The following is a 140,170-nucleotide window of genomic DNA, read 5'->3' on the forward strand; positions in this document are numbered from 1 at the left end:
TGACCAGGGAGATTCGAATAATGATGTTCTCTTCCCAGGCCAATCTAAGAGTAAAAGATGTAAAGAAAAGAATAAAAGATTTTGTGTTTAGTTAAAAGTAGGAAGTCCTGATCCTTTGAATTGGGAGGAAGCAGTCTACCTTGATGTCAGGTTATTGTCTTCCTCGTCGATTTGATTTGGAGGTCACTGGCATTTGCACAGGAGGGAGGGGATATCAGGCAGAACCTTCTTCCGGTGTGAGATATGTAGTCAAGGCTCAAGTCCCTGAAGTTCGGCTGCCATTTCAGTAATGAACAAGACCTGCTATAGTGCCCTCCAAGACCTAGGAGCAGTCTTTGTTCTTACTGATTCCAAGTCAGAAGAGTGGGACAAACCTGGAAACATTAGTTTGGAGAGTTGTAGCCAGATATATGAGGAAACTGGAAGAGTTCAGGATCCAGTCCAGTTTACTGGTATATAACAAAACCTCAAAGACAAGTAACAGGACCAGAATCAAATAGAGACAAAGGTGCAAACACAATTTTTCTCTCTGTAAGTATGCCCATATTTTGCCAAAGATAATCACAGTAAAACTTACGTGTTTGCATTAAATTTGCCCAGGTTATTCACATAGCTGTGCTGAAAATAATGACTGACCATGTAAGTTCTTTTTAAGACTGTTTTTGCTGGAACTTTTCATAAGGAGTCTCGGACTGAACTATCAGGCACTGAGGCCAGGAAGTCACACCAAGACTGGCCATTAGATTTACCTGTAACTGCATTCCAGTCAAGGCCTTGGCAATATAGCGAGTGTCTCTGATTGTGTCCTGTTATAAGGAGAACATATTTTTATTGAACTTACGCAAGTAACAATAATGTCATGAAAAAAATACTCAAGAGTTTCCAAATTCCAGAAGGACCAGGGAGGGAGAAAAAATAAATGTATTCATCTTTCTTTACAAAGGTATACTTTAACGAATTGCTGTAAATCATAGATAACTTAAGAAAAAGTGCTCCTTAATCTGAAAAAACCAAAGCATCAAGGAAGGAGCAGTATTTCAAAGAGTCATAGTAATTATAATCACCCTCCTTAGTTCATTTAGTCCCCTATAATTTATACTTGTTCTGCCTGAATCTAGTTTGTCTACTACTTCTGGAAATTCTTATCAAGTCCAGTTTTATCATCTTAAAGTTATCAGAAACCTGTATTTGTCACAAAAAAAAAAAAAGTCCTCTCCATGAATCTCCTTAAAGATCAGGTACTTTTTCAGGAAAACATGTAAAAGCTTCAGCGAAAAGCAGTAACTATCTGTAAAAAGACTTAAAGATGCTTATTTTTAAACATCTGATGAGAGTTCATTATAATGGAATTGACAAGTAAATTTGCTTATTTCTGTAACATGCAACATTTGAAAATAACAATTGGAATTTATGACTGATAACATTATACTGGAACATAAGAGATTTCCAACATTTCACACAATTTCAGGAATGCTTATAATGTATACCTACACAAATAAAACATAAAGAAGGCTTAGTATTACTTCTCATTCAACAGCACTTCCTACATAATTTAACATAACAAATTAACGTAATTAGTTTAACATCTTCCTTTTTATAAGAAGAGACAACAAATCTTTTGAGAAGCTCCATGGACTCTCTGGAAAATCCAAATGTCAGTTTGACTAGAAAAGACACTTGGAATTTTATTTGAAGGAAGTTATTAAAAAATATCAAAAAGGTTTAAAACATTTGATCAAATAGCATTATAGGTCACTGTGAAACAATACTTAGTTACACATTTAACCACAGGGACAACTAAAGACTTCATGAACAAATATAGAAGATTACATAGCTATGAGCAGAACTTAGCTCTTTTAATATAGTGAGTTCTACCAGATTTAAGACAATTAAAGACCTGATTCAGACAACAAATACAGAAAACTATTTTGATATAAAGATCACTCAAAAGGTAAGGAAACCCCTGTTTACAATTTCTTATTAAAAGTTGACCAACAGGGGCGCTTGGGTGGCTCAGTGGGTTAAGCCACTGCCTTCGGCTCAGGTCATGATCTCAGGGTCCTGGGATCGAGTCCTGCATCGGGCTCTCTGCTCAGCAGGGAGCCTGCTTCCTTCTCTCTCTCTCTGCCTGCCTCTCAGTGTACTTGTGATTTCTCTCTGTCAAATAAATAAATAAAATCTTTAAAAAAAAAAAAAAGTTGACCAACAGGATCACCTGGGAGGTTCAATCAGTTAACCCTCTGCCTTCGGCTCAGGTCATGATCCCAGGGTCCTGGGATGGAGCCCCGCACTGGGCTCCCTGCTCATCAGGAAGCTTGCTCCTCCCTCTCCCTCTCCCCCTGCCCCAACTTGTTCCCTCTCTCTCTCTCTCTCAAATAAATAACTTTTTTTTTAAAAGTGACCAGCAATTCAAGAAAACTTGTCCTTTCAGTAGATGAAAGAAAATTAAGGTTTGGTTTTATATAAGTACAATTATCGATATAAAAGGTTTTTTCTTTTTTTAAACCTTGAAGTTCATTTATCTTGACCATGCATGAAATTTCTTTCCCAAGATTCCTTTCCACAAACCTTCTACAAGTTTTTCCATCTTTTGTTTTGTTTTGTTTTTTAACATTCAGATTTTGTTCTATGTTTTTCTGCTCTAAATAATCTCACATTAGGACAAAAATACTTCCCTTTCCTTCAACAATAATGCATCTCTATTCTTCATACCTTCTCTTACTGAAAACACACATCCTGCTTTCCTTGCATAAGATGTTTCCCCTATTATTCCCAGTAGACTTAATTACATTTATTAGAATTTGTACCTCACAGTTGCATTTATTCACACCAGAAAGAAAACAACATGTCTACAAGCACACAGCAATGCTCTGTGTTGCCATCTAACAGAGCTTACTGAGATTTATAACCAGGCTGATGGTCCATCTGTGGATGACTACAAGCAGGTGCAGGACTCAAAGCTTTCAAAGCGTTACTTATTTTATCAGCACTTCTGATGTTATAAATGACACCCATCAACTCCATTCCTACACAAAGCTGGTAAATTTGAGTATAGTAGGGCTTCATGGGAATCCAAACTTTTTTAACAAGGCTTTGGAGCATCTTAACCCAGAACCCCCAGGTCAGGCTGCCCCAACCTGCATTGCCAATGACTTGAAAAGGTCACCAAGTGCCTATCATTTATTAGAATTCTTAACCCTCTGAAAGCTTAACTTCTAGTGAAAACTAAGAAGTAAGCAATGTTACATCAGCCTTCTTTAGACTGGCAAATTTATTAACACATTTTATAATTTCTTAAAGTATATGTTTTTTAAATTTTGTAACACAGCACTAACACATCTAAATATCTTTTAGTTTCTTAGTCATAAGAAACCAAAAGTAGATAAAACTCCATTCATAATTAATGTATCAGTATTTTATTTTGTTTGGAAATGATCTAGATATTTAGTGACTATCTATCATCTAATTTAACTTAGCAAAATTCTAAGGTTTTAAGTTACCAAAAAGACTTGGATAATCCATTTAAGTAGACATGAGTATTGCTGAAAAGTTCATTTGTAAACTTCTTCTTGCATCATTTTAATAATAAATATTCTTAATATTACATTAAGATTTGTCATGAAAATCTCATGAGATATTAAACAGCTAACCATCATCTTAGATTATCTTTTTCGCTGACAAATTTTAATACCTAACATGAATACATTTAATCTTTAGTAAGCCTCAGATAATTAAAAGTATTTTATTTACTACTGAAAAGTATAAAAAGTGCCTATTTTAATTAAAGCAACAAACTTAAAGTAACTTAAATACTGAATTTTTTCCTAAATCACATGAACCTGAAATTCATTTGGATTAAGTTTCTATTATATTTCTAAGAACCTAATTTATTTAAGTGCTTAGTTTTCCTTGTTAATTAAATAGATCTCTTTTAAATATTAATTTTAGCAATATCATCTGGAGGTAAAAAATACCATACAACTACACATCTACATATGTAGACACACATGAACATACAAGAGAGATGCAAACAGAGACCTTAAAGTTCCCATGTTAAAATTACTATCATGAATTAATTAAAATAATACAAAGCTCACTAGTTATAAAAGAAATCAAGTCTATTCAAATAACCTTTCCTCCTTTCCTTAGCCTTCTGATAAAAATTGCTTCCTTGAAGTTTGCATATCAAAGACATTGTCCAGATAAGAGCTCTGGAGAAGACCCTGAGTAGAATCTTGACACCTCAAAAGCATATGGGGAAAAAATACAAGAATTTTATTTCCTTGGGACAATATGTACAAGCTTTTTGGGATGAATGATAGAGGTTTGGGATTGATAAATGGGATTGGTGGGCTTCAAGTTGTTTTTGGAGCCACACCTCTGGTCATGCAAAGACTAAATTTGTACAAGCACAGCCTTTTTAATTCATGGAAGAATTCAGTTGCCATCTAAGTGATACAAAAGGATTGGCACATCCATCCACCATTCACCTGTTAGCATGCTTTTCTTTCCCTCTGAGTACATTTACCTTAGAGAAGAAAATCTAAAAACAAAATTCTATCAGGCTCTGAATACCAGCTTCCAATCTGACCAAATTTCTGATCACAAAGTTATTAAATCCTTCCAAATGTCTTGCCAGGTTGTACCTGGGACAAACAGTGCATATTTCTGACAACATTAAACAACTCTATGGACCCAGGAAACATCCTCAAGGAGAATATAAAGATATTATCATCACAAGATTGATAGTCACTCCCAAAGATTACCAAAAGGACTGACAACCTGCACATCCCAGTCAGGCAGAAAGCCAAGCCAAGTTTGTAAACTGAGGCAAGCAAGGAGGCCATAGTCATCCCTGCCTGGGAGAAAGAGTATCAATAATGAATTTTTCTGGATTTGGAAAGGAAGGAAGAATGTGAGATTTTATTTTCCTCTCAAGACGAGGTGCAATAGGTAATCAATTTACAAAATCTTTCAAGAATCCTCCCTGGTTTAAGAAATTCTTTAATTATGACTCCTAGTTTGGCATTTGACCAAGGATTGCAAAATACCTGAAGAGAATCACCCGTAGCGTTGGGTGGTCTTATTTCAAAAGGTAACCGTTTAATTATCTCTTCAGAATAGAAAGGCAATCCTAGACAATACTTAGTACTAGACTGAGTACTCAGGTAAAGAAAGTAAAGGGGAATTACATCAGTCTTATAGGTCAGTCTTATAATCTTTTGTGGGAGATACCTTTTATCTCTTTACTTTTTCATGGGCCTTTTGCCATGAATTTTTCAATGAAATTATTCTGATATTCTGAAATCTTTTGGAGGCTTCTGTATGCCAATTAAAATAGGTATCTCATTCTCTTTGTCTTTCAATTTTGGAGATGCAGCTTTCCAATTTACTTTTGAGGAAAACAAGTTTGGCAAAATAGAAATTTCCCAGGGTGCTTGGGTGGCTTAGTTGATCATGACTCAGGTCATGATCCCAGGGTCTGGGAATTGCATCCTATGTCAGCAGGGAGCCTTCTTCTCCCTCTGCTCCTCCCCCGTGCTCTCGCTTCGCTTTCTCTCACATGCTCTCTCTCAAATACATGAAATCTTTTTAAAAGAAAGAAAGAAAGTCCCCCATAATGACCATTGAAAATTTAAATTATTTCTAGTTAAATTGGACCATTTGGTTAAAAATGCACCTGAGAAAGGACCACAGTTTTTAAACATAAAACCAACAGGAACCCTTGAAGTGGATGTGGGGGACTCTCCACAAAGTATTTAGAGGATTGAGATCCCATTACTCAAAACCAGAGGTTCACAAAAACAAACAAGTACTCCCCAGAAAGGACAAAGCCCTCATGAAAACAAAGAGGACAAAGCTTTTGAATAGATCCCTAAATACAGTCTGCAGAGCTCAAAACACAAAGATACTACAGCTTGAATGCAGGAGAAAACATACCCTCAAATTCCAGGGTCAGGGACAAAGCAGGGAGTTCAATGACCTCAGTGGGTACTGGCAAGTGTTTGATCACCAGCCTTGGAGCTGTTGAGGTCTTTTGTGGATCTTATTTCTCTGACACCAAGTAATGTCAACCTTAACAGTAGAACAGCCCATGATTTTACCAGCCAAATGGGTTTCTTTGGGAATAACAAAGGAATTGCAATCCAGGACATGCAAGCTATGGCAAACCAGAGACAAGTCTGAAGATCAAAAAAGAGGTGAAAAAGGAAGAGAGTTGGGAAGGGTTGCATGCCACATAAAACTGAGTAGTGTTATTTAAGAGTGGATTCAGATTAATCAAAACTATGTATTGTGAACTCTAGAGCAACCATTAAAATTTTTTAAGAAGTATAATTGGCACACTAAGAGGTGATAAAATAGAATTATATAAAATGCTCAATTAAATCAAAAATGGCAGAAAAGGATGGAAGGAAACAAAAACAAATGACAAATCAACAAATAGAAAATGCTTTATTCATCTACATAAATAATCACTTCAGATGTGAATAGATAAATGCACCAATTAAAAGACAGTGATTTTCAAGGTGGATTAAAAAAACACAGCACAGGATTCAACTATATATTACTATAAATATACTTCAACTATAAAGACTCAGAATAAAATAAAGGGTTAGAGAAAGATATATTATACTAACACTAATCAAAAGAAAGCTGGAGCAGATATATTAATTTCTGACAAAGCAAACCTCAGAACAAGGAGGTTTATCAGGGATAAAAAGAAGCACTACTTAACGATAAAGGGGTCAATTCTCTTTGAAGATGTAACAGTCTTAAATATGTATGCATCTAACAACAGAGAACCAAAATACAGAACGCAAAAACTGATAGAACTGAATGGAAAAATAGACAAATCCACTATTATAGTTAGGACTTCAACAGCCTTTCATCAGTAAGTGTATAGATAAAGTAAATGGTAAATCAGTACAGATACAGATCACCTGGAGAGCACTATCAATTGATCTAATTGGCATTATAAAATACACCATCCAACAACAGGAAAATATATTTTCTTCTTAAGTTCATCTCTATCTTGGAACATCCACCAAGATAGACCACATCCTAGACTCTCACACACATCATAATAAATTTACAAGAATTAAAAACATTAAAGTAGGTACCCTGACCAAATGGAATTAAGCTAGAACTCAATAACAAAAAAATATCTGCAATGTTTCCAAATGTTTGAAAATTAAACAATATACTTCTAAATAAGCCATGAGTCAAAGAAGTCTGAAAAGAAACTTGAAAATATTTTTAACTAAATGAAAATGAAAATACAACTTACCAAAATGGATGGAATGCAGCAAAAGTCGTGCTTACGGGGAAATTTACATCATTACATGTATCCATTAAGAAAAAAGAAAATATTTTCAAGTCAATAATCTGAGCTTCCACCTTAGGAATCCAAAAAAAAGAGAAGAAAATCTTAAACCTAAAAGTTAAAGAAGATAAAATGGAATCATAAAATTCTTGCAATGAGAAAAGAAAGTAAAAGAAATCAGCAAAATTAAGAAGTTTGTAGTTGTCCTCATATCTGATAGAAAAGTCCCAGATGCATTTTTTTTTTAAAGGTTGGCAGATTCTCATGGAACTTAGACCTTAATTCCCCCATTAAAGTTTTAGAGGCAGTATATAAAAGTTCACTTAAAAATCTAACTGGATTTTATTTTTATATTGAGCAAATAACCCCTTTATTGAGTGGTGTGAAGGCTAGGAGTTTTAAGTGGTGCAGAGTAAGAAAGGGCTCTCCAGCAGAGTGGTAGAAAGATGGGTTTCTTAATTAATGGCATTGGAACAACAGGAAAACAAATAAGATACCTTATACTATAGTAGAACAAACTGCAAATAAATAAAAGATTTAAATGTACTAGAAGAAAAATATGAGAAAATTCAATTTATTAAGAAAAAGATGAGAAAATTTAACTAAAAATACATAAAGGTACTAGAAGAAAAACATGAGAAAATCCAAAGAGAGTCTTAGAGCAGGGCAAGCCATTTTAAAAAGATTAAAATCTGATTAAGACTAAAAGGCTAGTGAGTCCAAGTAGATAAATATATAAAACTTCTTTATAGTGAAAAAAGTTTTATATTCATTTTAAAAGGAATGTATATAAAGCTTCTTGAATAAGTAAATAGTTCATATACTTCAATATTTACCATTCAGTGAATGTGAAATCTTTTGGCATATAAAATTTATCGAGTGAATAAAGTTTCCTTACATTCCTAATTTATCAGAAGTTTCTTTTACTAAGATCATAAATAAGTGTGTTTTTTCAGTTTTCTAAAATAACTTGCATTAAACCAGAATTAGCTCTTCCTTGAAAATTCTATAAACTGTACGTATAAAACTGAATGGGCTGGTGGGTTTTGAGAGGGAGGATATTGGCGTCATTTCCATATATTTAGTTCTTACCGGTTGATCCAAGTTCCCTATTTCCTCTTTTTTTTTTTAAGATCTTATTTATTTGAGAGAGAGACACAGCAAGTGAAGGAACACAAGCAGGGGGAGTGGGAGAGGGAGAAGTAGTTTCCCCACTGGAACAGCAAGAGAGGGAACACAAGCAGGGGGAGTGGGAGAGGGAGAAGCAGGCTCCCCACTGAGCAGGGAGCCTGATGTGGGGCTCATCCCAGGACCCCAATCATGACCTGAGCGAAAGGCAGACACTTAAAGATTGAGCCACCCAGGAGCCCCTCCCTATTTCCGCTTGGATCAATTTTGTCTTTGTATTTCTTTCTAGGAATGCAGTCATTTCATTCAAGTTTTCCATGCTCATAAAACATGTATCATTGGTAATACTTATATTAATTCTAAATCTCTTCATGTCTACAATTGTTGTTCTTCTTCTGTATTATAAGTGATACTGAATCCAGCTCTTTCTTCTACACTCATCTTTATGAGGAGTTGATGCTTTTCTATTTACCATCTACACAATTTTTTTTTAGAAAAATATCAGTAGAGTTTGGGATTGGCCAAAGAGGCTACCTTTAATAGAAGTGTTCCTTGTGGAGGTTTCCAAGGCAAGTTCCACAGCCAAGCCACGAGGCTTGTTTGAAGGTGAGCTGAGGGTAGAAACTAGAGTGAGAACAATTTGAAATTCAGAAAGGAGGAGTGAGATTAAAAGATCAGGCAGCTAGAGGTTGTTACTGTACAATTTTATTACTTCATGTGTCAGATATGTAGTATGTCATCTGAGGCCATCCTCCGAGTATGAGAACCTCATTCTGTCTCTGCCCTTACTCAAGCAACACAAAAGTTAGTATGAACATTACAAAGGAAAGTCATCACTCATTGCTGATTTTTTCCTAAATTTTGTCTGAAAAAAATGGGCCCTCTTTAGAACCCAAATTTTACACACACACCCCAATTCTGGATTTTAGCTAAGTTAATCAGAAGGTGTTGTGTAATGTGTTTTGGCAATATTCTCCCTTGTGCATGTACACTTTATCTTGGCCCAATGCTTATGTATTTGTGTTATCTGCCATCCGAGGTAAACATTTGAATTATTGGATCCTAGTATAATAAGTCTGTGAATATGGTCCCTTTACAATCATTACATACTTGTCACCTGAGAATAGAAGGTTTTCTGGGCACAGACCCACCAGGTCCTGCCCTTTATGCACCTACCAGTGCAGTATCCATCTTCTCTGCTCACACCTGACCAACAATAGTTATCAACCTATAACAAGCCATAGCCAAACCCTGAAATTTGAAAATATCCTATGAAATCAGAGCTTGCTACTTGCTCTTACATTTAACTTTTCATTGTGATGAGAAATGTCTAAAAGTATTGCATTAAAAATTATGTTTCTAAAACTCTTGTAAGTGAAAAGTGCTCCTAACAACTGATCCAAGGCTATAAAAAATAGGATAACAAATTGTGTATAATCCAAACGATATAAAATTTAAAATCATTTGGAGAAGACCTTAGAGGTGGACATGTACCAAAAATATCTTAGGCATTGCCTCCATGGGTAATATGACTGAGGGTGATTTTTTTGGTGGCTGTTGCTTGTTACTTCTTTTTCCTGTATCTTTCAAATTATAATAAGAATGTCACACTTGCTGTGGGTGACGGCTCAGATCTCCCTTACCCCCTGTACACCATCCCAACTGCCGCAAGTCATTACTAACAGGTTGAACCTGTGACCTTCTCTCCAGACACCATTTGTTGAAGAGATGGTCTTTTTTCCATTGGACATTCTTTCCTGCTTTGTCAAAGATTAGTTGACCATAGAGTTGAGGGTCTATTTCTGGGCTCTCTATTCTATTCCACTGATCTATATGTCTGCTTTTGTGCCAGTACCATACTGTCTTGATGATGACAGCTTTGTAATAGAGCTTGAAGTCTGGAATTGTGATACCACCAACTTTGGCTTTCTTTTTCCAACATTCCTCTGGCTATTTGAGGTCTTTTCTGGTTCTGTATAAATTTTAGGATTATTTGTTCCATTTCTTTGGAAAAAGTGGATGGTATTTTGATAGGGACTGCATTAAATGTGTAGATTGCTTTAGGTAGCGTAGATATTTTCAAAATATTTGTTCTGCTAATCCATGAGCATGGAACATTTTGCCATTTCTTTGTGTCTTCCTCAATTTCTTTCATGAGTACTTTATAGTTTTCTGAGTAAAGATTCTTTGCCTCATTAGTTTGGTTTATTCCTAGGTATCTATGGTTTTGGGTGCAATTGTAAATGGGATTGACTCCTTAATTTCTCTTTCTTCTGTCTTGTTGATATATATAAAGGCACTGATTTGTGTGCATTGATTTTATATCCTGACACTTTACTGAATTCCTGTATGAGTTCTAGCATATTTGGAGTGAAGTCTTTTGGGTTTTCCACATAATGTATCATATCTGCAAAGAGTGATAATTTTACTTCTTTGCCAATATGGATGCCTTTAATATCTTTATGTTGTCTGATTCCTGAGGCTAGGACTTCTAGTACTATGTTGAATAGCAGTGGTGATAATGGACATCCCTACCATGTTCCTGACTTTAGCAGAAAAGCTCTCAGTTTTTCTCCATTGATAATGATATTCGTGGTGGGATTTTCATAGATGACTTTGATGACATTGAGGTATGTACCCTCTATCCCTACACTGTAAAGAGTTTTGATCAAGAAAGGTTGCTGTACTTTGTCAAATGCTATTTCAGCATTTATTGAGAGTATCACATGGTTCTTGTTCTTTCTTTTATTAATGTGTTGTAACACATTGATTGATTTGTGGATATTGAACCACCTTTCAGCCCTGAAATAAATCCCGCTTTGTTGTGGTGAATAATCCTTTTAATGTACTGTTGGATCCTATTGGTTGGATCCTAGTAATTTGGTGAGAATTTTCACCTCTATGTTCATCAAGGATATTGGTCTGTAATTCTCTTAGTTGATGGGGTCTTTGTATGGTTTTGGGATTGAAGTAATGCTGGCCTCAAAAAATGAGTTTGGAAATTTTCCTTCCATTTCTATTTTTTGGAACAGTTTCAGGAGAATAGGAATTAATTCTGCTTTAAATGTTTGGTAGAATTCCCCTGGGAAGCCATCTGGCCCTGGACTCTTCTTTGTTGGGAGATTTTTGATGACTGCTTCAATCTCCTTACTGGTTATGAGTCTGTTCAGTTTTCTATTTCATCCTGGTTCAGTTTTGGTAGTTTATATGTCTCTAGGAATGCATCCATTTCTTCCAGATTGTCAAATTTGCTGGCATATAGTTGCTCATAATATGTTCTTATAATTGTTTGTATTTCTTTGGTATTTGTTGTGATCTCTCCTCTTTCATTCATGATTTTATTTATTTGGGTCCTTTCTTTTTTCTTTTTGATAAGTCTGGCCAGGGAATTATCAATCTTATTAATTCTTTCAAAGAACCAGCTCCTAGGTTAATTGATTTGCTCTATTGGTTTTTTTGTTTGTTTGTTTCTATTTCATTGATTTCTTCTCTGATCTTTATTATTTCTCTTCTCCTGCTGGGTTTAGGCTTTCTTTGATGTTCTTTCTCCAGCTCCTTTAGGTGCAGGGTTAGGTTATGTATTTGAGACCTTTCTTGTTTCTTTTTTTTTTTTTTTAAAGATTTTATTTATTTATTTGACAGAGAGAGATCACAAGTAGGCAGAGAGGCAGGCAGAGAGAGAGAGGAGGAAGCAGGCTCCCTGCTGAGCAGAGAGCCCGACGCGGGACTCGATCCCAGGACCCTGAGATCATGACCTGAGCCAAAGGCAGCGGCTTAACCCACTGAGCCACCCAGGCGCCCCACCTTTCTTGTTTCTTAAGAAAGGCTTGTATCACTATATATTTTCCTCTCAGGACTACCTTTGCTGTGTCCACAGATTTTGAACAGTTGTGTTTTCATTATCATTTGTTTCCATGAATTTTTTCAATTCTTCTTTAATTTCCTGGTTGACCTCTTCATTCTTTAGAAGGATGCTCTTTAGCCTCCAGGTATTTGGGTTCTTTCCAAATTTTGTCTTGTGATTGAGTTCGAGCTTCAGAGCATTGTGGTCTGAAAATACGCAGGGAATGATCCCAATCTTTTGGTACCAGTTGAGACCTGATTTGTGACCCAAGATGTGATCTATTCTGGAGAATGATCCATGTGCACTAGAGAAGAATGTGTATTCTGTTGTTTTGAGATGGAATGTTCGGAATATATATGTGATGTCCATCTGGTCCATTGTGTTTGTTGATCTTTTGCTTAGATGATCTGTCCATTTCAGTGTGGGGGTGGGGGGTATTAAAGGCCCCTACTATTATTGTATTATAGTCAACGTGTTTCTTTGATTTTGTTATTAATTGGTTTATGTAGTTGGCTGCTTCCATGTTAGGGGCATAGATATTTAAAATTGTCCAATCTTCTTGTTGGACAGACCCTTTAAGTATGATATAGTGTCCTTCCTCATCTCTTATTATAGTCTTTGGCTTAACATCTGATGTATCTGATATAAGGATTGCCACCCCAGCTTTCTTTTGATGTCCATTAGCATGGTAAATTGTTTTCCATCCCCACACTTTAAATCTGGAGGTGTCTTTGGGTCTAAAATGAGTTTCTTGTAGACAGCATATTGATGGGCTTTGGTTTTTTATCCATTCTGATACCGTGTGTCTTTTGATGGGGGCATTTAGCCCATTTACATTCAGGGTAACTATTGAGAGATATGAAGTTAGTGCCATTGTATTGCCTGTAAGGTGACTGTTACTGTATATTGTCTCTGTTCCTTTCCTGTCTACTACTTTTAGGCCCTCTCTTTGCTTACTTAGAGGATCCCTTTCAACATTTCCAGTAGAGCTGGTTTGGTGTTTACAAACTCTTTTAGATTTTATTTGTCCTGGAAGTTTTTTTTACCTCTCCTATTTTCAGTGATAACTTAGCTAGATATAGTATTCATGACTGCATGTTTTTCCTCATTTAGTGCTCTGAATATATCATGCCAATTCTTTCTGACCTGCCAGGTCTCTGTGGATAAGACCGCTACCAATCTAATATTTTTACCATTGTAAGTTACAGTTCCGGGCTGCTTTCAGGATTTTCTCTTTGTCACTAAGACTTGTAAGTTTTACTATTAGATGATGGGGTGTGAACCTATTCTTATTCATTTTGAGGAAGCTTCTTTGCACCTCCTGGATTTTGATGTTTGTTCCCTTTGCCATATTAGGGAAATTCTCTACAATAATTTGCTCTAATATACATTCTGCCCCCTCTCTCTTTCTTCTTCTGGAATCCCAATTATTCTAATATTGTTTTGTCTTATGGTATCACTTATTTCTCCAATTCTCCCCCTCGTGGTCCAGTAGTCGTTTGTCTCTCTTTTGCTCAGTTTCTTTATTCTCTGTCATTTGGTCTTCTATATCACTAATTCTCTCTTCTGTCTCATTTATCCTAGCAGTAAGAGTCTCCATTTTTTATTGCACCTCATTGATAGCCTTTTAAATTTCAACTTGGTTAGATTTTAGTTCTTTTATTTCTCCAGAAAGGGCTTTTATTTCCCCATACAGGGTTTCTCTAATATCTCCCCTGCCTTTTTCAAACCCAGCTAGTACCTTGAGAATCGTCATTCTGAACTCTAGGTCTGACATATTACCAAAATCCATATTGATTAGGTCCCTAACCTTTGGTACTGCCTCTTGTTTTTTGTTTGTTTCTTTGGTTGGCTGGGTTTTTTTGTGGTGACTTTTTCTACCTGGTCAGTTTATCCAGATAAGAATATATGAATGAGAGAATAAAATACTAAAAGGATGCAAAGACCCCAGTATAATGTGCATTAACTAAATCAAAAGAGAACCCAAATCATGGGGAGAAGATAGAGGGTAAAAAGAAGTTCCAAATAAATAAATAAATAAATAAGAAAAAGAAAAAATATATTATCTGGTGAATAGAACAGAGCCATCCACTTGATTTTGGGAGTATTTCAGTCTCTTAGAAGAAGCTATGTCCCAAAATTGTAAGTAAAAAAAGAAAAAAAAAAATATATATATACACACACACACACAAACAAAAATAAGGGTAAACACGATGAAGGGATGGAATATGACTGTAAATATAATTTTTTTTTCTAAAAAAGGAGTTGATAATATAGGTTGGTTGGAAAAAGAAAGAAAAAGAAAGTGGAGAGAATTTTCTCAGGGCGGAGACTAGAACAAACCCTGAGCTCGATTTAGGGTATAGCTTGATCTATTAAAAGAAGTTGTGTCCCAAAATTTTTTAGAAGAAAAAACCCTATATGTATACAAAAGATAAAGTTAGATACAATGAAGGACAAAATATGACTATAATAATAAAGGCTCAAAAAGATTTTTAAAGAAAGTTATTGTTAACATAAACTAGTTATAAAACATTAATAGAGGAAAAAATAAAAGTTTTAAAAAATTAGAATAAGAAAAAAAATAAAATTAAAACAATTTAATTAACTTTGCAAGACTAAAGAATCATGGGGAGAAAGCCATGAATCCAAGGCTTTGCTCTCCCCTACTCTGGAATTCCACTGTTCTCCTTGATCAGTGAACTTGGTCTTGGCTGGATGTTCTTGTTGATCTTCTGGGGAGGGGCCTGTTGTAGTGATTCTCAAGTGTCTTTGTGTGAGGAGGAATTGTACCACCCTTGCCAGGGTCCCAGCTAGGTAATCTGCTGTGGTTTGCTCTCAGAAGCTTTGGTTCCCTGAACGCTTTCTGTAGAGATTTGGAGGATGGGAATGAAAATGGTGGCCTCCCAATCTCCGGCCCAGAGGAGCCAAGAGTTAGGGCCCCCCCCTCCTCAGTGTGCCCTTAGAGAAAAGCACTCAATCACTCCCGTCTCCCTGGCCTCTGGCCGTGCTCTGAGCTCACCTGGCCTATGACTGAGCATCTCTGTCTCACCCAGAGTCTCACCTGGAGTCTCCAAAGCAACCAGATCCCTGCCACTCTTCGAGGAGGGGTATCCCCAGATCTACCACTTGTGAGGTCCCTGCTCAAAGAGCAGTGGTCTGACTGTGCCACGGATCACAGTTTAAGGTAACCCCAAGCTGAGAGCTCATGCCTGTGCTCCATCTCTATAGCCAGCTTCCCCACTCTAATAGCTGCAAGCTATGCTACACTCAGACACCCCAATACTTCTGTGACCCTGTGGGACCTGAAACCACGCTGTTCCTGCAAGGGCTCCACCCCTGCTTAGCATCTGGAGTGATGTCCCTCAGTGGTGCCGACTTTTAAAAGTTCTGATTTTGTGCTCCATTTCTCCTCTGCTTGCTGGGAGCTGGCTCCTCCCCCCGCAGTCTATTTTCCTGTTGCTTTGGATTCACTTCTCTGCACGTCCTACCTTTCAGAAAGTGGTTGATTTTCTATTTCTAGAATTGCTGCTCTTTTTCTCTTTGACCTCCTGTTGGGTTTGTAGGTGTTCAGAGTGGTTTGATAACTATCTAGCTGAACACCTGCTACCTGATGTCATCTCAACCTGCTACTCCTCTGCCATGTTAGGAAATTGAGCCCTTTTTTAAAAACTTTTTTAAAGATTTTATTTACTTATTTGACACAGAGAGAGAGGGAGAGAGGACAAGCAGGGAGGGGTTACAGGCAGAGGGAGAGGGAGAAGCAGGCTCCCCACTAAGCAAGGATCCCAATGCTGGACTCAATCCCAGGACCCCAGGATCATGACCTGAGCTGAAGGCAGATGCTTAACTGACTGAGCCACCCAGATGCACTGAAACTAGTATTTTTAAAGCCCCAAGTTTATCTAATATGCAGCCAGGATGATGACTTACTGACAGTATTTAAGGTTGAGCTGCTCTGAGAAGTAACTATACAAGTATGATGCACCTTACCTCCATTCCATAATATTCTCTATCTAGAATGTAGATCTACATTCTAGATACACAGCTCTGCTGTGATATTTGCTGAGCTAATACCTCTTAAGACTTGGCTTAGCTAATGTTGATAACCCAGGGACTCTCCCACACTCCCTTCTGCAGACTAGGTTTGGTCCACTTTCTCTGGGATCCTGTAACACCAAATACATTTTTCTAACATTGTAATAAGTATCATTGTGTACACAATATAATTGTTTCTCTTTATCTCTTCCAAGTAAGGTTGAGCTCTTTAAAGGTAAAGACCGTAATTCGTGTATCTCTGCCTCCTTTGAGGTTAGTGGTGTCTGGAGTGTGTTGGTACTGAATAAATAATTGTTGACTGAATAAATGAGTGAATGAAAAAAAGAATGGCTTACTTTCCTTGACTTGTAGTTGAAGTAGCATGAAGTTAGAATATTGGAAAGAAGACAATATTTAAGAGTGTAGCTGTGAATTACCAGGAGATGAGTGGAAGAATTTAATTTTGTGAATATATTAAAGCGTGGGAATCAATTTCTTTATTGTATTTAAAATATTGGCTTAATCATGCAATGCTCTCTATGTGTAAGGTACTTCAGGTGCCATACAGCTGTATGAATATAATTAGGAAAGACCCAAAGAGGATTTAGTTGTTGTAATGGGTTGTCAGCCCTTTACACCTTAGTGTAAATGAAAGCTTTAAAGGGAGAAGGGTGCCATCTACTGAGAAAATGGAGCATAACAGAGAAGCAAAAGCTTCAGAGATTTCTCATTTATAAATTGTTCCGAGAAATTGTCTTATGTAAATCCTTGCTCTGTCCATCACATATTTTATCAAGAATTTTTCTAGGTCATTTTAAACAGATTCATATTTAGGAAAACTTCATATGTCCTCAATAAATATTCCATACCCGTTTTTTTTTTTTTTTTAAAGATTTGTTATTTCTTTATTTGAGAGAAAGAGAAAGCAGGAGTGGAGGAGAGGGGCAGAGGGAAAAGCACACTCCCCACTGAGCAGGGTGTGCAGAGGTGGGGCTCAAACCCAGGACCCTGGGATCATGACCTGACCCAAAGGCAGATGCTTAATGAACTCAGCCACCCAGGCACCCAAAGTGCGATGTATTTAAAAATGGGTATGGAGGGGACCCTCGGTGGCTCAGTAGGTTAAGTATCTGCTCAGGTCATGATCCTGGGGTCCTGGGCTAAAGTCCCTTATTGGGGGGCCCCTGCTCAGCAAGGAGTCTGCTTCTCTCTCTCTGCTCCTGCTTTCTCTCTCTCAAATAAAGAAATAAAATCTTTTTAAAAAATACACCACACTTTGTTCATGTTTTCCTTAAAACATAGTGGTTTTTTTTTCCTAAATACCTTTAATTAAGCTTTTGAAGAATAAAAATTAGCAGCTAGCACACCTCCAATGTCCAGGGGGTTATTCATTAACAAATAAAAAACACTGCCACCTGTTCTGTGAATAAATTCAGGGGAGGGGAAGCATTTTTGACACAAAGCAAGGACCAGGTATATTCCCATTTATTTAATACAAAAGGCAAATGATGCTCAACTAAATGCATCATTGGAGTCTTTGCAAGAGGGTATCTGGGACATTGTACAGTGCAAGGATACTAGCAGAGGGAATCACCTGGATCACACTGGAAGGAAGGGCCATGTGAAACTAGGTTTTTTGGTTCCGAGGGGCAGAAGGAACCAAAACTTTTTTTAGTTGCAAAAACTAAACTAAGTTTAGCTGCAACTTTTTTTAGTTGCAAAAGGTGTTCTCAGAATCATTCTTTGTTCACAGGAGACTTGGTTATTATTCAGACAGGAGACTGAACCGAACAGAGTCAATTCTGCGGCCTCCCTGGTCTCATCCAGTAAGTAACCCAGTAGCCGAAATTCCAAGGCCAGTCTCTTTGACCCTCAGACCTAACTTTTCCCCACATGCTGAGCCTGCATTGCAAGGGGAGAGGAGACAGTCTCCCCAAGAAAAAATAGCTGTTGGGCAGCATCAAAGAGAAACTAATTCTTAGCCTGGGGATACAGAGTTGAGCGAACCCCCATTAATTTGAATTGTTTGTCATATCTGTGGGGAAGTGTTTCTCAAAAGGCTTGATGGGAAAATTCATCATTCTCAGAGTCTCCAGGGAAAAAGGACGCTGTGAGTTCAATTGAATTTGGGAACTGCTGCAACCTATATCCTCCCTTAAAGAGTCAAAATGTTCATTTTATAGTAAGAGATCCAAGAGGTAAAGAACTCTGTTTAAATTGATGTATCTAGGGTGCCTGGGTGGCTCAGTGGGTTAAAGCCTCTGCCTTTAGCTTAGGCCATGATCCCAGCATCCTAAGATCGAGACTCACATTGGGCTCGGGCTCTCGGATCATCGGGGAGCCTGCTTCCCTTCCTCTCTCTGCCTGCCTCTCTGCCTGCTTGTGATTTCTGTCTGTCAAATAAATAAATAAAATATTTAAATTGATGTGTCTAAGGCTTTGTGCAGATTTTTTTCTTGTAGCACATCTAACACGCAGTGAAAGGAGATATCATTGTGAGGTATCATTATTGGGTTTTAAGCAGGACATTGACGTGGTCTTATTTGCATCCTGACACAAGGACTCTGGCGGGTGGGTTTGGGACTGGGAGGGACTGATTATGAAGAGCAGTCACAACCTGAAATAAAATATCTGGGGGAATAGGGATAGACAGAGAGAGAAAAAAAATGGAAAAATATTTAGGAAGTAAAATCAATAGGACTTGGAGAAAGATTTGATATAGGAAAGTAATAAATAGTGAAATTATCTGCATATTTCTAGCTTGGGGGGCTGAGTGGATGCTGTAGAAAAATTGGTCTAAGTTTTAAATTCAGTGCTTTCCAAATGTGTTTAAATCTAGCCTTTTTGTTTGTTATCATCATCATCATCACCATTTTTTGGGTATCCAATGGAACTGATGTCCTAACAAACACACTTTCAGAAGCACCGTTAGGGGGCACCTGGGCTGCTCAGTGGGTTAAACCCTCTGCCTTCAGCTCAGGTCATGATCCTGGGGTCCTGGGATCAGCCCCACATCGGGCTCTCTGCTCAGCAGGGAGCCTACTTCCCTTCCTCTCTCTCTGCCTGCTTGTGATCTCTCTCTGTTAAATGAATAAAAACAAAAACAAAAAAGAAGCACTGCTAGGCTAGGTTTATGCCTCAGAAAGGCAACTGGGCCAGAAAATCTCCTTGACATCATCCAAATTTTGCAAAGGAAATCCTGAGAAAAATCTTGTTGAAACAAACAAATTTTGCAGTATAAGTTAATGGTGCAAAAATAATTTAAAGTGACATATAAATCTAACTGAACAGAAAAATGATCATCTTTTCTGCCACTCTGAGATCTAGAGCAAAGGGTCCGCAAACTAGAGCTCTCGGTCAAATCCAGACCAACGCCTATTTTGTAAATAAAGTTTTATTGGAACATAGCTGTACTCCTCTATTTATATATTGTCAGTGGCCACTTTCATGCACCAATGGGAGCACTGAGTAGGTGTCACAGTGACTGAATGAGCTGCAGCATTTAAAACACTTACTATGTGCCCCTTCACAGAAAAGTTTATGAAACCTTAAGACAGGCAACTGTGAAGCACATTAGAGATATTAAAAAACAAACAAACAAACAAACAAAAACCCAGCAAACCGACATATTGAAATCCAAGAGTAGGAACACCAATACATTTGCAGCCCATTTCCTCAGGTTACATCAGCTGATGAGAACGAAGAAATCCAAAGTGAAGCTCTCTGGTCCAACTTCCCACCCTGCTTGCAGAAACTCAGGAGCACACACCTACCAAGGCTTATCCACACTTGGTATTTGCCAGCTTCCCCACCACCATTCCTGCCATTGCTCCCCACATCCCTGGTTCCCACTCCCCCTAGCAGGCTGGCCCAGGTAGCTACTAACAAACATCACCTTGGTGCTTCCTGGAGCCTCCATCGTTAGGAATGCATTCAGCAGCAAATAGGAGATTCCTTCTATACAAAGGTGTCAAAAAAATAAAAATCAATCTAGCCATAAGCATCCAGGGCTGGTTCTAACCAGGAAAAAGAAAGGAGGAAGAATGGCAAAAGACTGAGGGAGCATTCTAGCCCAAATTGTCTTTTGCAAGGACTTTTCTGGTAGCCCAGCCTAATGGCTTCCACTAACACCCCATGCTCAGAAGTAGCTCACATGGGAACCTCTTCCTGCAAGGGAATCTGTAAAGATGAGTGTGTAAACTTTCCAATCCATATAGTAGAGGAAGGGAAAGGACACTGAGAATGGCTTTGGGAGTTCCCAATCTACAACATCTGGCTCAGTGCCTTTGCTTTGCTCCAGTTTTCAACACTTCTCACTATTGTTGGTCCAAGAGAAGACAGTGTCTCCCACTTCTGTTGGTGCCCCCACATCGATGTGGGCCCCACAGAGTTCTGTGGGTCATACTCAGCAGCTTACAGAGATGTAGGGGCTGTGGGCTTGTGTTTGCCATTGGCCTTGACTTTGCCATTATCTCCCTTCCTTTCTCATTCTAAAGCTTGAAGGATCTCATATGTGTACTAGGTCTCTTCAAGAAAACTCTTTCTGACATCCTCCCTACTATCTCGTGTTAGTTTATCTCTGGAAGGTCTTCCAAATATCTCCAAAACAAGGCTGAATCTACTGGTCATTTACAGCTTGGGATCTCCCCCTGTGATCCTCATAAATCAAAACTGGATGTATTAATAGTACTGATGAATTAATCAGTACTCAGGACTTAGGTGAGGCTATGGAAGCAAGTATTTATTAAATGCCTACCATTTGCACAATTTTAAGACCTACATTTTAATGATAAAATGTTGAATATTTAATATAAAGTAAAATATCAGAAGTCTGTATTTTAATTATAGATATTTCGTCTTTTTAAAAACCAGACCAAACAGAAATTCTTGGAAACATGGTGACTAATACAATGTCATGTTCTTAAATTTAATAAGAATCTGTACTTTGAGGGTGCATGAATGGTTGGTTGGTTGGTTGACCAATATGTTTGGTTAAAGTCTATACTAAAAAAAAATACAAAATATGTACTATTTATTGCATATTCTACAAAAATAATCTGTTTCAAATCAATAAGATAGAGTTTTTATTCTTTAAATTAAAGAAGTTGTACTCAACTCAAAAGCATCACAAAATAAACATTTACACCTTTACTAAATACATTGTTTGGGTCACATGTGACACTAACTAGGAATCTAATATTATAACATAATAATAAATTTAGGTATAGAATATTCAAATTTAATTCACACGCCATATCTCATTTGACTTTCACAATTATTAAGTCACTCCATTTTCTCCAGACTACATCATGGCTGGTCTCAGAAACATGGCTCCAAATTTAAGGGGCACTAGTTAACGGCTCCTTACCTCCCCCCAATACTGCAACCTACTCACTAATACTTGACATATTTTCATAAGACATAAATCTTTCATTACACAATTAGAAAGAAGACCAGCAAAATGCCCACAGAATGGGTAATATTCTATTCAATTTCACACAAGCTGTGAAGACTAAGCGCAGATGAAGGGTTCAGGCTCTAGACAGGCCAATGATCCAACATGAACAACCATTTTTATGTTTTCTCATCTATAAAATTGGATGATAATTCTCTGTATCTCATGAGTTCTTTTTCCACGATTAAATGAAATAATATTTATAAATCACTTAGTGAGCTAGGAAGGACTCCATAAATGCTTAGTGTTCTTGTTCTTATTCTTGAATTGATGGGGAATGGAGAGACAGTACAAAGGCCACCAAGGTATCTAAGGGGAGAAGACATTTATTCCACAATGGAGAATAGAACACCAGAAGAACAGAGAAGTTCCTGTGGCACATAACAGAAAACAGGCCAAACTTGCCAATTTTTACACTTCAGTCAGTAGGCTGGCCAAGGGCTCATGGGCAGTGGAGTGGGACTCACTAGAGAAGGCAGTGCAGCAATCTACCACCAGATGGCAGCATAGAACCACTACCGTTTTCACCCTCCGGTAGCGTTGCAATTTCATCCTGCTGAGGTGTATATGACGTTCCAAAAAATTGGGTTCATAGCAGTGCAAATCAGAATTATCCCAGCCAGACTCCCTAATGCACCACCTAAGCCCTGAGTGCTAGTGTTCCTGAAATCCTATTTCCAGCCACTTTCCCTTCCTCCACCTTTTCTTTTTGCTATTCTTGGGAAGACAGAATGGCTAGTAAATCTGATTTATTCAAACAAGAATCAATCTACACCCAAAGTAAAGAATTGTAGGGTCCACTCTGCAGTAAGCATTTTAGCTATTCTTTCTAAACTCATATACTTCAGCTATGGCTAAAACTTTTATTAAAACAAATCACCCTTGGGGTACCTAGGTGGCTCAGTCATTAAGTGTCTGCCCTATGGCTCAGGTCATGATCCTAGGGTCCTGGGATCAAGCCCTGTGTTGGGGTCCATGCTCAGCGGAAGGCCTGCTTCTGCCTCTCCTACTCCCCTTGCTTGTGTTCCCTCTTTCGCTGTCTCTCTCTGTCAAATAAATAAATAAATAAATAAACAAAACTCCCTTTGCCATGCATAATGCACCCCCAGTGACAGGCAGCCCACATTCCAACAAGAGCAGTTCAAAAACAAAGATGCCGCAGAAACCCAATTGCTTTTTTGTAGAAAACTCAAGCATTATTCCACCAACATCTTTTAAGACCAAATTTCTTATACCAAGTAGCTTCTAAATGGATCCCTACAGATAAAGTATATTTCATCCCCAAAACCAAAATCTTTATGAATTTTTGTTGTTGATCCAGAAAAACAGGTCCTTTTCCTTTCTAGCCACAATTAGGAATAACATTGTGATCTATCCACCTGTAGAGAGTCTATCAAAATATTGTAGGGCTGGGGTGCCTGGGTGGCTCAGTGTGTTAAAGCCTCTACCTTTGGCTCAGGTCATGATTCCTAGGTCCTGGACTCGAGCCCCGCATCTGGCTCTCTGCTCAGCGGGGAACCTGCTTCCCGACCCCTCTCTTTGCCTGCCTACTTGTGATCTCTGTCTGTCAAATAAATAAATAAAATCTTTAAAAATATATATTGTAGGGCCATCATACTAAATCTGTTTATTTTTAATTGGGACCAAGGAGGTCATTCAAGGAGAAGTTCACAGATATACATAATATACCCTGAATGCTATAATTTACATTTGGTGCTTAGATTTAGTCAACAGATGTGAAAAATATATGTATCCAAATCATTCCCTAGAAACTGTCACATACAGAAGCTGAAAACATTATTCCTGCTTAGGTTAACACTCCCTTAGACTTGAAACATTCCCCTCATCTGAATTTCCACCATGATAGTACTATCCTAGTAATGTGTTATATTCCCATTTCTGTAGGTATACCCAACCTGAATATGGATTAGATGTGAGTTTGTGTCAATTTAAAAAGATATCCACTATTTGAAATACGTCTTCTTACCCTAAAGTTAATATATAAAGTTAATACCACCAGTATTTCAAATAGTGGATATCTTTTTTTAGCAATAATAACAAGCCACAAAATGTTTCCCCTAATACGATGCCTGAAGTAGGCTGCACTTGATCTCAGGTGGGACTTCTTGCAAAAAAAATGACCTGAATCCGGTCATGAGAAAATCATGGGTAAACCCCAGCTGAGAAATGTTCTACAAATAATCAGGCAGTACCCTTTAAAAATATAACTCATGGAAGGCAAAAGAAGGAGGAAAAACTGATCCAGCTCAAGGAAAACCAAAGAGATATGAAAACGAAATGCAACATATGATTCTGGATTGGATCTCAAACTAGAAGAAGAAAATTGCAGGCTAGGACACTCCTGGGACCATAATGTGAAATTCGCACAAGGTCTATGAATTGGATGTTAATCATGTATCGATATAAAGTTTCCTGATTTGGAGAACTGGACATGGTTGTATAGTGGACCTCCTGTTCTTGGGAAATAGACACTTAGATCATTTAGGAGTAAAAGGCTATGAACTCTCCAATAACTCAGAAAGAATATATAATTTTATGGGTATAAAACACATAAGAGAAAGAAAGTATTAACATTAACATTAACATTGCAAATATTAACAATTGGTGGATCTAAGTGAAGAGTATATCAAAGTCCTTTGTACTATTTCTGCAATTTTTTCAATTTTTCTGAAATTGTCTCAAATAAAAGGTAATCCATTTTTTAAAGTAGCCACAATGTCATTCCAGACTCAGACCTAATAAAGCAATTTTGACATTATTCTTTTCTTAATAAAACAACATGTACCAAGGCAGGAAAAAAGGAAAACTTTAAAAGAAAATAAGATCACCCACAACCCACGTCCCTATCCTGCAGGTGCTCCCCTGTCTCCAGGGTTCTCCCTCCTTTTTTGCTGCCATGCACCTTTTGTACCCTCTGTGTGGTTGCTCCAAGCCTCCACCCAAGCCTCCATCATCTCTTGACTCTTAAGATTGGGCTCCCTGCCTCCACCTGTCCCCTCCCATCTATTCTCACCAGAACAGCCCACTTGTGTCCTTTTGTGTTCAGCACTTTCAGCGAAGTTGGACACATTTGCCAAAAACAAACAGAATTCACCGAAGTAGAGATTTTGGCAAAATATGTAATCAAGTGTCTGGATAAGCATCTTGGCATTTGAAGACATCCAACTTCCATTTATGATCAGTAAGCTCCCTTCTACTCTCGCTCATTTCTGAAGTTCACCTTCTGCCAAATGCCCTTGACTCTAATTTCATCCTCCTGTCTCCACCCTGTCTTCAGTGGGCTGACCAAATTCTACCTTACGTTGTGACTTGCTCTGCTTGGGCATTTCTGAAGCCAGGCAGCTGTGTCTTCATCTCTCCAATCAGGTCAGACTGGGCTCTGCCGTCTGGCGGAGCCAGAGCCTCCTGGGTCTCCCTGAAATTTGCAGGTCATGGGTTAGGCACCCAATGTTGAGTGTAACTCTGTCACTAACCAGCTAAAGGCCTTTGGCAAACTGTATGATCTTTCCTGTTCTCAAATTTCAATTAAGTAAAACAGAGAATTAAATAATTCCTAAAATCACTTTTAGTTCTGAAAGACTATAATTCTACGATCCTACAGCCAGGAAAAACAGAAATCATCAGAAAATCAGAAGCAGAAAAATTTTGAAATGCAGCAGAATGAAAGATGATCACAAGCTGATGGGTTTATTTTAGGGCTTTGAGGCAGAGGATAGAAGAGTAAGACTCCCATCTCACAAGCTGGTAGAACAGAATTAGGTGATTAGAGACTAGTCATTACAGAATGAGATAATAAATGACTTAGTAAAAATGGCTGACCATCACTCTGACCAGCGATGGATGAATGATACATCTCCAAATGTTGTAATTAAATCTCTCTGAAACCAAATTCTAGCAGTTAGTAAGCTTTTCTTCCTTTATACTTTGAACAGCTTGAGAAGTACAGTCAGTTTTTGGATTAGGTTCTCAAAGCATAGTCAGTGAGTCTAGACTAGAGATCAGAGCATTTACGTGAGGAGGGAAGGGTTGATGAACAGCAAGTCTAACCTTTTATTAAGTAAATGAGGAACGTAAAGACAAGACTCGTTGAATGACTTGTCAAAGGTCACACAGAGTGATGGCTCACTCCCAGAATGTCTGACTGGTTGTCTCACTGTCATATGTCCTCATCTGTGAAATACTTCTAATCGGTCACTATTAGGCTGGTCTCGATGATTTTACCGAAGCCAAGGCCATGCTTGACTTCAGGCATTGATTCACACATTTCAGCACTGTCCAAGCCTCTGGGACTGCATGTCAGCCTGGTTACATTGTGTACAAGACCATCTTTTGTGGTGTTGGAGTTATGTCACCCCTCTGGGATGGGGTTGAACATGCACCCCCCTGCTTCCCTGCTGTGGGTCCCTATCTAAAGTGGACCCAGTGAATACAATCACAGGCAACTCTTCATCTGCAACCACCCAGGTGTTTTCTTTTTTTAATGGCAGTAAGACACTAGGGTTATTTATTGCCCCAGGAGCTTATCTCTCCAACAGAGTGCCTCTAGAAATTTGGAATGTTGGAAAGCCATTGCACTATAGCACCCTGTGCATATGCTGAGTTCACACACACCTGTCAAAGTAGAAAAGCCAATTCCCTAGGAGGAATCCTCAACAACATCTCTTCCCTGGGTTTGTCTGGAAAGAGAAGATCAAGTTAAGGAGAACTCCATGAGAGAAGATAATTCCCTTCATTTCAGCTATTGGCGATAATAAAGATAGCCTTCGTCACCTGATGGAGTGCTGGTCACTTCCATTTTACCATGTGAGAGATCAAAACAGATAGCTATCATGCCTGTGTTGGCTCTGCAGTGAGCCTTCTCCAGCATCTCTTGAGTTAATCCCTAGACCCTGCCAAGGCTTGATGAGAGCTATGCCTTTGTATCTTCTCCTGCTCTGTGCAGGGACCACTTCATCCAAAACCCTAGGACCCAGCAGATCCTGCTATCACATATCCTCTTGTAATATTTTCTCATGAAAACAAATAAAACATTTTTTTAATCAGGTAGGAAGCATCTTCAAAACAAACAAGAATGTAATTCCTTAAACCTCAAGGTCTCAGGTCTTGACACTTAATAAAAACCTCCCCAATCATCTAGAAGTTTTGGGGTTATGTTTTGTTTTTGTTATTTTTTAATTGTGACTCTATACCTGGCAGGTCTATAAAGCTCTTTTGTAATCCATTGCATTCCAGAAGAATGAAAGCGATTCTTTGTCAGTTCAAAACTTTGAGAATTCCTAACCTAGGAATTTGGATTTAGGACAGAAGGTCTGAGGTCCTTGTTCTAGAGAATCTAGATGCACAATTTAATTTGTGAGATTGTTCATGGAAGGGGGAGTGGTACAATCAGGAGACTGAATTTCTCTTTGTTGGAAAACAGATTTGAATCCAAAAACATATTCCTTAACTTATTAGCAATGGGAACGTGGGCAAATCACTTCACCTCTTCAAATCTAATTTAGATCTTTGGTAAAAACAAGTCTGATGACAAGCTGGATAATGACACACTTCAGTTATTATTATTATGGTTTTTAGCAGCTGTGGAGAAAGCAATGTCGCATAGCATTTAGGCTTGTGACCTCTGAAATCACATTTCCTATGTTAAAATCCTGCCTCTATTCCATAGTAATTAGATGACTATGTGCAAGTCATTTTAACTCCAAGTCGTAGGTGTTTCTTCTATAATGTAAAGTTGAAGGTTGTCATGAAGAATAAGTGAGAAAGAAAAGCCATGTATCCACAGAAATTGCATGGTGCAGTGCTTCATGCATAGTAAGCATTTAAAAATATCACTTATTGTGATTACTAATGGAAATGCAGCATCAGCAACAGCAGCAGCAATGGTAACAATACTGCTTTATTATGGAGACAACTTGTAGTTATTTGAGCAGTGGAATATGTCCCCCAAAAATGTTTTTGGCAGAATGAATGTTTCCGTCTTTGACTAAAGCTCATTACAAATACCCATCTTCTCTAAATGGTATAAGGACCTTTGAAAGAACATTCTAGAGGAACCAAAAGAACATGTTATCCAGTAATATTCTAGACAAGGAAACATTTTTCCCTCCTGAGCCTATCTGTGTGTTCTGATTTTACTAAAAATCCTTCTTGTGCCACTTTAATAGGACACTGATAAAAGCAATAAAAATTCCTGCCAGTATTTCTAATAATAACAGTTTTCACTGCTCTAATATTATTAGTATTTTAAGTATTTACCTGCCGTCAACTGATTCTCAAGGAGCACTATTATATAATAGATGTGCACGGGATTTGAAGCGGAAACAAAACCAGGCACATTGTATATAAACTGCACCTCCATCTACCATCTTGGACAGAATGCTGCAGCTCTGGACTATTGCTAAATATATATATTTTTTAATCTAGTTCCTCTGCTATGAAAATAGGAACCTTAGGAGCTGCCCTGCCTGTCTTCTAAGGTTGTTATTGGATATCAGATGAGGGAAAACTTGGATTGAATTGCAATTGAAGTTCTGGTACAAATTTAATTTGTTCTTATTTCAAAATGTGAGCTCACTCACCCACAGAAACACGAGTTCTTGGATTTTGTTTGTACTCACTGAAAAACAACTTCTTTGGTTGGTACATTTGCCCCATCGTCAGCGCCTGGATTTGGCTCTGGAAAAGGAGGGACAGGCAGCTGAGGAATATGCTTTTCGGTATTCAGAGGCAGATCTATCTTCTCTGGGAACAGGGAGGCCTGCTCCTGCCCCAAGAGCTTTTCAAAGACTCCTTTAAGGAATTTTACCAGGCCTTCTCAGAGCTGTGCACATGCCAAAACATATATTGACATGATAAACCACAATGGACTTAAGTGTTTAAAGTCAAAAATACACTGTTAAAAATAAGTACTTTAGTTAGCTGATGGAGCAATCATACCTGGATGCCGAATTGAATTTGTTTAGCATAAACCACAGAGTAAACTTTTTCTCGACATTTTGCATGGAAGCAGGGAAAACCGAAGGTGAAAAACACAATCCGTGAACCTTTTCCTCATTGCTACATTATGGAACAATCGCAACTCATAGCAGAGTAACACAGCTAAGCCAATAAACTCTGACATCTCTGTGAAAATGTTTAGGTTCAAATTAAAATTAAATATGCTTCCCGTGCCCCTGGCTCTGTCTGCTTACTTCTGTCTCACACTTGTCCCTGATGCTTCCTGTTCTCCTCTTTCTGACATCCAGAATATCTGCTACAAAGAATCCCCCAAACTTGGAAAAAAAAAAAATGGTGTAAATGCCAGGTGCCTATTTTTCACCTCTGTGTTCTGCGTTTGCCTGTTGGTGTTAAGAATGGAGTCATCCAAACTCTTTTTTTTTTTTCTGTTATATACAGTGCATATTATACGTTCTAGTTGTCTCTATTGTTTCATTTATTTTTTTATAATTTTTTGGGGGTTGGAGTTGGGGCTAGAAGTCTGCCTGCTTTGAGTTTTGGACCCATTATTTCGCCTCTCTATGCCTTAGTTCCCTCATTTGTGCAATGGGAGTTTGGGGGGGGTTGTTTTTTTTTAATTTTTAAAATTTTTTAAATTTTTTATAAACATATAATGTATTGTTTGTTTCAGGGGTACAAGTCTATGAATCATCAGTCTTACACAATTCACAGCACTCACCGTAGCACATACCCTCCCCAATATCCATTGCCCAGACACCCCACCCCTCCCATCCCCCTCCACTCCAGCACTCAGTTTCCTGAGATTAAGAGTCTATTATGGTTTGTCTCCCTCTCTGGTTTCCTCTGGTATCCTCTCTTCCTCTCTTCCCCTATGATCTCCTGCCTTGTTTCTCAGATTCCACGTATCATGGAGATCATCTGATAATTGTCTCCATTGTTTTAATTTGGCTGTAATATTGCAAAAAGATTTTGACCTGAGCAACTTCTTGTGTGGGTGGGGTATCTTGGGTGTTCTGAAGGGTACAGGTGATTTTGTCGCATTCATTCATTTCATTCGGGGAAACAACTCTGCCTCCAGCCTAGTCTAATAAATTATTGTATTATTTTGCAAGATTTCAAGCACGAGCATGAAGGATCAGAGGAGAGAAACTTTGTTTAAGTAGATAAGTAGTTCAGAAAACTCTTGCTCCCATCATATCCCCCAGTTCAAAGACATTCACATTGCAGGTTACTCCAAGGTCTCAGAATTTGCTACAAGGGCCCTGGCTCTTCCACTTCTTCTGAACTGGTTTTCTGGTCTAGGGCTGGGAACTGAAGAGAAGTACTCCTGAATATGGCCTGAATATACAGCAGCAGATCAGAAGTTGTCAAATTCTCCCTGTGACTTACAGGGACCGTCCACATACTGAGATGTGGATTTATTGGTTTTTCTCACTTTGTCAGAGACACAGGTCAAACACACAATGTGTTAAGCCTAGTAGGGCCCATGGAAGCCAGGACAATGGACAGCATGTTTCCAAAAAGAGGGAAAAGTGTTTCTTCCTCCTACCTGAGGTTATATGACTCCAAGCTCAAATTAGTATCTTCATTATTTTATACTCACCTTCTGATCACAGTTCCAAGCTTGACTCTAAATACACCCATGCAATGTCATGATGAAAAGTGAGAAACTGGGTCAGCCATCTAGGTACTTGACAAGATAGCCAAGGACAACTAACTGAATTTTTCACCTTGGATCTTAGGATCCCCTATGGGAAGAGTTTTTTCAGAGTTATTTAGCATTCTCTAGATTCAAAATTGAAAGTGTTTTTTAATTCAAAAACTTCATGCACTGTCTTAGCTTATTTTATTTTTTGAACTTCATGTGCTTTTTTTTTTTTGATATTATGAAACAAAAATCCATTTTCCAGAATTTGACTCTAAACAAGAACAATATTATACATTAATCAATTTGAGTATCCAAAAAGATTATAACGGGACATTGAGTTGATATGTCTTTGCTCATTTTATGTATGACAACAGCACCCACTCACCCCTTGCTGCTCATAGGTTTAGGATTCACTCCACTAACCCATGGTCCTGCTCCCACTGTTGTCCTTTGATGCCTGAATCCTGGAAAGCGTTGACACTACTTTTCACTGGTGCATTTTCATTTCCTCCATCAATAGGATTTTCAAGTTCTTTATATGACTATTCCTGCCCTCACCAGGACATTCATACGACCTCTTTTACTTCCACATCCTAAAACCCAGCAGACGTTTATTAGAAAAGTAAAGTCACCCATTTGGGTGGTGGCCTGAACCACCATCAGGGAGGACTAAGCTGTGTTGTCCGGACCCCTTGCCATACCCAATACATCCTCCCCCTGACATCCCATTGCTCCTCCCCCTCTCTTGCCTTTGTCACAGCACTTACAACTTCCTAATATGCTATCTTTTTCATTTATTTATTGTGTTTATTGCTAAATCCCCTTCTCTCTCTCTAATCAGATCAGTCCCAGGAGAGGTATTTGCCTATATTGTGCAGTAATAAATCTCATTTGCTTCAAATCTCTAAGGACAGTGTAGAAGCTATGGTAGAAACTCAATAAATATTTGCTGTACAAATGAGCAAATGCCAAGAGATAGGTACTTCCCTAACGTTCAGGTCATGAAACTTTCCTTACTGACCGCTCGAGCTTTTCCTTGCTTACTTTCCTCCTCTCTGGGTGCTGAACTCTAGCAAAATTTTAAACTCTGTTCATGTCTTTCTTCTACAACCCCCTGTGGCCTAGAACTTTAATCTAATCTAAACACACCCATTTCTTTGATCCATTTTGACCCATATTCTTCAAAGTGCCTTGTGTTTCGATATATAATTCATTCACCTATGGTTATTTCAGGAAAAATTCTCTATTCAGATTAACATAATGCTCTATTTTTGTAAATCTGCTATTGTCTTCTTGAAGATTATTAAGGTGCCAAACCATACAATTTTATGCATCTGACTCTCTCCCTTAGAGATATCCAGATAGTAAAATTACTATAATTAGTTTGGTAATCACTCAGCGCTAAAAACCTCTTACTCAAGAGTTCTATTTGAGAATATGAAGAGTTCAACTACATGGAAGCAGACAGTATTGACCTACTATTCCAGCAAAGGAAAGACAAAGTATAAGATCCCTGATTTTCAAAATTTAAACCCCCTTATTCGATGGAGATTTCATAAGTTTTGTGTTTGTTTGTTTACTTTTTCTTCTCCTGAAAAGGTAGAAATAGAGAATAAAAATAAATAATATTTATTGGGGCTTTCTATGTTTCAGTCACTGTGCGAAAGCTTTTTACAGATATCATCTTATTCAATTCAACCACCCTCTGAGGTTGGTATTTTGCAGTCACAGAATTAGATATTTCTAGAGTGAGCACTTTGTCCAAGGCTCAGGGCTTAGGATAGGTCAGGATAGTTAGAAAGAAGTGGGGGTATACATCTAGCCAGTGCAAAGCCAAGCAGATAACTTCAACCACCAGCTGCACATGTCCTATTACTGTACCTCGTTTCTGCAGCTTTTCACATCTTCTCTCCACTTCTCCATACGAAAATTAAAAATAAAGGATTTTTTAAAAGAGATAGAAGTGACCCCCACAGTACTCTAAACCATCTTGTGCTAGATCTGAGGGGTCAAAGGCTGTGAAGGGCTGGGACCGTGGACCCTATGGTTGACAGGAAGCAGAAGAAATTAACCAGTCTGGGTTTTGTTTTCGTATTGTCATTGTTCGGTTTTGTTTTCCCAAGAGGTAAAGAAATGTAGTCTATTGAGGTTGTGCAAGACATTCTTCAAAAGTGGGAATTATATACAGAAGCTGTCAAGGGTTTGGAATGCTGTTCTACAAGATGACATATACATCTGAAATGAAAGAAACAGAGAGACAAGATGACACTCCAGTTGCCAAGTATAGGAACTATAAATTGAAAACACCCCCGCCCCAATCCACAATTCTCTGAGTCTTTAAGGAGCCTATGTATGTGTCAGGAAGCTCTTCAGTACAATAAAATGACAAAACCAGCCTTTTTATCTTGGGGGGGGGGGTTGGAAATCCCCTCTGCATATCACCCGGACCTTTTGTGTTCTTCTCCCTTGCTATTTCAAAACAAAGAGCACTGTCCTCTCACTAATGTCACATCTCACTATCACTTCAAGAGCAGAAACGGAGACAGGGTTGACAGCGCACACAGAATCAAACATTTTGAAAGAATTCCTTAGAGTCAATAAAAGGTTTGGGAGAGAACCTCTCTACAGTCAATGATGCTGATTAATTTGTAAATTTCCTCCTAGAGTATAAATTTTCTCATTCACTTTTACATCCCCTACAGAAGCCTTTTATCTGTGTGCAGACTCAGTAAGTGCTAAATGGCAAAATGAACAGTAATCTGAATAATGGCCTCGGTCAGGAGCCGCAAAGAAACTGAAAGGACTGGGGATGCAGAGTCCACCGCGGGGGCGGGTTGGGGGGGGGGGACGGGAGTGCACGTGGGGAGCAGGCGACATGACAACCGCGCTCAGTCGCAGGTTCCTTAAGCCACAAGGGTCTCAGTCTCCTGTCTGCAAGCCAAGGAGAATGCTGATTTCACAGCACTGGGGTGGGTTTTAAATCCGATCTTGTTTCTGACAATATCTTGTGAACCGCAGGGTGCTGTGCAAAGTGTGAAGGACCATTAACGGTCTCTGCTTTTGCAATTCAGTGCAGAAAATGACTGATACCACCTATGTGTACAATGCAGGGACAAAATGACAGGCACCAACATATAATCTGGGACAGAGTCAGAGTCTCACAGGGTGTCAAGGCACAGGGAAGGTGCAAAGAGGGGAAGCTGCGTGTGAGGTTGGAGAGTTACCTGGGGAATAGGAGTGTGGCACAAAGCTGACATACATGAAGATTTCAGGATGTCAGAAGAATAAGAGGAGGTCCCTAAAGGGAAAGGAGGACAGTTTTTGAAGGGAAAGGAAAGGAGAGGGCTCTTGTTCCCAGGTTGAGGGACAATCTAGCCGGTAATCAGTTTTATTCATTCATGTCTGTCATGCCCTGAACATTGATGGAAAAGATTTTCTTCTGAGCGATGTAGTAAATGTTTCCAGTTCTTTTTATCATCTCCCTCTTCCAAAATGAATTTTCTTGTTCTTGCTTTCTGGAGGCTTCAGGTGTATATGAAGCATCTAGGGTAATGTCATGGGCGTGAGTGAGAAAAAAAAAATTATAAGGAGATAACATTTTGAGCTAAATTACATTGTGAAACTATTAAAGTGAAGGAGTGAAATAAAACAGCAATCAATTTGGCTTTTCATACTCGCCAAACTGGGGGCATTATTCTGGGGGGGCTTCTGAAAGAGGGGATCAAGTTGAGAAGATTATAGTAATTGAGGTTATACAGCTTTACCAAAGTAGACCAAGAATTAGCTAGGCTTTCACTTCTTATAAATAAATTCAGTCTATTTCTTACAAATGTGTTTCAAATATTAATATCTACTTGCACAACACATGTGAAATCTTCTTTGGGCTTCACGGTGACCTGTAAGACAGAGCATTAAAAAATACATATTTGTGGGGTGCCTAGGAGGCTCAGTCAGTTAAGCATGTGCCTTCCACTCAGGTTGTGATCCCAAGGTCCTGGGATGGAGCCGAATAGGGCTCCCTGCTCAGCGGCAAGACTGCTTCTCCCTCTGCCTGCCACTCCCCCAGCTTGTGCTCTCTATCAAATAAATAAGTAAAATCTTAAAAAAATACATATTCACAATAGGAAAGACACTAAAAGCTGAAGCAATTTACTGTACAGGCTGTAAGTGGCAGAGCCAGAACTCAAACCCAAATATTTTGACTCTAGACACAATGCTGCTTTCAATCGTATCATGTTTTACTTCCGTGTATTAAGGGGGACTTTTTGTTACAGATTCTGGCATTGGAAGCTTTATTTTCATCATTACTAATCTTTTATTTCTTATTCTTCGGTGTTCATTGCCAGTGCCAGCTCCCTGCACCCATGCGAGCACTCCCAACTTCTCTCAGCTCCTCATCAGCTCTGTCAGGTCGTCTCCTCCCCCTGCCAAAACGTCCCTCCAACCTGCCTTCTTCCCCTCCTCCTGCCGACACCAGAATATGATGCTGTGAAATGATTTTTGCTTTCTTTTCCTTTCTCTGGGGGGCTATCAATATCGCTGGAGGAACTGGAGTTGGTCCCAAGCCGATTTATTTGTGGACTCTAAATGCAGTGATGAGAAACCAAAAAATCAAGCCCCTGCACCTGGGTGATGTTGCTGTGTAGCCCGGTGACAGTTTTTGTAGACAGACAGATTTTCAAATGTAAATTTACAGGCTTCCCTGGAAGAAAGCAGGTGCTGTGAAGCAGATGTTGCGTCAGTGTGCAAGAGCTTCACCCAGTTGACAGAGGCAAAGCCCAGCACCCTCCAAGAGGTCCGGCGGGCCCGCGGAGTCTAAAGGCAGGTGGGAGGTGGACCTCACACTGACCACTGCACGCTCAACCACCCACAACAGAAACCGCTCATCATCTTCAACCTGTCAAGGGAAATTGTTCCTGTGTTCGCAGCTGAAAAGCAAACCAAGCCCACGTCTTTGTAGCTCCTTTTCAGAATAAAACATTGGACACTTGGGTCACATTCTCATTTTCTTATTCTGCAACATAAAAACAGAGAGTGAGAAATTAAAAGAACACGTAGGTGACTTTGTTTGCCTAATGTAACCACATCCGATGACATCCGCAGCTAGCCAGGGAATACAGGGTGAGTGTCACCCTAGAGATGGGAGGGGAATGAAGAGGGGGCATTCATTCTGACTGGTGTGCTGGCAAGGGGTACTAGAGACAATCCATGTAAGTGGAACGTGAAAGCAGGACTTAACCACAGCATTTGAGAGATGGACATTCAAGTTGAGAAAATTGGGTGTGTATGGGCAACGGAGAAGGTGGCAGCAAGACACCCCACAGGGAAAGGATAGTCTGATATTTCCGTGTCTGCCTCCCTCGCTGAGATGGAAGGTGCTTGAAGACACAGGTTTGGTCTTGTGTTTCCAAAAGCAGACCCATTCCCTGCTTCCTCAAGTCTGCACCCTTTCACAAATGTCCCCAGATCTTAGAGGACCCTGTGAACCAAGGGAAGGAATTTAGACATGTGTCCTGAGGCAATGGTCTTGGAATTTTCAGACCTGTATTTGCATTTTGGAAAGACTCTCTGGCCAGCTGCATAGCAAAGGAACTGGAGTCAGGCAAGAATGTATGGAGGAAAACAGTGAGATGGTTGCAGTGATCTAGGATCATTGTAAAATCCTATCTCAGCACCTCCTGAATTTTTCTTCCAAACACAAACTGATTTGACCCTCTCCATCACACTTCAGCAGCTTTCATTTAGATACTGAACAAGGTTTAAAGTCTCAAGCATAGAATTCAAGGCCCCTTGTAATGTAAACCTACTCTACCTGTTCTACATTTCTTCCTTCACATACTCTGGTCTCAGTCAGTAGAGACTAATCCCCGATACCCCAAAAGCATGTGTCCCTTTTTTATTAAGGTATTTACCCTCTTAGAAGTTTCCTCTTGCTCTTACTGAGGTGCTCACTTCTTCCTCCCAGCTTCTTCCTCCCACACAGCACAGTGAAGTGTTTTGAGGGCCAGATGGTGACTTACTCATGCATGCTCCTCCACCCCCGTTAGCCTAGCACTTTGCACATTATAGACACTTGGCAAATATTTGTTGAGCAGAATTGAACTGTAATAGCAGTACTTGTAGTTGGATTCATTTCATATTTATTGAGCACCAGAAAACATAAACAAAAACATCAGTCCATCTAAATACATTAAAATGTAAATCACTTCACAGAGATTATAAGAGACGAAAGATACAGAATATAAATGACAAAGAGGTAGTTTCCTTAAAAAAATCAAGAGTTCCCCAAATCATTCACTGATAATCTAAAAAAAAAAAGAAAAAAGAAAAAAGAAAAAAAATGGACAAAGGAAGTAAGTACACCCATTCCATTTTTCATTCGACAGTTGTAAGGATGAAAGGGTTTTCAAGTACCCATTTGGGGGGCACATGGGTGGCATAGTCTGTTAAGAGTCAGACTCTTGGTTTTGGCTCAGAGTCTTGAGATCCAGCCCTGTGCTGGCCTCTGCACTCCCTCAGCGTGGAGTCTGCTTTAAGTTTCTCTCCTGCTCTCCCTCTGCCCGCCCCCCTCTCTGTCTCTCTCTCTCTCTCAAATAAACAAATAAATAAATAGATCTTTAAAAAAAATATTGTACCAGTAAGACTGAAGGTGTAAGGAAAAAACACTCACAGGCTTTGTTCACTGGAGTAGAAACCAGTGTGTTCCTTCAGGGAGGGTGGCTTGTCAATACCCACAATATTTAAAATGCAAGAGCCTTCAACCTAGAAATTCTATTCTTAGCAATGTATTATAGAGATGAAAACAGAACAGGCAAAGAACCATACACAATAATGCATGTTGCAACCTTGTCTCTAACAGTGAACCCATCAGCGGGAGGCTGGTTCAGTGACAATATAACTACATAAGGGAAAACTGCAGTCATTGAAAGAAATGGTGGAGAATTATTCCCAAATGTATCAATAACAGAAAAAAGCAAGGTACCTCCGGCTTACACAATAGGTTGTTCCTCTTGTGTAAAACAAACATATGGATATCCTTTATATGCATAAGAACCTTGAAAACTTGACATGGGCTGCTTCTGGGCGGATTTATCTTCTTTTGCATTATTTGGACCTTTGAACATCGTGTACCCTTTTGTGGTGTTTGAGCATGTTCTTCAATGTGTTCAATTTTAAAAGCCACCCCTCATCCCCCACACATACACATTTGTTGATCAATTACACACACTAGATGCTTACCTGGTATTAGGGATATAACTATGCATGATATAGCTTATATCCACAGGGAGCTTTCAAGTAGGTAATGATCCTCAAAAGGATTGCTTCTACATACTACCTCACAGCATGCCACTCTCTCCCACGGCATGGAGAATCTGCAATGAGACACCTTCTCTGAGAGATGTGGGTGAACACAGTAAAATATTTGATAGTTGATATCAAAGGCTTGTCTGAAAATTTTCTCACTGCACCAATACACATCCTGATACAAATGATTTATCAGGTTAATTAGCTTCACTTTTCCTGTATTGTCTTGGAAAGAGAAGGACAATACTGGCAAATGTGACAGTGGGGATGGGTCTCTGCCTCTCCCAAGTGGTAGAGCAAAGTCTTACATAATCTGGGTATAAGACGAGTATGCTGGAGTTATCAGGGTACGGCGTAAAGAGGCAAAGAAGGAATTGGGGAGTTAGTGAAGACAAATTTAGAACTGAACATCCTTGCCTAAGTGAAGCCATATTATGATTACACACATTAATGATTTGCTGGTCAAATGTCCCCAATTAGTTTGTCACCAAGAGTACTTCATAGAAAACACACTTACAGAAACCATTCATCAAAGAGCTATGCCATTACTACAAAGCTACAATAATCAAGACAGTGTGACTTAAGACAGACATATAGATCAATGGAATAGAATTCAAAATCCAGAAATAAACTCTGACATACATAATTGATTTGCAGTAGGAGTGTCAAGACAATCCAATAGGAGAAAGCACAGCCTTTTCAACCAAAGGTGCTAGGACCTGGACAGCCACATGCAAAAAAAAAAAAAAAGAAGAAGAAGAAGAAAAAGAAGTTGGATTCCTACCTCATACCACATACAAAAATTAACTCAATGGATCAAAGACCTAAATATAAGAACTAAAACTACAAAACTCTTAGAAGATAAAGTCTTTTTGACTTGGAATTAAGCAATGCTTTCTTAGAAGGGTCACCGAAAGTAACAAAAGAAAAAAGAAATTGGACTTCATCAAAATTGAAAACTTTTGTGTTTCAAAGGATAACATAAAGTGAAAATACAACCCACAGAAGGGAAGAACACACCTGTATACCTCTATCTGATCAGGGACTTGTATTTCAGATATATAAAGAACTCTCACAATTAAGTAATAAAGATACATTACTCAACTTAAAAATAGGCAAAGGATCTAAATGAACATTTCTCCAAGGAAGAAGACATATGACTGGTCAATAAGCACATAAAAAGATGCTCAACATCAGTAGCCTTCAGGAAAACGCAAATCATAACCACACTGAGACACCAGCTCACACCCATTTGGATGACTGTAATCAAAGGTAGATAATAAGTGTCAATGAGAATGTGAAAAAACTGGAACTCTTATACAATGAGAATGTGAAAAAACTGGAACTCTTAAAATGGTGCTGCCACTTCGGAAAATAGTTTCTCAGTGCTCTCAAAGTTTAAACATAGTTACCATATGACCAAGCAATTCAACTCCTAGGGATATATTCAAAAAGAAATGAATAACCACACAAACACTTGTACACAAATATTCAAGAAACAGCATGACTCATAATAGCTTCCAAGTAGAAACAACCAAAATGCCCATCTACTGATGAATGGATACAAAAAATATGGTAGATCCATACAATGGAATGCCATTCAGCAACAAAAAACAATGAAGGGCTGACACACGTAACATGAATGGGTCTTGAAAACATCAGACCAAGTAAAAGAAGCCAGTCACAAAAGACCACATACTATATGATTCCGTTCCTATAAATGACCAGAATAGCCCATTCTAGAGACAGAAAATAGTTGCCTAAGTGTTGGAGAGCTGAAGAGAAAGGGAGGTGTTAAGAAGAAATGAATGTGTGCTTACGGTTTCTTTCTGGAGTGAAGGGTTCTAGAATCAATTGCGGTGGTGGCCGCACAACTTTGTCAATATACTAAAAATCACTGTATTGTACACTTTAAGTGGATGATTTATATGGTATCTGAATTGTATCTCAATAAACTTGCTATTTAAAAAAAAAAGGGATAGGCTAAGACAAATAGCTCCTGGATAAATGTTGATATTGGTAGGTACATTTAAAGAGGTGACAGTAAAATTCCAAACCCTTGAACAGCACGCTTAAAATACTGAAATACTTGTCACACAAGTATTAGTTTCTTGTCAGGTCCTATTTTAATCCATCATTTTTAGAGCAATCAATACAAATCAAGGCGTTTCTCATACAATCCAACTTTTATTCAAATAGAATCACATTTAACAATCAGGGTCATATGGCTTAAAAACATCTGACCTGGATTTTGGACTATACCAATGAGATGGATAGTTTGTGGTCAGCAGCCTTTAAAATAACACTCTTGATCCAGCACCAGATAAAGAGAAGGGACACAAGCTATTTGCTTTCATTGATTTTTTTAGTATGCATTAAATATTAATAAATAATAGGTTCTAAAACTGGCCTGTAAATGAAATAAACTGGATTTAAAAACATGGTAGATATGAGAGCTGCCACACAACCTACCCCAATCACCATACTGAATATTTGTGTGTTTACAGCACAAATGAAGTGGGGCTCTAGTCTCATCCCAGTGTGTTCATACTTCTCCTTGCCCACCTCCTCCTGCGAATAGAAATCCCCCTTCTAAGAAAATTTTTTTTTTTTCCCATTACTGTGCTTCAAGAGTATAGGCCTTCAGGTTATCCAATATGTATGGATTTTAGTCACAGAACCTTTTAACTAAAGCCTTTCCCTAAACAAAGAAAAAAAAAAAAAAAAAGAAAAAGGCCATTTATTCGACAATCCTCCCAGACCACTTCTTCCCTGCCCAGTTAATGTACTACTCTGATTTAAACAAAGACAAGGGAGTGAAATGAGCATGGAGGTCTTCCTTTGCTGAGCCTGAGATCTGAGGCCCACTGCTCATCCACCGTGAACTTACCTTCCCAGTCTCTGTTCTGCCTCTCCACCAACCACCTTAAACTCTAGGTGAAACAGCCTATCGACCACTCTCCAAAGCTAGCTTGAGCTTTCTTTCCACCATGCTGTTGCTCGTGTCATTTCCCATCCTTGGAAACCACCTTCCTTTCATTGCCAGTAAGTGTTTACTTGTTACCTTTGCTTGTTAGCCAGCTGAAAAGCTCCACTCCTCCCATCACCTTTCCTAATGCTCCCTTACCTTTGGCAAGTCATGTGAACTCAGCGGCATGGCACAGTCAGCACTGGCAGACTATCTCATGGCACTGAGGGCAAACACATAGGACGCAAGGCTAAATTAACTCTATCTGCCCTTGTAGAATTTAAGATCTGTCTGGGTAAGGCCTAAAAGGGGTTAAAAGATTACAGTAATCTTTGTTGAAAGTATTCATCTGCTTCTAAATTAAATAAACAATTTTAATGCAAACAGTCAGTAAGGCATCTTTCCCATTGCCCCCAGGATCTCATCTCTTTCTGCTGCTGTAGGCATAGATGGTGTCACTCCATTCTGTCTTCTCTGGACCATGACAGAATTCTGCACGTAAGTATAAAAAGAAGAAATCCAAATCAGTCATATATCAAATGCTACTCATTTGCCAGTTATTGGCCACTACTTCCTCAAAGAGGAAATTCTAAAAACCAAGTGTAAAGAGGAACCAAAAAACTTATTCTAGGACTTCAGATTATGTTTTCAAACTAATTAAATAGAAGTGATCTTTCCAACTACGCTGATGGTAATTGTGATGGGAATGTATATTATTCAAGTACAAGAGCACAAGAGTCCAGTCTATCAAGAGGATCTACTATATAATTGCCACATGAAAGCAATAGTTAATTTAGAAGATCTGGAAAGGAAGTAGCTGGATCTAGTGCTCAGAGATACAGAAATCACAGACCAAAGTCTCAAGAAAAATGAGACCATTTTAACAACCATGAGAGGTGGTGGGAAAGGAGAAGGCAGAAATGGAAGCATAAAATGCATGATGACAAAGCAAGCTCTCCATTCTGTTCATCCCCAGAACTAAAATTAAAACAAGGTTATTGTGTTAGGGCTGCAGCTCTTAAACACTCATAGGAAGACCCACCCACAGGAGACCTGCATTCTTTCAGCCTGGAGAAGGAGGAGGCAGCCACTAAAAGCTCGCAAGGATCCTTCAGGAAACACTGAGGAGAGTGAAAAACTTAAGTTTCCCCAGGCATCACCAAGAAGGGACTGTGGGTATGCACTGATTTGGGGCTTCAGTTTCATGCCTAAGAGAAGAGTTTCGACACAAAGCTAACCAAGCTAGGCTTACCCAGAATTTCCGGCAGTTTTTATACTTCAAGAAGTAAGTGGAGCACTGTTCCCTGTTGTAGTTATTTTCATCCATACATCGGGTAGAAGCATCGGATTCCTTAAATATGTAAGAAAGGCGTCATTTAAGAGGGTGAATGGGATCTTAAAAAAAAAAACAACAACAAAAAACCCCCAAACTTCTGAAGCCACTTCCCTCCAGAACAGATAATATGAACTCATTCCCTTCTGCTCTTTTAACGAGCATGTAATGAACAGAAACTAAATTATCTTCCCAACCATCCCAGCACTCATTCTGCTCAGGGCAGACATCTTCCTTTTCATAGTCTGGGTCAGTTTTCTGAATATCTGATCATGGGAACTTGAGCCAGGGTGCAGACTGAGATCATTTATCCCAGTTACCATTTAACAAAGAAGCAGAGGCAGGGTGCAAGGTGCTGAAAATCACTACTGCACAGTGAGAATCAAAACCCAATCTCCCAACGCAGATTGCAGCTGTCCTGCTTTTCCAAGTTCTCACTTTGACGTGACTGTTTCATGTAAAGCAGGTTTCAAGATCCTAAGCAAGTCGCTAGTAACTGGTCTACATCAAGGCAACGTATATTAACACCACTCATCTCAATGTATTTTTGGCTATCATTCCCTCCATTATGCAACTACATATACCATTATGCATGCAGTTTTAATAGATATCATTAATATCACTTCAAAACCTAAGTGAACACAGGGCTGTGAGTTCAAAGGTAGGAGCTATTTGGGAATTAAAATTAAGCTGTCTAAACTGGAAGTAGATTGGATAACAAACTTCAAAGTGAAAAGTATGATTCTGAGAGGTCATCTAAAGGAAAGCTTTAACTCCAGGGATAGGTAATTTGCTTCACGGATCTAAGAAACACGGTCTATCTAAAGAAACTTAATAAAGCTGTTCAAAACAGATCAAATATACAAAACAAAGCTAAAATTCTATGCCAAATATTTAATGAATGTGTGCATTTGAAAAATGCATTTGGTTCAGGGAATGGCACCAGTCTGATGACTGCATTATTCCAGGGAGACAAAGCTACAAGTCAGTATTGCTAGTCATACCAAATAGATGCCAATAAGACTTTATTATTACAACAAAACATTTTGTGTACATGATACCCTTGTGGGAAGCTTTAGGCTTTAAATAGGCAAATTCCATTATAGGCCCTATTCGTCGCCAGGCTGTCTTAAGGACAGGATGAAATTATTGCTATTAAAACAAATTTTAGTGGCAGTTGAAAAATATACTTTGCCACTTTCCACTTTTGGACTACAGACTTTCCCTGGTGTTACATATTCTGTCTGGTGTTACAGTGGCAAATATATGCTTGCACATTATACAAATGGAAACTTTGAGGGGATGGATCTTTGTTACCTAAATTATAAATACCTAAAACTGCCCTGGTGAAAGGAGGATACGCTGGCCAGGAATATTTTTGTACAGAAATAACTTTATTCAAGAACTTCAGAAAATGGATGCCCATAAGAACACAACAAGTCTGTTTTTCCAAGTTAATACTCGTGAAAATTAAAAGTAAATCACCTTACCGACAAGCAAGGGTTTATGTCAGGATCTCTCAGCCTCCGTGCTACCATGGGCATCCTAATACTTTCCTTACTGCAGGGAGATGTTAGAGAAGAGAGTTACACAGTGAATGACAGAAAATAAATCAGTACATCTCATTACACCCCTGAGTACTTGAAAAATTAATTTTGGGATGCTTATCCAGTAAGGAACTTTGTATGCCCTCTCGATTATGACAATAAATATTTGGTTGGGTTTTTCCTTTGCATTGCCATGGTGCCTCAGCACAAAGGCCATATTTAAATTCATCCACTGAAATTTGATTATAATGTCCAGGAAGAAAGTTCAGTTATAGTTCAGTTTTAGTTTATCTTTACTTCTAAAGGTTAAGCTATAAACACATTAAAAAAAAAAAAAACCTAAGAATACAGCATGCATTCTTTTTCAAAAGAATATTTATTCATTTATGAGAGAGAGAGAGAGAGAGAGCCAATATGCACAAGTGTGGGGAGGCAGGAAGTGCAGAGGGAGACAAGCCGACTCTCTGCTGAGTGAGGAGTGTGCTTCCCTTCCAGGCTTCATCCCAGGCCCCTGAGATCATGATCAGAGCTGAAATCAAGAGTCCAATCCCTAACTGACTGAGCCACCTAGACCTCCCAAATATAGCATACATTCTAATGATTATTTCCTTATTACACACTTGATCATTATACAAAATAAGTGTGGAACAAATAGTACAACCCAACATTAGCAAAAACATTTGTTTACTAAACCTAACTGCATACTCTGTAGCCAGCACTAGGGTGGTCAATATACTAAAAAAAACAAAGTTATTGCTTAGTTGGCATTTTGAAAAGCTAAAAAAGAAAAACTGAAACTTTACTCCCAGTGGTATCTTCTATTTAACTGATACTTCCCTGGGTTAAAGGAAGTCATAAAATGCTACTGTGGTCCATTAACCTTCCAACTCAAGCCTTACACATGGAGAACTCTGCAGAAGTCCTCACCAATTAAAGATGATCACAGTTCCCTAAGAGCCAACTAGTGATTCCAAGTCAAGTCACACAGTACTCATATATGTCAACTATGTTCCAGGAAAACTGATCTCTATAATGGAGTTCATCTGAAATGGGTATGCCTATTATCTTGGAAGACATGTCATAGAAAGGAACTAAAAGAAAATTAAAAAAACAATAATCAACAAACTATTTAATATTTCAAAGTGATTTTTTCATTCCACTATATGGGTATACTATTGATGAGCTACCCACAAGCATTTTTAAATGCTCTGCACTAAGTTTAAGGGCCTGAGCTAATATGTACTCTCGAATTCTCTTCTAGCTTAACCATCTTCCACCTAAAAATGGAAGGAGAAACAAGCGGTAACGCAATATGACCTACACAACACCACCCAATAAAAAACTGCATCAGTCAGTATAACCAGACAAAGGTCAGAATTTTGGTATGAAATGGTTTCTACTTTTCTTGCCCTAGATGACACGGTTAAAAAGTATCAGTCATGGTAAAAGAAATAAGGTACATTCAGGAAAATCAAGCTCCTAAAAAGTGGAGGTATTTGTAATCAAGAGTCACCCAGTTCAGAGACCAGGGTGTCCAGGCTAAAAGAGAAAAAAGTTTAGTCATTCCAGTATCCTTTCACTTTTAGGAATCTTCCAAGTAATCCTTATATTTCATGATTTTCCCTAAACAATACATGAATATATACCTAGCTAACAAAAGCATCTAGGTAAAAAAAGGAATTCAAGTGGCTATTCAATTTTATCTAGAAGCTTCTTCCTCTCTTGAACACAATTCTTTTGCTCGCTTGACTTCTCACTAAGAGAACACAGTACTAAGTAAATCCACACCCTTCTTTTTTACATCCATCCTATGATGTAAGAACACAGAATTCTACTTAGCTGTTTATATTCCCTATATATAATCTCAACAATAATCAGACATACACAAAACTCTGGTTGCGTGCCTTATATGAATATGCACTTTCACTGCATTTTATTATCATTATCAGTCAAGAATTCTTTTAAAATAACATCTAGGTAACATCATATGTACACAAATCAAGTTTGAAGCATTAATTTATTCAGATTTCCTTTCCTTTCCTTTCCGGATTCCACATACGAGTCAATGTTAAGTTTGGATTTCTAAATGTCACCTTCTTTGCCTGAATCCTCACGTATCGACTGAAAATGAAGAGGAAACGCCTGTTTACAAGGAGAAGAAGGGCTAAAGGGAAGATCGAGTGTTCTGATAGAGAACACTTGCCTGCTTACTTTCTGAAAGCACTCAACAAATATTACAGAGCTCTACATGCAAAGGACAGCCGGAAAGAAAACCAAAGATTTGAGGGAGGGGCCGCAAAAGCACAGCACAGTTGAGGAATAACTCTAACACCTTCTCCAAAAGGCAAATTGCTTTAAAAAGTATGTGTTGATTTTCCATCCAGTTCACATCCCCAGAGGAAGAAAACGTTACTGAACACGTCCATGCTCACATGCTGGTCAGAGCCAAGGCAGGGGTCTGTGGCTCTGATAAAACGCAGATGCAACTAGCAGGAAACTGAAATACGTTATGTGAGAACCTAAAACCCTTACCCCACTGCTGAGCGCAGAAAGGCAGGGTCAGGAAGTCGGCATAGCGAGGCGGGGAGGGGTGGGGAAGTCGAATGAAGAAACTGGAGGTGCGGGTCCGCAGTCTCGCGACCTTCCGCGATGCTGCCTGTCGGTCTAACAGTGGACGACGGGCACAGAACACACCTTGCTGTGACCTTCGATGGAGCCGAGTGGGGCAGGGGGACAGGAAAACGCAGGAAACTGGGGGGGGGGGGGCAATTACGCCCCAAAGGTTGAGAAGCAGGGTAAAGGAGAGCTGGGGTGCGCAGGCAGAGTGAGGGTCACTTTCCTCGTCTCCAGCCCGAACAAACCGGTGTCGTGGAAAGGAGAAGCGACAGGAAAGGGCCTGCGCTGAGGCAAGGCCTGGTGGCAGCGGCTTCACGCCGAAAGAAAGGATTCGGGCCCGCGGTGACCCAGGTGCACACTCCTCTCTTCTCGCATCCCCGCAGTCGCCGCGGAAGATGGGGCGGGGGACCACTCACCTCGGACGGCCACCCTGCCAGCTCCCAGGCCGTCTCCAGCTCCAAACACGTCAATGGCTCACGCAGCAGGACCTTAAGTAGCGCGCATCCCAACGTGCTGCCCCCGCTCCCCGGCGGCCGCCGGCCCAATCAACGCGCGCCGCCGCCAGACTGACAGCCCTCCCGGGCCCTCCTGGGCGGGGGCGGGCGGGTCTCGCCCCGCCCCCAGCTGGCGGGAGGAGGGCCGAGGTGGGAGGAGTGGGCGGGGCTGGGCGCCCGGCCACGCCCCCATCCCCCCGCCCCGCCGCGCCCCCCACGCCGCGGCCCGCCTCTTAACACTTTGGTTTGATGGGCGGCACCAAAACCCAATCGGCGAGCCCATCCCTGGCGGCGGCGACGCCTAGTGGCCGGCCCCGGGGCGGAGCCCGCCTGGGGGGCGGGCACAGCGGCGGGCGGGGACCGGGGGCGGGCCGGCGGGAGGCGGGGGCGGTGGCCGAGGAGGCAGGGGGAGGCGGCGGTGGGCGCGACGTCGGCGGCGGCGGCGGCGGCGGCGGCAGCGGCAGCTGCAAGTTGGGCTGCAGGGGCAGCGCATACACTACAATGGCTGCTGGAAAGAGGCGTAAGGAAACAATTTCCAGGCCCGCCGCGTCCAGCCCGAAATATGAGAAAAAAATTATTAGAAATTCCGCGGGCGGTGTAAAGGCGGCGGACGGGCCGGAGGGAGGATGTTAAAGCCCCGCGGTGAGTTCTCCCGGGGTCCGGGGCGGCGGAGAGGCGTTTAGCGGGAGAAATATCAGGGTTATTTAAATTATGGGACTAGCCGAGGGGGCAGAGGAGCAACAGCGGCGGCAGGAGGAGGAAAAGTTTGTGCTACTCTCAGCCCCTGCTCAGGACCCCAGAGAGAAAAATAATAATAAAAAATAAAATAAAATAATTAAGCGGGGGTGTGGGGACTCCCGAAGTCGCTTCTGACAGGGCAGGGGGCGATGCGGCTGGAGACCCAAAGGTGAGGTCGGTGGGAAAAAAAAAAAACCCTTTATTCAGGGTCTGGAAAGTTTGAAAAGTTTTCCTCCTCCTCCTCCTCCTCCTCTCTGGTGCTGTGAATATTGTGACAGCGGCAGCGGCAGCAGCGAGAGCGGAAGACATTAGAGACCCGAAAAATAAGGGAAAAATTAATATAAATTCAGTTTTGAGAGTAAACTCTCCGCATTTTCCACCAAAACATCCCGGGGGAAGGTCGCTTCCCAAAGGGCCTGGCGGAAACCCGCAGTCGGCAATATTTGGGGGGCACTTTGAGTGACTTGGGGTAACTTTGCCCCTTTTTCAAAAGAGGTTTTTCTTTTTTGGAGAAATGAATTTGTTTTTGCCCTTTCCTCAGGTGGGCGAGTCGGGGTCGGGGTGCGGGGTCTGCGGGGAGGTGTGAGCCCTGGATGTGTGGCTGCGAGGGCGGGGGTAGGGGGAGGGGGTGCTAAATGAAAGCAGGAGATCTGCACAGAGCAGGGACAGCTTGTTGTCAGTATCATAAACAACCAAAATGGAGGGAGAACTCAGGCATATAACCAAATAAAATTTTTTTAAAAATCGCAAAAAATCCCTAAAAATCCGGGATGCTCCCCCTTTTCTCGCTAAAGGTAGAAGTATGAACCGCCTTACCCCTGAAGTCCATTTTGACTTTGCAGGGACCAAGGAGTTAATATTTATTTATTTTTTAAAACTTTCGAAGGGCAAAAGCCTTTTATAACTCAACCGACAATGAGAAAACGTGAAAATCCGATGCAAGAGAAGGAGGGGGAGGGAGGGGGGAGGTGGTAGTGCAGAAACTGCTAAACTTATTGGTAATGTGGATTGATCTGAGATAAGATAAACACTATATTTGCTATTTTATAACTCTCTTTTAATGATCTTTGCGGGGTGGGTTTTTTTTTTTTTTTTTTTTTTTGGTGGAAAAAAAAGTGATGCCATTTTCTTAATAGAGTTAATGTGTGTGATTGGAAGAATAAACCTTTCCGGCTTTAGATTGCATTTTCGTCGCATTTATGTTTCAGGTTTTGTTAGTGGCTCCCTCCTTTCTTTAAACTGGGCTCTACAGAGGAGGGGTAGAGAGGTGATGTTGCACAGAGAGACTGGAGTGCAGGACTGGAGCACCTTTTGGGGAGGGGTGGGGCGTTGCTTGGTTTCTCCCTTCCTGACCCGTTTGTCACCTGTTCATTCTCTGTAAAGAGTATTAAGCTGAAGTTTTCTGGTTTTACGTATATAAAAGGATGGTGCCTCTTGCATCACATTGAAGTTAATGGGAAAGTGCTGCTGATGTTGGTTCCACGTGGGATATGGGACAGAGCAGGGCATTTTAAAGGGACAGCTTCTCTTTTCTTATGATTTTCATCACCTGCACACAATCACTGTCTGAAGACCAAAGGCAGAGGTGCTGGGAGGGTGTGGTGGTGGAAGAGCCATCTCTTTCCATTACTCAAATGCACCCACCTTTAGGAGTGATGGAGGGAAAGGAGAGATAAACAGGCTCAACAGAAGATGGATATTGTGTAGATTAGTTTGTATCCAAGCTGTTCTTTTGTGTAACAAGCCTCCCAGGAACTTTTCATGTTACCTTTCTTTGCTTTGGAAGCTGATTTTGGAAGGATTTGTGGAAAAATGGAAATAGTTTAAGGTGTGTGGTGTAATGGTATAGCATTATTGAACAGTTATGAATTCTGTGCAGTAAGATCAAAGAGCTGTGTATGCCCATAATGTGATTTTACAGCCATTTTATAAAAGCTGTAAAATACCTAATATTCAATTTGGCTTAAGGTACATTGAAGACTTCTGGTTGAAAACTGCAGACAGAGTGGTGGAGATTCTTTAACACTGTAAGCAGTAGGCATTTCTTTAAGGGGAGAAAAAAGCACATACACCAACAACATGGAAAAGTTTACACATACCCATTTTTAAAGCCCATCCTATACATGTGCTGTAACTGTGCTACTTTGAAATTAAAAGGTTTTAAAATCCTGAGACCTATCAGTTTGCATCTTTTAAGTTGAATTTATTTGTGTTATTTAAAAGGAAATGTTTACTGATCATATACTACTGTTAACTTTAATGGTTGACATTTTCACAATATTTTCAAAATTTAAAATATGTTAATTGTTAGCTGAATTCTGTTTGAGATTAAGGTTCATCTCAAATAGAATTGACTTGTGCTCCGTTTTCCACAGGTATATGGAGTTTTGAAATAAATGCCTATTTTCCTTTGTTTTTTTTATGAGTTATAGAAATAGATTAAAATTAGAGCTGGGTTTTTGTACATTTTATACAGACTATTTTTTCTTTTCCTACTGTACAAACAGATTATTGTTTTGAAGCCCATTGTATGTTAACATGTGTTCACAACTGAGCTCCTATCTGCACCTTTCAGTAAATACCTCCCGAACAGCATTACATCGGCACAGTGTTTGAGTACATCATCTTGTGGTTTCTGATTTTGGAAGCAATTACACCTTTCTAAGAACTCATTAAAAATTATTCCCATGAACCACTGTTAAATCAAAACTGATTGAAAAGTGATTAAATTATCAATGGGAAAGGGAAACTTCCCCTTCCCCCAAATAATCATCTGTCCAGAGGTTTCAGAATGCCATTATTATTTATACAACCTTTGAAATTTCTCTTACATTTTTATTGTACTTTGACTGATGAAAGTTACATTAATTATAAGTAGTCAGAATTAGGCTCTCTGTTTAAAATAAATGAGATTTTTGGATCTTAATTGTTGCCACTTCGACAGACTACATACTACTAACAAATAAATTCAGTTTCTGTAAGCAGAAAAATATTTCTTCCAATTACATTAGACCATTGAGTTATTCAGTTTGTTTGGACACTTCAAGTTATGATTAGTTTATTGTCAACCTAAGTAAAAGTGCTGTCATTGTGATTTTTTTCCTCTCTCACAAAGGGTAGTATAAAAGTTTCTTCGTGTTTGGGTTTTACACAAGTGGCTGCTTATCTGAATTAGAAAATGCATTGAGAGTGCGCAAAGTATAAAAACTTTAATTCGTTGGAGAGTATTCTTTAGGTAGAGCATAGCATAATATCTAATTTGAATTGGTTGTATTGGGCTTTTTTAATATCTCAGATATAATGTCTGTTGAACATACTTTTTCTGAAGCTACCACTGAATTACACCTATTTAAAGTAATAATCCAAGGATATTGTGTACTCAAAATCTTTATTTCAATTAGAGTTAGAGAAAGCTCCTACTTTGAGATTCTTACTTGAAATTTATATGCCTTATTCTGCTATTTGAAATTCTATAAGGAGTTTAGCTGTTATGGAAGATAATTTATAGATAAATAATCCAAGGATATTGTATATTCAAAATCTTCATTCCAGTTACAGTTAGCGAAACCTCCTACTTTGAGATTATTACTTGAAATTTATATGTCTAATTCTGCCATTTGAAATTCTATAAGGAATTTAGCTGTTGTGGAAGATAGTTTATAGATATGGGCTAGTACTGAAAAAATCCCATGTCTGTATGTTTATTATAACCAAAATATTTTAATAAACAGATATCTAGAGCTAAATAAATTAGTGAATTTGCCTTTATCAATATAATTTTAAATTTTTAAGGGTAATCTTTGTATTTTAATATCCTACAAAGGTGGAATTTTTTTTCCTTCATTTTTAACATAATGCTGGTTGTTGCCATACACATTTTGGTTGGTTTCTGGAAATTTTCCTTTCTAAGGATTAAATTGTTGTTTGCTAAATGAAATGTAATGCTCCTGTCTTGGGTATTTGAAAAGCCAGATAACTTTAAGCTGTATCTGTAACCATCTTTAAAGTTTTGTTTCAATAATCATTTGCCCCTTGAGTTGTGTAATCAAAATATTGGTTCCTTCTAGGAATGTTTTAATATTTTTATTTAGAACTCTGTTCTTTGGGAAATTAAGATGTACAAAAAATTACCTGTTACCCACACATTTACGTACACACACACACACACACACCCAGGAAAAGGTTCTGCTGAAAGTTTACTCAAACGGCATGGAATACTGGTTCTTTTTTATGTGTTTCCAAATGCATAAGGAATAAATATAAATTTTTTCTCTTTGTGTTGATAACATCTTAGATTCTTTAGTTATTTGAGTAAGGGAAGAGTTTCAGAAGAAGGAAAAAACAACTGAATGTGTTCAACAAAATCCAAGATAGTGAATATGTTAAAGGTAAAAGGGCTATAAATTGTCCCTTGAGCCATGTTTTAAATGTTTAAAGGACCTGATAAACACCTTTTCTGAAACATCAAATACTTAGATATATATCAGCCACTGTGAAAAAACATAAGTGGACCTTTAATTTCTTTAATTTTTACAGGAATTAATGTAGGCAGCATATTTAACCAATTAGTAAATGTTTAGGTAGCCGTGTGAAAGTATTTACAAATAAGTTAAATATGAGGGCAGGGTATGTCAGATTGATAAGCTGTAAAGTTAACTATGATTTTAGGATTCATGGGTGGGAATTCTTTCCCATTTTATGATAAGATCACTTTGGAGGTAGCTCATTTTTACTTTTTGCATGTATTTCAGTGTCTAATTTTTATTGAAATGCCTGAACCTGACATCTACTCTGTTACTGCTTTTCATTTATAATAGGACAAGTTTTATATTTTATTAGCAAATTTAATTTTCAAGCTTAATTAAGAGAAATTAATGAAAAAGTGTAGGTCATAATATTTTATAAAAGTGTTAGTGTATAGTTATTAACATTTGATGTTGTAAGAAATATACATGTACGAAAGCCTTCTAGAAATTATGACAGAGGCATAAGTTGATTTTTACTTCTAAATCAGTTGGCCTCCTGTCCAGTGGTTTGCATTCTACTCAGTTTGTACACCTGTCCCTGCCTTCTCTTTCCAGAGTGGTATTGACAAGGTTAGGGTGCTGGGGAACTACCAAGGGTGGTTTGGTATTTTTATTTTCTGTATGTTTGGTATTTTTGTTTTGTGTATGTATTGTCGTTTGTAGTCCTTAGGGTGTTAAGGCTTTTGCCTTTTTTTTTTTTTTAATGCTTATAAGAAAACAGAAATCCATTTTTATAAAACAAATAATTTCTCATTTTGAAAAAGTGAAGTGGTGTGATACTGCATTAAAATTGTTAGTGTTTAAAAGTCCCTGGATGTCTTGTAAACAGAGTTACTGCAGGATCATGGTATTAAAACTAACCACAGTGTGTGTTGGGAATTTGAGATGACTACCTAAGAAATGTGTGTGCATATGTAAAGTGAGTGAATTTAGGCAATTAGGTCCTAGATTAATAGGATAAACAGTTTGCTTGAAATGTTTCCTTGCATTTTTTTTAAAGTGGAATTTTTTTTCCTAATCTAAAAACAGAAAACCTAGAACTACAAAGGTGTTAGAAAGTTTATTTGATGCCTTTTAAAAATAAGAGTTTAAAGAATGAAAGTGTGTAATGAGAATATAAGAATGGACTAAAATGTCCAAAATTAATAGGAAAGAAATAGGGAGATGAGAATTTCAGAATAAAATAAAAATCATGGCAAATTTAAAAATTGACTTGAGTAAAGAATAACTACATACAAAGCAAAAATAATAAATTTACCCTTTGAAAGTGGAGAGATAATTGGGGGAATCTATAAGAGAGTATTTTCAGTACAAATTGCTGACTTTATAATAAACTTTTAAAAATACATTCCCCCAAAGCCTTTCTTCTGTATCTTCTTAGGTTTGAATTAAACTAAATTAAATTCTAAGAATAATTTTTAGTGGTTATTTTCAATTCTTTATTTTTAAGTAAGGAAAAATAATTTTTTCATATTTTAAAAATATTTTAAAGATTATTTTAAATGTGTACCTAAGGGAAATGTTCTGAAAAATCTTAGAAAATATTGAAAATTATCTTATCCATTTTTCATCAGAAAGTTTAAAGCTTTGTTAGGTTAATGAAATGGATTTTAAAAACTTAACCTAAGAGCAAGGTACTTTGTGGGCTTTTTTAGGGCAATTTGTATCATTTCCTACACACTTAATAACATTTAAAAAGCTTTTCAAAAGGTAAAGATAAGAACAGTCAACAAAATTCTTAATTTCTGGATTGTTTTTCGGTATATGCTGACAGTTAAAGGAAATTTTTCTTTCCTATTTATTAATTAGCAATTGACTTTCTGAAGGAGGATCTAGACTTCTTACAGTATTATGTTCTGGTGTGGAAGTTTCCTTTAGTATAAGAAAATATTTTGAGGTTAGAGGTGGCATCTTTTCCTAAAAGGCAACTGAATCCCCTACAGATTGTGAATGATGATGTGCCCTTGCAGAGTCTTGAACTCTACCTTTCTTGAGAATAAGAGGCTCATTTTATTTAGACTTGGAGTTATCAAACACTTGAATTATTGTCTCAAACCTATATTGAAATTGCATGTGTGCATATTGATTACTTATGATAGCCTATCTTTTGGTTTCTGAATATGGAAATATTAATTCTCAGAGTAAATGCTACAGCTAAACGGCTGCCATCAGTTTTTTTTTTAATTTCTATGATTTTAATCAATAATTAGATATTAGAGCCTTTAATTTTGAGATACATTTTTGGAGACTGTTAAACTAGAAATCGATCAGAGAATGAGGGATTTAGCCTTTTGGCTAGAAGGCAAGCTGAGAAAATGTTTTAATCGGTTTTGTTCACTTTAAGGTGTATTAATAAAAAGTTGATTGAATTGTTCTCCATCAGGAGAATTTTAAGAAACTGAACCTGACAGATTAAGGTTGTTCAAACGTTCAGGTTAAAAATGACACCAGCTGAATTTTAGTCTGCTACATTTTCTAAGTAATTTGATTTTATTTTCTTGTATTGTCTTAAAGCTGGAATTACATAGTGCCCACATCACTTTTCATCATACCCTAAAAGAGTTAGAATATCAGGGTTGTTGTTTTTTTAAATCAACTTTAGCAAATGAAATGAAAATACGGTTTTATTTAAGAATATATTACCTTTCTTAAGCTTTTTGTATTTCCTAAATATAATTCCTATAACTGCTCTGTTCCAAAGAAGAGAAATTAGCTCCCTTACTTTAAAATTGAATTTGTTCTAAATTTGCAGTTTATGAGAGTTGTGTCTTTATATAGCTGAGTAAGATCTATTTTAACCTTAAAATTAATATGACCAGCATATCTGATTAGGGACTATATCTCAAACATGAATTTACTTTCCTTGTATTTCTAAACTTGTTTTCTAAGTAAATCTGAGAAAATGTTTTTCATGTGTTTTTCTAATTTGTTATTGTCTGAGGTCATTTAATTGGATAAAATTTCAACCTTGGTTATGTTACTTTTCTAATATTAGTATTTTGTTTGCAAATCACTATTCAAATGCTAATGGTTTCAGCTCTAAAATAGAATTAGACATATAAGAAAATAGGTAGGTAAATTATACCAGGGGTTTTGGAAGCAGCTCTAGTAGTTCTTATTTGGAAGAGTTTAAAATGTTTCAAAGAAGGAAAATGCCTACAAATACAGGGTACTCTTCTAACAGCAGTTGGTGATATTTTATGTTTTTCTTTGAATGCTTCATAAAATTTGAGCATCCTCAGAGCTCCTGTCATATAAACAAATAACTGATTTTACTATGCCCAGTGTAAAGTGTATATATCAGGCTTAACTTTTAAGGTAATTTGCTTCAGTTTCTTTTTAAGAACAAAGTTTAAGACAAATATTCCTTAGCAATAATTTCACATACAGTATATTATAAAAGGTAATGCATGTAAAATATTTAATTATAAATCAAAATGGAAATAACTATCATGTAACAGATCTAATTAGATATAGAATAAAGGTTTTAAATATTTGGATAACTTGATGTACTACTGAAATTAGGGAATCTTAATTTGAAAGCTGTTCTGTACCTGAATTTATTTTTATATGCCTAGAAGTTTGTAAACAAAGTGAATACATATCGTTATCTGACAGTTTGTAGAATTTCATAAACATCTATCTTTTCACACAATGAGAATATGTTTTTCAAATAGAGGCACAAAATTACTTAGAGAATCAAATAATATTTGGTTATTGTAGTTATTTTGAAGGAAGAATGTGATAATGTGTTAGAACTGTTTTTATCTATGTCACTTGAATATCCACTGCATTTGAAATTTTTAATCATTAAGCATTTTAGACTCTTAGGGGTATCTTAGTTCGTTTTAAGTAGCATTACAGATTAATACAGCATTTACATTATATTACATTTACATTACATTACAGCATTTACATTAATACAGCATTTACAGTAGCATTACATCATTATAGTTTTCCTTAAAAGTCTCTCTTTTTGAACGTTATAACATAATAAAGACAATTACTTTAAAACTTGAGCTGCTTGTATTTAATAACAGCAGTTTTGTTCCCAAGATCATATTCTTAAAAGAAGTTTCTACTTTGGAGCACTCCTAATCATAGCTCAGGTAATCTTTTTAAATATGCACTAGTCTTCTCTTGTTTTTTGAGGTAGGCATTTATCGCTATGAACTTCCCTCTTAGAACTGCTTTTGCTGCATCCCATAAACTTTGGTAGGTTACACTTCCATTTTCATTTGTCTTTTTTATTTCTCTTTTGATTTCTTCTTTGACCAGTTGGCTGTTCAGTAGCATGCTGCTTAATCACCACATGTCTGTGAATTTTCCAGTTGTCTTCATGTAATTAATTTTTAATTTCATACCACTGTGGTTGGAAAAGATGCCTGATAGGATTTTAATCCTCTGAAGACTTTTTTGTGGTCTAGCGTATGATCTATCTTGGAAAACGTTCCATGTGCACTTGAGAAGAACGTGTATTCTGTTCCTTTTGGTGGAATGTTCTGTGAATGTCTGTTAAGTCTGTCTGGTCTAATATATCATTTAAGGCCAATGTTAACTTACTGGTTTTCTGTCTGGATTATCTCTCCATTGATGTTAGTAAGGTAGTAAAGTCCCTTATTGTTGTATGGCTGTCTATTTCTTCCTTTATGTCTGTTAATATTTGTTTTATATATTTAGGTGCTCCTATTTTGGGTGCATAAATATTTACAAATGCTGTATCTTCTTGTTCAAATGAACAACCTAACTTTACACCTCCAGGAGCTAGAAAAAGAACAAATAGAGCCCATAGCTAGTAGAAGGAAGGAAATAACATATATTAAAGCAGAAATAAATAGAAATTAAAAAGACAATAGGAAAGATCAGTGAAACTAAGAACTGATTATTTGAAAAGATAAAATTGACAAACCATTAGCTAGACTCACTAAGAAAAAAAGAAAGAGGACTCAGAATGAGAAGTGAAAAAAGATGTTAAAACTGATACTACAGAAATAGAAAGGATCATGAGAGACTACCATGAACAATAATATACCAACAAATTGAATAACCGAGAAAAAAACAGATAAATTCCTAGAAACATACAATCTACCAAAACTGTTTCATGATGAAATAGAAAATCTGAACAGACCCATTACTAACAGACCAATTACTCGTGTGGGGATTGAGTCACTAATCAAAAATTTTCCAGTGAACAAAAGTCCAGGACCAGATGGCTCCACTGGTGAATTCTACCAAACATTAAAAGAAGAATTAATACTAATCTTTCTCAAACTCTTCCAGAAAATAGAAGAGGAGAGAATTCTTCCAAATTCACCATATGAAGCCAGCATTACCCTGCTACCAAAACCAAATAGGTGGTCACAAGAAAAGAAAATTACAGGTTAATATCTTTGATGAACATGGTATAAAAATCTCCAACAAAATGTTAGCAAACTGAATTCAGTAATACATTGAAGAAATCGTACTGTGATCAAGTGGGATTTATTCCAGGGATGTAAGAATGGCTCAATATCCATACATCAGTCAAAATAATAACCACATTAACAAAATGAGGTATAAAAGTCATATGATCATCTCAGTAGATGCAGAAAGAGCATTTGAAAAAATTCAATATCCATTTATGATAAAAACTCTCAGTGCAGAGGGCATAGAGGTACCGTGCTTCAATTTAATAAAAGCTATATAGGACAAGCCCATAGCTAACATCATACTTAATGGTGAAAAGTTGAAAACTTTACCTCTAACATCAGGAACAAGACAAGGATTCCTGTTCTTGCTGCTTTTATACAATATAGTATTGTATAATATACAATATAGTATTTCGCCAGAGAAATTAGGCAAAAAAAGAGAGAAATCAAAGGCATCTAAATTGGAAAGGAAGAAATGAAACTGCCCACTATTTGCTATTGATATGATATTATATATGTGGAAACCCTTAAAGACTCTGTCAAAAAGCTGTTAAATTTAATAACCTAATTCAGTGAAGTTGTAGGATACAAAATCAATATACAGAAATCTGTTGCATTTCTATATGCTAATAATGAACTATCAAAAAGAAAAAACATTACCATTTGCAATTGCATCAAAAAGAATACCTAGGAATAAATTTAACCAGGGAAGTGAAAGACATATATATTGAAAGCTAGAAAACGTGAAAGAAATTGAAGAAGATATAAATAAATAGAAAGATACTCCATGCTCATGGATTAGAAAAATTAATATTCAAATGTCCATACTGCCCAAGTAATCTACATATTCAGTGCAGTCCCTTTGAAAATTTCCGTGGCATTTCTCACAAATGGAACAAACAGTCCTAAAAGTTGTCTGGAACCACAAAAGACATGAGATAGCTGAAACAGTCTTGAGAAGAACAAAGCTGGAGGCATCACATTCCCTGATTTCAAGCTATATTACAAAGCTGTAATAATAAAAGCAGTATGGTGTTGGCATAAAAACAGACACATAGATCAGTGGAACAGAATAGAGAGCCGTGAAATAAATCCACACATATATAGCCAATTAATTTATGGTGGAGGAGCCAAGAATATACAATGAGGAAAACACACTCATTGTAGAATTGAATGTAAGACCTGAAACCAGGTTTAAAAGAAAACATAGGCAGTAAGTTCCTTGACACAGATCTTTGGTGATGATTTTTTAAAATCTGACACCAAAAGCCATGCACACACACAAATAAATGAACAAGTGGGACTACATCAAACTAAAAAGCTTATGCACAGCAAGAAAACCATCAACAAAATGAAAAAACAACCTCCTGAATGGGAGGAAATATTTACAAATGATTTATCTGGTAAGGGTCTAATGTCCAAAATATATAAATTCATACAACTCAGTTGCAAAAAACAAACAAATCAAGTAAAAAATGGGTAAAAGATCTGAATAGACATTTTTTTCAAAGAAGACATACAAATGGCCAACAGACACATGAAAAGATGCTCAACATCATTTATCATCAGAGAAATGCAAATCCAAACTACCATGAGATAATCACCTCACACCTGTTGGGTGGCTATTTCAAAAAGCCTAGAAATCACAAGTGTTGGCAAGGCTTTGGAGAAAAGAGAACCCTGTGCACTGTTGGTACAAATATAAATTGGTACAGATGCTGTGGGAAATAGTGTGGAGGTTCCTCAAAAAATTAAAAATAGAACTATGATATGATCCAGCTATTTCACTTCTGGGTATTTATCCAAAGGAAATGAAAACACTAACTTTGAAAGGATATGTACACCCCCATATTCAGCACAGCATTATTTGTAATAACCAGCATATGGGAAAAACCTAAGTGCCATGGATGGATGCATAGATAAAATGTGGCACTTATATATAATATTGTATATAATATAATGTATAGTATTATAAAACTTTATATTATATATAATGGAATATTATTCAGCTATAGAAAAGAATGAAATCTCACCATTTGTGACAGTGTGGATGAACTTTGATGCTATTATGCTAAGTGAAGTAAGACTGAGAAGGACAAATACTCTATGATCTTTTTTATATGTTAAATTAATTTAAATACCTTTAAGCAAAAATAAAACCAAGCTCATACATACAGAGAACAGATTGGTAGTTCCCAGGGGCAGAGGGTGGGGTGAGGGTGGGGAGAAATAGGTGAACTGTTTTTGTTTTTAGTTTAAATAAATTGGGGGGAAGAAAACCCATAAAACAACAACAACAACAAAATGGGTGTATGTATGTATACACACACACTGGAGATACAGTTGCTCTGCTTAAACACTGAGTATGATATGGTGCTTAAATTTAATCCTACTCAGTTTACCTTTTATCAGTGCAGGAGGAGGAAGAGAAAGTAGTTTGTTTTCAGAAAAGTGCAATTGATCACTTTCAGAGGCTGACTCATGAGAGCTTTTCTAAAATGCAGAATACCTCTGCCAGAATTAAAAGGAATTTCTTAATTAAAACCAAAATCCCCGTGTGTCTAAGAAGTGTTTTCATAATCAGATTCCAGGCACACTTGGGAGGCTGCATTGGCCATTCAGGCGTTCTGCCGTCAGTCTGGATTTCCTTCTCAGTGCTGCCACCCTGTGTATGGCAGTGCCTCTGTACTGTATGCACTCCTTTTCCGTGCTTTGTGTCAAGCCATGACGTCCAAAACCACTTCTGAAAAATAAGCACACATATTACTATAGATTTTAAAGATGTTTTCGTATACCCTGCTTCTGTGTCTGAGGCTGTACTAAATCTAGATTTTTGAAGTTAAACGGTTCAGAAGGATGGTGTTCAGCTGCCAAAAAATGAAATTTGGGAGTTTTTAAAGGTAAACACCTTTATCATCGGCTTCATCAGTTACTTCACTAAAATAAGGTGGAATTGTACGAGTATTTTTCAGAGAGCTTGAAACTGATCAAGTACGAAAGCAGAGGTTTTGATCCTTTAAAGATGAGAGCTAGTAGAAGTTTTTTTTTAATTTTTGTTTTTGGTTTTTTTTTTAGCCGAGTTTTAGTGAAAAGTTCTTCCCGGTAAAAGCAAAACCAAAATGAGCACAAAAAGAGACTGTTTCTGTTTAAAAGAAAAAGAAACTTAACTGGATTGGTTAAAGTATTCCCCGAATCATTAGCCAACATGACTTTTAAATTATATCACCCAAAATATTTTGAGTATTACTGCCATGCATCTGTTATAAAGGACTTTGGCTGGATAGCAGTCTTTGCTCTTACCTGTATTCTCTCATTTCATTCTTACCACAGTCTTGTGAGATAGAAAGTGCAGGCATTATGTGTATTCAAGGAGCAATCCTTATTTTAGAAACTGGAATTCTGTGACTTTGTGTAAGTAAGTCTTTAGGATGGGCAGGCCATGTAAGCTAGTTATTGAGACACTAATTTGCTAGCGTAAGCCTAAATTATATCCAGATCGGAATTTTTGTATTTATTTAAAAAAGTAAGTAAAAATAAAATTTTCGGTCATAAAGTTGACACTAACTCAAGTTAGAACATGTTACATGTCCACTTATTTTTTTTTTAAGATTTTATTTCTCAGGGAGAGATATTGAGAGCACAAGCAGGGGGATCAGCCAGCAGAGGCAGAGGGAGAAGCAAACTTCCTTCTGAGCAGGGTGCCTAATTCAGGACTCGATTCCAGGACTCTGGGATCATGACCGGAGCCGAAGGCAGATGCTTAACCAACCAACTGAGCCACCCAGGCATCCCTGTCTATTTATTTTTAAGCCATGTATTAGGAATTGGGGGAAAATTATAAATTTGCTAAGTTTAAGGAGATTTTTAAAAATATAAACCTAAACTTTGTTTTATAGGATTTAATGATATCAGTAAGAATAGTTTCATCAGTTTTTGCTTCAAAATACATTTACAGCAAAACCATTTCCCCTCAGAATGCATGTCTCTTTTTGAATGGTTTTCATTCAGCAAACAATATAATTCTTTTTATGACAAAAGAAAATAGTGTTTAGTTAATTTCAGATATTAGGCTTCTGAGATGGAAATGTCACTGACGATCTTAACATTCAGGAGAATTCAAAGAATTTAATGCAGTATATGGTATCATCCCAAGTTCTCCAAAATTCCAAGTTAAGTTCCAGATCCAGATTTAGAGGATTTAGAGACATACCCCACATTGACTGTGCATGTTTTTTACTTTGGCCAGCTCCTGCAAAGCTTTCCTCTCATACCTGTCTGCATCTTGTCCAGTGAGTACCCTCGCAAACCATTTTCTTTTTGAAGTTGCCTTATTCTCCAGATGGGAGCCAGAAGTAGGAAGAGTACATCCTGCCCCTCATGGGGTACTTATATTTGCCTTCTACCTCTTCCTTGTCTTTCTCTATGCCTTGTGGATGATAGGTTGGTATATGAAAGAGAACACAAAGCAGCAGATCTTAAAATGCAAAATGAGTGGTACGGTAAACATGACAGGTGTTCCAGGGAGGGAGAGGGGGAACTTGAAGTGGGCTTTGAACATGTCTGAGTTAAGAATGGGCAGAAAGAAGGGAGGGCCTTCAGGTCACATGAATGGTTGTAGCAGAGGTGAGCAGGCAGAAATGTGCTTATTGTCCTCAGCCACCAGGAATACCAGTCTGACCCAAAGGGAGGGTTTGTTGAGGGCAGCACAAGGTGAGAATAGAAAGGTATGCTGAGGCCTGATTCTGAACAGTCTTGATTGCCAGCCCAGGGAGTTTGCATTCCACACTGTAGAAGGCACTCTAGCTTTTTGAATACAGGAGGATGAGTTAGGAAAGTAAAGTCGACTCAGAATCCAGAATAAGTGGAGCCCATGGGTATGAGATGAGAGTTACAGAAATGTTACTGTAATCCAGATCTGAAGTAGTGGCCCACTGTCGTGCATATAACTCCAGTCCTTATCACTGCTAGTCCCTTCCTCACTGGCAAGTTCTTGATGTACATTTTCAAGGACCTCTTTTGACATGGTTGTCTGAACAGAAGGCTGGCTTCTCAAACTCTCAGCATCCCTAAAACTAGCAGTTCAGACTTCAGAAATTTTATTAATGACCCTACCATTCCTTCAAGCCCCTAGGCACAAAGCCAGCCTGTCTACATTCACTTGGAATTTCTGATGTGGGTCTAGTACTTCCATTCTAAAGACATGAAACAGAGGAGACATATAGAGGAAGAAGTAGTTTGATAGCAGTAGGTTATTCTCTCCACAGAGGAGGTGGTCCTAGAGCAGCATTTGGGAGGGGTGACCCTTCTGGGCATGTGGCACATGCTGGGCCCTCACCTGGAACTGGAGTCTAGGGTGTCAGGGGTGAACAGAATGATGGCAGGTGAGATTGGAAAGGGGGACTGGGACCAGGATGTATCAGATCATGAAGGATTTTCATGCTATTGGGAATGAGAACCACCCTCACCCCTGACCCCTGAGATTCACAGTTGGGTCTTTAGTGATACAGAGCTAGTCTTTAGTGTATCTCTTCTTCCTTCCTTTGGTCAGTCCTCTCCTCACTGATTTGCAGCCCTCACCTTGTTCCCCCACCCTCGTACCCAGTGGCCTGCTCAGTCCACAGAGAAGACAGGAGCCATCAACACAGCCCCCTGCCTGGCTCCTCTTTTCCTCTTGCTCTTCCAGAATAGTGGCCTACCTCCTGTGGGTTGGACAAGCTTCAGAGGAGCCTAAGGAGTCTGTCTAGGGGAGGCTGGGCCTCATGGCCTTGGGAGGCATGCTTCAGTTGGTTGGAGCCAACTGGGTTACTCCTCACCCCTCCCATTCTGGTATTTTCCATCTCTTCCTGTCCACCTGCAAATATGCTTCAGTCTTCCTCTGTCAGAAACAAAATACTGTAGACCTTTGCCTTCCACCCCCCCCAACTGTGTATCTTCTCTTTCTTCCCGTCAGTGCCAAGCTTCCTGAAAGGGTGGTCTCAGTCCAGTCTGTTTCCTTCATCCCTTTCTGTTTACCTGGTCCTGCCCCACTCTTTGTAGTCTGTGTTCAAAGAGAACATCCATCAGTAGTAGCATCTTCCAGTTGTATTCCCTCTGGGGTTTTCTGCACGACTTGATAGGCTTCTGAAATTCCCCTCCACTCCCACTCTTCTGGCCCTGCTGCTCCTGCTCTGACACCTCTTAGGGACTTCCCTTCAAGGGTGCCCGTTCCTCCAACATTTGGCCATTTCCTAGGGTTCCTGGGTCCTCCTCGTCCCTCAGTATATACCCTTCCTGAGCACCGGCTTCCACTCTCTACCATACCGGTGCCTGGCAGCTTTGCTCTAAGAAAGCCTCAGTCTCTACCCTCCTCCTGGGCCTCTGGGCCTGTTTTTCTGTTTCCACAAACATTTCCATGTCTGTGTACAGGTCACTTTATCTCACATCTCTTACTCCATGAGAAGACATGACAGAGGGCCTCCCCTGGGCCAGACACTAAGCCAGACTGAGTGAAGGAGACAGTGGACAGAATCCCCTCAACTTATGGCAGGTGGTATGAAGGAAATAAGGACTATAGGGATGAAGAGTTGGAGACCTGGGGAAGAAGGGACCCTTAGAGACAGTGATTAGAGAGGACCTGTTGATGAGGGAACCTTTGTGTAGAGGCCTAACTGATGAGAACAAACAAACCAGGAAGAGCCTGGGAGGGGCAGTTCCAGAGAGGATCCTGATGGAGGGGGACCCCAGCCAGGCAGAGGCAGCAAGGTAGGGGATAAGGCTAGAGAGCCACTCTGCAGTACCATTACATACCCTCTTTGGGGACAGTTGGCCCACACTCTGCTCAGAACTCCGGAGCAGCACATGGGTTGCCCTTTACCAGCTGGCTCCCACCTTGGGCCTCATCTTCATTCACAACTGCCCTTTCCTTGTAGCCAGAGGGCCTGGGGTGTGGTGGCACCCCCCTCCCTCGTGTCCTTGAGAGTGCAGCTCCCTGGGACTAGTGACACCCCAGCCCACTCCAGCTCACACCTTCCTCACCTCCTCCCTTCCCTCCTCCATTGTAACTTGGTTGCTGGGTGAGTCCCCAACCTGCCTGTCTTGCAGTTGGGATGACATCTCTGTGCTGGCACAGCCGATTCCATTCCCTGCTCTTAGCATCCTCCCATCCCGCGCTTGTCCAGCTTCCTCACTAGACTGAGCCCCGACCCCCCTCCCTCTTTCTCCCTCTGGAACCAGGCACACAGTAAATAACTGGGGATGTACGCTCTGGCCACAGGGCCCGACTAAAGGATTGGCTATGGTGAAGGGAAGCTGAGGAAGCTTGGAGCAGTGGCTAGCTGCTGTGTGATGAGAATCCTCCCAGTGGGTGTCCCAGTACAGCATCAAGGAGAAGAATGGCAGCAGCACTGGGCCCATAGAAAAGTCAGCAGGAAAACACCTGGGTGTTGACCTCAAGAGTGGCAGCCAGTGTCTTGCTAACTGTGACGTGCAGGGCAGTGAGTTTGGGAGGCAAGGAGGTAGCTTATTTCGTCTCTGCTGCCCCCCACCCACCCTTGATACCCCTCTCTGCTCAACCTGAGCCCTCCCCACAACAGGTAGAAGGCCATTCCTTGTCCTCGACAAGCCTTGCAGTGGGGTATGGAGCCAAGTATACACATCCCAAAGAAAGACAGACAGACAGACATGCTTATGGTGGGAGAGGACACAACATACCCAGAGTCCCAGAGAGAGACTCAGAGATGCACAGACTGAACACAGAGTGGGAAGAAGAGACCTGTATGTCCAGGGATGCTATGTCTATGAATAGATGTGTGAGGTATTGTTCACACTTAAGGGAGAGAAGAGAGAGAAAGACGCACACTCACCTCATACCCAGACTGGGGAGAGATACAGAAACTCTGTGTCTGTCTTGCCCCAGACTTGGGGACACCGATAACTGGATGAAGGGGGGAGAGTGCACACATCCAGAAGGTAAAAGAAGGTGGAAGGGGTGGAGCCAGAGAGACAGATTCCAGGATGGGTGGGAGGGGGGAGACATACTCATACAAGCATGGGATGTGGACACTGACCTTGGGGGGACAGGAAAGATACACACACTTCCAGAAGGTGGGAGAGAGAGTTACAGTCCTACCAGTATGTGAAGGGAGATCATTTGTACACACATACCCAGAAGGTTGTGAGAGGCACACTCCCACTAGGTACACTCATACTGGGATGGGAGGGGAAGGTACCCTCATGCCCAGAAGGAGCTAGGCACACAACAGGCATCCAGAGAGTAGGAGGGAAATCCCCCAGAATCAGAGGAGAGACACCACATATACATACACATACCTTCAGTAGGAGAGAGAAACAGACTCCCAGAGGCCAGAGAAGGAGACACGCGCGCGCAGACACATACACACACACACCCTTAGGGATGCACAAATACATATACCAGAGTGAGGGAGAGGAGAGAGATCTATATATCCCGAACTGGGAAAGGAGAACAACAGAGAAATTCAGAAGAGAGTTGACACACTTGTGCACACACATGCATGTGTGCTCACACACCCACAGGTACCCATAGAGGAAGCCACATAGACACGTAACAGGAGGGCAGAGAGGCCAACATACAGAAGGAGGGAGGGGGGTCTCACATGGGTGGTACACAGGGCAGTGTGAGGAGACACGACTGGGGAGACACACAGCTCACCCACACTATTGGTGTTTACATGACCACACCAAAGACTCAGGATAGGGAAGTACTCACTGTGTCTCTCAGTGAGGGTGAATCTGTAAATGAGCATAATCACTTGACTGCTGAGGGTACCCTAAACTCCAGGCTGTCACACATCTCCAGAAAGGTCACACCTTATTCCTTTCACTCCAATTAAAATACTAAAAAGGTACTGGACATTCTTAGAGACTTCTTTTTTTTTCAGAGTGTAACACACCTATTAATCACAGCCATTGGTAGGACTTCTTTTTAAGAGTCCCGCCATCTTCAGTAGACTTCAGGATCATTTGGTTCAGCCCGTACCATAGGTGGTTACCTGAAGCACCACCTGGAATCCACCATGCCCTTGGCTCCTTCAAGTCCTTCAGCTTGGGATTCTCTTTTCCCACTTCTCATTAGACAGTGTCCTTTCAGACCTGACTCAGTGGTTCTTCTGTGCCCCGAGAGTCCTGAGTTAGTGCTTGTGTTCTAGTCCCTAGCACACAGCTTGCTCTGACTTCCAGTCAGGGATATCCTTCCCCTACTCATAAAGCTAAGTCTTACTTTTCCAGAAAGGTTCATACAGCAAGCACTTGGCAAATTTTGTGAGGCTTGAGCTGTTGTAACATTTAGAAGTGGAGTCTTGGGTCCTGTGTTCTCACCTAACCCAGAGCTCTTGGGGGTTGCCACCCCCCACGCCGACCTGTTTACACTGTTCCTTGTCCCCCCATAGGAAATCAGGCACTCCAAACTTCAGGACGTCTTGCTTCCTTGGAATCAGCCTGAGCGGGCTAGGGATGAGGAAGCCTGTATCTGCTTTCCCTGGCTACTGGCAATGACTCTGGGCCTCCTCGAGACTGTCACTCCCTTCACCCATCCCTAGACTTTGAAGCTGGACCTCATCATGGCTGTGCCACCGCCCTACTACCAGCCACCCCCACCCCAGTCACCTCTCTCCCTGTACATGCTCACCCCTGGACTGCTCTGGCCTCATGGCAGGAGTCCCCCGGCAGGCTGGTTACATGGGGAATGCAGTGGCAGCCAGGCGGCCCTGCTACAGACCTGGTGAATTGGGAAGGTAGCTCACTTGGAGCAACAGTAACCCCTGACACTAGGAAGTGCTTACTCTGTGCTTGATGTCCAGCACACTTGTACGTAGGGACTTTTTTTTTTTTAAAGCCCATAACAACTCCATTATCCCTCATACACAGAGGAAGATAGTGAGGCTCAGAGAAGTGAAGTAAGTATTAAATGAGATGATGCATGAACAAAATTCTCAGCATAATACCTGGTTCATGTAAGTAAGTGCTCAAATGGCTTTTGTTGTCTAAGCAACCTTTTCCACTCTCTTCTATGAATTTCAAGCTAATAATGATGACAATGATAATAGTTCTTATAGAACTAGGATCTTAATAATCTAATAATCATTAATAAACTAATATAAATCTATTAAGTAATTAATATTTTCCTTTTATATTCTAGTATTTAACAAAATAAAAATAATATTTTATGTTCTAATGATTAATACTGATCTATTAATAGTTAATAGTCTGAGATTCTAATTAGAATCTATAGTAGACATTAGGTAAGTACTCAAGTTCACTGAGGAAATTGGGTCTATCAGATATGCCCTACCTACTATCTGTTCCCTTACCACAAACCTATTCCTTTTGTTCTTGTCCCACGGAATATGGAAATGTGTATGCTGCATTGACTGTTTTTCTTCAGCCAATAGACATGTTCAAGGCTGTCCTGACCAAAGCAGCTTGAAGCCCTCACTTGACTCTACCACTGTGTCTGGACTTCCTTTTTCTTCCTCAGACCATCACATCTTTGCCTCCTTTCCCAGACTTTGCCAACCTGGTTTCCGTGCACATGCACACACACACACACCTGGCCAACAGATGCCTTCCCCTGGTGCCTGGTCTGTCTGCTCCATGACCCTTCCCCAGTGGTGTGCCATTGCCTCCATGAGCCCCCATATTCATCCACCCCCCAGCCTGACATAGTTCTCTGATCCTGCTAGACTAACCTGTTCTCCACCCTTGTGAGAGTTGAAGTTACCCACTCATTGTATGATGAGTACTTGAAAGCCTAAATGTTAAAAATCCTCTCCCAGAATACTTATTTCTAAAAAAGTAATTTATTTGATTGAAAGGCGGTGACTACTGAAGATAGTTGTTTCCCTGTTCCTTTCGCATGCAAGTACAGAGAACTACTTGGCTTCAGTAGAGTAGTATCCATCAGTGGATTGGCCTGTAACCTTTGTGGTGAGATTCGGGCTTTAGAAATGGTCATGTGCATTCCTTAGTACACACAAGTTGTGTCATGAACTATGTGTAAATAATTTCTGACTTTGTCACTGTTCACCAGTTTTTATTGGGCACCCATGGTTTGGAATATGCCACATATAGCGGTTACGTGTAGTTCTGCGAGATTTTTAAGAGACTTTTTATTTTAGAATATTTCAGAGAAGCACAAAAGCACAGAGAGTCCTTGAAGGATTTTCATATACCTGTAACCAGTTTCAGTAGTTACCACCTTAGTAGCCATTTGTATTTTGGCTGTTCCCCTACCCATGTGCATCTTTTCTGCACACTGTTTTGATGCAAGATTATTTCTTATCATTACATATTTTTGGTGTGTATTTCTAAAACATACAGATCCTTTCTAGAGATATAATCACAATATGAAATATGATCATCACATCTCAAAAACAAGAATGTCTTAGTATCACCAAATATTTAGTTAATGTTCAAATATCTACAATTGTCTCGGTGTTTTTAAGAGTTTGCAGGACCTGTAAGGCTGTATCTACAGGTAGTTCATAATATCTCTTAAATCTTTTCTGATCTACTTGTTACCCCTTCTCTTTGTTCCCCCTTAAAATTTGTTTAAGATGTGGGGTCTTTTGGGGTGCCTGGGTGGCTCAGTCGGCTAAGCAAGAAGTGGGGTCTTTTTGGTTTGGTTTAGAATTTCTTAAGTCTGTTTCTTGCTGGTTGCATTCTGGAAAATTGTTTGACAGGCATCTGTGGCCCCTCATTTGATGGGAGATTCACATTCTGCTCTTACCTCCAAACTTTTTGGAGTCTCCTGTAAAGAAAAGTTGGAAAGAAAGATTGAATCTTTGGAAAAATAAATACTGAGTTATGTACCATTAGCAAGAAGAATTACATCATTACACAGGTAGTAAATATAGATATATGATATTATATTTCTGCTATAATATTAAAGTTCATATAATCAAAACTACGTTAAATACAAATAGCATTTTTTTTTCTTTAAAGTGCTTAGGAAAAGAACCTAGAGACCATCATGCCAAGTGAAATAAGTCAGACAAAGACAGTTATATGATTTCACTCATACGTGGAATTTAAGAAACAAAACAAAGGGTCATAGGGGAGGGGAGGGAAAAATAAAATGAGACAAAATCAGAGAGGGAGACAAATCATAAGACACTCTTAACTGTAGGGAACAAACAGGGTTGCTGGAGGGGAGATGAGTGGGGGGCTGGGTGATGGGCATTAAGGAGGGACCATGAAGTAGTGAGCACTGGGTGTTGGATGCAGCAGATGAATTACTGACCTCTACCTCTGAAACTAATAATACACTATATATTAATAGAATTTAAAGATTAAATTTTTAGAAATAAACTACCTAGGTAATACTTTGGTAAACCGAATTGAGATCTTTGTTTTTTGTCTTACTTTTTGAAAAACTAATATTGTGTTAATGTTGTTTCCCATGTACTTTTTTTTTTTCTTAAGATTTTATTTATTTAATGGAGAGAGAGACAGCAAGAGAGGGAACACAAGCAGGGGGAGTGGGAGAGGGAGCAGCAGGCTTCCTGCTGAGCAGAGAGCACGATGTAGGACTCAATCCCAGGACCCTGGGACCATGATCTGAGCTGAAGGTAGACGCTTAACCACTGAGCCACCCAGGCACCCCTCCCCTGTACTTTTATGTTACTTCTACTTGTTCTTTAAAAGCTAGACTACTTGTGAATGACCGCCACGATGTATTTAGCCTTCTCCCGTCATTGGCTATGTAGCTTATTCGTGGTCTTTACATAAGCAGAGATGAATGGCCTGGTTCATAAATCTTTATGTACATCTTGGCTTCTTTGCATCTTTGCAGATAAATTTTTAGGTATGAAGTGGGTGGAGAAAATGATAAATGCTTCCTCTGGCTTGGTAGTTGTTTGGCCACTTTGACCCTTGGGAGGACTTGTGTCACTAGGCTTACGTGGGCATGCCCATTTCCTTAACCCTCCCCGATGTGGGCCACGACCACTTAAAGAACCCTTGCTGCTGTCTGTGCTTTTTGATTTTTCCTGAACATCTTTCTCTTTCATGTTTTCCCTTCTGAGTTGTCCCTCCTGCTGCCATCATTACGTTTGCCCTTGACACCTGAGGCTGCTCATTTCACTGCACCAGAACTCTCAGCCTCCTTCTGCCTGAGAGATTGGCACTAAGTGAAGGAGGGCACACAGCGCTGCCTCTGTCAGAAAGTGCAGGAAGTGTGTGGGTTTATAACCTCTGGTTCAGCTCTTCAGACCCTTGTTCCTCCTCTCTGGTTTTCTTCTCCCTGTGTCAGATCATTGATGTTACAGGACAAGTAAAAGATGGCTGTAGAGTCACACTCCCAAGTTCATGCTATGGTGACGGGAAAACACTCACCTGCCACGTTCTGAACTACTCAGAATTTTCAAAGCAAATCAGTTAAGGAAGTGGTTATTCACATTGCCTAATTCCTTTAAAAAAAAAAAAAAAGGATTCAAATTGGCACCCCTTTTGGTACCCTTGAGTATTAAACAGGTGGATGTCAGTTGAGAAATCTAAAAATTAGGAAGGGTCAACTATTACAATCAAGATTCTGACACTATCATACAAACTAAAAGTACCTCATGTTTGCATTCAGCTTTCCAAAGTGTCGTCGTCACTTCAGCCTGCTCACCTCTGTGCATCTGAACCCCAGAGTGAGCCCTGCCAGCCACAGCTTGTGTCCTTCCATCCACTTTGCCATGCTCTGCTGGACCTGGTGGTCTCACTCTATTAACACTCTCAGCCTCTCCTTTTCCCTTGGCGTGTCTTCACGTGCTCTCTGCCTCCCCAGCTTGCTTGTGCTCCAAAATATTCCATTGCATCAGCTGCTCTCTTTCCCACGTCACTACTCCCCACCCTGGAAGAATCCTTGCTTTTTCTTTCCTTGGGATTCCAAGTGCCTGGGACAGCCACATCACCAGATGCTTTCGAAACAGCATGTGTAGGGACGCCTGGGTGGCTCAGATCATTAAACATCTGCCTTCGGCTTAGGTCATCATCTCCAGTTTCTGGGATCGAGCCCCATGTCAGGCTTCCAGCTCAGCAAGGAGTCTGCTTCTCCTTCTCCCTCTGGTGCTCCCCCTGCTTGTGCTCTCTCGTTCTCTCTCGCTCTCTCTGTCTCTCAAATGAGTAAATAACATTTTCAAAAAAAAAAAGAAACAAACAAACAAACAACATGTGTAAAGTGGTCCTGAAAGGATAGCTTGAGTCCACGGCCTGTTGTGATTTGGTCCCAGGTCACACCTTCTGGCTCCCTTCTCATTTACACCCCCACAGCACCAACCTGAAGTTCCACAGGCTCATCAGTCTGGGGTGCATATGCCTGCCCTGACTTATGCCATTTCCTCTGGTGAAATGTTCACCTCCTTTGCCCACTTGACCAGTGCCAGTTCACCCTTGAAAATTGTGCTCGGGTGTCCCCTCCTGTGTGAGGCCATGTTCATTTTTGTCTTCTCTGTCCTCTGTGTGTTTATGGTCTTTGGTCAGCATCCTCACACAGCCTGTCCTCCTGTACCTGCTCTTGTGTGCTGGGTCTCGTCCCTGCTAATCCATTATCCTTTCTCTACCTGACCTGTCAGCATGTAAACATGCCAAGCCTCTGCTGTCTTAAGAACAAACACAGGGACAGAAAACTCTTTCTGTACCTTCCCCTTCAGCAGATACCATTTCTCCAAAGAGCTTCAAGCCTCAGATTTCTCCCATGGCACTCCTTCCTCGTCCCCAGCATTCCATGCTGGTTCTTCTGTCCCCTGACATAGTTCTTTCCAGGATTACAATTTTTTGCTTTCCAGACATTTTGCTTCAGACATTTTGCTTTGCAAGTCTCCAAAGCAAAAGGGAGTAGAATTTAGTTCTTACAGTGATCACCGTCTCCATGAAATTCTCTTCTTTTGCTTTTCTGACAGTACAGTGACATGGTTTTCCCCCTGTTCCATGGCCTGCCTTCTCCCCGTACACTGGCCCATCTGTTTTGTCCATTCTGCAAGTGGTAGGGTTCCTCCTTTTGCCCGCCTCCATACTCCTTTCCCTAAACACCTGTGTATCATGAGCAGTCTTGGTCCTATGTCACGGCCACTGTCCCCTCTCATCCTTCCCCTGCTCTTCAAAGCCTGTGCCAGTTCTCCCTTATCTGTTAAAGACACTGCCAGGGTCTTTGTGTTACTGGTTCCTCAGCATTTCAGTAAAACTCTCGAGTGCCACTGGCTGTGGCTTGTGCTTTGCATGTGATAGCAGATGCCATCTCTCCCTCGTAGCAAATTCTGGGGTTTAATGATCTCCCTTTTGAGCTGAAGAAACTCAGTCTGCAAAAAGGTAAATGATTTTTTATTCACAGCATCGCAGCTGGTCCATTTGGCCTCCATTACCCCCACACAAGATTGCCTCCACTGGCACAAGTGAGTCTGACATCGCCCATAAAAGTGCTTTTTTCCTTGGTGTTCAGCTTCCTTCAGCCTCCTGGTCCCTCTCAGCCTTTACTCAGCACTAAATACCATCGGCTCTAGGCAAGGAAGAAATAACTGCACCTGCCCTGGTCCCTGCTCCACAAACTGGTGCTGCACACCATTCCCAGCCCCCCGCCACAGGTTCATGGCTTCTCTCTCTCTCCACTCACCATTTACTTGGCTCTTCCTTCCCAAACTTTCACCCTCAAAGCTTGAATGAATCTTTTATCTCTAAGAATTCCCATTATTCTTAATCCACACTATTTGGGGGCATTTTCTATCTTCTGTTTTGTTACCAGTTATTATAAATATTCTTTTGCTGTATCTTCCCTTCTAAATTACACGCTTCTTGGTGGTGGGACCGGTAACTGATTCATTTTTTTGTTTCCCGTGATAGTTGAATTAAATAGTGGAGAGCTATTCATCCAAAACTTTAGTCTTAGAGCCCATTCATTCCAAGAGCCTCTGTGCAGGTAGGGAGACCCTAATTGGTATATTGAGGAAGACGAACTTGCTAGACATGACCACAAGATGGCACAGTGACTGCAGTGTCATAGTATCTGTTGAGGTTGGGCCAAGAGAAGAAAGAGAACAAGGTGTTCTTGATTGCTGGGCACTCAAGGGAAATCCAAGAGAATTTTCAAATTTAAAGTATTCAGTCAACTCCTAATCATTCACAAAGATAGTCAAGTAGGTTGGGCAGCTGTTTCCTTCCCCAGATCCGTTGGGCCGATAGAAGGAAAACCTTCCCTCCCGCCCTCCCTCTCTTCTCTTCCTCGTCCTGTTGCTTCAAAAACTATTTGAGGGCCTCCGTCTGCTCTAGATATTAGGGTCCTAGAAGTGGACAGTAAAAAGCAAGATCTCTGCTGTGCTGGAACTGATTCTAGAGCCTTTGCTGAGATTTAGTGGACGATATTAAAGACCGATCCGAGTTTCCTTCCTGTTTTTTTGGTTTTGAGTTTTTGGTTTTTCTGTTACTCCTGAGGTCACTTTTCCCCTTCATGCCCAGCACAGATTGATCTGTAGCTTTGTGTTATTCAAATGAGTTTCAGTTTAAAATGCAGAAGAAGCACCAGTCAGTGTATTATTATGACCAATTTTGTTTTAGCCATGATTTTCTGTGGCCTTCTATCTTATTAAGGTATCCCAGTTAATCAAGAATCGACTGTGTTCTCTTTGCAGTTAGAGAACTGAGGCTCAGGAAGGTCAAAACATGCATATCACGTAGGTAAATATGTGGAAAAATACATACTCGGGTCTCTGTATCATTCATTACCTCATGATCAGGATCAATGCCAGTCAGTTTCTTCAAAACAAAAGAAGACAAGCAAGTGTCCATATCGTGGCAGGTACCTACCTATAGGTAAATTTGACATAAACTGTGTTGCCAAAGGTGAAGTTTGCCAAGGTGGACTCAGTGTAAATTTATTTAGTTGAAATTGCATCTAGTGTGTAGAAGCATTTCTTCTGCAAAGGGAAAGCAAGAGTGTGAAAGTAACACAAGCTGATCATTTGGAAATCTCAGAAATCACACACTGCTTGTTTTAAAACTGAGAGAAGTGCTATCTACTAGAGCAACCTCCTTTGTGGTGTGTTGTAGTTGAACACTGATTTTTTCCCTAGTATTGGATCTCCATCACCTCCCGGTGCCTTGCCTCTGTACCTAATCCCTCCGCCAGCCTGGCTCTGCAAGATGGGATTCATTTTCACACTCTTCTTGCCACCCCTTGCTTCAGTTTTAGGAGGATGAGGGTAGGGGATTAATCTGAGATGGTATGTGAAAGAGACATTCCCATGTTGTAGAAGTCAGTGTGGAATTTGAGGTGTACTTGTCGAGTTCTTCGATGGAGTGCGTTTTTTCCCTAATACATAGCTGTTTTCTCTGATTTTTAGTAATCTTAATATTTTTGGAGACGCAATATAATCTTTTCCCGCAGTTAGCCACAGGCAGGGGTCAGTCCATCCCTGGGTGGTCATAATCACATAATACCAAATTACCGTTCAGTTCAACATGCAAAATGACTGTTGGCTCCACATGGATGTGTTTTGTTTTAGCTTGATTTGGCCTTATCTGCCACTCTGACCACCATAAAATTTACGTTACACACACCACCTGTGTCACAGAGATGAGATGATAAAGGTACACTGCTCACCAAGCATCACTCTTAATACTCATGCAGCATCACACGCGCGTGCAGTCTCTTACATGGAGTATTGCCATTGTTTGTCCTTCAAAGATTCTATTGGCTGTGATTCAGTAGGAGCCTGTGCCAGGAAAAAAAAAATCCAAGCCCCTTACTTTTAAGTGCACATCAGGCCATTTGGGGCTGGCACTAACTTCTGAGTAACACACTGAGTATAATAGCTTTGCATTTTGAGCCCTCAGAACGATGCCAGAGACTGGACAGACAGGACCCCCGTTCACTTTTCACCACAAGTCTTGCAGAGAGATTAAGTGGTCCAAAGCTGCGCTTACTGTAAGGCTCAGGCAGGATTCAGACACTTTTCTGATTCCCAAAAGGCAAGCCTGTTGCCTCTACACACTGTTCCCTGTAGTGCTCGAGGCTCTGATTTGGTAAAAGTGTTTGTGGGGTGAGGCCCTCTCCCAAGTCCGAGTCACAAAGGAGCAGTGTAAAGACAATTGCCAGAACTGTACCCATTCGGATTATGGACGGGCAGCCTTTCTGCAATACATGTTCCTCTCAGAGTGGGCCAGGGGAGCAAGCGGGCGTGAGTCCTGTAGTGGAGAATGGGCTGCACCAGGTCCAGGTTGAGCTTCAAGAAAGAGGACCCTGAAGCCTCACAGTGACAGATTTAAACCCCCTTTTGTTAATTACCTGTCAGCAAACACTGCAAAGGCCTAAGTGAGTTTATAGTTCCAGGTCAGATTTCATTGAAAAAAATGTTACCCTAAATAAAAACTGGAAGAATCCCCACTTAATTCTGTTTCAGAAAGCAACGAAAGCACACAAAGATTGGTTGTTTTCTGAATTATCTCAAAACATGCTGGGAATGGGAGTGGATGGAGCAAATTGTACAGGTACCTACATTTAAGATAATTTGTAAATTATCAGTACAGTAGCCCTTGATAAAAGGACTTATATAAGGCCCCTCCACCCATTGCAAGTCTCTTAGCTCCAGTGTGTCTTTTGCTGTGTGTGGCTCCAAAAATAACAAATCACCTCAAGTTACCCAGACCCACTCCAGTTTCTGACTCCCTCTACCTGAATACCTGTCCAAGGTTGGCTAGTACTTGTTCCTTTGTTATCTTGGCTGGAGTGTAACTTCGTTTATTTTTTTTTTAATTAATCAAAGGCGGGCCTACCAATTAGCAAGGCACTTCTTTCTTTTTAAGGCTACCGCTAATTAACATATTTAAAAGGTCTGTACAGAGGCTGCATTGAGTTGCTTCAGTGGGTGCTTCCTTTGGTATTTGATAAATGGAACTTATCCCAGTACTATGTATTATTTGTGGGTCTCAGTTCCAGCGAGAGTGTATTCCTGGAGCCTTTAAATCATCTAGTACGATGCGCCAGTCTATAAAGCGACAGGTGAACTGCACTGGCTTCCTCCACGGGCAACAGCTGAGAATGTGACTCTAAGCACTGCCAAGACGTAGCCTTTCTAGTAAGGACTGAATGTGACTCTTACAATTAAACCAAGATTCCCCTTTTTCTCCACTACCCACCCCCCTCCCCGGATTGGGAAAGAAAGATTTTCGTCATTTTGAGTCATTGCCCTTATAAAGGATTTTAGTTTATCAGTTTACAGAAAGTGGTTTGGGTTTTTGGCTTTGGTTTTTTTGTTTTTTGTCTTTTGTTTTTTGGCATACTTCAGTAAATTCATTTGAAGATATTTTTGTCATCCTCATTAATTTTGCTTCTTTCAATATGAAAACATGGGCTTTTTTCCTAGCCTTATTTAGGTACAATTGATACTTAATAAACTGCACACAATTAAAGGTTACAATTTGCAAAGTTGTGACATATGTCCACATCCCTAAAACCTTCACCACAACCAACATACTGAACATAACCATCATTCCCAGAAGTTTACTCATGTCCTTTGGTGAGCTTTCCTTCGCAATCCCCCTCCTGTTCCCAGATAACCACTGAGCTGCTTCCTGTCACTGTAGATCAGTTTGCATTTCCTAGAATTCTATATAAATGGAATCATTTAATATTTACTTTTTCTGTATAACTTCTTTCAGCGTAATTATTTCGAGGTCCCTCCATGTTGCTGTGTGTGTGAGTAGTTCATTGCTTTTTACTGTAAGTTAGCCAAGTCCACTACATGAACCTACTACAACTTGTTCACCCATTCTCATACGGATTGGCATCTGAGTTGTGTCTGGGTTTTTTACTATCACAAATGAAGCCGGCATGAATGTTCGTGTACAAGCCTCTGTGTAGATATATGTGTTCATATCTCCTGGGTAAACACATAGGAGTGAAATGGCTGGGTCACATGGTAGACACATGTTTAACATTTTAAGAAACTGCCCAACTTCTAAAAAGTGATGTAATTATTGTTACCTTTCTTGCCAGTGGTAGGAGTTCCATTTGCTTTACATCCTCACCAGTATTTGATCCAGTCAGATAGTCAGTATTTTTCATTTTAGTCTTTCTAGGAAGTAGATGGCGGTATCTCACTGTGGTATTCATTTGCATTTCTGTAATGAACTGTGATGTTGAGCATCTTTTAATGCGCTTGTTTGCCATCTGTGTACCTTCATTGCCAAAATGTCTGTTCAGATATTTTCCCATTTTTCAGTTGGGTTGTTTTGTTTTCTTACTGTTGAGTTTTGGAAGTCTTAATATATTGTAGGTATAAGTTCTTTATCAAATCTGTGCTTTGCAAAGATTTCCTTCCAGTGGCTTGTCTTTTCATTTTTTTAAATGTGGTCCTTTGTACAGCAGTTTTGGATTTTGATGAAATCCATTTTATCAGTTTGTTGTTTTATGGGTTGTGCTTTCAGTGTTGTATTTTTGACTAACTGAATGTCACAAGATTTTTGTCTGTTTTCTTCTAGAATTTTTTAGTTTCAGGTTTTACATTTGTGTCTCCGATCCATTTGAAGTTAAGTATTGTTTATTTTGTGAGATAGGAATTCAAGTTTTTTGTTGTTGTTGTTGTTTAATATTCTTTAAATGCAAGGTTTTTAATGCTGAGTAGTTATTCTGTCTTAAACATATACTTTACCCCTGTTATTAGACATTACCAATTTTTATTCTTTTTTTTTTTTTTTAAAGATTTTATTTATTTATTTGACAGAGAGAAATCACAAGTAGGCAGAGAGGCAGGCAGAGAGAGAGAGGAGGAAGCAGGCTCCCTGCTGAGCAGAGAGCCCGATGCGGGACTCGATCCCAGGACCCTGAGATCATGACCTGAGCCGAAGGCAGCGGCTTAACCACTGAGCCACCCAGGCGCCCCCCAATTTTTATTCTTAAAACATACTTTGAACATGCTTATACTTAAATCTTTGTTTCCCACCTTTCTTTCTTTCTTTTTCGTTTTCTTTTTTTTTTTTTTTTTTTGGCTTACATTTAGAAATTTACCAGGTCAACATATCAGCATACATGAACATTTAAAGGGCTTTGATTACATATTTCCACAATGTAGTCCAGAACATTTTAACAGTTTACATTCCCACCAACAACTACTAACAAAATTTAATTCTTATGGCAAATTTTGTTTGTTTCTTTGAAAGCATCAGGGATGCTCCGGGACACCCTCTCTTGTTCTCCTCAGCGTCTTTCTAACATTCACTCTGGCCAAGTGCCTTGCTCCCCGTCATTCTCCTCATATGACCCTTCTACTTGGCGCTGGCAGGGTTAAGCAAACCCCTTGCATCTCTTGCCTCTTTTATGAAAACGTTTATGGGGTTGAATTTACATTTCTCCCAGCACAGTAAAGAAGGCCCTCTTCACATCTGAGATGAAAAGTTCTCCCTTTTCTCAGGCTCCCATTGTGTCCCGTCTCCCAGAATGCTCCCTTTCTCTTCCCTGCCTCTTTACCCTCACTAAGCACAGAAGCTGTCCCAGGTCTTCCCCACCTGGCATCCCGAGTTGCCCCTCAGCTACCAGCCTGTCTTTTTCTTCTCTTCCAGTGCAAAGCTCTTTGGAAGAAAGCATCCTTTTGTTGGAAGTCACTTCCTTCTTGCTCAACTGGCAATTCACATGGGAGTGTTGCTCCCTCCTCCTCCTTCCCCATTCTTGCCCTCCCTCCCACCCCACCCCATAGTCTTTTTTGCTGAAGTGTGGTGTCTTCATGCCTAAGTGGTGAGCTCTAGGCAAGAATTTCAGGGTGGTTCTAGAACTCATTGTAGTTTTATCTTTTTGTGGGGCTCGCCATCTTTTTCTTCCTTCTCTTTGAAGCTCTGTCTCTGCCCATCAGCTCTTTAAATTAGAGTGGCTGTCACTAGATACCACCATGACTTAACCATTAACTTGGTTTGAGTCTGTCTGTGTAGGAGTGAGTTGTACAGCCCTGTCTACTTCTTTGCATCTCCTTAGTCACTGTGGTCAGGCACTTAAGGACCTGTCCGGTTTCCTCTAGGAAGTGCCCGTTTGTGCTGCTTTTTGGCTCTCTGCTTTAGATACTCCAGCACCCAACTTCTGTATCTCATTTGAATAAGCATACCCTATACCTTTTTCCCTCCCCCCCACCCCCCAACTCCCGTCACTGCCCTGAGTGCTTGTTGTCAGTGCTTCAGAATTGCCCCACTTCTTGTCATTAGTATGTGAGTGTATGTGGGATTCAGTGCACTTTTCTCATTTGAATCTTTACGATGTCTATAAACCACACTGCACTCCAGCCAGAGCATCATCTTTGAATCTGTAATAATCTGTGGTGCTTGTCTCAGAGTTCTTCTGGCATGCCCCCCCACACACACTCTCATGTCCCCTTTCCTTTAATGTACTTTCTTCAAGGTAAAAATCACCAGAACTCCATTGTATTCTTTTCCTTTTCTGACCTTCTGAGGTACTTGTTTATACCATAATATTGTTTTTTATTGTTGCTTTGTCCTTCTAATACTGCCTTATAAGGGCAACTTTTATTTTAATTAACAGGCATATTGCTTCACTTGGCATAAGGTGTCTATGCCATGGCTACAGCTGTCTTGGAGACTCCTTGAGAACAGGGGTCATGCCTGTTTGCATCCCAATAAGTTCAGATTGGTGCCGTACGTAATAGGTGCTGGTAATATTTATTACATTGGTGTCAGCTACTTATCTTAATGGAGCAGGAGCCACATACGATGGAGCGTTGACTCTGGTCTGGAGAAATGAAGTAGACGACTTCTGTACAGACCTCCCAGCAATCCCTTTTCTCTCTTGCTCTACTACCCCTGGTGTTAGGCCTTCCTTACTTGTACCAACAGAACGAAGCTGTGAGTAATCCGAAAACTTGAGTACTTTGGGGGTACATGTTTGTGTTTCTTTGAGTGTTGCTGAAGATGGTCTTGCCACCTATGAATGCACTTTAAAATGAATGGTAGTCTCATTGTAAAGACACACTCAGGAGCTGAGCAATTGTCTTTCTCCTTACTCTGCCTCTACTCTGGGACATTTCTGGTTTGCACCCTTGCCTGCGAACACATGACCTGAGGGAATCTGAGAGGGTTTCTCCAAGCTGTTGTTTAGAACAAGATCTACACCTCAAAAGTTTTTCCAGAAACTGTTACATAGAAACTGTTAGAGATGTGTTTCAAATGTAAATGAGGGAAATAAGCAGCAATTTTGAGGAATGACCGTAAACTGGGAGTAATATTTGAATAAAAATATGAACAATCTAGATAACTTGTGATCCGGTGGGGAGATATTTAAATCTAGGGGTACTGATTTATTTACTTTTCACTTTTCAGGGTACTGTAAATATTTTATGTGTTTCACATTTGTTTCTAACAGTAACTGAGCTAGATTTTCCGATAAAGTATAAAAATATGATAATGAATAAAAACCAGTTTGGCTCATATGCCATTAACCAGATTGGCTTGCACTTTTGTAATTTCAAACTAACTCTTCTTTTCTTTTTAGGTTGCCTCTTGGTGCTGCATTGGCCGTATTTGGCACCCAGAATGCTTCATTCTGTGATGGTCTATTAATAAGGTTACCTTGTAGAGTTTGGAGCAGGGCCTCAGGTAGGTGGCTTTTATCATTATATGGCATGGCTTTCAAAGTGATCCATTATTTCAGTTTCAGAATAATTTAAGATACCGTATTAAAAGCTTTGAAAGGCATGCCACATAATAAGCATGCCACTTACTATTTTAAGGTCTATCAATATGGATTGTGTTCAGCAGGACTTTATTAATAGTTATAGTCTAATGGAAGGATTGAAATACTGGCAGTGAGCAGTCTTCCTTACTTTGTGCACAAAATGCATAGCTGCCGTAAAAGCTTATTTGTTCATGTTCCCCAAATAGCCCGCAGATGAACTTTTAAGCTCCTCTTTCTCCTCTTGCTCAGAGTGATAGACTATCCCATGTTACCACTATGTCTTCTTCCTGTCTACTGAGAGGGATCCGATGAACTCCGGGCAGGTGGGGAAGGCTGCTCGCTCTGCTTGCTGGGATGGGGCAGATGCTAGAGTAAGGAACTTCGTGGGGCAAGAGCAGTTTGCTAGCCTGGTTGGGAAGGGGACACACCCTAGCATCTGGGCTTTCCAGCCTGTAGGGGCAGCTCAGTGGCACAGAATTGATAGTGATACTTGGAAGTCCAGGCGCCTGTGGATGTGGGACCAGGTAAGTCTGTCAGCAGGACCTCACACACAGGATCAAGGTTTAGAGGCCAGGACCCTCAGCCCTAGGGAAGTAAGAATGGTATGAATAAAGATGGCTAGGCCAAGTGCCAGAGGATAGGCTCAAGGTCATAAACTCCACTGAGCCCAGGCAAGGGGCGGGCCCTGGGGAAAAGAGGACACAGCCTGAGAGCCAGGCAGGGTCCCCCACTGTGCACGAACAGAGTTTTACAGTCAAACAAAATGTACATAAACTAATCTGGCTAAAATTCCTAACACAGTATTCTCTGAAAATTAAGCATTAAAATCTAGTTAGCATAAATTTTTAGTCATTTGTATATTTATAAAGTCAGTTTTTTAAAGATGTTAACGGTTTTTCAGTGTTGCAGATTATGGGTTTTTTTTTTTTTTCCTTTTCTACTTCATTGTCATTTTTGAACCACTTTTTGATGAAACTGGTTTAGCAGCTCAAAAAAAGAAAAAAGTTTTTCAGTCCTTTGATGGAGCCAACTACATTTATGTAGATTTTCTCCTTTTTTATTTTTCTTTTATCAGTAATCCCTCAGACATTTTTTCTGACATTTTCAACATCATCCTTACATTTTAATTTCCCATAAAGAACATCCTCTTCCAAGATTTTGAATATTCCTTTTTCTTTCCTGTAAAACTTCATTGGCTATTTCCAAACGATAAGTCGGAAGGGATGCAGGCTGCGTGCGCACAAGGAGCTGTGGGACAGAACATGTGAAAGCAGATATGTTCTGAAAATCTGGGCCGATGGAGCGCACCCCAGCTATGTCTCCCTGCCTGTCGGGCCACCTGCAGGCCCCTGCTAGTATGTGTCCACATGTTCCTAGCTTTCAGCGCCCCCTGACAGAAACTGGAGGGACCCCCACCCAGGTGGTTGTGATGCTCCCCACGTTTCTCCTCTGCCGTCTGAGCAAACAAACAGCCTCCTCCTACAGGGTTTGTCTTCTGAGCCTGCTTTATGCTGATGTGAAATTGCAGAAACACCAAAACATGTTTACCTGCTGTTCTGATTTCTGAAATCCCTTATCAAGACTATAGTTATGGTCAACAAATATTTATCAAGTGTCTGCTACATGCCAGGATGCTGACCAGGTGCTGGGGGGTGGAAAGATGAATAATCGTCTCCCTGCAGCTGAATTTAGAATCCCCGGGGGTGGGGGAGACAGGTCATCTCAGGGAGAGTGTCACAGTCTGTATTAGAGGTAAAAGGCACCCCAAGGCATAACATTGTGAAGTTCTTTCTCGTTCAAGTTAAATCGGTCTAGGAATGTAATTACCAAATCTCTTCTGACTGGGGTGGCCTGGGCAGTGTAGGTATCCTCTGGAGGTAGAGGAGGGAGTGGCCACCCCGACTTGACATTTTTGCCTAGAGTTAATCCTATTTACTCAACTATAGGAATACATAGAGGTGGTGGTTTCCAGAGGTGGTTGTGACCTGCAGGGTTACACGGGCATAACTTAAGGACAGAGTAATGGCAAATACAGAGCCTTCCCTGGACTGGGCTCTTTTTCATGATACAGCTTAATGCTGCTCAAGATTTTGTGTGTGTGTGCATGTACACACACACACACACACACACACACACACTTATATCTTCTCGTATAGCACAGTGCTAGCCTGTATTTCAAGTGCACTTTATTTTGAGATGGCTTAAAACTAATTCTCTGCATGAGCTTTTGTAACTACATAAAACCTTCTCTCCTCATCACTTTTGTTTGAACATGTGCTGTTTCTGCTTTCCCATTTGCATTTGTAGACAGACACAGTAGGAGTGCTTGGAGAGTTCAAACATGGACCCTAGATGATGCTGTGTTCGTCATTTTAGTAGTATCAGTCAGTTAACCCTAAATGAATGGAGGCATGTGCTCCAGGTGTTTGTGGTCCATCCGTGTGAACATTTTTAGAGTTGATGTCTGGCATTTTTGTTGTCACCCCAGGAATATAAGAAGTCAGTAGTCATAAAAACAGCCCCTCACAATTTGGGAAATAGGCAATTTTCAAATTGGGCTGACCTGTGAATCACTTACTTATACCTAGCCAGAGCACCAGTATTTTGGAAATGTTTCATACCAAAAAACAAAGCCAAGAAAAGCTCTAAAAGCCGTTAAAGTCTTGATAAAGCAATCTTACTTGGTCTTCACATATCACTGATTTCTTTGCTCTCTCCCAAGCACCATTGCTTCCCTTGTAAATAGTTCCCCTCACACATCCTGTTTGCAAATACTAAGATCACCCTATGTGATGAAAATGGAAATACTTGATATGCCACCCATGTGTATGTTTTTAGCTTTTTATTTTGACAAGACTAATCTTAGGGGGAAGAATCCTCCATGTACTTTTTTAAAGGAAATGCTGACTTCTAAGTCACGGATCATTAAAAGAGAGGTTTTAAAAGAGAAGAAAAAAATTTTTACTTAACATGACATTTATGTTCTATAAAATAAATAACCAAGAAAATATTTCAGAATTGGAAAACAAACTTTGATTGTCTCTTCCTTCTCTCTGGGTACTCTAGAGAATGTAATAAAACAGCCAACAGCCATACCCAGGCTCAAGGTGGCCCACAAGGAACATCCTAATTGTACAGAGAGAGAACTGATGTTGGGATTTGTGGGTTCCACTTTGGAATCCATTGTTTTTTTCCTGTTGGTTCTTAAAAACAAACAGGTCTGCTTTTTCCCTTCACTTGTCTGTTGGGTTTTATTATTTGTACATTAAGCATACTTTCTACATATGAGTATGGCTAAATTTTATGCTAAGTGTCAAAAGGGGTGTGCTAGAACTACGTTTTAATGAACTGCTCAGAAGTTGTAAACATTGAGTACAGTCATTCAAAACAGGCAGAGTTATTTTTACTAGTTTTAGTTAACTATGACTTCTATAGGAAAACAAGTACTGTAGTTGTCAGTATTTGGGGTACAAAATGTGTTAATCAGGTACCTACTTAAAGCTTTGGTGGGTCAGGCACAATCCCAGCTCTTTGCCCTGTCTCCTGCTTCTTTCTGTCCTCTTGAGGCATCAGCAGCCCCATCTCACCATCTGACCATCCTGCTATATCCTTCCTGCTGTGTGTCAGGCATGGGTGCAGGTACCAGGCATATTTTCACTTGAACAGTTTTTATTAGGAATGGGGACTGAATCGATATTACCTACTTGTACTGATTCCTTAGCAGCGGACCAGTCTGAGAAGGCTTGTTCTCTGAAACAAATAATTTTAGACTTTACAACAGTTGCTGCTGTTTTAATCTAAGCCTTTACAAATAGCTGGTAAGTTTCAAAAATACCTTGTTAGTGGCTTAGTTTGTTGGACCAAATTGTATCCATACCATTATTATGTTTTACTTGAACACAGGTACGTATATTCTGTCCTGTGTCTGTTATGGTGATTGAGCAAGCCTATAGTTCATTTTGATGCTGGAAAGCACATGCCCTGCTTTAATTACTTTCATTCATTCAAAATAAATAAATAAGTAAAACTTTACTTTTAGGGGAAAGAGGAGTGAATAAATAAAACTGACAGAGATCCTGCCCCAATGCCGCCTACAGTCTGTTTTTAATAGTCTTGCAAGATATACTTCTCTTATTTTCCATTAATAAGGGATTCTACACACCTACAGAAATGGAATGCAGTAAAAATTTCCACATAACATTCCTGATCAAAAAAGTGTGCTGACTATGCCATTGCCCTTACTTCAGTCTTGGTCTGCTGTTACCTTGTTAATTTCTTTCACTTCTTATCTGAAGCTCTGTTATGTTTTGTACATGTTAATTAAAGTATTGACTATTGGTAAGTTTCCTTTTGCAAGCTACCTATTTATATGAAAAACATGTTTTAAGCAAATGTTGACATTTTCTGCATTGTTTACTCATGGTGTTTTATGATTAGCATATGGGAGCATAAATAAAGCTTTGATTATCAATGGCATTTGCCCTTAATTATCAAAGTGTGTGTTTGACTTTTAACCTAAATACGAACAAATTATTGATGCAGGTAAGTGTTCTAAGAATTCACAGCTGTTAGATGAGTGACAGAGCTGTGGAATTGCAAGTATAGAAGCAGTACAGGGCTGCTCTTACTCCAGCATTGTCATAGGAATTTGTTTTAGTAGACCCTCTGATGTATAATTCATTTTTGCTTGTTATGTTTCTGTGTGAGTCACGGTTCTAGAATGTAAAACATAGGATGATGAACATGTGTGTGTGCACACACACACAGTGTTCCCTTTACTTCCTGTTTTTATGTATGCGAAGTTGCCCTAGAAAATAAATGTGTGTTTCCGTACCAGCAAAAACTGGAAGGGCGTCCGAAGGGTTGTGACTTTCTCAGAATGAGTTGAAATGGGTATATGGGTATATTGCTTCACAATTATTAGATAAAGGCAAAGAATTTGAATCGTTTGAAAAGCATAATAACTGCTCTTTGACACATAAAAAAGAAAGGTGGGAGAAGACATTTTGTTGTAGACTTTTCAGAAAATAGTAGTTACTTTTTAGAAGTCTTTCTTACTTCTATAAAAAAGAACACAGATCAGTTTAGTTGACATTTTAGTTAGGATTACATAAATGCAAACGGTATATTTTTCAATGTTTATTTTATCAAGCCATATAATAATGAACTCTAACTGGCTCCTGGTTTCCTTTGTTTGGGGAAATAATTAGCAGCCCTTTGAAATTATTGGGTCACTCATAAAAACTCAAAATAGTTAGATTGAAGTTAGGGAAATTAACTGTGACTTTGGAATTATGTTCTGTGATAAAATGAATGAAAATCTTGGCTTTATTTATTGTTTTATTTCAGGCTAAAATATAGGTAATTTTGTAGACTATACTAGTATTTCAAATCAAGATAGAAATTTTAAACTATATTGAAATGCTTCAACTCTAAAGTTTTTATTATAAGTGCCATTGAAGAATAAGCATCACTGAAATTTTTATGAATTATTTGAGATGCAATAAAATTGATTTGGTCAGGAAAAATACAAAAATGTATTGTTTACTAGTCAGCTTCTATATTTGTTTCTGCCCAAATCACTGTCCACTCAGATAGATATGCTAGTTTTTTAACTGTTACATAAATTACTTAAAATTTACTTTGCAAACTGTCTTTATTAAAAGAAGCCAAGTCTTATATTTGTTTCCTTTTGCGGATCATATTGGCAGTTCCAACAGAGAAAATAGACACTGTTCCCTGTTCTTGTCTTTTAAATGTAATATGGGATTTATCCACTTGCGTAATGGTTTGCCAACCTACCCTTCTCCTAGAATGCAGCCCTGTAAGAGTGGAAAAAGGAATTTTTAAGGCTTATGCCCCTTCTTGACCACATACATGCTGTCAGGATAGTCAGCTTCTATGAGCCTCTCACATTAAAATGGCAGTGATGATAAATGCACCCACCTCTCAGGTCCATTGAATTTTCCAGGGAGGCCATAGAGATGAAAACACTCTATACTTGCAAGGTATTTATATTATTAAAATAACACAATACACAAAGCAGGCTTTCATGTTCTTAACTACCCTACCAAAACCTCAGTATGTGCCCTGGGCAAGTAAGTATTTACAAAGTTAATTTTATTATTTTACAATTTTGATGTGCGGAATTCAGTTCTTCCATTTATGCATGTCCTGTGCTTTACAAACGAATGGAGCTTTTGCTTTAACTTTTTAAATATCTTTTATGAGTCTGAATTTGTTTTTTTTTTCTTGTTTTTTCAACTACGAGAATAATGCTGCTTTCAAATGTACCTCTATTACTTTTGTAATGATGCTTGAATGTTCTCTAGTAAATATTGTATTTACACATCAAATTTTTTAAAGTATGTGAATATTTGATATTAGGAGAAATTAATTAGATTTGTGTTTGGAACATTATGTAAAATTGTTTCCACTTAGCTTGTCATTGGTGAATCCTTTTATTATTGTCCTTTAACCATTTGATTTATATTATCCCCCTCATGCTCTTACAGTCATGAGTTCTGAACATTCAACTTTAAAATATTCAGAGCTTATTAATTTCTTTGTGCCCTGTAGTCTCTACAATTGATAGTACTATAGTTGTTTTTTCTGCCTTTTGACCATTCTTTTCTCATTTACTTGTACAATCAGGAATTATTAACAGATTTTTTTCTCTATGCATGTTCTTAGTTAACTGAAGATCATGCCAATAGGCATTTTTTACAGATATTTTAAGATTTTTTCAACAGTGATCTTTTAAAACCCAATGATGCTTTGTTTCTGGTACCTCTGCAGCAAACCTGTATATAATTTCCCTTGCATGGTTTTGAAATCTAAAGAGTGCAGAGTTATTGCTCCATTTTAGCAATCCTTGCAGCATTCTGGGAAATAGATCAGCAGGTGTTGCAGGTAGCAAAAAGTGCAGCTCAGAGATTCCCTCCTTGTACAAGTATGTGTCCCGTGGGCAGATGAGGTGCTTACTTCAGGAGTCTGCTCTTTTGATAAGGTTCCAGATGCACTGACTTTGTCTGTTCCATAATATTATTAAATTTTATGAAATTTTGATCAGTTTCATTTAAAGATAGTAACCCTAATATCCATTTCTCTCAGTAGGCAAGTTAGATTTTAAAAAATTAAAAATTGAATTTGGGAAAGAAGCAGGAGTCATTCAGCATCACAAAATGCCATTTATATAGGTAATACTACTTTACTTTTTGTTTCTGCATTCATTTGGTCATGTAAATGTGCTTAGAACTAATAAAAATTTGCAACTGGTGAAAATTAATGCATGACTTATCGGCAGAGTATGGAATGTAAGCATGTGCCATGAAATTGCAATTCTTTTATCCTTTATTTTCCTTCATTTACATACTGATTCCATTTAGAGTGTAGTCCATTCTTATTCTTTGTTTCACAGATTGGCCAAAATGGGAAGGACTGGATTCCGCTCTCTTCCACGAAGAGTCAATGGGACTGGCTAAGATCAAGGTCTGAGGCTTTTTCCATCTGTCATCAGGTATGTATTGAACAAGAATCACTACAGTTCTCTGCATGTTTCTTTAAAGTATTTGATATGCATATTATGAATGTGGACTTTTATTCAATGTTGAGTTCACAACCTTATATTATCCTGTAGTTTTAAATGCACCTGTAACTAATTTGAGTTCTGTAATATATTGAGATGAAAAGCTATTATTAGCCATGAAAAAATTTCAGCTGGTCTTAGAAAAGTGTAATATTTGAAATCTGCAGTTCTTCATTGCTCAGTATGTACATCCAAAGATAACAGAATTTACTTGTTACTCCATATTATCACCAACTTTAATATAATCAAATGTCTGTATATTGTTTCATGGTGTACTTTCAATACTTTTTTTCATTGACTTAGAAGTTACATTTTTTTCCCCAACTGGAATTCTCTGCCCCTTATGCTTGGAACTCATAATACAACAATGACAAATATGACCAGTCTTTGAAATATTTTCAGATACTCGTTATATACAGGGACTTAGATATTTTGCATTCCGTGCTGATTTTACAGTTGACAAGTTTATCAGCTCATTTCCCACAGTGTTCTAAATAGGTGCATAAAAGCATCATGTTAGGAAATCAAAAAGTCAAAATTACTGGGTTTTTTCCTGTCTTGGCAGAGTGCTTTCTGCCAATTTACAGTGCCATTGCTCGTCACAGCAGAATAGTTCTGGGAGAGCTAGAGAAACTGTCTCTTGAAGAGAATGTAACAGGAAAAGAACAAGTCCCTGAGAGTTAGGAAATCTAAAACTGGGGAGCATATTGTGTTAGCATTAGTAATGTCAGTTGTGTTAACTGTGTTAATGTCACTTTTAAACTGCAGAGGAGATTTAGACAATTCGCACAGCTTGAAGGGAAGGTGTTGTCTGTGTCTCCCTACTGATAAAGAAAGGGTACACAAAGCAGACACTGGTTAACTTAACCCACAAGCCTTCCATTTCAATCAAGTGAGTGGATAACAGCCCTATTTTGCCTGTTTCGTGACAGCCTCTACGTTAAAACACAGAGGGATGCCCTGTAATATACACTTAGTTTTCTAGACGTTAGGTTAAACAGAGAGCCCCTGCAAAAGTGTAACTGGAGGGGTGCCTGGGTGGCTCAGTTGGTTAAGCAGCTGCCTTCGGCTCAGGTCATGATCCCAGCGTTCTGGGATCGAGTCCCACATCGGGCTCCTTGCTTGGCAGGGAGCCTGCTTCTCCCTCTGCCTCTGACTGCCATTCTGTCTGCCTGTGCTCGCTCTCTCCCCCGCCCCTCTCTGATAAATAAATAAAATCTAAAAAAAAAAAAGTGTAACTGGAATTGGCAGGACTCAACAGGACACATCTATCTCTTTTTTTTTTTTAATTTTTTTATTTTTTATAAACATATATTTTTATCCCCAGGGGTACAGGTCTGTGAATCACCAGGTTTACACACTTCACAGCACTCACCAAAGCACATACCCTCCCCAATGTCCATAATCCCACCTCAAGGTCTGAGGCAACCCTCCCCCCAGCAACCCTCAGTTTGTTTTGTGAGATTAAGAGTCACTTAGACACATCTATCTCTTAAAGGCAAACTAGGGTCAGTCCGATGCCAAAACAAGGGCTATAAAGAGACTGGTTTTTGTTTGTTTCTAAGTAAATAATAGGTGGAAAAGTCCAACTGAGTAGTGGTTGATTAATCATCATTTAGCCACATGCAGTTTTCACTTCAAAAAGCAGATCTTTTTCGGGGCGCCTGGTGGCTCAGTGGGTTAAGCCACTGCCTTCAGCTCTGGTCATGATCTCAGGGTCCTGGGATCGAGTCCCGCATCGGGCTCTCTGCTCCGTGGGGAGCCTGCTTCCTCCTCTCTCTCTCTCTGCCTGCCTCTCTGCCTACTTGTGATCTCTCTCTGTCAAATAAATAAATAAAATCTTAAAAAAAAAAAAGCAGATCTTTTTCAAGAGAGGCTGTAGGTCTCCTCATTTCTGTGTCCCTTAGAAGTACTTTTGCCAGATTGGCAGTCATGAAACTTGAGTCTCTTTAACTCTTTTGTATCAGGTGGATCTTTGGGGAGGTGGTTTCTCACTCTTAGAAATACAGTTAATAATATTTATTATCTCTTGTCCGTGAATTTCCAAAGGTTCCCATCAATTCAAACATTTCTGTGTAAGTAGACATGCTCTTTGCCATGTGATCCGTACATGTCCTTCTTCCTCAGAGCAGCCATAGTGCATTGAAGCTCTTATACACCTTTTTACCTGAAATGCCTCCGTAATGCTGCGTCCTCGCACAGGTATTGGGCTCCAAGCCAAAAGTCACACTGGTGTACTGCACATGGGTTACAGGTGTGCCCAAGACTGATATCCTCAGCTCTTCGGGAGGCCTGAGGACTCTGGCTCATGCACTAACCTCAGTGTGCCCAGTGAACAGAATCATTTTTTGTGATGTGCAAAAAGGTGAAGAAACTTACCCTGACCAAATCTTTTTCCCCCAAGTGATAAGGAGCCATGATCCTCACCTCAAATAACTTCACAAGGTGTTACCATTTCAAGAATGTGCATTGTTACGAAAAGAAGTCATTTCCACTCTTGACTCAGAAATCCCTCTGTGTGTGCTAACACTGGTATCAAGAGCAAATTTCCACTCTGGATGGTGCCTTCAACTCTTTCAGGCCTCCCGTGGCTGCATTAAACACTTCTTCCTTGGACTGAATGGTTCACAGGGTGCCTAAAAGAGTTTCTAGTCGCTTCTCTGTATTTCTCTATAACACAGAGTCCAATTAGAGTTTACTTACACAAGTTAAGATGGTTTTTCAACCTTAAAATATTTGCAGAAACATTTTTCTGTTTTTAGTCAGATTTCTGTTGTCTAATCTTGTCGAAATTGAAGCTTCATAGTGCCACTTTGAGTGTCATGTTTTATGCTTCCTGAGAGTTCCTGCGATCACTACTGCCTTCCCTAAGTATGACATTTGTCAGGTGGAATTTCTGGGGGTGTGTGAACTGTTCATTCTGAGCAATGCGTTAATATGTATTTTGGCAAATGTAAAGAGACCTACAGATATTACATTAGACCAGCTGAATCCATTTTATGGTTTCTTTTTGAATTCAAAAGCATCACATAACAATAAAATAAAAATTAAATTTAGTTACAAACTAGTTGTTTCTTATTTTTTTTTCCAGTCCCTTTTTGCTTTCTTTTACGACCACATGAAACTTGAGAAGCCACCTAAAGCTAAATCATTTAGTGGAGTTGGGCAGTTCCCAAGTGTCCAACAAGAAGGCCTGCTTTAGGCTGCGATGGCCACTGTCATTCCTGGTGATTTGTCAGAAGTAAGAGATACCCAGAAAGTCCCTTCAGGGAAACGTAAGCGTGGTGAAACCAAACCAAGAAAAAACTTTCCTTGCCAACTGTGTGACAAGGCCTTTAACAGTGTTGAGAAATTAAAGGTTCACTCCTACTCTCACACAGGAGAGAGGCCCTACAAGTGCATACAACAAGACTGCACCAAGGCCTTTGTTTCTAAGTACAAATTACAAAGGTATTAAACTCTATTTGTCTTTCAGATTATATTTTCTATTATGTTGGCCATGTGAAGCCGTTGTAAACGTATATATATATGTGTATACACATTCTTGAGCTGCTTTGCAGAGAGGAAATGTTAACGTAGATTAGATGTTGGCTAGCTTTAGTATGCTAAGTCACATACTTTGATGTGTTAGTGTCTTTGGATTTTTTTTTTTAATGAAATGCTTATTAAGAGTAGAATTTCCGTTTGTGCAAAGAGATTACAAGGAGAGGGTATGGACGTTTACGTGAGTATGTTCAGCCTCACTCACTGGCTTTTGTAGTAATAGCTACGAACCAGAGAATCCTGAAGTGGCAACTTCAGCGGCTCGAGTTCTGCAGTGTTTAGGGGTATTGACTGTCCTTGTAGCGCATGTTAAGTTAAAGCGTGTCCGTTAGCAGGGAGCCAGCCGGTTTTAGCATAGCAGCTTAGCTTCCATTTGAAAAGTGACTCCCTGCCATTTGTGTCATGATACTGACAGAATATGTCTGTGTTTCAAGGCACATGGCTACCCATTCTCCTGAGAAAACCCACAAGTGTAATTATTGTGAGAAAATGTTTCACCGGAAAGATCACCTGAAGAATCACCTCCATACGCATGACCCCAACAAAGAGACGTTTAAGTGTGAAGAGTGTGGCAAGAACTACAACACCAAGCTCGGCTTTAAGCGTCACCTGGCCTTGCATGCCGCGACGAGCGGCGACCTCACCTGCAAGGTCTGCCTGCAGACTTTCGAGAGCACGGGAGTGCTGCTGGAGCACCTTAAATCACACGCCGGCAAATCGTCCGGCGGGGTGAAAGAGAAAAAGCACCAGTGCGAGCATTGCGATCGCCGCTTCTACACCCGGAAGGATGTCCGGAGACACATGGTGGTGCACACGGGAAGGAAGGACTTCCTCTGTCAGTATTGTGCACAGAGATTTGGGCGGAAGGATCACCTGACTCGACACATGAAGAAGAGTCACAATCAAGAACTTCTGAAAGTCAAAACCGAACCGGTGGACTTTCTGGATCCATTCACCTGCAACGTTTCTGTGCCTATAAAAGATGAGCTCCTCCCGGTGATGTCCTTACCTTCCAGCGAACTGTTGTCAAAGCCATTCACAAACACTCTGCAGTTAAACCTCTATAACACTCCATTTCAGTCCATGCAGAGCTCGGGACCTGCCCACCAAATGATCACGACTTTACCTTTGGGAATGACGTGCCCAATAGAGATGGACACTGTCCATCCTTCTCACCACCTTTCTTTCAAATACCCATTCAGTTCTACCTCATATGCCATTTCTATTCCTGAAAAAGAACAGCCACTAAAGGGGGAGATTGAGAGTTATTTGATGGAGCTGCAAGGTGGCGGGCCTTCCTCATCCCAGGATTCCCAAGCATCATCATCTAAACTAGGGTTGGATCCTCAAGTCGGGTCCCTGGATGATGGTGCAGGGGACCTCTCCCTGTCAAAAAGCTCTATCTCTATCAGTGACCCCCTAAATACGCCTGCCTTGGATTTTTCCCAGTTGTTTAATTTCATACCCCTCAATGGCCCTCCCTATAATCCTATCTCAGTGGGGAGCCTGGGAATGAGCTATTCCCAAGAGGAAGCACATTCTTCTGTGTCTCAGCTGCCCCCGCAGACACAGGATCTTCAGGATCCTGCAAACACTCTAGGTCTCGGCTCCCTGCACTCCCTGTCAGCAGCGTTCACCAGTAGTTTCAGCACCAGCACCACACTGCCACGTTTCCATCAAGCTTTTCAGTAGGCCTCCCAGACGTGGACTGATCACAGAAACCTATGTGTAGCCCTGCCTTAGAGGACCATTTTTATTTTAGTGCCTACTTTAAAACCGCATAAAAACTTCTGCTCTTGTACAGTACCAATTTTCATTAAGCCAGTATGCAATAGAAACAAGCTTTATAAATGAGCTTTGGAACCATTTGTGTTCAGTTATGTTTACCTGGGTATTTTGTCCACACTCACTGCCAATTGTCATATTTTAAGATGCTTTTTCCTCTAGGAAAGCCATTATTAGCAGTAAAGTCTTACGAGTCCTACATTCAAATTGCTTTGAGATCTTAAAATTTTCAGTTCTGTCCAATAACAGTGGCTCTAGCTTTTGACATTTGTTTCATTAAAGATGTTTGCAACAGAATGTACATTTTCTAAAATGTATATGAATAACCTGAGAGTTTTTACATTTTTACTGCTCTCTAAATGGATTCATAAGCAAATGTTTTCAGATGAATTCAGAATCCAGTCTGGGGAGATAATAGATGTTTCTTAGATATACCATAATTTCAGGTCAGTATATTTTGAAGACTTTGCTGTTGTCTGGCTCAAATATTTGCCGTCTATATTATGCACATACAAGGAAAACAAAACCTAAACACAAAGCACCAGTATTTATAGCAAAAAAGAGACTCCTGGTGAGGTGACACGCATTCCATGTTACTCCGTAGTTGGCCTTAAACTTGTATGCAGGATGTTTTGCCACATTGCAAAGTCACTCTTTCCAGTTTAATAGTGCTCATTGTGTTAGAGCATCCGAGTCTTCAGACTCAGTGTATGGCTAGATCTCTTTAATCATTTCCGCCTTTCATGGCCAAAGGGTGGGTCAGGTGCAGCCAGCAATTCTGTTTTAGTTGTCAGTCCACAGTTCAGAATCGAAAGCCATTGTGGAACCACAGATGTCAGGGGTGTTTATCCCAGAGTGGACTGTCTCTTCTTCTGTGGCGTGATAGTCTCCTACGAAGATAGATGTGAAGCCCTTGGTTCTTGGGAACTTGTCTAGGGACCCTGTCCCTTGTTGCCAGGGTTGGAAACTAGACTCTTGAGGAGTAAAGGAAAAGCAAATAGCTCACATCAATTCTTGCTGAATTTAATACAGTTTTCTTTCCCATAAGAGCCAAAAGCAGAAAATAAAACAGCCCTACCCCCCATGGTATCTTTCTTATTCAGTGTTGATTTATCTTTCCTTGCTATTTTCAGATGGAGACTTTAAAATTAAATGCATTAGAAAGCTATTGGAGGAATGACCACAAAGTTTTAAGCAACTAAAAATATATACAGTAAAACCCTACTTTTACACGTCTCTGGGAAATTGGGGGAGAGCTGCAAATATGTTAAATTTCTAGAGGGGGGAGAAAACTAAAGCAGAATAAGCACTGTCTTAGGTAATGTGAAAGTAACAATTAAGAATATTGTACTCACTGAATAAAGTAGTTATTGTGGGCTTTCCTCATATTAGACAACCACCATAACCTTTTTGAAGGTCAAATTATACTTTTCTAAATATTGGTTGGGACATCAGCGTACGAAACATATCTATTAAGCACTTATTTTGGGACCCTGTCTTTTGGGGTGGGTAGGAAGGGGAAGGTTTATAAAAGAGTATATATCTCTTAAAAAAAAGGAAAAAAAAAAGAAAAAATATTTGAGCACTCATTAGCCCTATACAGAAGCTTCTTTTTTCATTTGTAGGGCCAATTATCACTGCAGATTGTGATGTTTACCAAGAATTTCTAAAAATGAGTGCAGATTACTGAATATAATACATTATTTAAAATATTTGGGAGTAGTATAATTTGTGGATAAATGTAAATTGTAATAATGTAAATGGGGGTTTCACTATATATATTATACACACACACACACACACACACACATATCGCACTTCATAGAATCAGAGTTGCTTTCTTAAGGGAGCTTTGGCTCCTGATATTTTATCATGCTCCTATTTTTTTTTTTTAATTCTAGGAGCAGTAGTTTTTATACTTATGTATTTAAATTTTATTATAAAAATACATTTTATTAAAAAAAAGTGTGTTCCAAAGGCATTAAAATTATATATGTTTTAATAAGGAAATACATTTAAAATTTTTCAAACTGCTCCTAAGCTTTTGATTAGGAGAATATTTGCTCTGAAAGTAGACTTTTAGCTCTGCTTTATTACTGCTTCCTTTAGTTTCTATGAAACAGATTGCTTACTTAAATCATTAGTTGAATGATTAGTGTTCAATATTGCTTTAATCACCATTTTAAAAAAAAGGAAAAAAATTGGTGACAGAGCACAAATAAATAGAAAATGTACTTTTACACAGAAGTCACAAATACAAGTGTGGAAGCACTACTTTGTCTAAAATTTGCTTAAGGAAAAGTCAAATTAATGACCTGAGACGTTGGCCTTAGCAGGCTGTATTTCACTGCTAATAAACAACTAAAAAAGGGAGTACCAGGATTTATTCAGTAAGACATTTTGGAAATGGGGAATGGCGCCATATATATATGTATATTTTTAACCTAATTCTCGCCCTGCATGGAATTCAAATACATGGAGGCATGTCTTGTAGAGCACCAGGGCGAACATTGTAGTCTTAATTTTCATGTGAACACCCCTTTGCCTGTTGCCACCTCATAGACTTGAGACACATGCGAGGAAGAGGGAATTCAGCTTGTGTTTTTCACATTGACTATACTGGTCACTAAACCCTTTCTGAGATTATTTCTGTTAAACATGAGGCAGATTCATTTATTTTAATTGCGCAGTGATTTAACAAGGATATAACTCAGAACTGGCTCTTTTTTTTTTTCTAGAAAAAAAATTGACATTTGTTTTTACATCAACCGGATGTGATTAAAAATAATGACTGCCAATGCTGTTTTCATTCTCCCCATGGCCAGAATCATCATCTTTGAAATTTCTAATAGTGCCTTCACTCGGTTAAAAAAAAAAAAAAAAAGGGATTATCATTAAGTAAAAATATTTCAGTTTAGAATTTGGACCTCAGACAAGATATTGAACCTCATTCAGTTTGAACTTCCACACGTGTGTACGAATTCAATCACCAGACACAGAAGCATGAGTGTGGAAGGGTCTCAGCACTGTAAGCAATATTATCCGCTGATGTATGCAAATATCATCTTTATAGTTACTGGTCACTGTTAAAACTCACATTTTAAAAGCTATTACCAAGTACAGTTTTCAGAAACTTAAGTTGTCCTGGCTGATCACACACCACTCTTTGTGCAACTTTTTCATTTCACTTAGTGTTTTTTCCAAGCTATGTATTTTTGCCTATTTGTTGCTTGTGCTTTATTATTCTTAGTCATTTGTGGAATATAGTGATATATTGTGTTAATTTGGACAGTAGCGGTTTTTAAAAACCATATACTGACTGAAACATGAGCCAGAGCTGATTGCTTTATTAAGCTAATAATGAATGTTAAAGAGTACATATTTCAGGATCATTCATCTAGTAAGCAATACACATATATAGGCCAATATTTTTTTAAAAAATAGAGCTTGGTCAACCTCTATACTACACATATTACAAGATATAGCACTTTCAAAACGAATCTAAACCTTTACAGAAACTTTCTTATAGGTTATGCCTTTTATTTTAAGACTTATTATAATTTGTTTCAAGTGCCATTAGATGATATATATGTAGGCCTTTGATATATAATGCTTTGTGTTCAAAAATGGTAGATGTATTTTAAACAGGTACATTTTTACAGTGTTTTCTTATCAATTTGCTATATTGCACAGAATCAGTGTGTGTCTTTTCATAAGGTTTTACAATGGTTTATTTTTTTACAAGGTTTACGTGTTTCAAAACACACTGTCTTCCCAGTTTGTAAATTAAAAAATACCAGTTCACCCAAGTTGCTTCTAGCCTACTGAGATCCATGTGACATTGGAGGAGGTCTTTTAAATGTCGAGTATTCCTCATTAGCAATAGCGGACTGTTATCTCTGCCAAATAGTGCCTAAGTTGACCTTGTCTTATTTGTTCTCACACTGTGTCAGCAGCCGTGTCTACAGCACAGATAGTCTGTTGTGATTCCATAGATCCATGAAAGTCGCCTTGTGTAGTTCTGTGCTAGAAACCCATACGGAGTGCCTTTTGGATCACATAAACTGGTAACACCTGCGTTGGTAAAGGCACACACAGATCATGACCCTTAGGCCCTTCTCCGTTACCAACCCTTTGAGGATGGAAAGGCAGTGTCTTTTGATAAGTTTATCTTGCTCTAGAAATGACGGAACTATTGCTAATGTTTGAAACACTTCCTTGTATAAGCTTCAGTGGTACAGATGAACCAGAATGAATGTTTATCTTCTCAGAAACACTCCTTCAATATTATGTTGGATCATGCTGCTAATGTAACTTGGGATACAACTCTTCATGGTGCTACAAACGTCTCTGTCTTGTTCAGTCGTATTTTTTTAGCCATAGGAAAAAAAGGACTCCATTAGGCGTAAAGGTGTACAATATATTTTTATACTGTGACTTAATCTGTCATTAACAGACTTTTAACACCACCCACCACAATGTATTCACGTGCACTTGCAAAAGGAAATCTTGGACGTGCAAATGTTATCAGAACAAACCCAGCTTTTGTCCACAAGGTGACTCTAACTCAGAATGAAAAGTGGGCTTTGTAATATGGTGTGGAGTGAAGAACATGCTGTATGTTACTAACAGCCCGTTGAATTTAACAAAAACTGGGAATCCATTAGGAAATGGATTGCATCATGCCTGAACATAAGCTGGACTGCTGAAATTGTATTTTTAGCTGACGAAAAAGTGTTTGGACTAGTACTCTAAAAAACGTTTGAATGATAAAGTTTTGAGTCAAAATAGAAAAGAAAAATCTGCATTCCAGGCTGAATTTTGTATATTTTTATTGCATTTTAAATCGCTCTTCTGTGATATTGGGAGATCAAGTGGCTTATCATGTATATCATGTACTTAAAATGTATTCACAAACTACTGTTGTATTTGTATAAAATATAGACAAAGATCGTATTTTTTTTGTGTGTATAAGCTCTGTAAAATAGCAATCACATTCTGAAGCTGCAGTGATTCTACATTTTCAACATCCACATCCAAAGAAGCAGGCTATTTATTGTCCAGTTACCCAGATATAAAATATTAATTTGCTGCTAACGAAACAATAGTACTGCAGCTTCTTGTGGCCTACAGTGTTATGTTTGCTGTAAGAAAAAGATATGTGAACTCCACAAAATATATGAATAAAATTATAGAATGGCTTTAGATAATGTAGATCTTCCTGAAATTTTAATAGATGATACATTTCTATTGGGTATAACTTTTTCTTTTCACTTTGAATTTTAAATATCTTCTCATTGGGTAAATATACAATTCTAATAGCTGACTCGAGGACAATACTTTGTTGTTGAAACGAAATGTAAAATTCCAGGGTGTCTTTGTTTTATTTTAAAACTTCTGTACTTTAAAGGAAGGATAGAAACTAAATAAAAAAAGTCAAAAGATCCTGCATCAAAACTGTAATCCAGATGAGCATCCAAAAAGAACTCCACAAAAGGAATTAGAATGTATAAATCAATAACGTCTCTTGTTCGTGTGAGAAAAGGTTGGCATTAAGCATTCCTTTAACACCTGCTGTCTGCTGGTACTATCAATTATCCTTTTGGAGGTTTCCTTTGGGCTCTTTGTCTAAAATGTTGCTGAAAACACTCCCTTGGCAGCTCTCTGGACCAAAGCAAGCACACCACTTCTAAGGCTCATCAGTGAAACAGGAATGCAGAGAGCTACATTATCTGACGATTCAGTTAATAACCTGAGCAGGAATCAGCTGTAGAAAACATGTTTTATGTATCTGATAGCCTCTTTCAGAGGGATAGGAAAATTCCCTCTTTACCTTTGGCTTTCCTGTTTCAAGGCTCTCCCACTTTCAGAGAGAAAAAGACTGAAGAGCAATTTGCAGTGTCAGCAGTCCCTCTTTTCACCAGCTTGCTTCCGGAAAATCAAAAAGCATGGCTTTGTTGATTCTTAACACTAAATACATTTTTATTTAAATTCATGCATTTGAAATATTTCAAGGACTAGTTATCAAAACATGATGCTTTTCTTAGTTAAAATACTTTGAAAAAGTACATTTAGGATTAATTCACTTAAGGCATAATCTCCCTTATGGAAAAGTAATTTGAAAAGTAGTTTGCACATTTTTCATTTGTGTCACTCTTAAGAAGTTCATACCAATGGTTTACATTGAGGGAAGATGGAATTTCAAGTCTGACTATACATAGCTTGACTTTGGCTGTCACTCTTCCTTAATCAGGCATTTCTTCAGCAAAAGGCATCACTTTGTGCTAAGTCCTAGGGGTATTATAAAGAAATCAGCTTTATAAAAAAGGTTTTCTGATCAGGCATCTAAGTGATAATGGCAGCGTCACTGCAACTGCTGGAAAGCCTAAATACCATATTGAGCCATACCCAGTTATCCTTTTTTGCAGATCAAAAATGGTCAAATATTGGGAGTTTCAGCCTAACTAAAACAAACGATAAAACCCAGAATGTCTTGACTTCACCTGCATTCTATTCAACACAGAGGTCAATAATAAATTTTTCTACTCTGAAGATGTTTGACTCTTGGCTAGTGTGATGGTTAATTTTGTGCGTCAACTTGGCTAGACTGGGGTACCCAGACAAAATGTTGCTGTGGAGGTGTTCTTTTTAGACATGCTTAACATTTGTAATCTATTGACTTTATGGGGCGCCTGGATGGCTCAGTCGGATTAAGTGTCCGACTCTTGGTTTCGGCTCAGATCATGATCTCGGGTCATGAGATTGAGCCGAGGGTGGGGCTCTAGGCTCAGTGGGGGATCTGTTTGAAGATTCTTGCCCTCTGCCCCTACCCACTCCCCAAATAAATAAATAAATCTTCAGAACACTACCCTCCATAGTGCAGGTGGGTCTTACGCAATCAGTTGAAGACCTTAAGAAGAAAAGACTTGGGTTCCCCAGCAAGAGGGACGTCTGCCCCCAGACTGTCTTTGAACTCAGAATGCAAAATCAACTCTTCTCTGGATCTCCAGCCTGCCAGCCTGTCTGACAGATTTTGGACTTGGTCAACCTCCATGATTACATTAGCTAATTTCTTTTATACACACACACACACACACACACACACATAATATACATGCACACACACATTCATTCATTTATATATTTATACACACATCTGATTGTTTTCTCTGGAGAAACCGGTTTCATATGACCAGATTCAACTTTCATTCTTTAGTTGTGCTGGTAGAAATATTTTCTCTGATAACGCTGTTATGCCAGAGAACATATTCCCAGATTCTGACTGCTTTAGAAAAGAAACACACACACACACACACACACACACACGAGCTCAGTGCTTAGTGGAGATTGTGTGTATAAATGAGTTGTCAGAATCTCCTTTTCTCCTTTGCGCTCTCGCAAACATGGTGAACGTTCCTAAAACCCGCCGGACTTTCTGCAAGAAGTGTGGCAAGCACCAACCCCACAAAGTGACACAGTACAAGAAAGGAAAAGATTCTCTTTATGCCCAGGGAAAGTGGCGTTATGATAGGAAGCAGAGTGGCTATAGTGGGCAGACGAAGCCTATTTTCCGGAAAAAGGCTAAAACTACAAAGAAGATTGTGCTGAGGCTTGAATGTGTTGAGCCCAATTGCAGATCTAAGAGAATGCTGGCTATTAAGAGATGCAAACATTTTGAACTGGGAGGAGATAAGAAGAGAAAGGGCCAGGTGGTCCAGTTCTAAACTTCATATTTTTATATTATGAAGACAGTAAAATCTTGAGGTTATGTTCACTTCATTTGGTTGCAGTTGGTCTTTTAAGATGGAAATAAAGTACTGGCATCAATAAAAAAAAATAATAATAATGGCTTCCATTATTGCAGATGATGAAGGGTTTTCTCCTAATGAACAAGTTTTTAAAAAATGAGAACAGAAGGTGCCTGGATGGCTCAGCTGCTAAGCGTCTGCCTTTGGCTCAGGTCATGATCCCAGGGTTGTGGGGTTGAGTCCTGCATTGGGCTCCTTGCTCAGCGGGAAACCTGCTTTTTCCTTTCCCACTCGCAGTGCTGAGTTCCCTTTCTCGCTCTGTATCTCTCTGTCAAATAAGTAAATAAAATCTTTTTTAAAAATGAGAACAGACTAACCTTCCTTTACTCAGTAGAAGCATACTTGAAATGTAGACCAGTATTTATTACACATGCACACGTGGAAATGTAAATTGCATCTTTTTTGAAAATAGACAGATAGTCGATTTATAATACCCCTTATAATAAGGCTTGGAGTTCTGAGGGGATGAGAGTCAGAAGTATAATGGATCCTCACATAAGCTGCAGAATTTTGTGTTTTATGATATTAGAATTGTTGCAAAGATTTAACTTTTGGTTTATTCTATTTGTTATTAGAGAACTTTAATCTTTTTATGGGGTGGGGATGGGGGAGACCTTTCAAAGTGTTGTTAGTGCATTTGGTAGTCTTATAGGCATGATGTTGGTAAACTGTCCTGCTTCTAAAAATACATAATTGATATGTTATTATCATTCACACACCCCTGATGACATTTCTAAGAAGGCTCCCGTAACCAGATTTTCATGCCCTGGGAACTCTCATTGTGCAAGTAGGTTAATAGCCTAAGCCATGCCCTATTTAAGATTTCAAGGTATGTCAGTTTTTCCCACCCCAGAATCTGTGGTGCTCAGTGGCAGTCACAGATACACACCCTTTTAAAGGTCTCAAAGACCATATTTTTTAAAGACTTCGGACAGATGAGTTCAGTTCATCCAATTTTCAAAATTCAATTACCTTTTGCAGGAGTAAAGTGCTACCTACTATTGTATCTTCTGTTGTAAATTCTTTCATATGCTATTTCCATATTTGCTTCTAAACTGTACCTTGATAAAGAGAGTGTGAAGTCAGTACTCGTCGATGATTTGAAGGACCCTAAAAATTCTCATCTATTCTTAGCAGTCTGCCCATTGCCTCCTCTTCCTCTTTCTCTGATTTTCATGTGACGTTAACTCACTGTTCCCTGTGCTTATCTATCCCTTTGCCTACACTTGCCCCTGCAATGCTTCCTTTCTATGGTCCTGCTTATGAATCCATATAGCAAAATCTCACCATCTTCCACCCGCTTTTTAAATGATGGCTCTTCCATTCCATACCTTTTCTTTTCTCACCCACTGAAAGGTAACTTACTTTCCCTCTGAATATTTATTACAGCATTTGAGATCTTCTCAAGGATGTGTATATTTTTAACTCTTGTAAGTACTTGAGGGCAAAACCCTGTTCACACAGTTCCCTGCACCTGGCAAGCAAATAACACATATTTGTTGGCTGAAGTGTAATCAGTCATCAACCATCTTACCATTAAAAGAAAGTTTTACAAGTAATAATTTTATCACTTGGAATACCTTTGTTCTATAGAAAAGTTTATCTGATACACCAAAGATTGTGTCAAAACTTCTATTTTATTCCGCCCTTTTGCACCAAAATAAGCAAATTCCATAAGAACGTATGATTTCTTCAGAAGTAAACTACTCTAAATGCTTTCCCTACGATGGACCAAAACTAAGAACCTGTGAAAGCTCTAATTCTTATCAATTTGGACTTCAAAATCTCAGACCATGGAGTCTTTAGCTCTATTTAAAATTTCTGGAGTGGGACTAGTTAATAGGTATCAGTGGATAGGGTTCTTAGATCTTATTTCATCAAGTTCTCGTAACAGAAATTCTCCCTTTGAAATTTCCCTTGATCTTATCTAAACTTTAATTTGCCCTTTCTCCTCCGCAATTAGACCACTGACTAAGAAGCCACTGAAGGGGAACCCTTCAGTGTTTGCTTACTCTACATAGTGAAAATCAATCTGTCCTTAAAAAAAAAAAAAAAAAAAGCAAACTCCCAAACTAAAGCAGACCTTGGAAGTTCTCCCCTCGCCTTTATAGACTAGTCCTGGGGCCATGCAGCTAGACCAGGCAGGGCCCGGGCGTCTCCTCACACAGCCCAGAGCTCCTCCTGCTTTCATTTCAGGTGGCTGACTTTCCCCCAGCGGAGCCAGCCCTGGCTGGGAGATACGCCACCACCACGTGCAAGGCTACAAGCAGAAATCTCTTAAAAGTCTCATGCTTTGCCTTTAAAATTCAAATTCTGGGAAGATAATGAAAACGTGTCTCTGCTGCCCTTGTCAGTACTTTTTACTATGTTCATTTTACATGAGGAAGCGAAGGCTCAGAGAGCTGGTAACCTGAAGTGGTGGATTTAAACCAGGTTATTTGACCCCAGGGCCTGCCCCCTTAACCACTATAGTTTCAGGAGAGCCAATACCCAGGCATCCAGGAGAGAGAAAGGTGAGGATTGAGTATTGGGGAGACAGTACTCCAAAAATATGATGAGAATCCCACCCACCCACCCACTGGCACCAAGCTGAAAGAAGATCCAACACGTGAGATCAACATGTGCTGGAGAAGATTACCAAAAAAGGTCTGTTTCACCAAGTCAAGAAAATTGGACTGAGTATTTTCACACCAAACTAACAACAAAATATATGGAACAATATTTTAGAAACGCTAGGAGGCTTTGATCAAGCCACAATCTTACTGAAAATATGGGGAATTATGAGAATAAATGAAAAACAAAAACAAAAAATATTGGTCCCAGATAACCTACAATTTGAAAGAAAATCAGAACTGACATCATACTTACCCGAAATAGTGATAGAAGCCAGCAAAACCAAACGAGTGGTCAAACAGACACATAAATGCACATAAGCATTTAAAAAGTAAATTACTCAATTGTTATTTAAAAAAAAAAAAAAAGCTGCAAATAACCCAGAGAAGCAATAATGGAATCAACATGGACATCTCAAGAAAGCAGAAGATACTTAAGTGGTGAACAATAATGATAATGATTTGGTTAAATTTAAAGTTATGATCATTTGCTAGTGAGTAAGCATTTTGAAAGAGAAATTCAACTGTAATGCAGATGTCCTCACCTGGGTGTGTGGCTAGGGCTTACATACCAAGGTGTGATCACACATGAAAACTCTGGAGACTTCCACATGAAACCATATAACATGGTACTATGGAGTGAGATTTGGAGCAATCTAGTTTGGACGGAAGCAATTTAGCGCAAAAAGAATACTGGAGAAACTCAACTTTTTGAAGAAACATAAAGAGACTCCCAAATTCTCACTATTAGGAAGAAGGACCAATGATGACTACCCCTTGGGCATCAAAATTCAATAAATCTCAGGGTTGGAACCCCATACAATAATTCAGTTTGGGGGGACTGGATTTGCTCTAAGTATGGCCAGCACCTCCTGCCCAAGTTTGATTCCATTCAAATGTTGATTAAGCATCTACTATGCACCAGGCTCCATGTGCTGGGACTACAGTATTGGACAAGACCAAGTTCTATTCCCATGGAGCCCACATTCATTGGAGTTAGTTCCCAAGGAATGAAAGCCAGGGTTCCCTGCTCCTGGTCACAATGCTCCCCAAATACACTCCAGATCCTGTTAAGAAACTATACCTCTTTGTTTGCATCCAGTATGTGGTCCTGGGTCTCAAAAGTGGACAGTTGTGTCAACCAAGGCATACTTCAGTGTTCCCCAACACCCTACCAATGCTGCTTCAGAGTATGCATACCCACTTTGAATGTTTGAAAAGGAGACACTGTGATTGCGAAGAAGAGATAACACTCGTGATGAATGAAAACTGGGGGATGACCTGGACTACCCCACTGCTCCATACCCCTCCTTCCCTGGTGCCCACCCAACCTGAAGCACATGATCTTGATGGGGTTCCAGCTTCCAAACTCCTGAATTGTTTGGTGCAAGTGCAGCTTGGAGAGAGACCACTAATGCGCCCAGCATGGCCAGCAAGCCCAGGATGTCAATGTCAGGAGCAAACAAGGCAGCGTGTGTGGAGGGACAGTGGCAGAGGTACCCTCAAGGAAGGAGGCAGCATGCACGTCAGGGAATTAGGAACCTGTGAATGTCAAATGTATATTTTTGAAACTTTTATTGGACTTCAAAATTGATCACATATTGAGTCACTAAAAACAAACAATGCATCCCCACCCCTCCCACAGTAGGCTATTTCAACAGGCATTGCAGAATTTTGAGTTCTCCCAAACTTCTTAAATTCTGATAAATATTGCCAGAGTGCTCTCCAAAACAGTAACACCAATTTACGTGTGTTTACTTTTTTCTAACTGTTGGATGAAGGTGAGCATTTTTATATGTGTTTATTCTTCTCTAAGTTGCTGTTTATATGTGCTTATTTTTCCAGATGGATGTTACTACCATAATGTCACTTTCTTCATTATTAGGATCTGGGAATATCCCAAGGAATTTGGGGGCATAAGAGGAATGCATTGGTGCATTGGTGCAAGTTCTCACCTAGCTATAAAATTTGTAAGTATAGGGGCACCTGGTGGCTCATGGGTTGGGCCTCTGCCTTCGGCTCGGGTCGTGGTCTCGGGGTTCTGGGATCGAGCCCCGTATCGGGCTCTCTGCTTGGAGGGGAGCCTGCTTCCTCCTCTCTCTCTGCCTGCCTCTCTGCCTACTTGTGGTGTCTGTCTGTCAAATGGATGAATAAAATCTTTAAAAAAAAAAAATTTGTAAGTATAATTAACAAAATTTTCCAAACAAACATTACTAATGCAACTCATCAAAACTTATTAATTGTATCTAATACATTAACATTAAGCATTGCTTACCAATATATTTAAATGAATTTGCTTAGGTATTTTATAAGAATGCGAATGATGGGCAATCTTTTTGTTTCCTCGTCTTGAAGACTTATGAACCATGCTTTAGTAAACATTCATGATCACATTTCCTTATTAATTGATCCATGGACAAACTCTCAGAAGGGGTTAGAGAGTATTTGAAATCTTAATTTTAAAGGATGTTGCCAGATTGCTTTCCAAAAACGTTTTATTTTTCAGTTGCTATAACACTTCGTGTTCCTACAGCAATACCTAAAAACGCCATCGCTCTCTTTCCCAACCAGTAAGTAACAGGCATTAGGTTTCCTTACGGTTTCTCCTGTCTGATGCGAGTAAAGAGATATTTTAATTGTTACTTTAATTTACATTTCCCTGGCTTACTAGTAAATTTGAACGTCTTTTCATTCATTTGGGTTTTTGCCTCTGCTCTTGCTATCCATAGATCCTTTGCTCATTTTCACAAGATGTTTGTTGTTGTATAATAGAGAAATTAACATTTTCCCATCTGCATTATAAGCTTTTTCCAGCAATATTGTTTTTTCATGCCTTTGGTACCAAATGATGTCATAGATACCATTTTTAAAGTTTTAAATTTTTATATTGTCAGACATGACTAAATTTTCTTCTGTGGCTTTAGCTTTCCAGGCTTTAGTATACAGGATAGGTTCTAAGGAATAGAATAACTGGATTGAAGAGTATCTGTATCACCCTTACTTCCCAGATTTTCTTATAAGATTTTTTACTGACTTGATTTTTATATTTACATTTCAATCTGTTTGTTTTTATATCATGGGTAAGATGCTGGTAGAATTTTACTATCTCGCAGAAGAGGAGATGGCTGTGCTGGTATCACCATTGACTGGCCGGTCCTCATCTGAACTTCCACACTTGTCAGATATTGATTTCTCATATAAATTGGGATCTAAGTGTAGATTCTCCATTCCACTGATTTATTTGTCCATTAGTACACCAAGACTACTTGCTTAAGGTGACTTTAGCATAAGTTCTGATAACTAATATGGCAAATCTCCCCTCTATTGTTCTTTAAAAAAAAAAAATGTTTATTTAAGAGAAAGAGAACAAGCTGTGAGAGAGACAGACAGAGAAGGAAAAGCAGGCTCCCCTCTGAACAGGAAGCCCCACCCAGGGCTCAATCCCTAGGATCATGACCTGAGCCAAAGGCAGAAACTTAACCAACTAAGCCACCCAGGCACCCTTCCTGTTTCTCTTAGCTATCCTCATAGGCATGTGTTCAATATAAGAAGTTTAAGAATTTTTTTTCAATTATGAAAAAAAACCTGTTGATTCTTTTTTAAACATTTTTAAAATTTAATTTAATTTTTTTCAGTGCTCTAAAATTCATTGTTTATGCACCACAACCTGTTGATTCTAATTGAAAATTAGACATCCAGAACATGGGAGACATCTCCATTTTTTAAGATTTTGTTTAATGTCTTTTAATATAATAGGCTTTTAATGTTGGCCCTCAGTCTGTCTTGTTAAAATTTTTCCTATGTAATTTAAAATTTGTCTTCCCATTTCACATCTAGATTTTAACAACTAGAACATTAAAAAGTAGTTGGTTTATTTTAATATTTATTTCATCTCTACTTAACCACATTTGCACAATTATTCTAACTGGTTGGGTTTTTTTTCCCTCCACTGTTCTCTGGGACTTCCTAAAGTGTACATTCATACCATCAACAGAAAAGATACTTTTATATATTTTCTATGTTCATGCCAGTCATTTCATGTTCTCGTTTGATCATATTTACCAAAACCTCTGAGAAGATATTCAATAATAATAACGACAGGCATTGCTTTCTCCTGCAATGGCTTTAGTGTTCGGAATTTAAAACATTTGCTGATAGTTTTGGAGAACTCTAAGCCTTGCTTGATCAGTTACAACTGACCTTCTTATCTTCACTGGGACGACTGCTCACTTCAAATCCTCCAGGCATTCTTGGATGAGTTCTGGTAGTTGGACTTGCCACAGAATCATGCATTTCCCTCAGGTTTGGGCTTGCTTGCTTTGGTTCTCTCATGATGTTTTCATCTCCACTGAAAGTCCCTTAAGTCTGCCATCCTCCCTTCCATCCTCTACCCCACCAAGCTGACCCATCAAAAACCATCACAGTTCATTTGGGATGTCAAACTTTTTTTGTCTGCTTTAATTTTGTGTGTGTGTGCAACAGCTTCACAGTTGGCTCTTAATTTTTCGCTTAATCTAACCGTCTTTGTCTGGTTCAGTCTTTGTCTGGTTCTTCATATTTTGGACTGTTTTATTTTATTCCCTTCTATCTTATTCTATACTTAGTATATATAATATTATATAATATTATGATATCATCACAAACATTGTACATTGTAATGTATAATATTATTATGTTATCATCATTTATATCATTTTAGGACTATTTGTCTTTTTCTTCTACCTTATTTTTGTGAGTTTGATAGAGCTGTTATATATTTCACTTCTTCCTCTTGTTAATTTTGATCTTCCTTGGTATGTTTTCATCCCATTAATCATTAGTGTCCTATTTTCCCTGCTTTATTAGTCTGTCACACACAACTCTCCTTTTATCTGTAGACAAAAATACCAACTAAGTTCCTTCCCTGAAACACACCCCACAACACACTAATTCTTCCCTACTCACCTGTTGTATCCTAGCCCTCAAGAAAGGATCCTTTTACCTCCCTACCTGCACAACCCCCAGCATAATATCCTGGTATTTTGCAATCTAGTTTAGCATTTATTATTTTCTGTAGCTCTATATGACCACCTAATGAAATGGTTCGTTCCAATAGTGTATTTTTAAGTTCTATAATTTTCATTTGGTTCTTTTCTCTAATTTCTCTTTTTCTGTGGAGATTTCTTGTTTGTTTAAAGTGTCTACTTACTCTTATTCCTTTCAACACCGATTTTAGTGTCTTTCCTGCTAATTCTAGTCATGACTCCTTCTTAGGGTCAGCCTCCGGGAATCATTTTTTTTTCTTATGTATGGCTCACATGTTGTTTTTTTTTTTCTTTGTATTTCTAGTAATTTTGTGATTTTGGTATGTTTCTCTGAAGAGTATTGGGTTTGTTTGAGATTTGGCTCCTCTATGGTGGGCTGCAACTGATACAAAGTTTCTTTTAGCTTAAGTGGGGACTGTTTGGAGTCTGCCCAGTAAATAGATGGCTATTTCAAGGGTTAGGAATCCTGACCAGTTTATACACAGAATCAGCCTTTTGCTCAATGCCACTCTTTCTGGGATTCTCCCCCTTTCACCTTTCCAGCTACTGTTTTCCCTTCAAACTCTGTGACTGGTTTATCAAGTCAGTAAGACTGCAGTGTTCTAGTTGCCCTTAGGAATGTAATAAACTTGGAAAGTGAATTTTATTTGCCTTGGTTTATAATACTACATGTGAAGAATCTATGAAATCTGTTAAACTCTAGAAAAGTTTCCTCGATTTTATGTGTGTTTCCTTGGTTTATTGTGTATGGCCTTTGCCTACAACATAAAGTGTTTTTTTTTTTTTTCTGGGTAAGCTGCCTGGATAGCAAATATTCTATGATTGCTAGATCATATGATAAGTATATGATTAACATAGTAACAAAGTTTTATACCATCTTCCAAAATGGCTGTAGCATATTTTTCATTTCCTTCAATAATGAATGAGAGGTCCTATTTTCTCATATCTTCCCAGTGTTTTGGTATTATAGGATGTTTGGATTTTAACTAGAATCTTATGGTTGTTTTGATTTGCATTTCCCAATGATAACGATGTTGGGAACATTTCCATATGCTTATTGGCATCTATCATTTTTAATAAAATATCTGTTCAGAGCCTTTGCCCATTTTTTAAACCAGACCTTTTGGTTTTTACTAGACTCATTATTTTCTTATTATTGAATCCTAAGTGTTCTATTTATATTTTGGATAGAAATCCTTTATCAGATAGGCATTTTGCATATATTTTCTCTCAGTCTGTGACTGTCTTTTAATCATTTTAAGTGTGTCTTTGAAAGAGAGAAAGTTTTCAACCTCTATAAAATCCAGATTATGTATTTGTTCCTTTGTGGATTGTTGCATCATGCAGATTTTTCTCCTAGATTTCTTTTAAAAGTTGTGTATTGCTATGTTTTACATGGAGGTCTATGGTCCATTTCTATTTAATTTTTGTATAAGATGTGAGGTATGTACGAGATCCTTTTCTTCTCTTTTATTTTGTTTGGCATATGGACATCCAATTATACCAGCATTACTTGGTTATTTCTGGCCTCTCTGTTCTGTTCTGTTGACCTGTGCCTCTCTCTTTTTACCAGCATCATAGTGTTATAATTCCATTAAAAGTCTCAAAATCAGGAAATGTGAGTCTTCCAAGTATATTTTTCCTTTACAGTGTTATCTTGGCTATTCCTTTTGTTTTCGTATACATTGTGTAGATTGTGTACATTTTAGAATTGGCTTATTAATATCTACTAAAGAGCTTGTTTGGATTTTGATTATGATTATATTGAATATATAAATCAAATTAACAGGAATAGACATCTTTCAAATACTGAGTCTTATAATGTATGAACCAGGGTATAGATCTAATCATCAAGATCATCTTTTGGGGTTTTTTTTTTTTTTTTTGCTACTTTGTAGTTTTCTGCATACAAATTCTGCACATTTTTTGTCACTACTTTTTTTCTATTATTATAAATGGTATTTTTAAAAATTTCAAAATCCAGTTAGTCATTGGTGATGTATAAGTATACACAAAACTTTAACTTTTTTTCCTGTGACCTTGCTAAACTCACTTATTAGTTCCAGGGGATTGTGTGTGTGTGTGTGTGTGTGTGTGTAGATTTGGGGGGATTTTCTACAATCATCTTGAATAAAGACAGTTTTATTTCTTGCTTTCCAGTCACTGTGTCTTTTCTTTTTCTTGTACAAACTAGGATTTCCAGTATGGTATTGAGTAGAAGCAGTAATTGAGAACATCTTTGCCTTGTTCTATATCTTAGGGAGAAAGCATTCAGTCTCTCATCATCAAATATAATGTTAGTTGTAGGGTTTTCATGAAAACCTTTTATTAGGTTAAGGAAGCTCTGTCTATTTCCAGTTTGTATGATTTTTTTTTAATCATGAATAGATGCTATGTTGAGTGCCTGTTTTGCATTTACTGATAAGATGATGTTTTTACTTATTTAGTATAGTAATATGGGGAGTTATAGTGATTGATCTTGAATGTTAAACCAGCCTTGTATTCCTAGGATGAACCATACTTGATTGTGAGGTGGTATCCTTTTTTATATATTGCTGGATTTGATTTGCTAATATTTTATTAGGGATTTCTGTGTCTGTGTCCATGAGAGATAGTGGCCTAAAGTTTTCTTTCCTCTGGATATATGAGAAAGTGTGTGTGTGTGTGTTGTGTGTGCATGTGTGTGTGTGTGTGTGTGTGTGTAGATAGACAGATAGATATTTTCCATCAGCTTACAGTTATGCATCCAAAAATTTCAACCCAGCAACTCAGAATTCAGTCTAGCATTTTTCATGTATTAACTGCTTTCTCCAACAGTGAAAAACCAGGCTCTCATTATCCACAATATATTTACTTATCCAGTTATGGAATACATATAGTTTCATAATTGCTCACCCACACTTACTAACTAGAGCACAATATTTGTTTACAGTTCTTGTGGTTTTTAGCCTGTGGGCATATATTCAAAATACTGTGTTCAAAGTTATCCCTCGTGCCCTTTCAGTGTGGTCATGTTGTTCATTTAGAATATATTTAAGTTCACTTTTTTCTGTGTTCTATTTTTTTATTATTTCCCACCCTTGTTAATATTTTCTTTAAGTATGTGAAACATTAACATAGTTCTAAAATTCAGAACATATTAAAAAGTAAATCAAAGAAATGCCCCTTTGTCATCACTTCTATTCCAGTGCCCTCATGCTTTCCACCCAATTTCCACCCATTAGCCTTAGAAAACAGTCTCATTAGTTTCTGGTCTATTATCCCTAAGTTTCTTTTCCTTCTCTCTCTCTTTTTTTTTTTCATGAATAAACAGACACATGTATATTTCCCTATCTCCCTTTCTTCGCATAAATGGTATATTATAGATATATACTGATCTGCATTTTGCTTTTTCAATGAACAATATATCCGGGATATCACTCCCTATCAGTTGATAGAAATCACCCTTATTACTTATTTTACTACATAGTATTTGTGCGGATGTGGTGTAGCTTATTTAACCTCTCTCCTATATGTGGGCACTTAGATTGTTTCCCATATTTTACAATTACAAATAATCATGAAGTTAATGACTTGTTCATATACATTTTCATGTTGTCGAGGTATATCTGTCAAAGTAAATTCTAGAATTTGGGTTTATGGGCCAAACGTAAGTGCATGTGTAGTTTTGTTGATTCTGTAAATTCCTCTCCAAAACAGTTGTATCTATGTGTATTCCCATTTATGTTGCTTCTAAGAAGATATTTTTATACTTTTCTCCAATATCTATAGTTGTTTTCATAGAAAGGTTGGTCTGAAAGAAGTATTTCATCATTATAGAAAACAAGAAATCCCTTGTGAATGACTCTTAAATATGGCATGACAGTCAGTGACCATTGGACATTTCAGGCAACTCCCCACATGGAAGACACAGTGACCAAAATGGCAAAAAAAAAAAAAAAAAGAAAGAAAAGAAAGAATGAATGAAAATAAAAAGGAAAGAAAAAAAGAAAACTCAGGTAAAACAAAGGTAATGAGGAACAGAAAATAATTTTTAATCCCTTAATTAATATTCTCAGGGGTATATATTGTTCCTAAAAGACATAAAACAGCATTGTGCATGTACATGAGTAATATAAAGACATATATGTGCATATAAATACACACACACATACATGTATTTCCTAACTCTGCCTCTGAGAAGGTTTAGAAGCAGTGAGCATACTAATAACCAGATCTTGGTATCTAAGTACCATGCTCCACTAACCAGTCCAAAGCTCTTTGGCCTGCTTCTAGGACTTGAAGCAAGGAAACTACAAGATAGTCCTAGAACATCTTGTACCAGAAAGTAAGGAAAGGGTCAAAGGATAATATGGAATATATGAAAATGACCTAGGAGCCACCCTGAAGTGGCACCCACTGGTTTAATTTGGGAAAATTGGAGCAAAAGTAAATAAATAAACACACACAGAGTAACAGTTTGGAACCCATGGAATAAGAGAACATAAAAGGTCATGATGGTAAAAATTAAATAAATAAATATAAATAAGTAGAGAAGTGGGATTCCACCTAATAACCGGAGAAAAAGAATGATGAAATTCAAAAACTATTAACTGGCAACTACCATCGTGATAAGTACTTCACAAGAGAAACAGCAACAGGTATAAACTAGTAAGCTAAGTATTGATGAGAAGCAGCTTATTTATACAGGTTTAAAATCTTTCCACAAAATACTTATTAATTACAAAAAAGAATATTTTCACAATAGAGAAATCAAGTATACACCAATTTCAACAACTGATCAGAGTTAACCTCATTAGTAATGTAACAAGTCAACAGTCTGTAATTGATCAAATTTAAGCTCATCAGTAATGGGACAAATCAATAGACTACATGAGAAGAACACAAGAGCATTTTCCTTCACTGATATTCCTGCCACAATTTTATAACTTGAAGTTAGTCATGGGGAAATATCAGACAAACCTGAGGGATGTTCAACAAAATACCCCCCCAAAATGTCAAAGCCAAGAAAGACCGAAAAACTGTTTCAGATTAAGAAAAACTAAAGACGCTGGATAACTGGATTAGTTTTCTATGGCTGCTGTAACAAATTACCACAAAATGAGAGAGAATCAAATCCAAAGTAGGACTCCACGTCCCTTGTTAATACCTCAGAAAGATCGACAACAGTGCCTCTGAAAAAACACTTAACCAGACTAAATGCCATCTAAGGATCTTGAGGGTGTGCCCCCAAAGAACCTCTGCATTAAACCATAGGGTTTCTAAGAATCTTCAGTGTTTTCTCTCAGCAGCCCAAGTGGAAGCCAACTCAATGACACTTGTGAATGTAATATTTTTAATGGACTGAGTTTTGTAGATTGATTCCCAGGAAATCCATAATGTTTTTAAAAGAATTGTATCAACATGGAATGAAAGGGTATGGGGGTAGTGCAAAAGGAAGAAGGATCTTAAATGTGTCTCACAGATCCTCTCCATTAAATTGTAGGACTTCTAAGAATTGAGTCTGTTGTCTCTCAGCAGCTTCATTTGAAGCCCCATCAATGAGATTTCTGAGGGTGGATTTCTAAAAGTTGATTCATTAATAAAAAAAAAAAGTTTTTAGAAGAACTGTATCAACATGAACTGAAAGGAACAGAGAACAAAATGAAGAGACACTTTTACTCTCGAGACTCTTTGGGCAAGAAGCAGGCTGCCAAAATTCCTCGGCTGCCAATATGGCTCTGTTTATGGAAAAAGAAGTACAATTCAGAAGGCAGAATCACGACCCAGAGCTATGGTGAATCATGCCACATGGTGGGCTGAGTCTAGTCAAGGCACATGTGCAGCTGGGCTTCAAAACTGTACAGTGAGTCCTGTGTGCTCCATACTGTTTCTTGTTACGAATGAGAATTAGTTTCTCATGCAGCAGTTATTCTATACCTGTCCCACCATTATATGTGGAGTGTTTAGTTCCCAGATCTCAGACTGATAGAAGCTGTACTTGAGGTGCTGAGTCAGGAGCAGCATTGGAGCCACCATCCCCAAGAAGCCTCCACCACACCTGAGCCAGATTTAGAAAACAAGACTCTAGACCTCAAACCTGAGTCTCTTCTATAACAGATAAAACTTTTAGGGAATTTGGGAAGATGATATACAATTTGCACATGGGGAAAAAGTAAATAAACTGAGGCCAGTGAGTTGACTGTGGCAGATTTAAAACAAGCCCACAAAATCTTTGACATTCCTTTTGTCAAAAAGATGAGATCTAAAAAAAAAAAAAAAAAAAAGATGAGATCTAATTCCCCTTCATTTGAACCGTAATGACCTTAGTGACTCACTAAGTCAATTAGTGAATCACTAAGAACGCAGCATAAATGTTGCTGGAAGATCTATAAGGCTAGGGCATAAAAATATAGTCTTCCCTTGGTTCAGTCCCCCTCTTAGGACACACACCTTGGGTGTTCTGAGCTGGCTTGTAGAAATCCAGCTGCCTAGAAGTTGCCCTGCATAAAAACCACAGGACGACACTGGAGCACAGAGAGTGCCAGATGTTCCAGTCCCACTTGTTTGTTCCCAACCCAGATACCTGACATGAAAGTGAGTAGACCTCTAGATGGGACCATTCCTCAGTTTTCCAACCACAAGCTGGCCCAATTGCAGACTCATGAAGAAAACAGATACATCGTTGCTGCTATTGTTTTCAACCACTACATTTAAGGATGCAAGAAATAACTGGAAATGTTGACTACCGATCATCCAGTACATTTAAAGTTTTTGCTAGATTGTTCCATAAAAATAATATTATTTCTTTCTCCATATTCGATTTCTTCATGTGTTTTGTGATTTGACTAACAGTCTCATTTTGAGTGAGATATTTGAGGTTTGTTCATTTTTCTCTACTTCCCCCCTTTTTTAACCCCCACTGCTAGTTTTATAGTTGTCTCCATCTAAGTTCCCTTCCATCTGACCCCTGGTCCACAATAGTTCTTATATAGTCTTATTGAGCTACTGTCACATGATGCTTAATTGGCAACATCACAGGTTCATCTCTTGAACATGATCTGGTTCCTGGTCCCAAAGATGGTTGTGTTTGCCCATCCCTCTAGGCTCCCAAGTTCCATAAACCCATAGCCCTACAAGGCAGCAGCCTTTATGGAGGAGGAGTTACCTCCCCTCTAGCTCCTGACTTCAAGCAGGATCCTGACTTTTATCCCCCAATCTAAGTATTAAATTTTCAGGTCCATCCCCAATTTACCTGGGATTCAAATGGCTTACAGACACTGCTAATCTCTGAATCCAAGACCCAAACAACATGCGGTTTCAGCGCCACTCACCGCTTTGCGTTTCTTTACTGTGTATGCTTTCTAGAGACCTTTATTTTGTCTTTGAGCCAGACCATATCTATTCTCCTATAGTGTTATCCATCATCATTATGTGTTTGTGGCAGACGGAGTGCATCAAACAATGACATCATTGCCCCAGAGGGACTGGTGGTTCCCTTCCTGTTCCTTCAAGGAGAGCTGGGTCTGGGAATTGGATCATTTGCCATTGGGTGGTTCAAGTCAGGAACTTGTTCATCACATGAAGACCCTAGTTGTTAAAGAAATTCAACAAAGGCCTTATTTGGCTCATCTAGTTAATACTTAAGAACTACATAAATAATTAACACAGCCCAATGTATCTGTGGGACAAATATTTCTGATTACTCTCTCTACCCTGCCATGAGTTATTGGAAATAACCAGCTGTGACCTTGATAACCTACCATTATTGACATTGGGGAGCCCATTTCAACTGCAGCATCTTGTACTAGAATTTCTGGCTTAGAAGGAACAGCCAGAAAGGCACTTTCTGAAGATGCCGACACTTCCCTCACTAGGTTGGCACATTCTCTAGCCTTGTTCCAATGTGCAAGGATTCAGAAAATACAAAAGCCATGTAACCTATCTGAGGAAAACACTTGAAAAAGCCCTCTAACTCTAAATTCAAACCAGAGCATGAGATGAGGAGCAGAGAAAAACATGTGAGCAAAAGATCCTATTATGGATGATGAGAATATCACTGAGAGTTCATAATATGTTAGGTTAGTATTCTTGAAAAGGAAGAATAATTTTAGCCCATGCCTAGATATTTTAAACTGTTTCAGCATGGCCAGAAGTTAGTCAGGGAGAGAAGGCACTGGAAAGGCATCTACAGGTTTTGTTGGTGGGAGGAGGTTAGGAAAGTATCTTAGGGTAACATGTATTATTTTGCTCTATTGTTATAATGAGAAAACATTTTGATTGTGATTTCAAGATCAGGGTGGTAACTGTTAGGAGCACTGGAAAGGAAAATAGCTTTTGAAATTAGTGAGGGAGAAACTTGATAAAGTAAGAGTAAGGAAGGGAAAAAAGAAAGGGGAGATAAATAGCAGATATTAAAATAAGTTAGAAAAATTACATTATCCAGTTATGACATTAAATGTGAATTATATGAATTACTAAACAAAAGACTTCTTAAAAAAGAATATATTTTCTATTAAAACCTAAGAGAAACAGCTAAAGTTTCTTGTCATAGAACGATGGTGAAATGGGAGTTTGATTCTGAGGATTGGGAAAGGACTGGCTAATGGAGCTAGTTAATGGAAATGAAAAATTAATAAGTGTAAAAGAAGGAAATTAATTTTAAGTTCATAAAACCTATAAAAATGAGGAATACATACACTGTCACAAAGGAACTTTTAAAACATATATGTTGTTTACAAGAAACACACTTAAGGAGAGCCTGGGTGGTGCAGTTGTTAAACGTCTGCCTTCAGCTCAGGTCATGAGTCCAGGCTCCTGGAATTGAGCCCCATGCTGCAGGCTCTGCAGGAGCCTGCTTCTCCCTTGCCCACTCCCTCTGCTTGTGTTCCCTCTCTCTCTGCCAAATAAATAAATAAAATCTTAAGAAAGAAAGAAAGAAACAAACAAACACACTTAAAACCAAGGGATAAGGCAGGATTAGAAATAAACGGATTTTCCCTTTTTTTTTTTTTTTAAGACTGATTTATTTTACAGAAGGGAGTGGGGGAGAAGCAGAGGAAGTGGAGAAAGAATCTCAGGCAGATTCCCTGCTGAGTGTGGAGCTTAACATGGGCTCAATCCCATGATCCGGAGATCATGACCTGAACTGAAATCAGAGTCTGATGCTTAACTAACTGTGCCATCCAGGCACCCCAGGATTTTCCTCTATTAATATCCAGGAGGATACAGGAAACTAAGAAGGACCTAGGCTGATGATGTAGCAAGAAGTGGCTCTCGACAAGATAGAAACACAGCAAGAAAGAAAGGACAAATTTTGAGTCTGTAATTTACTCATTTTCGAAGGCAGGGGGGGTGCCAATGGAAGTTGTGCTCAAAAGTGTTTCATCATGTGACTGCTTGTAAATTTATTGTAATTTCCCACATTTAATCCTCTACCTGAGTATTCTTTATTTGGTGTTTCACAGTAGCTGGTTTTTGTTGTTTTTTTTTAACCTCTGTACCTGTTTTTAGACATTAATAGTAGGAAAATACAAATTAAGTCCATGTATTTTTTATTCATGGGTTCCATAATAATAATAATGATAAAAATATTCTTCCTGGTGTCTGGAATGAAAATTGGCAATTGAGTGGTATAGTTATCTATATATGTTGGAACAACCAGCCCACTGCTTAATAATTAAATTGGTTAGAAAGATAATCAGGATGGACAGATAAAAAGATAAGCGGGTAGGTCTAGAAATAGATAGATGATGAATGATAAAGCAGATCCGATCCTCCCAGTAATGTACATTCAAAGTCAGACAACAACAAATTAGGTGCATTAGTAGGCCCACCAGTAGGGGAAAGGATACCCCATATATCTGGTGTTCTTTATGGTTTATAAACACTCCCACAACATTATCTTCCTTTCTTCTCACAAAAGTAGGGCATGTTTTATCATCTTCATTTTACAGATTAGAGCTGTAACTCTTAGGAAAAAGAAAAACTGGGATGAGAACCTGATATTAAGTACAAGCAAAAAAGTCATCACAAGTGGCATCATTTTTATCAGAACACATAGATTTAACATTAAAATCTTCAGAAAGGAAAAACAAGGACATACAGTAATAATATATAATTTTAAGAACAAGATAATAGTAGTTATAAAGGTGTTGCTCCAAAAAAAATGGCAGCTAAATATCTAAATGGCAATTAGAAATGCAAGAGCTTCATTCTAAAAATTATATTAAAATGAGAGTAATAGGGTGCCTGGGTGTCTCAGTCAGTTAAGTGGCTACCTTCAGCTCAGGTCATGATCTCAGGGGCCTGGGATTGAGTCCTGCCTTGGGGGGGGTGGGTCGCTGCTCAGTGGGGAGTCTGTTTCTCCCTCTCCCTCTGCTTGCTGCTCCCCCTGCTTGTACTCTCTCTCTGTTAAATAAATAAATAAAAATCTTTTAAAATAATGAGAGTAATAATTCTCTCAGAATAAAAGACAAAAATAAGAAAAGTCATCAAATAATATAATCAAACTTGATGTGTATATTAAATGAAACTTTATCATTTGAAAAAGGAACACATACACACATGTATTTATGTCTAGGTATCACAAAATCTTTCATGCATTTTTTCAAAAAGAAAAAAATAAACACATTTTTAAAAAGTATTAATGTTAGGAGCACAGACTCTTAATAAAGTTAGAAATAAATAATAAAATTATGACTTTAGAAAACATATAACTACTTGAAAACTAAGAAATATCATTCTGGGGCGCCAGGGTGGCTCAGTGGGTTAAAGCCTCTGCCTTCGGCTCAGGTCATGATCCCAGGGTTCTGGGATCAGGGAGCCTGCTTCCTCCTCTCTCTCTGCCTGCCTCTCTTCCCACTTGTGATCTCTGTCAAATAAATAAATAAAATCTTTAAAAAAAAAGAAAGAAAGAAAGAAAGAAATACCATCCTAAATATTCTTTCAACTAATGAAGAAATCCAAACTGAATTTGCAACCTACCTAAAAAAGGTCCAGAAAAGGAAAATGTGTCGTATCAAAACCTCTGAGTCAAGGTTTCAGTTGTACTAGAAAAATACTTGTCACTTGGCATTACCTTGATTTCTTTTGTCAATGCTTTATACTTTCCAACAAACAAATCTTGTACATGTTTTTTTAGATTTACATGTAGATGTTGCTCTTTTTTTTGAGTGACTGTAAATGGGATTGTATTTTTAATTTTGGTGTGCATGTGTTCATTGCTAGTATCTAAAAATACAATTGTTTTTTACATGTTTATTTTGTATCCTATAAACTTGCTGAACTCACTTACTAATTCTAGGAGGTTTTTATAGTTTTTGAGATTTTTCTGCGTAGATAATAAACATGATATCAGCAAATAGGAACAATTTTATTTCTTTTTAATCTCTATGACTTTTCCTTTTCTTTTCTTGCCTTATTATTCTGGCTAGAACTTTCAGCATTTTTTTAATATGAGTAGAAGAACAGACCTCCTTGCCTTGTTCTCAATCTTAAGAGAAATACATTCAGCCTTTCACCATTAAGTATACTGTTAAGTGTAGATTTTTGTAAATGCACTTTATTAAGTTGAGGAAGTTACCCTCTATTCCTAATTTGTAAGGAGTTTTATTATGAATAAATCTTGAATATTTCCATTTTTTCTGCATCAATTAATATGCTGATTTGACTTCTTATTCAGCCTGTTGATATGATGGATGACATTGCTCAACTTTCAAATATTGAACTAGCCTTGCATTCCTTGAATAAACATCACTTGGTCATGGTGTACAATTATTTTATATGTTGCTGAATTCTACTTGTTAATATTTTGTTAAGGATTTTTGCATCGATGTCCATGAGGAATATTGGTCTTTAGTTTGCTTTTCTTGTACTGTCTTTGATTTTGGTATCAAAGTAATACTGACTTCATAAATGAATTGGAAAATGTTCCCTCCTCTTGTATTTTCTGGTATAGATTATGCAGATTTTGGTGCTAATTATTCATTAAACCTTTAGGAGAATTCTCCAAAGAAGCCATCTGTGACTCAAGATTTCTTTTGGGAAAGTCCTTAAATTAAGAATTCAATTTCCTTAATACTTACAGAGCAATGCAAATTATGCATTTCATATTGGGTGAAATTATGGTAATTTGTTTTTTGAGGAATTGGTCTATTCATTTAATTTGCCAAATTTATACATACATGATTGTTCGTAGTATGTCTTATTATGTTTTTTATGTTTGTAGGATCTGTAGTAATATTCCTTGTTTCAATCTTGATAAGCTGTATCTTCTTTTTTATATGTCAATCTTTCTTGTAGTTTGTCAATCTTTTTGATCTCAGAGAGCTTGATTTTGTTCTGTTGATTTCAATATTACCTTTTTGCTTATAATTTCAATGTTTTCTATCTCTTTTATTTATTTCTTAAGCTTCTTTTGGGTGTATTTTGCTCTTCTTTTTCTAACTTCTTGAGGGGAAGATGTAGACCATTGATCTGAGGTTTTTCTTATTTTATAATGTGAGCATTTAGTGTTACAAATTCCTTCTTAGCACTGTGTTAGCTGTGTCTCACAAATTTTGAATATGCTGTATGCATATCAGTTCAATCCTTGTTTGTTTTTTTAATTCCCTTTGAGACTTTTGCCTTTGAAACAGGGATTATTTTCAAGTGTGTAATTTGATTGCCAAGTGCTTGGAGGTTTTACTGTTATCTTTTTGTTATGCTTTTCTAGTTTAATTATATTATGATCAGAGAACATACTCTGTTTGGTTTCAAATTTTTTTACATTTGTTGAAGTTTATTTTCTGGATTTGGTATCCTTGATATATTCCACAGACACTTGAAGAGAATGTGTATGCTGTTGTTGTTAAGTGGAATATTCTATCAATGTCAATTTGAAATAATTGGAGCACAAAAAAATATGTTGAACTGTACCATCAGTATGTAATCAGCGAAATCCAGACCAGGGAAAGTCTACAGATAAAATGGGTCACAGGCTTCATCAGATAATTTGTAAAGAAAAAAAAAATGGGATAGAGAGGAAATCTGCAGATTAAAGACCTTAAAATACATAGCATAGTAAAAATAAGGTGTGATAATAACCATAGTGTCTAGGGATGGACACTGGGTGATAAAAACCATTAAACACACACACACACACACACACACACAGAAGTGATTACTATAAAAATCAGGGTAGTGGTTACTTTTAGATAGAGAGGGTTATGATGGGGCATACAGAGGGGTTACTGGGGTGACTGGCAACATTTTATTTATTAGCTTGTGGTTTTACTTCTTGACTTGGGTGGTAGTAGCAAGCAGTGGTGTGCTGGTATTTAACAACTGGATCTCCAGGGGGAAAAGAAAGCCTGGACTTGTAGCATTTCCTGATTTCCATCATGTAAACACTACCACCATGGCCAATTTTCAAGCTACCAACATGATGTCATTGTCTGTGGAGCTGGGAAGAAATTGCACAAACAGCTCTGAGGGGACTGTGTGAGCCAGCTCCGACACAGCACTGGGAGGCTGTGTTCCTTGTAATAACTTGGAGAGCTGTACATTTATTTTTTGAATATTTTAAAGCTAAAAATATAAGAATAAATGTAAAACAATAGCTCTGGATAAATAGCTATTTCTCGGATGGAACAGGAAATATGTAAAACGACCCTTGAACATCTTTTAGTGTCAGAAAGTAAGGAAGTGCTCAAAATAGAAACAAAGAACCCATAATGATAGGGGTATGTCAAAGAGACACAGTAATTAATTGAAAGGGTTCCCAATGGTCAAAGCTGGAATAATTTGAGCAGTAAGATAGAGTAATATTGGATTATAACCCAATGTATAAAGTAAATATCCATGACTGCATACCGATGCAAATAAATGATTGGATATTGGAGGAGAGCAGACACATCTGTTGTGCAGAAGAATCCAAGTAACTTATGTAGATATGCAACCACATAACTCCCTGCCTCTTAAGTAAGGGTCACACATAGTGCCTTCTTTCCAATGAGTACAGTTTGGAAAAGGGGGTGGTTAAAAGCAGTGACTTCACAGTAGAGAAACATGACAAACACTACTGCAGCCAGGTGATCAAGGTCAACATCAACAGAGATAAGTCATATTAATATTTTACACCCTTGATATATGATGAAAATGGCCTTTTACTTCTGTAGTCTTCGTTCCAAAAACCCATAACCCTAGTCTAATCACGGGGAAAACAGACAAATCCCAAATGGAGGACATTCTACAAAATATTTGATCAAGACTCCTTAAAACTGTCAAAGTCATCAAAGACAAGTAAAGTCTAAGAAAATCCCATAAGCAAAGAGGACTTGCTACATAGACATGACAACTAAATGTGATGTAGTCTAAATGGGATCTTGGAACAGAAAACATACATCAGGTAAAATGATAATGATGATGATGATGATGATGATGATGATAATGTCATCTGAATAAAGTATGGACTATTGATAATAATGTATCCATAGTGGCCATTAAATGTACCATCCCAGAGTCAACTGTTAGTAACAGTGGAAACTAAGTGTGGGTTATATGGGAACTCTGTAGTATCTTACAATTTTTCTGTATATGTAAAACTGTTCTAAAGTAACAAGTCTAAAATTAAATAAAATTTTAAACTCTGTTTACTCCACATCCTTTCATTATAAAAGCCACACATTCAGGCTAACTCATCTCACCTAAATTTTGTGACCCCAAACCTCAATTGGGTGCTTGGTGTTGCCTGGCAGTCTTACTATCTCATCCTGAACGAATCTGACTGCCTTTCTCTAAGTCACATTTCCTGGATCCTCACATCTCCTCCATACTGCTCCCCAGCCCAGTCCTAGCTGGTAGTCTTGCTTCATATTTGACCAAGAAAATAGAAGCAAATAGAAGAGAATTTCTACATTTTGACCACGGAATCTAACCATCTGCACTTTGCTCTCCCTCCTGTTAAAATAAATGACCTGTCCACACACCTAAGACCAGCTACTCTATTTCTGCACTGGATCCCCTTCCCCCCTCCACCCCCCACTAAAGGAAAATCATGACTTTCCCCCTTTGTGTAAGATCATTACCATCAGCAGCGTGGCATGCAAATGTGTTGCCACATCTTTTCCCATATTCCCCTTCAGCTTACCTCCCATTTTTTCTATTCTTTATACCAAAATGCCCTAAAGGAGTTATCTATATTCACCATCACTATTGTTTTAAAATATATTATATTCATAGAAAATGTGAGGTATGGTAGGGCCAACAGATCAGGAAATGAGTGCCATTGAAAAGTTAGTTTGTTACTCATTGTTCCTAAAGGCAGAGGAATGCCACACCATTGGCAGAGGGAGAGGGAGCCACCATGGACAAAAGCTTTACAGTGGCTTCCACAGGAAGGCACAGGCAAGGTAGGGAAAGCAGGCTTAGGATTGACTACTTTGAATCATTCCAGTGGCCTCTGGGGCACAGGGTATCCCTGGTTGTCTGGTACTTGGCCTGGGTGATCAGAGCAGGGTACAGTGGTCCAGAATGTGAAAGCTGGGGTAGGGGTTCTGGACCGGTTGGTCTGTATTTGAAAATTGTGCTCAGGAGCAGGTTGTTTAGTATCTCTAGGAACTGGTAACCCTGAGAAGGGCAGACCATCCAAGATCAGTAAGGTCCCAGATTTCAAAGTATCAGCATAAAGAAAACACACTCAACCAGGCTTGCCTTCTACTACTGTTAGCTTCCTCATTCTGGTAATGATACCTTAATCCTCCTGGATGTCTTTTCACCTCATTGGCCACTCCTCACTGTTCTCTGGCAGATTCTCCTCCTCAGCCCAAGTCTGAAGGTTGAAATAACCTCACGGCTTAATGCTCTTCTCATTTTTGTCTTCACCAGCAGCTCATGAGAAATGCTGACATGGACCCCTGTGGCCTCTGAGAGTCCCCCTCAGGAACTCCATGAAAGGAGAATTGAATTTGCATGTCTCCCTCCATTGGTGTTTGTGCAAAAGTAAAGATGGGCAAAAGTGCTGGTACCTTAGCATGAGTCAAGGTAATAGCACCAAACCACCTAGTAGGTATTTTTTCCTTCATTGCCTAGCATTCACACTAGAATTAAAAAAAAAAAAAGTTGAATATCTCCAACACAGCACTAAAAAGTCTCATTTTATGATCTCCTAAACCTTTTTTTTTAAAAGATTTTATTTATTTATTTGTCAGAGAGAGAGAGCGAGCACAGGCAGACAGAGTAGCAGGCAGAGTCAGAGGGAGAAGCAGGCTCCCTGCTGAGCAAGGAGCCCGATGTGGGACTCGATCCCATGACGCTGGGATCATGACCTGAACTGAAGGCAGCTGCTTAACCAACTGAGCCATACAGGCATCCCCTTTTTAACCTTTAATACATATTATGTTACTACTCTGTGTAGTTAAATAGGATGCATGCTTAAGGCTGTACACCAACATATAACTGTCCTGGAGAAAAGCATGTGTACAGTTAAAGTTGTAAGCTGAACCATCTTTCATGGAACCCCATTTTGCTGGAAAGAGCAGACAATGCAGCATTATTTATAATGGGACCTGAAACAAACGTCCATCAACAAATGAAAGACTAAAGATGTGATATATAGATATAGTTACAGGTATAGACAATTAAACCATTAAAGGGAAGTAATCCTGGGGTACCTGGGTGGTTCAGTCAGTTAAGCATCTGCCTTCAGCTCAGGTCATGATCCCAGAGTCCCAGGATCCCTGCATCGTGCTCCCTGCTCAGCAGGGAGTCTGCTTCTCCCTCTGCCTTTCACCCCACTCATGCTCTCTCTCTCTCTCTCTCTCGCTTGCTAACTTGCTCTCACTCTCTCTCGAATAAATATCTCTAAAAAAAAAAGAGAGAGAGAAGTAATCTTAATAAATAAATGGATGGATAGATGGAAGTAATCCTGCCTGCCATCTTAGAGAGCACTGGATGGACCCTGAAGGCATTATGCTAAATGAAATAAGTCAGACAGAGAAAGATATATACTGTATGATCTCACTTATTTGTGGAATCCAAAGGCAAAAAAAAAAAAAAAAGGCGTAGAAAATTAGACCAGATTTGTGGTTACCAGAGGCAGGAGGTAGAGGATGGAGAAAGGAGAACTGGAGGAAGGTAGTCCAAGCTACAAACTTCCAGTTACAAGATAAAAAATAAGCATGAGGGGTGTAATGTACAACATGCTGACTATAGTTACACTGTTATATGGTATGTGAGTCATTCAAATAAATCTTGGAAAATGAAAAATACTTTTTTTTCCTTTTTTTTTGTATCTGTATGAGATGACGGATGTTAACTGAACTATTTTGGTAATCACAGTATATGTAAGTTGAATCATTACATTGTACTCCTTACACTTACATCGTGCTGTATGCCAACTGTATCTCAATAAGATGGCAGGGGAGTACATGCTGGAAAAAGAAAAGAGTTTAAGTAAGTTATAACATATCAATATAATGTGTAATATGTTGATAAAAACCAATCAGTAGGCTATCTGTGCACTGACATGGAAATCTCTCCAAGTTATAATGTAAGTAAAAAATAACATTCAGAACAAAGTGCATAGTATGCCACCTTTGGTGTAAAAAATAGAGAAAATAATAAAAAGAAAAATTACACTAATAAGGTTCTGTATCAGTGTGGACTTAGATATATATCAACTCTGAAAAGATATTTAGACTCTAGTAACAGTGATTTCCATGGCAGACAGGAAGAAGTGGACAGACACAAACAGGAAGGGAGGCAGACTTTTCACTGTGTATCATTTGATACCTATTGGGAAATTAAATTTTAAAAAACTCTTATATTATTGGGGGAGGCAATTATAGTAGATTCTGAGCCCAAAGAATTTGAGAACCTCTGATCTCACTTACACAAATCCCCTGTGAACCCGGAGATGGTTCCAGAACCAGAGTCTGTCATAATCTCCCATAGCAAAAGTGAAAGAATTCTATTCCCATGAGGATGAGAAAACTCTTACCCCTCGGATGATGTTTTTTTAAAAAAACCACAGTGGACTAGGTACACATCTGCATCAATACCAACAACAAAATAGTAAATAAAATATCAACTAGGTGGTTATGAGGGACCACTATTATAACAAGCTTTGCAACCCCTAAACCCTTCAATGAACATAGACATAACATTTCAGCTCTTCCTTTTGAATCTGCATCTTCCCTTCTCCTCCTATCCTCCCAGGAAATTTTCTTTTTCTTGCCCTATCTGCTACAAAATAGTCAAGAAATCCCTGGTCCTGGGGAGCCTGGGTGACTCAGTCAGTTAAATACTGACTCTTGATTTTGGCTCAGGTCATGATCTCAAGGTCCTGGGATCTAATCCTGTTGTGCTCTGTGCTAAGTGGGAAGTCTGCATGGGCTTCTCTCTCTCCCTCTCTCTCTCTGCCTCTGCCCCCTCTGCACACTCTCTCTCTCTCTCTCTCTCTCTCAAATAAATAAATCTTTAAAAAAAAAAAAAAAAAGAGTGAAAGACTGTGAGTCCAACTGTGTCCAAACTGCAAACCGCCATCTGGCCTTCTGACTGGTGGGGCCTCCCCGACGTCCTTACCCAAGTCAAATCGGCCTCCCAGGCATTCCCAGAGCATAGCTTGCACTTTATTCTTGGACCTCTGTGTGTCCCATCTGCTGGTGGGCTTAGTGGATGGGAAGCCTGCCTCTGTGATCAAGGTCCACATCTCTCCTTCAGCCCCACTCTTTTCCAGCTGGACCTAAAACAACAAAGTTCTAAAATGATCCTAAATCTCTATGAGTGCCTCATGGGCCCAGTAGCCCTGAGCAAGGGCTAGTGGGGGGTGGGGTGACGTCCTCTAATTCAAAGCTTGGGGTTACTAGAATGCCCTCCCAGTTGGGTCCCTTCCTCCAGGCTTGCTTGTGTCCATTTTCCACTAACTACCAAAAGAAACTTGATAAAAATGCAAATCTCATCATATCCTGGAGGATATGATGTGTAGAGCAGAGGTGGCCCTTGGGAGGGTCTGCTGCTGCACAGCCTTCATGTGATGACTCTGAGTGAATTTCTGAGCAGTTTAAAAATTGGGGAGTGAGACTTCTTAAACCTCTTGTAATTGTTATTAAATCATAAATTCCCTATAATGAATAGAATGAAAGGACCATGGCAGCACTTTTCAAGTCAGCCCGTGGAGTAGCACTAACACCCAGGCATTCTTTAGATGTCTGACAGAATAGGTGTTTGTCTACGGACAACTATATATATACCTAGGGACAACTGTATACCTACTCCACCCACTTCCAGGGATCAAGCCAAACCAACAATTCTAAATGATGAATAACCCCAATTCCTTTTCTATTAACTGCTGGAATTTGGCAGGGGCCCCAGAAATATCTTGAGATGTTCACTCAAAATTTTAAACCACAGAGGACACATGAAGGCAGCTCCCATTCTGCCTTCCCTAGTCCTGCCTATACGTTAATATCTACTTATCAAGTCCAGTTCTGAGAACTAATGGATATGGACAATAGATTAATTCTGCTGTTAGTGCAAGGGTCTACACACATTTTTCATTTTCCTGATTTCTTCCCCATCACTACAGTACAGGGTGAAGAAGATGGATAAAAGTTTCTAAATTTTACATGTCTTATCATTAATGGTGCACCCTTTAATAAGATTCCATGAGTCTTGGACTGAATATGCTTTCCTAGACCCTTTCAAAAGTTGTTTGAAATTCTATTCAAATGACTGTTGAGCAACATTGAGAAAACATGCATTCTATTCACAAGGGAGAAAACAATGCTCCCTGCTTAAGAATTTCACTTAGAGTCTCTAGCTACTCCTCAGAAACAGAAGATTTTCTAAAATTGAAGCTCTTGGATTTGGACTTCTACTCAGCCCCTAACATCCATAGGCATTTGTTTTCAGAACAGGAAGAGTCTGGGTCGCCAGATATTTGGTACCTGCCTGCTGGCCGTACTATTGAACTACCACTATGAAAAAGTTGAGAATTGTTCCAATTGGTGCCAGCACTGTTCAAATGCCTCCCCAGCTGGATGAGCAATTGTGGTATTATCTTCTCACTTATCCCTGTTATCCCTTTAGGAAATTCCAATCTAATCACATAATCCAGCAGTTAAGCCCCTGAAACCCAACATTCCCAATCTTTATAATGAGAGGTGCTGAGATGCTTCTTATAAAATGAATGTTCTCTTAAGAACACCCTCTATAACCACTGAGTTTCAAACTTCCTGTTTTCCTAGTCACCTCCAGCAAGAGCCCTAGCAGCCACCATGAATGGATACCAGCCTAAGCAACCCAGCTAAGCCTACTATGTCAACTCCATGAGAAAACTTGGCTCTTGCACACTTGGGCCATTCTCCCACCTGTTCCTTGTGGGCCCGACCTTACAGGTTGAAGTGGAGCCCCATGAAAATTCTGTGTAATCAACTCTTGTTGGGGCAAGGGCACCATGGAGGAGTCTCCCCCACTCTATTTCCCAAAGGCCCATAGATCTGCTGTCACATACGGTGGGGGAATTTACTACTAATGCAAATGCTGTTTTCCATAACTAGAGATAGATACAGGGTAGACACAGAGACAGAGGAACACCAATTTTCTATAGGGACTGTTAGAATTTGGAGTATCCTAACCAAGATTTCATATTCCAGAGTTAGAGAACTAACATGTCAAAATTAGGATGAAAAAAAAAAAAAAAAAATATATATATATATATATATATATATATATATATATATATATATATCAATCAAAAGGTCTAAGAGATCTAAGAAATCATTGGTGAAATGGTCTCCAAGACATTGCCTATTTGTAGATTCTAGGGACCCCATGTTGCTTTGAATGAATGAACAGAATTCAGATAACCCGGAAACCAAGTAGTGCTGAAGAATCCTTCCACTTCCAGAGGACTTGGTCGAATGATGTGACAACCAGGGTGAAAAACATGCATCTTCTGAGGAGGAAATCTGCTATGCAAGATGTCCAGGGGACACTGTGAGGGAGTGCTCATAGCCTTCTTCAGGACTCAAGACTTTTCCCAGGTTTTGGAGTGCTCCCAAGAGAGCCCTCCATTGTCACCCTTCTTTCAGAATGGCCTCAGTGGAAGAGCACCACCTTGGCTACAGTCAGACACCCTTTCCCCAGGGGCAGTCTGCATTCAATAACTGATCAGAGTTGGTGTACAAATGCCCCACCCCCTGCTCTCATTTGGGACACTTCTGAATGGCCATCCCAGTTCTGGAGCAACCACGCAATCTCATAGCCAATACTATATATCTCTGCACAACCCTGCTTCCATTGGTCCCCAGACCACTCTGTAATGAACACTGTGCATAACAATCTCCATGTCACACTGTTTTTTTTTTTCCCCCCAGGGAAGCCAATCTGCTACAGTTGAGTCAGTAGCAGTCAAGTGGCCAGGGGCACTGACCCACCCCTATTTGTTGATAGTTAGGGCTCTTGCCATGAGATAGAGACAGGTAGGTTCTTGTACAAAGTAGCAGAGCAAGTGTTACAACTTGAGCTGTGATGAAGTGGGATGGGATGGTGCTGTGTACCTGCTAGTCATCCTGTCAAAATATAGGGTGAACAGTAGCTGTAAAAATAGCAGGATCATGAAGGGGCACATGCACCCGAAATGTTTATAGCAGCAATGTCCACAATAGACAAACTATGGAAAAAACCTAGTGTACAATCCTTTAATGAAGTGTCCATCAACAGATGAGTGGATAAAGAAGATGTGGTGTATATATATACAATGGAATACTATGCAGCCATCAAAAGAAATGAAATCTTGCCATTTGCAACGACGTGGATGGAACTAGAGGGTATTATGCTTAGTGAAATAAGTCAATCAGAGAAAGACAACTCTCATATGATCTCTCTGATATGAGGAAGTGGAGATGCAATGTTAGGGGTTTGGGGGGTAGAAAAAAAATAAAACAAGATGGGATTGGGAGGGAGACAAACCATAAGAGACTTTTAATCTCACAAAACAAACTGAGGGTTGCTGGGGGAAGGGGGGTTGGGAGAAGGTGATGAGGTTATGGACATTGAGGGGTGTGAGTGCTGTGAAGTGTGTAAACCTGGCGATTCACAGACCTGTACCCCTGGGGATAAAAATATATGTTTATAAAAAATAAAAAATTTTAAAAAATTTAATGAAAAAATAATAAATAAAAATCTCAAAAAAAAATAGCAGGATCAGGCCGCAATTGCTATATGCAGTGGGCTCTGTGACAAAAGCTGAAGAAATTATGTGAGTGATCAGTCAGCATATGAATTAACTGTGGAGGGCAGAGGGCTTCCTTGGTGGCATAAATCGAATACAGTTATTTGAAAAAAAATGTTTTTTTTCCATGCTATGGCTTGCTTTTTAATTTTCTTAGTGGTATCATTTGAATTGATTCATAATTTCCTCATCCCACCTAAAAAAATCTTTGCCTAGCCTAAGATTACAATTTTTTTCCTGTTGTTTTCTGTTATACTGACTTACAATCTTCTCTTTACTATTTCTTGCTTTTTCTAGTTTAAAATGGAAGTAATTCAGTAATTTTAGACTCCTTTTTTCTAATGTAAACATTTTAAAACAGTAACATTGCCTCTAAACACTGCCTTAGCTGCATATCAAAAAAGGGGATATGCTGAGTTTTCATTTTCATTCAATTAAAATTAGTTTATAATTTCTGTGGGATTTCTTTTGGGGCCCATAGATATTTAGAAGTATATTGTTTAATTTCCATATATTTAGGGATTTTCCAAATCCTTCTTTTATTGACTTTTAATTTAACTTCACTGTGATATGAGAATGTATTCTATTTGTTATTAATCCTTTCAGATTTACTGAGACACATTTCATGACTTGGTGAATATTTTTCCATGCATACTTGAAAATCATGTGTATTTTGGCAGTTTGGGGTCAACTCAGTTGAGAATTGTGATGGTTAATTTTATGTGTTAACTTGGCTGGACCACCATGCCCAGATGTCTCCATAATGTGGGCAGACCTTATCCAATCAAAGTTCTAATAGAACAAAGACTGACCTCCTTTGGATTCTTCCAAAGGAAGCAGGAAGGATTCTTCCAACACATTCCCTTTGGATTAGAACTGCAAATCTTACCTGAGTCTTCAATCAGCCAACCTACTCTGTAGATTCTGGACTTGCCAAAGCCTCTATAATTGCATGACAGAGTTCCTTAAAATAAATCTCTAGATATAGATAGATAGATAGATAGATAGATAGGTGATAGATAGACAGACATCTTATCCATTCTGATTCTCTGGAGAACTGTTGTTCAGTTCTTCAGTATTCCTGATAATTTTTTTAATCTACTTGTTTTATTAATCATTGAGAAAAGAGTGTTGATCTCTTTAACTACATTTATGGATAGTCTACTTCTTTCAGTTGTCTTTTTCACTTTGATGCTCTATCATACTCATTTAGGATTATTGTGTTCTCTTGATTCCTTTACTTTAATGAAATGCACTTAATGATTCCTTGTGTGACTTGATTCCTTTACTTTAATGAAGTGTACATTCCTTTCATGAAGTGTACTTTGCAATTCCTGTTAATAATTCTTTAATCTAAAGTCTAATTTTCCCTATTATTAATATAGCCATTCTGGTATTCTTTTTGTTAGTCCTTACATAGTATTTCATTTTCCATCTTTTTACTCTTATATTATATGTATCTTGATAGTTAAAATAGGTTTCTTATAGATAACATATAGTTTGTTCTTACTACTTTATCCAGTCTGACAATCTGTGCCTTTTAATTGGAACAATTGCTTTTAATGAAAGCACTGATAGAATTAAGTTTAATTTTGTCATTTTACATTTGCTATTTCATAACTATAATTTGTTCCATTTTTCCTGCCTTATTTTGGGTTGATTAAGTTTTAAGACATGTTAAAAATCTCCTCTAATGGCTTATTAGCTATGTTTCTTTGTCTTACTGTTTCAGTGGTTTCTCTAAGGTTTCAATATACATCCGCATTATGGTCTATCTTCATGTAATATATCACTTCAGTTATAATGTAAACCTTACAACAACAGGTTTCCATTCCCCTTCCTCCCTTTGTGCTACTGTTGTCATGCCTTCTAGTTCTACACATGCTTTAAACCCAACAATGTATTATTTCTATTATTTTAAGTACTCGATTGCACTAAAGACACTTTTTTAAATAAGAAGGATATTTAGCTACACATTTACAATTTCTGATAGCCTTTATTCCTTCATATATGTTGGTGTTTCCATCTACTATCATCTTCCTGTTGTTTAATGTACTTCCTCTAGCACTTGTGATAATGCAGGTCTACAAAGAACAAATTCCTCTGTTTTTGCTTGCCCAAAGAAGTCTACTACATATTCATTTTTGAGTGATAGTTTTGGTAAAGATTAATAGGTGGAAGCCTAGTTGTTTTTTCTTTTTTTCCTTTCAAAGTTAAAGGCTGTTCCATTATCTTCTAGATTGGATAGTTTCTGATAAGAAGTCCATGGAAGCAGGAGAACATAGTAACAGACCTTATCGTGACCCCAGCTGAAAACCTTGATTGCAATGGTCTGGGAGCCTCAAAACTAGAGAGCCCAGCTTAACTGCACTTAGATTCCTGACCACACAAAAACTGTGAAATAATATGTGTGAGGTACAAACCCCACTAAGTCCTGGGGCAATGTGTTATAAACAAAAGATATCTAATTCAGAAGGTATCCTAAAAACTTTCACAAATGAAAAATTGGTTACATGCAAAGCACCCAGAAAAAAAACACTGGACAGCTCATCAGCTGCTTTCAAAACTGGGAAAATCTATTAAAAAAAAAAAGATTTTATTTACTTATTTCATGAAGAGAGATACAGTGAAAGAAGGAACACAAGCAGGAGGAGTGGGAGAGAGAGAAGCAGACTCTCCTGCTGAGCAGGGAACCTGATACGGGGCTCGATCCCAGGAGCCTAGAATTATGACCTGAGCCAAAGGCAGATGCTTAATGACTGAACCACCCAGCTGCCCTGAAAATCTATTTCAGTATACAATTTGGGCCAGCCAAATCATTAATCACAGGTCAGGATAAAATATATTATCAGAAATGTAGGGACTGAAGAAAATGGATCTCATGCCTACCCTTTCTCAGGAAGTGAGATGTATTCCACCAAAACAGAAAATAAACCAGACAAGAGGAACGTGGGGAATACAAGAAAAAGTGGGTCTAAACCAAGAGAGAGGCAAAAAATTCTCTTTGTCAAGAGTAGAAATAAAGGGCCAACCCAGAATAGGTAGCTAGTAATAGACTAGAACAACCACCCACTTGGAAATAGGAAAGCGGCAGAAGTGTGTGCAAGAATAGGTAAATACCCAGATACACAGTTTGCAAAGTTGGAAGGGGTTATGTTTGGGTAACAGGTAAGAAAGACTAGTGAGCATGGCTCAAATCTCCCCAACCTGTAGGGAAATTCTATCTCAATCAGCAGGGGGAATTCCTCACATCCTCCATTTCCCCAAAGGTAGCTTATTTACTGTATCATGTAATTTGATGTGTCCATAGCATCTTGCTTCATGCAGAATTAGTTCTAAGAATTCAAACACTGTTACTACATCTTCATCTCTGTTTGGCCACATATTTGCTCTGCTTTATTCTGCATTCACTTCTCTCTCGGGTAGAAACTTATGCTAAAGGTACTAGTTCTTCATTGGTCTAGAAAATTCCTGGAACTGTGACTCATTGAACCAGTCATTTGGCCAAGAGAAAGAGGATATGATATGATTAGCTAGGCCCAAAGTTCCTAGTAAGTGTAAAGCCCCCTTTCACCTCTGGAACTCATGGAGAAGCGAGAGTCAAAAATGACTTAGTTGTGCAAACATTTCAAGTGGACCAGACAGGCCTAGTGATACTGTGTTAGTTTTTTCCTTTTCAAGAGTACCATATGGATGCCAAGATTCTCAACAAGATCCTAGCTAATAGGATCCAACAGTATTAAAAAAATTACCCACCATCACCAGGTAGGATTTATCCCTGGGATGCAAGGGTGGTTCAACCTTCGCAAATCAATCAATGTGAAAGAACAAATCAATAAGAGAAGAAAGAAGAACCAAGTGGTCCTCTCAATTGATGCAGAAAAAGCTTTTGACCAAATACAGCATCTAATCCTGATTAAAACTCTTTAAAATATAGTGAAAGAGGGAACATTCTTCAACTTCATAAACTCTATCTATGAAAAACCCACAGCAAATATCATTCTCAATGGGGAAAAGCTGACAGGCTTCTCTTTGAGATCAGGAACATGACAAGGATGCCCACTCTTGCCGGTTGTTCAACATAGTACTAGAAGTCCTAGCAACAGCAATCAGACAACAAAAAGAAATAAAAGGTATTCAAATTGGCAAACAAGAAGTCAAACTCTCTCTCTTCACAGATGACATGACACTTTATATGGAAAACCCAAAAGTCTCCACCCCCTAAACTACTAGAACTCATACAGCAATTCAGTAATATGGTAGGATACAAAATCAATGTACAGAAATCAGTTGCTTTCTTATACACTAACAATGAAAATATAGGAAAGGAAATTAGAGAATTGACTCCATTTACTATAGCACCAAGAACTATAATATACCTAGGAATGAACCTAACCAAAGAAGTAAAGGATCTGTACTGAGGAACTATAGAACACTCATGAAAGAAACTGAAGACATAAAAAGATGGAAAAGCATAACATGCTCAGGGATTGGAAGAATAAACATTGTTAAAATGTCTATACCACCTAGATCCATCTATACTTTTAATGACATCCCAATCAAAATTCCATCGGCATTTTTCTAAGTACTGGAACAAACAATCTTAAAATTTGTATGGAAACAGAAAAGACCCCCAAATTGCTAAGGAAACTTTGAAAAAGAAAAACAAAACTGGGGGCATCATGTTGCCTGATTTCAAGCTTTACTACAAAGCTGTGATCACCAAGACAGCATGGTACTGGCACAAAAACAAACACATAGCCCAGTGGAACAGAGTAGAGAGCCCAGATATGGGCCCTCAACTCTACGGTCAAATAATCTTCGACAAAGCAGGAAAAAAATGTGGAAAACAGCTTTTGGCTGTGGAGTGGAAAAAAGACAGTCTCTTCAATAAATGGTGCTAGGAAAATTGGACAGTTATGTATAGAAGAATGAAATGGTCAACATTTTCTCACACCATACACAAAGATAAACTCGAAATGGATAAAAGACTCAATGTGAGGCAGGAATCTATCAAAATCCTAGTAAACAGTAACCTCTTTGACACTGGTCACAGCATCTTCTTTCAAGACCGTCTCCAAAGGCAAAGGAAACAAAAGCAAAAATGAACTTTTGGGACTTCATCATAATTAATAGCTTCCGCACAGCAAAGGAAACAGTCAACAAAACAAAGAGGCAACCCAAGGAATGGGGGAAGATATTTGCAAATGACACTACAGACAAAGGGCTGATACCCAAGATCTATAAAGAACTCCTCAAACTCAACATCCAAAAAAACAGATAATCATGTCAAAAAATGTGCAGAAGACATGAACAGACACTTCTCCAGTGAAGACATACAAATGGCTAACAGACACATGAAAAAATGTTTATCATCATTAGCCATCAGGGAGATTCAAATCAAAATCACATTGAGATACCACCTTACATCAGTCAGAATGGCCCAAATTAACAGGACAGCAAACAAATGTTGGAGAGGATGCAAGAAAGGGGAACCCTTTTATACTGTTGGGAATGCAAGTTGGTGCAGCCACTTTGGAAAACAGTGTTTTCCAGTTTTTCAAGATTCCTTAAAAAATTAAAAATAGAGCTACCCTATGATCCTGCAATTGTACTATTGGGTATTTACCCCAAAGATAAAGATACAGTGAAAAGAAGGGCCATATCTACCCCAATGTTCATAGTAGCAATGGCCATAATTGCCAAACTGTGGAAAGATGGAAAGAGCCTCGATGCCCTTCAACAGATAAATGGAAAAAGAAGATATGGTCTATATACAATGGCATATTAGCCATCAGAAAGGATGAATACCCAACTTTTGTATCAACATGGATGGGACTAGAGGAGATATGCTGAGTGAAATAAGTCAAGCAGAGAGAGTCAATTATCATATGGTTTCAGTTACTTGTGGGACATAAGGAATAACATGGAGGGCATTAGGAGAAGGAAAGAAAAAGTGAATTGGGGGAAATTGGAGCGGTAGATGAAGCATGAAAGACTGTGGATTCTGAGAAACAAACTGAGAGTTTTGGAATGGACGAGGGTTGAGGGATAGGTGAGCCTGGTGGTGGGTATTAAGGAGGGCACGTATTGCATGGAGCACTGGGTGTGGTGCATAAACAATGAATTTGGAACACTGAAAAAATAAAATAAAATGAAAAAAAGAGAAAGAAAAATATGAAAACACACACACAGAAAAAAAAAAGAGTAGCATAAGAATTGATTTATTATGGTCCTAAAAAAAGGAAACTATCCTTGAAAAGTTTGAATGTGTGGAGAGCACATTGAAAGGGACTGTTATGAGGACCTGCAAAGCAGGAGTCTTTGGACCCCTCTACCACCACCCAAACTATAAACCTGAAATAGCATGAAGGTTCTTGAGGATGAAAAATCATCACAGCTGAATGCAGGAATTAGAGGCACTCTGGTAGTTCACACCTCCACATCCCCCTTAATACCTTGGTTTTTGCCAGAGATCCATCCCCTGGTGAGTAGAGAATGTATTTGTCATCTTTTGGCTACAAAATATCCAGTCCTTCTCTACACACTTTGGCTTCCTTTTCTTCTCCCCCAGTGTTTCATGGTCTTGTTGAAAAGTATATCCAAGCATCTGCTTGCTTCCCACAAATGAAGCCAAAGGGTTATGTCCTCTCTTTCCCTATGCTGGTACAACCAGGAGGACAGAGAAGTGAACCAGATTGACCTTTGTCCTATTCCATCATAAGGCTAAAGAAATGGCTGGGGGACATTCAGTCCAGTGGTTGTGTCCTGGTCATACTTTTCTATCCAGCCTGTTACAGTGGTTTGTGTTACCCAGTCCTGAACAAATGTCTTGGCTCTTAGTCACTTCTGAGGTTCTTCAAACTCCCACTGAGTCTGTGAGCCTATAAAATATCTCCAATAAATTTCTTTGTTTAAGGTTGCTTTAGTTGGTTTCTTCCATTGGGGGGAGGGGACCTAAGAACCCTAACATAATGGTTAACTATGGTTTACAGTAAACTTAATGAGGCTGCTCCTGCTGTGTCAATGCTATCCCTAATTTTGTTTCTATATGGAAATATCATCTTAAAGCCCCCTAATTTTTATAAGCTTTTATGAATCAAGCTAGTGTATTCTTCCACCTCCTTATAATACCTACAAGCAATAATTTGATTTATATACTTCACAGTTTGTGCCATAATGCAATGCTATGGGATTTAAACTTTCGTCCTAAACTAGATTCAAGAATTTATAATCACCCATTACATTGATAATACATTGATTCGGGTGGGGGAAGATGCAAACATGGGAGACAACCCGTAGGTTAATAATGCAAAACACAAACCGAACAGTAAAGAAGTGTAAGTTGAGAGCACTGGAAACACAAAGCCATTCAAAATGAAAATTTATAGTTATCTCATATCTTCTAATATGCTTCCCTGATCCTGCTTTCTGACTGTAATTGTTGTTGTTCGAAGTTGGAACCACGATTCTGCTTCACCTGGACTAAAGCTCTTACTAATGTGCTAACTCAACACTATTCCTTTCGGTGGAAAAATGACACAAGCTACAGGCTTCCATGGGGTCATCTGGGACAAATTATTGTGTAGCCAATCCCCTTCCTTGGGTTCAGCTGCATGCAGGGACCTATACAGACTCAAATTATTAATAACATCTGGTTACATAATTAAACATTGTCTGTAGGAGAGCTGGGTCATTAGGGATTACACTCAATTGTGGAAGAGACTAAGCTGTTAAGCTGTTCTTTTTTGGTAATTAGTAAATTAAACATTTTTCAAATGTGTCAATAGTAATTGGGATCTATGCATCCCAAATCAACCTCCAGTTGACAGGCCTACAGATATAGTTAAAAATTATACAGTAGTAATTTAATAAGTACAAAACCTAAATCAAATGTTTCTGTGAATAAGGGGATATATATTTCACAAGTGCCCATTGGTCTCCTAGTTCATGCTCCATGGGATCAAAGATTCTACTCATCCCTCCCAGAAGCACCTGCAGCTCCCATATGACATAGGGATCCTTTTCCACATGCCTCACTGTTTCACAGGAGACCCTTGTGTGTGTACGCGTGCATACACACACATAAATTCTGAGATGTTCTCAAGTTGCCTAGGTAAATGGGTTGCTGATGTTGTTAAATGTGTTCCATAAAAAAAAAAAAAATGATTAAAAGAGCAAATAAAACTTAAAGATTTGGGATGCCTGGGTGGCTCAGTGGGTTAAGCCGCTGCCTTCCGCTCAGGTCATGATCCCAGCGTCCTGGGATCGAGTCCCACATCGGGCTCCTTGCTTGACAGGGAGCCTGCTTCTCCCTCTGCCTCTGCCTGCCATTCTGTCTGCCTGTGCTTGCTCTCTCTCCCTCTCTCTCTGACAAATAAATAAATAAAATATTAAAGAAAACAAAACAAAGCAAAACAAAACTTAAAGATTCAAAGTCAACCAGGAGGTTAAATCATTGATATGTATATGCTTTTCTATTTCTTCCTTCTGTGTACAGGTTAGTTTTTTTTTTAATTTTTTATTTAATTTTTTATTTTTTATAAACATATATTTTTATCCCCAGGGGTACAGGTCTGTGAATCACCAGGTTTACACACTTCACA

The 140,170-nt window shown here is 38.9% G+C and overlaps 2 protein-coding genes and 1 pseudogene across 7 annotated transcripts; 2 read left to right on the plus strand and 1 right to left on the minus strand.

The window, feature by feature from the left end:
* Positions 1-41,044: 41,044 nt before the first annotated feature.
* Positions 41,045-46,777, minus strand: CHCHD7 (coiled-coil-helix-coiled-coil-helix domain containing 7). Its single transcript, XM_082719217.1, has 4 exons — positions 46,601-46,777; positions 43,512-43,581; positions 41,941-42,039; positions 41,045-41,180 (listed from the first exon to the last, which is right to left on the minus strand). Exons 2-4 carry the CDS (start codon positions 43,563-43,565, stop codon positions 41,076-41,078), a joined length of 258 nt encoding a protein of 85 aa, XP_082575343.1. The 5' UTR covers positions 43,566-43,581; positions 46,601-46,777; the 3' UTR covers positions 41,045-41,075.
* A 321-nt stretch (positions 46,778-47,098) lies between these two features.
* Positions 47,099-100,491, plus strand: PLAG1 (PLAG1 zinc finger). Of its 5 annotated transcripts, XM_082719209.1 has the most exons (5): positions 47,114-47,320; positions 80,827-80,930; positions 88,430-88,528; positions 91,689-92,047; positions 92,575-100,491. In XM_082719209.1, exons 4-5 carry the CDS (start codon positions 91,806-91,808, stop codon positions 93,830-93,832), a joined length of 1,500 nt encoding a protein of 499 aa, XP_082575335.1. In that variant the 5' UTR covers positions 47,114-47,320; positions 80,827-80,930; positions 88,430-88,528; positions 91,689-91,805; the 3' UTR covers positions 93,833-100,491. The 5 variants fall into 5 exon arrangements, with proteins under 5 accessions (XP_082575334.1, XP_082575336.1, XP_082575335.1 ...); XM_082719208.1 differs by lacking the exon at positions 80,827-80,930 and having other exon boundaries at positions 47,099-47,320; XM_082719210.1 differs by lacking the exon at positions 80,827-80,930 and having other exon boundaries at positions 47,099-47,320; positions 91,689-91,838.
* Positions 100,492-101,291: 800 nt separating this feature from the next.
* Positions 101,292-101,762, plus strand: LOC309858896 (large ribosomal subunit protein eL42 pseudogene; annotated as a pseudogene). Its single transcript has one exon. The product of its transcript is annotated as a large ribosomal subunit protein eL42 pseudogene (transcript).
* The last annotated feature ends 38,408 nt before the right edge of the window (positions 101,763-140,170 follow it).

The sequence above is a fragment of the Mustela nivalis genome, assembly GCF_964662115.1.
Source record: "Mustela nivalis genome assembly, chromosome: 2".
Classification (NCBI taxonomy): domain Eukaryota; kingdom Metazoa; phylum Chordata; class Mammalia; order Carnivora; family Mustelidae; genus Mustela; species Mustela nivalis.

Bases quoted from the DNA above. Each gene is read 5' to 3' on its own strand.
- PLAG1 (XM_082719208.1), top strand. From the start codon at position 91,806: ATGGCCACTGTCATTCCTGGTGATTTGTCAGAAGTAAGAGATACCCAG. The intron at 92,048-92,574 runs GTATTAAACTCT...CTGTGTTTCAAG, and splicing joins TCTAAGTACAAATTACAAAG to GCACATGGCTACCCATTCTC.
- CHCHD7 (XM_082719217.1), bottom strand. From the start codon at position 43,565: ATGCCCATGGTAGCACGGAGGCTGAGAGATCCTGACATAAACCCTTGC. The intron at 42,040-43,511 runs GTAAGGTGATTT...TACATATTTAAG, and splicing joins ACATAAACCCTTGCTTGTCG to GAATCCGATGCTTCTACCCG. The intron at 41,181-41,940 runs GTAAGCCTAGCT...ACTTACGTGCAG, and splicing joins AAAACTGCCGGAAATTCTGG to AATTCTGTCATGGTCCAGAG.